The sequence below is a fragment of the Pelecanus crispus genome, chromosome 22 (assembly GCF_030463565.1).
Source record: "Pelecanus crispus isolate bPelCri1 chromosome 22, bPelCri1.pri, whole genome shotgun sequence".
NCBI classification, from domain to species: Eukaryota; Metazoa; Chordata; class Aves; order Pelecaniformes; family Pelecanidae; genus Pelecanus; species Pelecanus crispus.
The window spans coordinates 2,933,443-3,054,333 of NC_134664.1; the positions used below are offsets into that span (position 1 = coordinate 2,933,443).

The 120,891-nt window shown below is 54.0% G+C and overlaps 12 protein-coding genes across 25 annotated transcripts; 6 read left to right on the forward strand and 6 right to left on the reverse strand.

The window, feature by feature from the left end:
• The first annotated feature begins 467 nt into the window (after positions 1–467).
• Positions 468–9,526, forward strand: SEMA4A (semaphorin 4A). Its single transcript, XM_075724352.1, has 15 exons — positions 468–519; positions 3,979–4,128; positions 5,293–5,453; positions 5,588–5,650; positions 5,739–5,837; positions 6,315–6,423; positions 6,541–6,657; positions 6,783–6,913; positions 7,011–7,180; positions 7,260–7,410; positions 7,920–8,109; positions 8,211–8,326; positions 8,417–8,577; positions 8,662–8,774; positions 8,895–9,526. The coding sequence occupies exons 1-15, from the start codon at positions 468–470 to the stop codon at positions 9,524–9,526; spliced, it is 2,415 nt and encodes an 804-aa protein (XP_075580467.1).
• Positions 9,527–10,904: 1,378 nt separating this feature from the next.
• Positions 10,905–19,098, forward strand: SLC25A44 (solute carrier family 25 member 44). Of its 3 annotated transcripts, none has more exons than XR_012831799.1 (6): positions 10,905–10,935; positions 11,489–11,615; positions 14,471–14,581; positions 14,931–15,666; positions 16,717–17,165; positions 17,641–17,673. XR_012831799.1 is itself a non-coding variant. In XM_075724398.1 (6 exons), the coding sequence occupies exons 4-6, from the start codon at positions 15,045–15,047 to the stop codon at positions 18,505–18,507; spliced, it is 942 nt and encodes a 313-aa protein (XP_075580513.1). In that variant the 5' UTR covers positions 10,905–10,935; positions 11,489–11,615; positions 14,471–14,581; positions 14,931–15,044; the 3' UTR covers positions 18,508–19,098. The 3 variants fall into 3 exon arrangements, 2 of the variants coding, with proteins under 2 accessions (XP_075580513.1, XP_075580514.1); XM_075724398.1 differs by lacking the exon at positions 16,717–17,165 and adding an exon at positions 18,316–19,098 and having other exon boundaries at positions 17,641–17,768; XM_075724399.1 differs by lacking the exons at positions 16,717–17,165; positions 17,641–17,673 and adding an exon at positions 16,012–16,156.
• A 936-nt stretch (positions 19,099–20,034) lies between these two features.
• On the forward strand, positions 20,035–25,735 carry PMF1 (polyamine modulated factor 1). The gene is made up of 7 exons (XM_075724605.1): positions 20,035–20,079; positions 20,738–20,813; positions 21,225–21,564; positions 21,686–21,791; positions 22,225–22,325; positions 23,832–24,027; positions 24,412–25,735. The coding sequence occupies exons 1-7, from the start codon at positions 20,035–20,037 to the stop codon at positions 24,463–24,465; spliced, it is 918 nt and encodes a 305-aa protein (XP_075580720.1). The 3' UTR covers positions 24,466–25,735.
• Positions 25,736–26,989: 1,254 nt separating this feature from the next.
• On the forward strand, positions 26,990–27,854 carry BGLAP (bone gamma-carboxyglutamate protein). The gene is made up of 4 exons (XM_075724553.1): positions 26,990–27,050; positions 27,342–27,386; positions 27,483–27,549; positions 27,722–27,854. The coding sequence occupies exons 1-4, from the start codon at positions 26,990–26,992 to the stop codon at positions 27,852–27,854; spliced, it is 306 nt and encodes a 101-aa protein (XP_075580668.1).
• A 1,805-nt stretch (positions 27,855–29,659) lies between these two features.
• On the reverse strand, positions 29,660–32,256 carry PAQR6 (progestin and adipoQ receptor family member 6). The gene is made up of 7 exons (XM_075724606.1): positions 32,206–32,256; positions 31,850–31,977; positions 30,842–31,047; positions 30,624–30,750; positions 30,316–30,412; positions 30,056–30,200; positions 29,660–29,931 (listed from the first exon to the last, which is right to left on the reverse strand). Exons 1-7 carry the CDS (start codon positions 32,254–32,256, stop codon positions 29,660–29,662), a joined length of 1,026 nt encoding a protein of 341 aa, XP_075580721.1.
• Positions 32,257–40,096: 7,840 nt separating this feature from the next.
• Positions 40,097–74,625, reverse strand: SMG5 (SMG5 nonsense mediated mRNA decay factor). Of its 5 annotated transcripts, XM_075724329.1 has the most exons (23): positions 68,433–68,509; positions 61,403–61,501; positions 60,667–60,790; positions 59,815–59,971; positions 56,565–56,654; positions 55,137–55,226; positions 54,168–54,246; positions 53,451–53,576; positions 52,922–52,990; positions 50,768–50,976; positions 50,487–50,624; positions 48,981–49,397; positions 48,696–48,920; positions 46,686–46,855; positions 46,326–46,401; positions 45,449–45,624; positions 44,150–44,308; positions 43,871–43,930; positions 42,855–43,014; positions 42,368–42,458; positions 41,623–41,697; positions 41,155–41,293; positions 40,097–40,752 (listed from the first exon to the last, which is right to left on the reverse strand). In XM_075724329.1, the coding sequence occupies exons 1-23, from the start codon at positions 68,507–68,509 to the stop codon at positions 40,669–40,671; spliced, it is 3,090 nt and encodes a 1,029-aa protein (XP_075580444.1). In that variant the 3' UTR covers positions 40,097–40,668. The 5 variants fall into 5 exon arrangements, with proteins under 5 accessions (XP_075580444.1, XP_075580448.1, XP_075580445.1 ...); XM_075724333.1 differs by lacking the exon at positions 68,433–68,509 and adding an exon at positions 74,611–74,625 and having other exon boundaries at positions 48,696–49,397; XM_075724330.1 differs by lacking the exon at positions 50,487–50,624.
• TMEM79 (transmembrane protein 79) lies at positions 71,249–73,105 on the forward strand. The gene is made up of 3 exons (XM_075724559.1): positions 71,249–71,981; positions 72,223–72,436; positions 72,901–73,105. Exons 1-3 carry the CDS (start codon positions 71,249–71,251, stop codon positions 73,103–73,105), a joined length of 1,152 nt encoding a protein of 383 aa, XP_075580674.1.
• A 148-nt stretch (positions 74,626–74,773) lies between the features above and the next one.
• On the reverse strand, positions 74,774–78,800 carry GLMP (glycosylated lysosomal membrane protein). Its single transcript, XM_075724464.1, has 6 exons — positions 78,732–78,800; positions 77,783–78,040; positions 76,903–77,085; positions 76,523–76,741; positions 76,072–76,349; positions 74,774–75,737 (listed from the first exon to the last, which is right to left on the reverse strand). The coding sequence occupies exons 1-6, from the start codon at positions 78,798–78,800 to the stop codon at positions 75,569–75,571; spliced, it is 1,176 nt and encodes a 391-aa protein (XP_075580579.1). The 3' UTR covers positions 74,774–75,568.
• Positions 78,801–79,305: 505 nt separating this feature from the next.
• On the reverse strand, positions 79,306–87,767 carry CCT3 (chaperonin containing TCP1 subunit 3). 3 transcript variants are annotated; one of them, XM_075724241.1, is made up of 14 exons: positions 87,718–87,767; positions 86,291–86,352; positions 85,747–85,797; positions 85,587–85,649; positions 84,891–84,987; positions 84,395–84,512; positions 84,026–84,212; positions 83,402–83,551; positions 82,795–82,927; positions 82,239–82,320; positions 81,932–82,112; positions 81,403–81,648; positions 80,397–80,528; positions 79,307–79,630 (listed from the first exon to the last, which is right to left on the reverse strand). In XM_075724241.1, the coding sequence occupies exons 1-14, from the start codon at positions 87,746–87,748 to the stop codon at positions 79,526–79,528; spliced, it is 1,638 nt and encodes a 545-aa protein (XP_075580356.1). In that variant the 5' UTR covers positions 87,749–87,767; the 3' UTR covers positions 79,307–79,525. The 3 variants fall into 3 exon arrangements, with proteins under 3 accessions (XP_075580357.1, XP_075580358.1, XP_075580356.1); XM_075724242.1 differs by lacking the exon at positions 85,747–85,797 and having other exon boundaries at positions 79,306–79,630; XM_075724243.1 differs by lacking the exons at positions 85,587–85,649; positions 85,747–85,797 and having other exon boundaries at positions 79,306–79,630.
• A 2,639-nt stretch (positions 87,768–90,406) lies between these two features.
• Positions 90,407–95,759, forward strand: SSR2 (signal sequence receptor subunit 2). Of its 4 annotated transcripts, XM_075724319.1 has the most exons (7): positions 91,846–91,861; positions 92,501–92,734; positions 93,177–93,331; positions 93,887–93,985; positions 94,403–94,511; positions 94,704–94,781; positions 95,081–95,759. In XM_075724319.1, exons 3-7 carry the CDS (start codon positions 93,177–93,179, stop codon positions 95,189–95,191), a joined length of 552 nt encoding a protein of 183 aa, XP_075580434.1. In that variant the 5' UTR covers positions 91,846–91,861; positions 92,501–92,734; the 3' UTR covers positions 95,192–95,759. The 4 variants fall into 4 exon arrangements, with proteins under 4 accessions (XP_075580435.1, XP_075580436.1, XP_075580434.1 ...); XM_075724320.1 differs by lacking the exons at positions 91,846–91,861; positions 92,501–92,734 and adding an exon at positions 90,407–90,746; XM_075724321.1 differs by lacking the exon at positions 92,501–92,734 and having other exon boundaries at positions 91,840–91,861.
• A 2,759-nt stretch (positions 95,760–98,518) lies between these two features.
• GABPB2 (GA binding protein transcription factor subunit beta 2) lies at positions 98,519–113,255 on the reverse strand. Of its 3 annotated transcripts, none has more exons than XM_075724421.1 (10): positions 113,221–113,255; positions 110,920–110,982; positions 110,505–110,644; positions 109,280–109,447; positions 108,933–109,127; positions 108,403–108,553; positions 104,810–104,923; positions 103,266–103,451; positions 101,649–101,782; positions 98,519–100,856 (listed from the first exon to the last, which is right to left on the reverse strand). In XM_075724421.1, the coding sequence occupies exons 3-10, from the start codon at positions 110,616–110,618 to the stop codon at positions 100,569–100,571; spliced, it is 1,350 nt and encodes a 449-aa protein (XP_075580536.1). In that variant the 5' UTR covers positions 110,619–110,644; positions 110,920–110,982; positions 113,221–113,255; the 3' UTR covers positions 98,519–100,568. The 3 variants fall into 3 exon arrangements, with proteins under 3 accessions (XP_075580536.1, XP_075580535.1, XP_075580538.1); XM_075724420.1 differs by having other exon boundaries at positions 104,810–104,965; XM_075724423.1 differs by having other exon boundaries at positions 100,818–100,851; positions 104,810–104,965.
• A 2,527-nt stretch (positions 113,256–115,782) lies between these two features.
• On the reverse strand, positions 115,783–116,052 carry MLLT11 (MLLT11 transcription factor 7 cofactor). Its single transcript, XM_009478184.1, has one exon. It carries the CDS (start codon positions 116,050–116,052, stop codon positions 115,783–115,785), a length of 270 nt encoding a protein of 89 aa, XP_009476459.1.
• Positions 116,053–120,891: the final 4,839 nt, after the last annotated feature.

Below are 120,891 nucleotides of genomic sequence, written 5' to 3' on the forward strand. Positions count from 1 at the left end.
GCACAGATTTGGGGGTGCAGTGTGGATATGGGGGTGCAGAGGTGGGATGCAGGTGCAGGGATGCAGAGATGGGGGTGCAGGGACATGGTGCAAATAAGGGGGGAGCAAAGAGGGGGTGAAGGGACACGATGTAGTTTTGGGGGCACAGGAAGGTGTCAAGAGAGGTGGTGGAGGGGATGCAAGTGAGTGTGCTGTTGTGTGCATGTGGGTGGCTGTGTCTGTCTGTCTGTCCGCAGCTGCGGGGGGGGTGTGTGTGAGCCGTGCACGCACATTCACGCGTGTGCATGCAGGTCCATGCGTGTCGGCGCCTGTGCGCGTGCCGGTGCGCGCCCATCCGTGCCTATGCACGTGTCCATCTGTCGAGCTTGTCTGTGTGTCCGTGCGTGGCTGCGTGGGGGGGCTGGGGGGGGAGGCCAGCCGCAGCCGTAGCCATGGCGACGGGAGCAGGATCCGCTGGCCCCGCAGGGATGCTGCTCCCGCCAGGCCTCCCCGGCCGCTCGGCCATGGGTGCTGCCACAGGTCGGTACCACCGCAGCGGGACCGGGCCAGGGCCGGGCTGGGGGTGCCTATTGGGGGGCGGGAGGCAGAGCCGGGGCTGGGGGCAGTCGCCATAGTGGGGACGGGCTTTGGGGACCCCCCCGACAGCGCCGATGCTGCCAGGCACTGACAAAGGGGCTGAGGTCCTGACCCCAGCGTGAGCTTCCCTGCATCCCCCACCTTGCAGCCCTGCCTCTGCGCCCCTCCCGTGCCCCCCCGTCTTCCTCCCGTATCTCCTTTGCACCCCTCCTCTCCTCTATCCCCCAATTCCCCCCTGTGCATCCTCCTGTCCCCCTCCTGCACCACCCCACATCTGTCCCCACCCTTTGCAGCCTGCCCTTTGCATTCCCCACCTCCTGAATCCCTCCCCTATCTCCCCCCGTGCCCCCCAGATTCCTCCCCCGCATCCTCCCCTATCCCTACTGCATCCCCCCCTCCTCCCTTGCTTTCCCCTGCACCCCCTCCTGCTCCGGCTCTGGGGGGATCGAAGGAGCCTCCCCCAGTCTGAGCCGGGCTGCCCCAGCCCCGGAATTCTGCCTGGGTCTTGGACGCATCCCCGCGCTCCCAACGCCGCAGGGATGTTCCTGGGGGGAACGCGGGCAGGGGGCTGGGGACAAGAGGTAAAGGACGGCTACGCTCTTCCCTGCTGCGGGGGGAGCCCGGTTCCCAGCTGCTCGGGAAACTGAGGCACGGGGAAAGTGTCGGCAGCCAGGAGATCGGTGCCGACGTGGCCGCCGGCTTCACGCCTGCCCTGTGCCAGCGCGTCTCACCTTGCTGAGCACATGGGCTGGGGCTGGCTCCGTCCCGGGGCGGGTTAAAGCGCTCTTTGCGAGGAGGATGTGTGTTTATCGGCAGCAAAATATTCCTTGGCTTGGAGGGAGTCTGGAGAGCGGGTGGGACAGGGGCCCAAGTCCCACGGAGCCACGGCCGTGGTGAAGCTGAAAGCACCAGGGAAAACTAAACCACCCTGATGTCGAGAGGCCCTTGGTGATGCTCCTCTGGTTTCCACGGGCCAAATCCTGCGCAGGGAGACTGTAATGTCCCCCCGCCCCGGCGCGTCCCCAGAACACTTTGGCCAGGGGCCCCAGAAAGGAGGAGGGACGGGGATGTGATGGAGCTTCGGCTCCCCATGCCGCTGGAGCAGCCTTGAGGCTGCTCTCGCTTCACACCCTGTATCGGAGCCGGCTCGCGCTGGGGGAACACGCTGCGGGCGCTTTCCCCAAGCCCCGCCACAGTCCCCCTGAGCCTTCAGCCTCGCCGAGGAGCCTCCGCTCCTTTTCCCATCCCTCCTCCCCCGCTGCCGGCCCCAGTGGCTCCGGCCCAGGGCAGAACAATGCGGCCGGTCCAAGCCTCCGTGCAGCCCCGTTTCTCAGCCAACCCTCCGCCAAGTGGGAAATCCGGGGCAGAGTAACCTACTTTCTGTGCTTACAAGGAGCTTTCTGTCCCGGCCAAGCAAGGTGGCCGGGAGAGCGCTGCCCTCCCGGGGCTCGGTGTCCCGGTGGGCGGATGGTGGCACCAGGGCAGGCAGGTAAGGAGGCCCTGACAGGGCGGGATGCTCCTCAGCCTTGTCTGGAGCGGGATATTGGGGTACCTCAGCCTTGGCTGTGCTGTTGGGGGGACCCCAGGGCTTTGGCTTCAGTGGGTTTCTCGCCCACAGCCATCCCAGAGCAGCCTGGGGTAGAGGATGGAGGCTGCAGGGAGCCTGGCTGGTGGGACAGCTCCGGGCTGTTTGGGGGCGATGCTCGGCCTCGTGGGGCTGTTTGGGGGTGCAATCTTCAGCCTCGTGGGGCTGTTCATGGGTGCGATGCTCAACCTCATGGGGCTGTTTGGGGGCGATGCTCGGCCTCGTGGGGCTGTTTGGGGGAGATGCTCGACCTCGTGGGGCTGTTTGGGGGTGCAATCCCCAGCCTCGTGGGGCTGTTTGGGGGTGATGCTCAGCCTCGTGGGGCTGTTCATGGGGGCGATGCTCGGCCTCGTGGGGCTGTTTGGGGGTGCAATCTTCAGCCTCGTGGGGCTGTTCATGGGTGCGATGCTCAACCTCATGGGGCTGTTTGGGGGCGATGCTCGGCCTCGTGGGGCTGTTTGGGGGTGCAATCCCCAGCCTCGTGGGGCTGTTTGGGGGTGATGCTCGGCCTCGTGGGGCTGTTCATGGGGGTGATGCTCGGCCTCGTGGGGCTGTTTGGGGGTGCAATCCCCAGCCTCGTGGGGCTGTTTGGGGGTGCGATGCTCAGCCTCATGGGGCCATTCATGGGGGTGATGCTCGGCCTCGTGGGGCTGTTTGGGGGTGATGCTCAGCCTCGTGGGGCTGTTTGGGGGTGCGATGCTCAGCCTCATGGGGCCATTCATGGGGGTGATGCTCGGCCTCGTGGGGCTGTTTGGGGGTGATGCTCGGCCTCGTGGGGCTGTTTGGGGATGCAATGCTTGGCCTCGTGGAGCTGTTCGTGGGTGTGATGCTCGGCCCCGCTGTCGATCCTCGCAGTCAGCAGCAGAAATGACGTTGCTTTGCTCTCACCGCAAAGATTTCCCCAACGCCCGGAAGGGAACCCAGGCACCCCATTTCCCCCAGCGTCACCCCCCTGGGCTCCCCAATTGGAGGAGCAGAGCACCCCGGCTCCCATCCCCGCTCCCTCCGCCAGGCTTCGCTGCCCTCCCCACGGGGACACGACGCAGGCGAGGCGGGAGCAGGCGCCCGCTGCCCCAACCTGCTGAGGCTCGTCCTCTTCCAGCAGGACTTTCTGGTTCCCGCAGTCCCTGGCGGGGCCACGCTGGGCTGGGCTGAGCTGCAAGCGAGCCCTGCCACGAGCCGGGCTGGGAGCCTGGCAGCGCGGTTGGACCTGGGCGCTGGGCATGGGCCCGCGAGGGTCTTCTGGCTGCAGCCCCCTGCGGCCAGGCGCCTGCTGGGTGCCGAGGTTCCAGGGACGGAGGTGAGCCAGCTCGGTCCTCGCCTGCCGGAGAGGTAATGCCGCTCGCTGGGGACACGGTGGCCACCTGCAAGGGGTCCTGGGGACCACGCGGTTCTCGCAACATTGCTCTTTCCCCGTTGCCTCCGGCAAGAGCTGCAAAAAAAGAGCTGCAAGAGGGGGGTGTCCCATTCCCCCCCCCCCCTAATTTTGTGGACCCTCCGGCTGCTGATGGAGCCGCACGGAGGAATCCCTGATGGGGCCGGGCACTGTGGGGCTCTGCAGGGAGCAAAGGCAGGAGCATCTGGATACCCCTGTGCCAGGGGGGTCCGGGTGCAGGGACCCCAGCAGGGCGTGGGGACGTCTCTGCCTGTGCCAGGGTGGCAGTGGGAAGCTCTCATTCGCGTTTGGGGGCTGAAGCTTCAGGCGCTGGGGCCCCGTGGCCCGCCTGCGCCGAGTGCTGGCCCCCCCCTTCCTCTCGTTTCCGCTCAGTGACACACAGCCTTGGCAGCGCTTGCCCCAACCCTCGCCCTTCCCACAGGGATGGTGCTGGGACCCTCGAGGGGTGCATCCCTGCCGCACCCCGCCATGCCCACAGCTGCCCTCCGCCTGCTCTGTGGTGTGGTGATGCCGGCTGCCGTGCTCTGCGCCGAGCCCACCGAGCCCCTGCCCCGCGTCGCCTTCCCCAGCGGTGAGTACGGCACCGGGAGGGCGAAAGGGCTGGGGAGGGGAGACGGGGACAAGCTGGGTTGCGGGGAGGGACAGCATCGGCGTGGGAGAGGATCTGTCCCCAGGGCTGAGCACCCGGCACCAGCGACCCGTGGGCTGCTCGCCATCGCAGCCTCCCCGCCTCGTCACCCCTCTCGTTAGCCCCGCGCAGGGCTGGGGCAGCGGGATGGCGGCTACGGGGCTGGGGACGGGCGCTGGTGGCAGTGGGGTGATGCGAAGGGCTACGGGCCGCTGCAGGGGCAGAGGTAGCGAGGCCGGTCGGCACCCAAACACCTTTGGGAGCGGGAGCTGGGTGCACCCCAGGGTGCCAGCTCTAGCAGGGTGGTTTTTCGGCACCCACCTGGCACCCGGGGATCCGCTCAGGCCCACCCTGGGTGGAGGAAAAAGCTTCCTCCTTGGCAGAACAGGGCACTGCATCCTGCCCGGCGTGTCCAGCCAAATGGCAGGCGGCAAAGAAGGGGGCTTGGCCGTGCTGTGGGATGGCGGCGTTCGGGCAGGCAGGAGACGTCCGTGTCCCCACGGCAGGGCTGTGCCTTCCCAAGGCCCCTGCCTTGCGCTGCCACTTCCCCTTCCCCACGCAGCTGTTCTGAGAATTGCAAAATCTCCTTTTTCTTTTCCCCTGTTTCGGTGGCTGGCGGGGACAAACAAGAAGCCTGCGGCCTCCAACTGTGCTCGAGGGCAGCGTGGGGGCTCGTGACCCCCACCGAGGCTGGCACCTCGGGGCGGTTCATCCCCCAGAACGGAGCATCGCCCCATGGCCGTTGGCCCCAAAGCATCACGGGCAGAGTTTGCAGCCCGACAGGGAAAAACGCGCTCGCTCCGTTTCTGACAGGACAGCAAAGCGGCGTCGGAGCGCGAGGGATGCACGGGCTTTGCAGCTTGCAGACGTCCAGCTCTTGCAGAGCGGACGCGAGCGGGGGGGAGGTGGAGACTTAGAGGAGGAAGTGGGGACGACGATGTGGGGGGCCGCGGGGGAAGCAACGCACCCCATTTCCTACGTAAGAGGTGGCACAAGCCGCAACGGCAGCTGCTGCCGCATCCGCCTGGGGTTGACGGCGGCGGTGGTGTTGGGGCAAGCGTGTGTGTGTGTCCCGTGGCCCCGGTCATCCCCCTTTGCTCCTGCCAGGGGACCCCCGACGGACTCTGACCCATTTCAGCCAGGACAACGTCTACCATTACGACGTCTTCCTCCTGCACGAGAGCGAGGAGGAGCTGTACGTGGGGGCGCGTGACCGGCTGCTGGCCCTCACCGTCGGCACTCCGGGCAGCATCAGTGCCAAAGCCTCGGTGAGCAGCCGCCGCTTTTGGGAAGGCTGGAGGCGGCGGGGGGATGCCCTCCCCTGTGCCTCAGTTTCCCCACTCGGGCTGGGCGGTCGTGGCCTGGCTCAGCAGCTGTGGACCCTTCTCCCTGCCCTCCGCAGATAACATGGGGACCCACGGCCGAGAAAACCGCCGAGTGTGCTTTTAAGAAGAAGAGCGAGGAGGTGAGACGGCACGGTGGGGGGCTCTGGGGGGGTCCCCCAAGAGCTGCAGGGGTGCTTAGCCCCCGCCTCCGCTCTTTCCCCCGCGCAGACCGAGTGCTTCAACTTCATCCGGGTCCTTGTGGCCCTGAACCAGACCCACCTCTACGTCTGCGGGACCTACGCCTTCAGCCCCGCCTGCACCTACGTCGTGAGTGTCATCCCCCCCGCCAAAGACGGGGACAAGGCGGGGGGGGTTCTCCGGACACGGTGTGGCATTGCCGTGAGGAGCCACAAAATAGGAATAGCCATCGCCCGGGACCCCCAGCAGGATGGGGGATGTGAGCTAATTGCATCAGAAGTGCCCTGGGACATGGGGTGCCGGGTGCCCCCCGCCACCGGGGTCCATCTTTGCTTTTCATGCCCAAAAGTTGCCGGTGGTGTTTCTAACCACGGCTGCCAGCGGCTTTTCACCTGCCAGGTCGGATGCGGGTGGTAAACCCCTGATTTTGGGTCCCGGCTCCCGCGGGTGACCCCAGGCAGCCTGTCCTGCCTCAGCTTCCCCACTTGCTGAGCACGTGGTGAGCACCGCGGCTTCCCCACAGGCCAGAGGGAGCCCACAGCCGTTTCTTGCAGAATTTGGGTTTGGTTTAACTCCAACAGCTGATTTTTCTTCTCTTTCCCACAGCACTTGGAGAACTTCACGCTGGTGTCCAGCGGCAGAGGACAACCTTTCCTGGACGGGAAGGGCCAGTGCCCCTTTGACCCCCAGCACACCTACACAGCCCTGCTGGTGGGTGAGTACGGGGCCAGTGGCCCCCATGGGTGGGCACCCAACCCTGGGATGGAGTGGAGGGTGACGGCGGCGGGGGGTGGTCCCTGCCGCGGCTCACCCCCACCCCATCCCCGAGCAGACGGCGAGCTCTACACCGGCACCATGAACAACTTCCAGGGCAACGAGCCCATCATCTCCCGCTCGCTGGGCAGCCGGACCCTGCTCAAGACGGACGCCTTCCTCCGCTGGCTTTCAGGTGAGTGGGGTCCTTGGGAGGACCCCCAGCCCCAATCACCCTCCCCGTGCCGGGGGGTACCTGCAGCAGCCCCCCCCCCCCCCAATTCCAGCTCCTCACCCGCCTGCCCTGGCTGTGCCCCACAGCCGACGCCGCCTTCGTGGCCTCCTTCAGCATCCCTGGAGATGACAAGGTCTACTTCTTCTTCGAGGAGACGGCCGATGAGTTTGATTTCTTCGAGCGGCTCCTGGTGCCGCGGGTGGCCCGTGTCTGCAAGGTGGGTGCAGGGACGGTGACGGAGGATGATGATGGGTGACGATGGGGGTACCCAGCTCCTGTCGCCGCCGAGCTGAGCGCCCTCCCGGCTCCCGCAGAGCGATGTCGGGGGGGACAAGGTGCTGCAGAAGAAGTGGACGACGTTCCTGAAAGCCCAACTGGTGTGCTCGCATCCCGGCCACGTCCCCTTCAACGTCATCCATCACGCCTTCGCCCTGCCCCGCCGCGATGGCCGTGCCGACTTCTATGCCGTCTTCACCTCGCAGTGGTGAGTCCTGGCACCCAAGGGTGCTGCGGGTGCACTGGGGACCCGCGTCGTGCCCATGCCCACCGTGCTGTCCTTGCAGGCAGGCGGGCAGGGCGGGCAGCGCCGCCGTCTGTGCCTACAGCCAGGAGGCTCTGGAAGAGGTCTTCGAGGGCAAATACAAGGAGCTGAACAAGGAGAGCTCCCGCTGGACGGTCTACGGTGGCCCCGACATGAGTCCGCGGCCCGGCAGCGTGAGTGCTGCCCACCCGGGGGGCAGGACCCTCCCAGGGGACAATGCTGGTCCCCATGGGGAGGGGTTTGTCTGTCCCAGTTTACCCTGTGTGCTCACACTGGGGTGAGATAGGCATGGGGGTGTTGGGGTGATGGTTGGGCTGATGATCTTAGAGCTCCTTTCCAACCTTAATGATTCCTAGTTGTACTTTCATTCAAAAATAATCCAGCCACCAAGGCTGAAATTATTCCTCTGACCTTAACTGGTTTAGTGGTGGACTTGGCAGTGTGAGGTTAATGGTTGGACTGGATGATCTTAAAGGTCTTTGCCAACCTCAACGATTCAATGATTCTATGATTTGACGATTCAATGATTCTATGAGATGGTGGTGGTGTTGCAAGCGGGATGGGAAAGGGAAGGGGGGTTCCTTTTGCACCCAACTGATGCTGGCATGGGCTGGTGGCACGTTCCCCCCCCTCCCCATGCCTCAGTTTCCCCACACCAGCACCAACTCCTCTCTCCCTGCAGTGCTACATGGGTCCCTCCTCTGACAAAGCCCTCACCTTCATGAAGGACCATTTCCTAATGGACGGGAAGGTGTCACCCACCCAGGGGCGGCCGCTGCTGGTGAAGACGGACGTCACGTACACACGCATCGTGGTGGATGAGACTCATGACATCTCAGGGGCCACCTACCGCGTCATGTTCCTGGCCACAGGTGGGTTTGTGTGGGGGATACACACAGGGTGCCTGGGCACCCCTCCTACCCTTCCCTTGGCCCCCCCCAAAACACTGGTGATATCCCCTGCACCCCTGCAGCGGAGGGTTTCCTGCACAAAGCGGTGGAGCTGCCCGAGGGTCCCCACATCGTGGAGAGCATCCAGCTCTTCGAGACGCCGGAGCCAGTGAAGAACCTACTGCTGGCCCCGGGGAAGGTAGGGGACGGGGATGACCCAGCAGCCCACCCCAAGGCCGGCACGGGGTGGGCGCAGGGGAGGCTCAGCCCCACACCTCTCCCTCCCCAGGGCATCCTCTACGTGGGCTACTCCGGTGGCATCCTCCAAGTCCCGTTGGCCAACTGCAGCCTGCACCGGAGCTGCGCCGAGTGTGTGCTGGCGCGGGACCCGTACTGCGCCTGGCACAGCCTCGAGGGCTCCTGCCAGCCCACCTCCGCCGCCGAGGACAAGTGAGCTGGGAGAGGCAGCGGGATGAGGACGGGAAAGGGGATGCGGAGGGGACCGGGATGCTGATGCCACTCTCCCGGCTGCAGGAGCGTGTGGCTGCAGGACGTCAAGGCGGGGAGCCCAGCTGCCATGTGCCACCGCGGGAGGAGTGTGGCCATGCCCCGAGCCTGGGGGGCACCGGACGATCCCGCCCCAAAGAGTTGAGTATGGGGACGCGGCGGGACAGGGTCAGGGTGCAGCGGGATGGGGACCGGAGGGTTGGGAGGGGGGTAGATGGGGTGCACTGCATCACCCTGCTCTCCTCCTCCGCACCCCACAGGGCTCAGCCCCCGGCTCAATGCCGTGGTCCATCTGCCGTGCCCCCGCCGCTCCGCCCTGGCCACCTACAGCTGGCAGCAGCCTGGGGGCCAGGGGGGCCGGGGGGCCACGGCGCTGCTGCCCAACCACACGCTGGTGGTCATCATGCAACGGGGGACCGCCGGCACCTACAAGTGCCAGGCCACTGAGAACGGCTACACCTGGACGGTGGCTCACTACCAGCTACAGGACCCCAGTGGGGCAGCCCCCCAGCCGGACGGGCTGGCTGAGGAGGACTTGGCTTGGGGGTCCTCAGCTGCCGGCACCCCCCAGTCTTACTGGTCCCAGTTTGTCACCGTCACGGTGCTGCTGGCCGTGACGCTGGCCGCGGGCGCCTGCCTGGTTCTCCTCGCCCACTGCAACCAGCTCAAAGCCAGGAGCAAGGTGCAGGGGTGCAGCACGCCTCACAGCCCCCCATCCCAGCACCAGGAGAAGGTACCCCTCAACGGGGGGACCGGAGAGCCCCCGGCACCCGTGGTCCCCACCGGGGAGGAGGAGGAGGAGGAAGGCTCCCACCCTTGCTGCCTCCAGCTTGATGGGGACATCGACGCCGATAACAACAGGGTCCACGTCCCGGCGGGGGACACGGCGTGACGCTGCCACCGGGTCAGGGAGACCGTGGAGAAGCAGTGGGATGCGTGGGGGATATGAATGTGAAGGTTTTTTTCTTTTTTTTTTTTTTTTTTAATTTAATACAGGTGGTTTAAGATAAGGTAACATTTTGGGGTAATGGCGGGGGGAAGCAGGGCGGGGTGGGTCCCTGGGAGCAGCAAGGGGGTGGGATGGGGCAAGGAGGTGGGATGAGGGCAGAGTGGGGGGTGAGGGAAGGACACGGGGACAGGGAAAGGACGTGCAGACAGGGAAAGGACGTGGGCCCAGAGGAGGGACGTGGCCGCGGGGCAAAGACACGGGGCTGAGGGCAGGACGTGGCCGTGGGGCAAGGCCGTGGGGTGGGGACGGGCAAAGTTGGTCGGTGCTGACACTGGTGTCACCCCAGGGAAAAAACCCTGGGATCCATAAAAGCTCCAAAATGGGGAAAGCCGAGCCCGGATAGGCTCCACAAGGCAACCCCACGGGCACCCACCCTGCACTGCCAGACCTCCGCGCCCTGCTCCCCACTGCCCTGGGTGCTGGGGGACACCCCATCGCCCTGACCCTGGGCAGCCGTGGTGGTGGACCCCCCACTTCCCGCCAGCTGCCCCCCCGGGGTCGGTCCCTGCTGCTTTTTTTGATGACGTTGAGCCTTCTTTTTTTTAAGACGAACCAGCTGTAAATTTTCCTCCTCTTTGTACATTTGTGTTTTTTTATTAAAAAGCAAAAGCTACTGCGTTGTGCTGCTGGGTCCAAGGAGCCGCCCCAGGCCCCTCGGCCTCTGGCTTTCGGGCGTGTGCGGGGTGCTTGCCCATCTGTGCAATGTCAGGGGTGTGCAAGGCGCATGTGCAGCACGCTCGCGGCACGCGTGTGCACGCGCGAGGCCATGCAAGGTGCGCACCGGTGCGACGCGCGTGCACACGCAGCGCCTGGGCGTGCGGAGAACGTGCCTTCATGTGCAGCCTCGCCGTGCCCTCTGCCCTTCCGGCAGCCAGCACGTGAATTCTTCGCGGGAAACACAGGAGCGGCGCCCAGTCGTTAAGGGCCGCTGGCCCTTTAAGAGCTGTAGGGTGGTGCTGGCGCTTTAAGGGGCGGGCGCGGGGGAGGTAGGCGCATGCGCAGTCCGTCCCTGCGCGGCTCGCCGGGCAGCGCGGCCGGCCTCTTTACTGCGGCCGGAAGTGCGCGGGGGGCTCTTCCGGAGCGGCGTCAGCCCTTCCCCAAGATGGCGCCGCTGCTCGGGCTCTGATTGCTCGGGCGGCAGCGCGAGGCCCCGACGCGCTGCCGCCGCCGCCGTTCACTTCCGGCCGGCGGCCGCCGAGGCGGGGAGGGGGGGGGGGGAGCGGCCATGGGGCGGCGGGACCGGCCGGTGGCGCGGCCGGGCGGGGCGGGGGCCTCCCGCCCGCCGGCCTGAGGTGAGGGGGCGGCGGAGGCCAGGCCCGGGGCGGGAATGGGGGGGTTCGGTTGTGCGGCGGGAGGAGGAGGCCTGGCCGGGGCGGGCGGCGGCCCGGCTCGGGGCCGGCTGTGGGGCGGGGGCCGGCGGCAGGTGGGTGGTGGGGAGGCGGCTGCTGCGGCGTTGAGGAGCCCGGGGAGCAAAGCTGCCGGGGTGTGGGGGGGGGAGAGTGCGACATGCCTACGATATGCCTGCGACATGTCTGCGACATGAAGCCAGGGTGCTGGGAAAGGCACCACTGCTAATCCGCTCAGTGACCTTGAGCGGGTCCCGTGCCAAACTTTGCACGTGTTGGCTGCCTTTAAAGCACCTCGGATTTTTTTTTTTTTTTTTTTGTCTGGCCCAACGTAAACGCTGATGGCTTCGCCCCTGAGGTAGGAGGGTGGTTTGGTGCGCCAGCCGCACGGCTCCTGCCCACGGCTGCCTGCCCGCGGGAGGTGAGGGGAAGGCAGCGCGAGGCTGTGGGTGTTTTGGGAAGTGCTGGCCTTAGAGTGTCTCTGCCTCATCGTTTACAGAGAGACAGCTGCTCGTGGAGGAACTGCAGATCTTCAGCGAGGCTGGCTTTCTATCCGCTTCCATCCTGGGGTAAATTTAAGGAGCGCGACGGTAAAGACTGAAAACGGAGCTGCCTGCTTAGACCAGGTTCAGCGTAACGTGGCACAGATAAAAGGCTTCACGTTTGAGAGACTTGTACTGGATTTGTTTGAGCTCATGCTTTCCCACTTGAGAGGATCTCCACAGGCAACCGCGTGGAGCGGTTGGGGCTTGGAAAGGTGGCCTCGCCGCCTGCTTCTGGATGGTTCCCAAGCTGTCGTGCTAAGGCATTATTAGTATGCTGAGCAGGCGACATCCTTGGCCAGGGGTACACAAAGGCCCTGTCTTTATTTGCCAAAGAATCATATTTAGATACAGCTGCAGCAAAAGCGGTTTGGAGGACAGATTGATGGGGCTGCATTAAAAGGAGAGAGATCGGTGAGGAGTTCATACTAAGTTGCGGTCTGTGTTGAGGAGGCTGAAGCTGTATCCTGTAGGTCATACCGCAAACTAGCAAGAGAGCAGAAGCAGGTATGGTCTGCTTGTCAATCCTCTGCTTTTAATTCCTAGGCAGAAATTCAAGGAATGCTTTTCTATTCACGGTGAGGAGTCACCATCTGTATAGGTCTACTGAAGTGTAGTTTTGGCGCGGCAAGTGTTGAAGTACAGAATGGCTCTGTGACCTGGGAGAGAAGCTGATGTATTTCGTTTTGGAGGGCAGGCCAGTTCTTTTGAGATTTAGCAATTACTTTGATATCAGTCTCCCCAAAATTACTTGGAAGGTCATCAAAGAGTTACTGAAACTGGACGCAACAAAATCACTGCTCTGAGCAAGGCCTTAGATTTGATTTCTGGAAGAATAAATGCTCTGAGCAAAACTCTCGTCTTGGCACAGCAAGAATTGTGGCCATGGGGGGCAAATCGAAGCATCCCTGGTGATGCCAGGATGCCTTCCCTCATCACCTCCCCGCAGGAGGAACTTACGGCTTTGATTGCTTGCGGGCCCTGGGATTAAAGTGACATTGTCTTTCTAATTTAGATCCTGAATGAAGTAGTTATTAGCAAGAGTCTGAAGATAGTACAGTTATTTCCTCAAGGAGGTTATGGCTAAAATTCTAAAAGCAGTCTAGCACATAAAACTAAATAAAAATCAAGGAATCTTTTGTTATTGTTTGTTTTCCTTCTTGCAGCAACGAGGATTTTTCTTAGCAGGTACCTTACCTTTCACATGGGGAGCTCTGTTGCATATGGTTCAGTTTTTGGGTGGCAGAGGAATTTGGAGTATGGACTAAACCCTCAGGCTTCACCAGGAAATTGCGTTGGCTAGCCTTTATTTTATTTTTTTATAAAATATTAAGCTAGTGGGACTCCTAACAAGAACGAAATAATGTTCTCGTAGGTGCTGTGTGCAGATAATTCCTGTGTAGGAAGCTTTATGCTGTCTAATTATGCCTGTATTAGCGAACCAATAATACTGTAATTATAATTAAAGCAATACAACTTTTGTTTAGACAAGCCATGGTATTTGTTATGCATTATCTGTCAAGTCAATTGACTGTAACAATGAAGTGTAAGGTTTTTTTGTACTAGGTAAAATAGGATTTCCCCCACGCTCCCTGTTGGACCTGGATGCCCTTGGGTATTTTTAACTTTATTGTCCATCAGCAGGAGCCGTGGCAGCCTGTAACGCTGTTTGCTGATGTTAAGCAAATATTTTGTTGGCAGATAGGCAATGAAATGGTCTGTTAATAGCCCCCCCCCCCCCCCCCCAATAATTTCATAATCATAATTTCCTCTCTGTGCCAGAGGTAAATAATTGCCAGTTGTTTTGTTATTGCATTTCTAACCAAATGGCTCTCGACTGTTTGAGCTCTCGTCATGAAGCCTGCAATTTGGAGGCATTTATGCTATGGCCTTTCTGCATTACACTGATAACGTAAAATGGCCCCCGCATTGGTGTATGGTGTTGACTGCATCTCATGTTAAATTCGAGTCCTCACTCAGTCTGTGTGACAAGCGAATCTGTTTTCAGATCTCTGGGTTTGGCACGCCTGTTGCAGTTTCTGCATTTGCAAGTGGAGCTGCTTGGTATTGCTCCGCTCTCCAACAGTTCACACAGACTTCAAACACCCATTTGCCAGAGCCTGGAATATTAGCTGTGATGCAGCTGCAGTCAAGCCCTTTCTAATAATTTAGCAGTTATTCCTGAAGACCTGTAGGCTTTTTTTTGGTATGGAAAGAAAGTCCTTGTGGTCAGTGAAATAATCGGTTTCACGTTGGGCTGATTCTTTGAGATCCTCTTCTCTTTGTGCTTGTACGTGCCGGGCCCTTAGCTTATTCCAAGCTGGGTTAATCATGCACCCAGTTAGAGCAAATTACGGCCAAAAGGGAGGCGGGTGGAACTGCTGAGAGTCTTGTCCTGGAGAAGCAGTTGTTGGTGACTGCCGGGACGTGGCTGCCTGCGGGATGAGACGCAGCGACAGCGCATCAGGGGCGGGAGCCAGGCTCGGGAAGGGGCTGCCAGAGGAGGCTGAACCAGGACCTCTGCTCCCCGTCCCTCGGTTCCTGGTGCTCTGAGTGCTGCCAGGATCAGACGGATGGCAGGTTTGTGAGTGTCATACCAGAAGCGGTGATGCAGTATTGGACGTGAGGATGAACTTTGCTCGCCTTAGCTGAAAAATGCAGTTAGGCGCTGCTCAACTGAGAGATCCCTGGGCTGTAGTTTTTAACCCTTTCTTTTCAGGGTCTTGGTCATCAACGTGGACACTCTACGTGGCTGTTTGCACTTGCCTTGTTCTCCCATTGTTGCTCCTCTTTTCACGACCTTCTCTTCCCCCTTCCCTGGCTTGCATCACCCTCCAGCTTTAGGAAGGTCGAAATGGAAATGCCCAGAAAAACGTGTCTCATTTGTGCAGGGAATCTGGGACCACAAATGGACACTTGTCACTTCCTTCTTTGTACAGAGCCTGGAACTGAAAAGTGACATCCTGACATCTAGGAGCATCACAAACCCGGAATGACTGGGGAGAAGCTGCTTCGGGTGACAAGCCATATTCCTGCGTGTTCATTAAAAGGTAGTGCTTGCTGTTGGAGCAGTGCTCTTCCTCTGTGGATCTCAAACTGCTTTGCAAAGTCTGGCGAGCTTTGCTTTGCAGCAGAGTAGCCTGGGCCGTAGTGAGAACTGCCATGTGTGCGGGCTGCTGTTAGAGTTTAACAAATAGCTACAGTGACGTCAGAAGGTGCCGCCATCAAGCGTGCGATGCGGCACTGCTTCCCGAGGTTACAGTCCCACCACTCTGCCAGCACAATGGTTTATGCAAGGGCGCTCTCTGTACTTCAGGAAAATCAGCAAAGTTAGGTGACGTAGGCTGCTTTAGCAAACTTAGGCGCTTCGTCGTCTACTGAAAGTGTCTCTCGTTTCAGATGCCAGCACTTCCAATCTAGTCAGCCAAGATAGGAGGCCTGAGCCTGGATCTGCTCGGTACTTTTGAGGTAGATCTGGGGCGTACCACCTCTCCTACCCCACCCCCAGGAGTCATGGAGGACAAACGCAACATCCCCATCATTGAGTGGGAACACCTGGACAAAAGGAAATTCTACGTGTTTGGGATTTGCATGACTATGATGATCCGGGTGAGCGTTTACCCTTTCACGCTCATCCGGACACGGTTGCAGGTTCAGAAGGGCAAGAGCCTATACAACGGGACTTTTGATGCTTTTGTGAAAATCCTGCAGACCGAAGGGACAGCTGGGCTCTACCGTGGCTTTTTGGTCAACACTTTCACCCTGATCTCTGGACAATGCTATGTGACAACATATGAGCTCACTCGAAAGTATGTGTCACGGTACAACAACAATAATGCTGTGAAGTCTCTGGTGGCAGGCGGCTCAGCCTCCTTGGTGGCCCAGAGCATCACAGTGCCCATCGATGTGATCTCCCAGCATCTCATGATGCAGAGGAAGGGGGAAAGCATGGGCAGGTTTAAGGTGCAGAACCAAAATGGCAAGCGGATGTTGGTCTTTGGCCAAACCAAGGACATCATTGTACAGATTTTCAAGGCCGACGGTTTTAGAGGCTTCTACAGGGGCTACGTGGCCTCGCTGCTCACCTATATTCCCAACAGTGCGGTCTGGTGGCCCTTCTACCACTTCTATGCCGGTAAGTGAAAGGAGACTTTGAATGTGTCTTATTTTAGGAGACCTAGAAGCCCCTCAGATCGCCTCTGAACTTGTGGACCCAGTGTGATTTGCTTTCTCTCTTTGATTTGGGGTGGGAGCAGAACCTGCCTTGAAACAAAGAGCTGTAATCCAGTTTAAACAAATTCTGCAGATGTTGGGTGGAAGTTTAACAGAGCAGTATTGTTTTAAATGCAGACTAAAGAATAGGGGTCTGGAGAGCTAGAGGACTTAAAACTAGGTGGCTCTAGGCAAGAGGGACTTGATGCGTCTACTTTAACTTTCTCTTCCGCTAATCCCAAATAATGCTTACTTTTCTGCATGGAAGTGAGGAAGGCTGTTGTCTGGCATTGGGCAGAGTTTTGAAGCCACCGTGTAAGTATAATTCATCTTTCAGTTCACACGGACTCAGGAGTCTCATATATGCCAAAAAGACCTCTAAGAGCCACAAATCTCATAGCAAAACCAAACAACAGGCAAATCTTCCGTGGTTTTTTGCCGTAAGATCATGCTTTGGTTTCTGTAGCTTTAAAACTGGCACCAAGCCTTGTGATATAAAACTACACTTAACAGTATGGTCTCTCTCCCTGGCTCAGCTCTGGTAATCCTCAGGGTGTTCCCAAATACTAAAGATGTTGGCCAGCTAAGATTTACTTTCCCCCCGCCCCTGATAATCCTTTAGATTTGTCATGCAGCTTTGCATGTGGTTTTTACACTAATATTTACCTAATAGCAATCTGCCTAAAAGTGATGATAATGAGAGGCTTAGATTGCACTGTAGTGGGCTTGAAGTCTATCTTGGAAATCATCTGCTTTTAAAAACAGAGGTGTCTCGAATGTCTAGTTTGCTTTTTGGAGTGGGCGCGTTCTGGTAGCGATGGGGAGCATTGGTTACGCATTGGTGTGGCATTTAAATGGCAACAGCAGCTTGGGAAGTCTGAACTTCTTGGGAGCGCTCCCTTCACTCTCCATGTGAACAATTTTTTAATACCAAAATCCACTGTATTAATTGTAAGACTTTCATGCCAAAAAGGTTCAAAAGTGGACATCTAAGAACAAGCAAGTTGATATGGAGAGAACGGAGCTTGCCTCTTTCAGATGTTTGCTCTTTCCTAGTCTTCTGCAGTGACAATCAAGACGATGCCAAACATAAGCCCCGGCTGTCGATACATCCCTGCTTTGGCTGCCTTTTCTAGTCCTCTGTGCCTGGATAGTGTGCTGGTCTCGGCTGGCAGCAGCAGCGGTGTTGAACCTTCCTTGGGGCTCAAAGTACACTGCTGGCAGGGATTCAGATCGGTGTTCTGGGTCGCAAACAGAGCAGCTTCCTTCCCCCTTGCCAGATAGAGACAACCGCCACATCATCCAAAGAAACTGGGACTATTGGACTGTCTTCCGTCCAACTTTAACCAAGAAAAGTCTGGGAGATTCAAATCCCGTTTGCCAGGTGGTAGGAGCAGAGCAAGGAAATCCCTGGGATGAGCAGTACGTAGCGCTTTTCTCCTAAAGATCCCGCAGCGGGATACCATGTAGATATCTCTTGGACAATGTGCTCGGTGGTAGCGACAGCTTTCTGGATCCGTGCAAATCTCTGCAGACAACTTCTGATAGCCTTGCCTAAAGGTTTCCCCTTTAAAAAGGAGGGGTGGATGTTTCCATGCTCTGCTTTGGGGACAGATAAGCTGATTCTGCCCTGTTAACCCAGAAGGTCTGAGAGCCTGTGTTTCAGCTGTATGATGGAGCACTGAGCTGCCGCGGTGTTTACGGGCTTGCTCCCTGCGCTTTGCTAACTTTCTGGTTGGTGTAGAAAGCACCACTTAGATATGCTATGGGAGGAGGTGGCAGGTTGTAAATCAGGGCTTCTGCCCACTGCAAATCGGTCTAAATTAGCAGGTGGACTTAAGGAACTGATAAGCAGCCACTCGTCTGAGACTTTACTCTCTCTCTCTCCTGTTCCCAGAACAGCTTTCTAGCCTGACTCCTAAGGACTGTCCCCATCTCCTCCTGCAAGCTATATCGGGGCCACTTGCAGCTGCAACAGCTTCCACGCTCACCAACCCCATGGATGTCATCAGGGCTCGGGTTCAGGTAAGAGCTCAGCCTGCTCGGCATGTCTGTCCGCAGCAACAGCATGACGCAGGGGTGGGGTTCAGTCTCAGCTCTTTGATCTCTGTGGCTTCAGGTAAACGGCTCCCCTTCTCTCTCTGTTCGTAGGTTGTTTTGTCCTAGATATCATGCTGCTTAATTTGCACTCAGCGTTAATAGGAGGCAGCTCAGGTAGCAGGGCTGGCTTCTGCCTACCTGGACTGCTCAAATGAGGTTTCCCAGCAGATGCGGCATCCTTCAGAAAGGGAGAGGTGCTTCTAGCAGTGTCAGTTTTAGTGAGACTCGAGCTGTCGTGCTGATCCAGCCCCTTCTAGATGGGGGCAGATTGGAGGAAGGAGGTGACAAGTCTAAGGATCCCACTCACTGCTGCTGCTTTAGGACTTCTTGCTTCCCAGGGAATTCTAGAGACTAGGTGAAGGTTACTGGACTGGCCCGTCTGTAGCCTCCAGAGTCTTCAGTTGGAGCAGAACCCCAGAGCAGCTCAGCATGAAGTCTGGCAGCTCTGTGAATATTTCTTCTGGCTTTGCAGGTGGAAGGCAAGAGCTCCATCATCCTCACCTTCAAACAGCTCATGGCGGAGGAAGGTCCCTGGGGCCTGACTAAAGGCCTCTCTGCCCGCATCATCTCGGCCACTCCTTCCACCATCGTCATCGTGGTGGGGTATGAAACTCTGAAGAAGCTGAGCCTCCGCCCGGAGCTGGTGGATTCAAGACACTGGTAGAGGCAGCTGGTGGAAGAGAAGCCGCCTTCTGAACCCTCTGAATTTGGACCGTCACAGTTGAAAGCTCGGGAGGAGAGGCAGCTGCTGTCTCCTTTGTCTCCCACTGGTTTCACAGTACAAGGCAGAAGCAAGAGCAACTGCAATTCACCTCTTTAGATTTGATTGTAACACAATGCTCTGCTGCTGTTTCTGCTTAAAACGATCAAAATGTGACCTTCGGCAATGCTGTTTGCCTGTGACAGTTCATACAAGAGCAGCCAGGTGTGTGAACGCATCCTGGTGAATTCTTAATTCCCTTTTTTTTTTTTTTTTTTTAAATTAAAGACTGGCTGAAGCAAAAAGCCAGTTTATTCTTTAAATTATTTTAATCTTTGCCAAACTTATGAGGAGGGGAGTCTAACAGACTGCAGCAGAGCCCTCTCGTGGGTTGGGTGCTGATTGCAGTTGTACTGTGGGAAGCTGGAAGAATAGAATAGACAAGTAAATTTCTCCAGTCACCCACATTTATTTCTAGATGATGTGACAGGAGAGTAACCCGGAACCACTTAAGACCTTATTTACTGCGTTTTGAATAGATGTGTACATACCTTTTTTTGTATGTTCTTGGAAAATGTTTCCTATCTCTCATCCTTCAAACAGCAAGCTGGCTGATAGGCAAGTTAGGAGTCGAGTTGGCTGTTTGTAATTAGCTGATGGCAATTTTGACACCTAACCTATGTTTTTAATCTGTTGTTATTTAATTTTTTTTAATTTTAGGGAAGCTTACTCTGATTTCTGGGGGACTGAGTGGTTGTTCTGTGGCCTTGTTCAATGTGAGTGTCAATACTGCATGTTCAGGGTGGCCGCTGCCACTTCCCATCTTTAGTTAGTTTAAGCACAAACAAATGCGGAGTTTGGAAGTGTCAGATTGCTGTGCTGCCAGCAGCCGAGATGAGACCTGAATGTGATTTGAGCTCCAACTGGATGTGAGGTGGGGAAGAAAAAAAAAAAAAAAGCTTGCACTGACTTTTGATCCAGTTCAAACCTGATTGGCATGTTCATATTGAATAAGAAGTGATGGTTCACTAATACTTTGTAAGTTTAAATCCTGCTTATCCTGTTTGGGAAGGGCAAGGATGATTCTTTGCACACTCTTGCTGGATCAAAATCTTAAGCTACGGTCTGTGTTTCTTACCAGATGAAAACTTGCAATCGAGTGATGAAGCAAGAGGCTGCTCTTTGGGGAGGAGGAATGAAGGGATTGTTTGACTTCACTTTGCTGGTCTCGGTATTTGAGGTTTGCCTCTCGTGATGCCAGCCCGCGCACGGTGCTCATCCCGGTTAGTTGTATGTCCGAGAGGTGAGGGATGCACCTCCAAATAACAGACGTGTCGCCACCTCTGTTCATCTCGCTGCCGTAAGAAGGAATTCTTGGTGGTAGCGTTGATCCTGGCGAACTGTGGCTGCTGCCAGGCTCTTAGCTGTCTTTTCACCTGGGACTTGCTAAGCGTGGCTCTTGCCTTCATCCCAACAGCTGTAGTTCAGCCCATGCAGAGACTGGATGTGCCGCAGTTTCTGCTGGAGGTGGAACAAGTACAGACAGACGCTGCTGAAGTTGGCGAGAGACTTTGATGTTTAAGGGCAGAACTTGGTTATGAGATACAGTACTCTTTAATGGGGTTGCAGATGAGTCATCAAAGGCCTTTTAATCCCACCTTTCTTTTCTGCAGCATTTAATAAGGTGATGTACGCCTGAGCCACTGACAGAGCTCTTCAAGCGGCGTGCGCTGCAAGCTCCTCGTCTGACGCGTTTTTGTTGTTTAAAAGACGACGCCCATCGGCTCTTTCTGTAATAGCGGATTCTGCTCTAAAAAGTGGAACGGCAGCATCACAAGATTGCAAGGAAGCATCCCGAGCGTACGGTAGCCCCGTTCTCACACAAAGGCGGTAGTAATACCAATATTAAAAAGAAACAACAGTAACTGGCCTCTGCTGATTACCAGCAGGGTAATTCTCGGTGCGTGTCACGGAGGTGGCAGACAGCACAAATGTAGGGAGACACTCTCAAGCTTCATAGTCCTCTCTTAACCAGCAAAGATCTTGACAACTAATAAACTTCAGAGACCTTCAGTTTGACACCTGAGTTCAAAAGTGCGTTAGTCGCGGCGAGCGCGCTTGCCGAGGGAGGCTGCCGGGTTCTGTCATTCCATGATGATGCTTTCTTGGGTTTAATGTTTTGCCTTCTGAGTAGCGCCAGGAGAGACCTGACCAGCGGAGACCGCCTGAAAAAACAATGACAGTGACTGCGCACAAAGCTGAGCAAGCCAGTAAAAAACAGGGTGGTGTGCCTGAAACCGTGGATGAGTTGCAAGCCCGGATCCTCCTTTACAAACCGTGGTTGGTTCTGTGGCTCTTACACAGAGTATCTCGACGAGGGAAAAATTGCTTTTCCCTCTCTTTCTGTGCTGAGCTTGGGATTATTCTCCCTCCTTTTGAATTCTTCAGGCTTGATCGTTTTATTTCATTAAATGATCATTAGTCCGTGAGCAGGCTCGGGTTGGGGTGTCCATGGGGCTCTTGAGGGAGGGACGGTTTATTTTATTTATCGCTCTGCCTCGCTGTTTCCTGCCGTGACGCGGCAGATGAAGCATTTCAGCCCCCTGTAATTTTTATTACTGGTTTAGTTTGGGGTTTTGTTTTCCTTTTTAATGCTTAAGCCCTTCTGCCCTGTCCTGGAGCCGAGCTGCGTGTGGCCACGCCCCCTCGCGGCGGCCACGCCCCCGGAGGCCACGCCCCCGGCAGCCTCGCCGAAGGCGCGCATCTGCGGAGGGGTGGGGCGCATGCGCAGTCGTCGTGGGCGGGCCCTGCGGCAGCCACCAATAGTCGCGGCGCCGCGCCGTGGCGGCGACCAATGAGCGGCGATGGCGGGGCCGTTGGGCGGCTGGACATGGCGGAGGCGGCGGGCGGCGATGAAGGCGGCGGCGATGGCGGCCCACCCGTGCCGGCGGCGCCCAGCCGCGCTCAGATCTTCGCCACCGTGGTGGACACCTTCCTGGAGAAGCTGGTGGCAGCCGGGAGGTGAGGCGGGAGCGGGGTCTCGCCAGGGGGGGCCGCTCTGGGGGGAGCCGGGGCCTGGCCGAGCCCCGTCGCGGGGAGGCCCCGGCCCCTGCAGTGACACCCGGCCCCTCCGCTCTTGCAGCTACCAGAGGTTTGCAAACTGCTACCGCTGCTTCTACAGACTACAGCCCGACATGACCAGGAGCATTTACGATCAGTTTATATCGCAGCTGCAGACCTCCATCAAGGTGAACGGGGCAGAGGGCTCGGGGCTGCGAGCGGCTTCAAGCCCTTGGTGTTAAAGTGCTGAACACGTTGGTATCAAGGGTAGCAAGTCCGTTTCTTGAATGGCGAAACCAGACAGTTGAGACTGAGATTCTTCCAGACCTCTTTTGTCTTCCCCAGAAAGAGCTGCAGAATCATAGAATTGTTCCGCTTGGAAAAGACCCTTAAGTTCATCGAGTCCAACCATTAACCTGGCGCTGCCAAGCCCAGCACTAAACCACGTCCCTAAGCGCCACAGCTGCACATCCCCATCCCTCCAGGGACAGGGACTCAGTACCTGGTGATTCCCAGGATGTAGCCTCCACACAGGGAAAAGCGAGGGCTGACAAGCAGAATGGTGCCCGCGTCGGTTCAGTTTGGGTCCTGCTGAATCCCTGTTGTGTCCTTCCTTTGCAGGAGGAGATCCAGGAGGTAAAGGACGAAGGGAATCTCGATGTGCTCTTTGATTCACTGGATAAGATCGTGGAGGAGGCCAAGAACCAGGAAGAGCCTGCGTGGTATGGATAGTCGTGTAGGGGGCGGTCTGGGGAGCGTGTGTGTGGGGAGATATGTTCCTTCAGGGGTGAAAGTCGGGTCCCGTGTGATGTTTTGATCAGGTTGATGTGTCCTGTAGGCCTTGTGCTGCAAAGGAATTTTTTTAAACCTCACGTATCGTAACAGCAACGTTGTTGCATTTAGAACATCCGAAAATAAGTTTTATCTGTGCTTCTCTAGGCCTAGGCATTTTATCTGTGCTTCCTCAGTGCAAGGAGGAGGGTAGTGCTGCTGAGATCACAGGGGAGGTAAATTCAATTCTGAATAATTCAAAAGCCTGATGGCATGTTTTAGCCACAGCTGCTGTTCTAATAGCAGAGCTCACATCAACACTTCTTGTTGGGATGCCTTGCTCAGGGATTCAGCAGGCACTGGAAGTTGTACACGCTGCCTTTTGTTTGCCCTAAAGGTAGGCTGGGTCTTTTAAACAAAAGCATCATCAGGATTTCTTGTTTCTGTGTTTGGGGAAGTTAATTCATAGAGCCATAGAATCGTTGAGGTTGGAAAAGCCCTTTAAGATCATCCAGTCCAGCCATTAACCCAACACTGCCAAGTCCACAACTAAACCAATCAAGGGGAGAGGAATAATTAATTTCATGTTTCCTGGCTTGGTGGCTGGGTTATTTGTAATGAAAGTAAAACTGGGAATCATTAAGGTTGGAAAGGAGCCCTAAGATGATCAGCCCAACCATCAACCCAACACCCCCGTGCCCACTAAACCATGGCCCCCAGTGCCACCTCTGCCCGTGTTTTGAACCCCTCCAGGGCTGGGGACTCCCCCACCTCTCTGGGCAGCCTGCTCCAGTGCTTGGCCACTTTTTCCATGAAGAAATGTCTCCCAGTATCCAATCTAAACCTCCCCTGGTGCAACTTGAGCCCATTTCCTCTCGTCCTATCGCTGGTTCCTTGGGAGCAGAGCCCAACCCCGCCTCCCTGCCCCCTCCTGCCAGGAGCTGCAGAGCGATCAGGTCTCCCCTCAGCCTCCTCTTCTCCAGGCTGAACACCCCCAGCTCCCTCAGCCGCTCCCCACCAGCCCTGTGCTCCAGACCCTTCCCCAGCTCCGCTGCCCTTCCCTGGCCACGCCCCAGCACCCCAATGTCCTTCCTGTACTGAGGGGCCCAAAACTGGGCACAGTATTTGAGGTGCGGCCTCCCCAGTGCCGAGTACAGGGGGACAATCCCTGCCCTGCTCCTGCTGCCCACACTATTCCTGCCTGCCTCCAGGCCTCGACTAACGGCAGAGTTTTGGGAAGGACTCCTCCCGTTCCTTCGCGGACAGCGTTAGGGGACCGCGCAACGGGGTGCCTGTTAGCCGCGCGTGTTCTAGCTGCCCTCGAGCATCCGGTGCCAGAGGGGAGTCGCTGAGCTGATCCGTTACGGCAGCAGCTCAGCTTCCAGCTGAGGTGCGTGAGACTAATCGCTGTGCAAGGTTGTTGCTCTCAGGTTCCTTCACATCCCAGTTGTTCCCAGGCGTCCCAGCGGGATCCCGGAAGAGGACGTTCGCAGCGCTATGGTGCCGTACCTCCTTAAGCACAGGTCCTACTTGCGGAAAATCCTAAAGGAGAAGGAGGAAGAGAACAGGAAGCTAGCGGAGTCTGTGCTTGCGGGGAGGGACAGGATTGCAGAGCTGCAGCAGCTGATACAAGCTCGCAAACGTGCCTGGCAGGTAAAAATAAACAATAAACAAATAAAAACCCCTTCTCTTTTGCAGCATCAGCCCGAACAAAACGCTCTTCTGTGGCGTGACTCGCAAATGGCTGCACGATATTTAAGCCCTCCGCTTATCAAAGGCCTCGCCAGGAGCCAAGTGCTGCTGAGACTGGCCTGGGGGGGCCTGGGCGTTTTCACTGGAGGTCTTGGATGTTTTTCCCTGTGCTGTGGGATGTTTCTGTGGGTGAGCGTGTGAGATGGGCGGGTTGTATCCCGTACACGCTGGGGATGGCAGCGTATGTGACGCTCTGGTTTATATCAGCCTGCTCTGTGTCCTGAACGCTGGCATCTGTGGACAAAAGCACTTCACCGAGTTCAGTGGCGGTTGTTTTCCTTCCAGGCAATTAGTAAAGAGCAACGAGAACTCATCAGGACGTTCCAGGAGCCCCAGTGAGGACGCAGGGAGATTCTGCGCATTTCACAGGGGGAGTTTATCCTCATCTCGGAAGCGCTGACGACGCATTGGGAAGTGGGACTCTGCATGTGGCATAACCAAACCACGCAAACTCGCGTTCACCTTGTCAGGCCAGAAGAAACTTGCGGTGGGACTGAAAAGCTGCCGGACTTGCACAATTTGATCAAAGTTTGCGAGGAAATAAAGAACACATCGGGATCTTTGGAAATAGATGACAATTTCCTATTCCCTGCTCAGCTCAAGAGGGAGGCGAATTCTGTGGATCTGATAGCCAGAGCACGTCTGTACGTTCACCCGCTGCTTCAGCACTGTGACGGGCGTGATTCTAGCTTACTGATGCCAACTTTGTGGCCTTGAAGGTGTTTCAGCTATGCATTCGAGAAAAATCGCTGCCTTAATGCACAGAGGCCGTGCCCTGCACAGGAACAAGGAGCCCGGGAGCTGTAGCACACGAAGCCCGCAGTTGGTAAATGCTACCGTGGCGTTATCATGGCCACATCAGACTCTTTTGCCGCGTTTTTGCAGTGTTTGTTGCCAGCCTCCGTGTCTTTAAACAACTGGCCCGTCAGAACAGACACGTCAGCAGCTGCTTTGTCGCGTCGAGTTCCTTGTTGCCATTTATTTTTCTTTTTTCAGTTATTTTCCAACCCTGCTCCCCCTCCCAGCAGATACACGCTGAGGGCGCTTCTCTGAGGATGGCGGTGTGAAGGATCCAGGGATGTGCCGGGGATGTGTGTGGAGACGAGCAGAGGTTAGAATGACCATGCCTCAACTTTGTGGGCTTGCGGCAAAGGGATTCAACGTTTTCTTGTGAAACCTCTGTGTTGACTCCTGGAACCAAACCGGGTTTGGTTTTTACCCACCTGGAGTTGTTCTTTACCAGCCCATCGGAAGTTTGCCAGCCAGGGAAGCGGGGACTCACTGGAGTCTGCCTGCTGGGGCGTTAGTGAAGCCCTGCAAGCGAGGTATATCTTCAAAACGAACTAAAAATCCTTCCTCTGGGCTGGGCAGATAACGAGGAGAGTCTTACTGAGCCCGACAAGGCCCGACTGCAAGTCTGTTTCCAGCAGAGACCAGATCTGCCGAGGGCAGCAGGTTCTCTGGGCACCTGCCGCCCCCCTCGCCTGTCGCGCTCTTTGGCTGTGGCTGCCCGCCGTCCCAAGGAGCGGCCGTGCCCTGCGTGGTGGGGAAATACAAATTCTGAGAACAACGGTGGCGATTTCCACCGAGCACAAGCCTCTGTTTTCAATTAGAGGCAGCCAGAGCCTGCGATCGACTGACTTCGGCATATTTTCCTTCTGTCGTAAACAAGCCTTCCCTCGCTGCATTATAATCTAAATAAATTGGAGCTGTTGTTCCCCCGCTCTTGGCTCCCGCTGTGTGCGCTTGGCCCGCATACTCTGTAGTTTATGGGTTTGTTTGACAAAGGCTCTGGCTTCAGCATTTCTCTCCTCCTCCGCCCCAAAGCCTCCGGTTCCGCTTTTCAAGACAGGGCTGGGATTTATAGGATCCAAAAGTCTGGAAAGTGGTCAGGAGCCCAAAGAGGAATGTCACCCCAGGTGGCCCTGGGAGCTCCCACTGCTCGGAGCGCTCCTGGACTTTAAATCGGAGCAAACTCTGGAGGGGGGGCGAGCACCCTGAGCGCTGCTGGGGTCTGGCGGAGAGTAGGAAGTAGAAGGATGAGCAAGAGATTCTAATCCTCCGGCAGCTCCGCTCCCCTTCACCTCTGCTCGGTGCCCGAACCGCACCAGCAACGCACTTCTCATTCTTGCAAAGCCCTGGTTTGGGGTTTTAAGAGGGGTTTTAAGACCTCAGAGCTCCTCTTTCTGGGAACAGGCGCTGCCCGGGTCCCCAGCCCTGGCATGCAGCATCTGCCCACAGAATGGGGCGTGCGAGAGCTGCGTGGAGACCCCAGGGCCAGGGCACCTGCTCGCCCTCCCCTCCTGGGCCGTGGCACCCGGCCCCGGCGAAGGGCCGTGGTGACGATGCCACGGAAGGAGCACGCGCTGGTCCTCGAGGCAAAAATTGGCCAACGAGTCCCCGTTGGCCCTGTGCAGAGAGGAAAACCCCACGGGTTTTGGCAGGAAGCTCTCCTAGCGTGTCGGCAAGCCTGCTGGGATCCAGCAGTGGGAACTGGGACAGAGCAGTCGATGCGCGGGGAGCGCGGTGAACATGTCCCACCGGCCCCCCCATCTCCCGTCCCAGCGAGGGGCTGGGGGCCTGGCTGCTGCCAGGCTGGCAGGGCTGGGCCCACCAGCAAATCTCCACTGGCCCGGGGCTGCGTTTCCCTCCCTTGTGGGCTCTGGCCTGTCACGGGGGAACCAAAATTTACCCCAAACCACAATTGCTGCCTGTGCTGGCGGCTCCCGGTCCCAGCGGATGTGCTGGAAATAGCCCTGGCAGCGCCGCGGGGCCCCTCCTCGATGGCGGTCGCAGCACCCTATAAAGCAGCTCGGGGAGCAGGGGCCACACCGAGCGCGGCGCCCGTGCGAGAGAGGCAACCATGAAGCCCCTCGTCCTGCTGACCCTCCTGGCCCTCCTCGCCCTTGGCCTCTGCCGCAGAGGTACGGGGTGGGCGACGGGGAGCGCGGCTGCAGGGGGGACGGTGCCGCAGGAAGGGTTCAGCCGGGAGCTGGAGGGAGCGAGGGGCTTTAGGAGGGAGATTTGCTGAGCCTCGGGGCGGTGGGTGCAGGGGAACGGGGCTGGGGACTCCCTTTGCCAGCTTGGGGAGGGCTGGGTGAGGGGGTCAGAGTGCGGAGGGGTGGGATGAGACCCCCCCCAAAAAGAGGAGCAGGCTGAGGGCACAGCCTGCACGAGCTCTTCCCGAGCCCACCGCTCTGCGCCGTCCCTCGCAGCCGCTGAGCGCTCCGTCAGCGCGGACGACTCGCCCAGCTCCGAAGGTGAGTGAGCGTCTGCGGCCGCCTTCGGCCCTGCTGCCCCCGGGGACGGGGATGGGGACACCCGGCTCTCCCTGACCCCCTGCTACGTCCCCGCAGCTTTCGTCTCCAAACGCGCCAGCGCCGAGTTGGTCCGGAGACACAAGAGGAATTACATCTACGACAGGTAGCACTTGACCCCGTTGCGCCGGCGACCGCGGGTGACGCCGAGCGGGGCACGCGTTCCCCACCCAGCACATGCAATGAAATCCCATTTTCGGGAGGGGGGCCCTTCCCCAAGGACCCTCCAGCCCCCACGGGGCTGGGGATGCTCCAGCGTCCCCCTTATCTGTCCCCAGCAGCATCTACGGCGTCGTGCGGGACCCGCTGGAGGCCAGGCGCGAGGTGTGCGAGTTCAACCCCAACTGCGATGAGCTGGCCGACCACATCGGCTTCCAGGCTGCGTACCGGCGCTTCTACGGCCCCGTCTAGCCCCCGCCGCCCGCGCCGCGCCCGTGCCGCGCCCGAGCTCAGAGCGCCGACCTCCCCCGAGCCGCCCTCCTTTCACACCCCTTCCTGTTAACCGTGGAAAGAAATAAACGCACAAATGGCGGAGTCAGCTCCTTCCTAGTCTGGGGAGGGGGTGGGATGGGTGCGAGGCGGCAGCAGCAGTGCCCCCGCGTCACCCCCGCGAGGCTGAAGACCCCCGGCTTCTTCCTCCCTCTCCCAGCACCCGAAGGCTCCGGGACAGAGCAGTGTCCATCACCATCTGGTACCCGGCCGCTGGCAATGAGGAGCCCAGCACTTGCACCACCGTTATTCCAGTTTAATTTAAAGCTGCTTGTCCCGAGCGGGGTTGGGGGGGTTGTTAGGGGGCAGCGGGGCTGCTCCGTGTGCCCCAGAGCCCCGCGCCCTTCCCAGCGGCAGGTTCCTTGGCAAACCACCGGTTCATTACGGCTGGGCTTGGAGTGGGGGATTGGGACCCTGGTCCCGTGCATGGTGCTCTGCCCGCCGGCGGCCGCGGCGCCCCAGCCCTTCGCGCACGCACAGACATGCACCTTCTGCTGGGGGCTGCTGGGCTCGGGCTCTCCTGTCCCCCCTGAACCACCTGCAACGTTGCTGCTGGGTCCCCAAACGGGGCCGCGTCTCCCCTGCCCCAAATTCATCTCCCGGGTGGCCCTGGCCACGGATCCTGCGGTTCCGCAGCACAGGACCCCCGGCCCACCCTGCCTGGCTCAGCCGGGGTGCTGGGGCCAACTCCATGGTGGGCGCTGACCCCGGCTCCCACCGAGCATGGCCTTCACCAGCCCCTGCGCCCTCGCCTGCAACCCAAAGCCCTCAGCTCTGCCTCCAGACCCCGCAGCCCACGGCTGCCCCCAGGCACCCGGTGCTGTCACCGAGCAACCGCCACGCTGCAGCGGGGCCATGCACGCTGCAGCGAGGCCATGCACGCCACAGCAGGGCCATGCACACTGCAGGGGGTCCATGCATGGTGCAGTGGGGCCCTGCACGCTGCAGCTGGGCCCTGGATGCTGCAGCTGGGCCGTGCGCTCCGCAGCAGGGCCATGCACACCACAGCAGGGCCATGCACACTGCAGCGGGGCCATGCGCACTGCAGCGAGGCCACGCACACTGCAGTGAGGCCACGCATGCTGCAGCAATGCCATGCACACCACAGAGGGTCCATGCACGCTGCAGCAGGGCTGTGCACACCACAGCAGGGCCATGCACGCTGCAGCAGGGCTGTGCACGCCGCAGCAGGGCCATGCACATCATGTCAGAGCTGTGCACCTTGCATCAAGGCCACCAGCCCTGCAGCTCAGCCCTGCTGGGCTGTGACAAGCCTGGCCACGCACACACGTGCACACAGACCCGGGTCCTCGGGGTTACTGCGCTGAACCTGCTGGGAAACGGCTCGGGCCATGGATTTGGGGGTCCCACACCCCAGGGCTGCAGGTGGGTGCCTCAGTGCGGGGCTGCTACATGGGTTAGGTGCAGCGTAAGTGCGCTAAGTGCCCTCCCCGCAGCGATGAGTAGGGTTAGCCGTATTTACAAGTGGGGAAACTGAGGCACGGGGAGGCGGGGGGGCAGCTTGGCTCTCTGCAGAGGGACCAGGGCGGGGGGGTTGGGGGACACGCCTCATCTTATGACACCCAACAGCAGGACCCAGGCATCTGAGCCCCTCACCTGCTTCTCCCCACACTTGGGGGGGGGGGGGGCTCTGGGGGGGGAGGGGGGGTGTGCCAAGACATCTGGGTGCCCATGGCCCCTGCAGCCCGGCCACTCACCCCACAGCGTCACGGGTCCCGACAGCGCCCAGGCTCGGTGGGGACGCTCAGGGGGCTGCCAGAGCTGCCAGGCGCCCGGGGCAAGGCGGCGGTGAAGGCGCCAATGATGGCGGCGTTGCCCAAAAGGGCCAGTCCGGCAGTGCCAAAGGTGCCGGGGAGCCCGGGGGCGGGCAGGTGGCCCCGCAGCCAGGCCCGGCGCGAGTGCACGTCGCAGAGGATGGCTTCCAACTGGAAGTGGGTGCCCAGCACGGCGCAGATGTGGAAGAGCTGGTGGCTGTGTCCTGCCCGGGGTGAGAGGCCACTGTCACTGCCCAGCTCTTGCTGCAAGGGGTTGCTTTGGAGGGGGGCAGGGGGCTGGAGCCGCGGCACTGGGAGGCACTGGGAGGCACTGGGGCTGCTGCTCACCGATGTAGTCGAAGCGGCCGGGCGCCAGGCGCTCAGGCAGGTGGGATGCGAAGAGGAAGCCGGTGAGCAGCGCGAAGAGGAGGTGGTAGCAGTACCCGGCCACGGCCTCCGTCCAGGCGCAGTTGCTCCAGAAGCAGAAGAGGAGCTGTGGGGAGGGGAGGGGGGTGGTGAGCAATAGTGGGGGGACACACGGACACCACCCCTGGGACCCCCCCATGGTTGGTGGCACCCAAGCCCTGCCCCAGGACACCCCAGCTTACCCGGGAGAAGAGCGGGATGTTGTCGTAGAGGAAGGGGTACACGAAAGCCGCCGTCCGCAGCACCTTGCTCAGCCGGGGACGCTCCAGCTCAGGGAAGCTGTGACGGGAGGTTGGGGGGGGGCGGGGGCACGGACCCCTGTCAGCCCCCACAGCGAGGACCCTGCGAGCGCCTTGGCTTTGGGCCAGACCCACTGCCTGAGCAGGGGGACCCCAGAGACACTCTGCGGGACCCCGAAGCCGAGACGGAGGAAACCTCCAGCCCTGGGTTCCGGCCAGCTGCAGCACCAGTGCTTTTACTCAAAACCTACCGGGAGTAGCAGGAGAGGCCGGTGCAGACAAAGGAGTTAAAAGCAGCCGCGGGGACAAAGTAATTGTGCAAAACGCCGCTGACCCAGTGGTCTGGCATCGCGTAGGCACCATAGGCAAAGGCGCAGCCTGCCAGAGAAACGCAGCGTCGTGGGGGCCCCTGGCTCCCCGTCCCTGCCGCCATCCCATCCCGTGCCAGGCCCTGCCCGCAGCGGCTCACCCAGGCTGTAGAGGCTGAGGGCTCCGTAGTCGCAGAAGTAGCAGATGTGGCGGGCGCGCGCCGACATGGAGCTGAAGGTGTGGGCGCAGCTGGAGGCGAAGGGGTAGAGGCAGACGAGCAGCAGGTAGATGAGCAGGGGCCAGTGGTAGGGCTCCTGGCAGAAGTCCAGGGAGGAGGAGAGCACCAGGAAACGCCACACGAAATACCTGTGGGCACAGCGTGTAGCGGGGCGAGCCCCATCCCGGGCCCTATCCCCATCTCCAGCCCCATCCTTGTCCCCATCCCTGTCTCCATCTCCATCCCTTCCTCATCCCTGTCCTTATCCCTGTCCCATCTCCATCCCCTCCTCATCCCCGTCCCTGTCGCCATCTCCATCTTCATCCCTGTCTCATCCCCATCCCTGTCCTTGTCCCCAATCCCATCTCCATCCCCACCCCTGTCCCCATCTCCGTCTTCATCCCCTCCTCACCCCCGTCCCCTGTCCCCATGCCCATCTCCACCCCCTCCTCATCCCCATCCTTGTCCCCATGCCCATCTCCATCCCCATCCCTGTCTCCATCTCCGTCTCCATCCCCTCCTCATCCCCGTCCTTGTCCCCATGCCCATCTCCACCCCCTCCTCATCCCCATCCTTGTCCCCATGCCCATCTCCATCCCCATCCCTGTCTCCATCTCCATCTCCATCCCCTCCTCATCCCCGTCCTTGTCCCCATGCCCATCTCCACCCCCTCCTCACCCCCATCCCTGTCCCCATGCCCATCTCCACCCCCTCCTCATCCCCATCCCTGTCCCCATGCCCATCTCCATCCCCTCCTCATCCCCATGCTTTCCCCCGCCCATCCTCACCTCCACACCTGCCTCCGTCCCCATTCCCATCTCCACCCTTTCAGCATTCCCAGCCTTGTCCCTGTCCCCCATACCCATCTCCATCCCCATTCCTGGCTCTATCCCGTATCCCCACTGCCATTCCTCTTCACATCCTCATCCCTGCCCCTGTCCCCGTCCCCACCAGGTCGGCAGGAAGTGTGTCCAGATGTTGACTGTCTCGTTAGTCATCTGGAAGGAGCTGAGGACACAGTCAAGGGCTGAGCTCTTGGGGTGCCGGTACCCTGACACAATCCCATCCTCCCAGAAGATCTGTGGGGACAGCGGGGCTGCTCAGGGGACGCGCCGGGGGGAGCCCCACAGAGCTGCTCCGGCTTTGTCGCGGGTGGGGAAACTGAGGCAGGATGGGCTGGGAGAGTCCCACCAGCAAGGCTGGGTGGGGATCCCAGGTGATTTTTCTTTTTCCACCTTGGATGAGGGAACTGGGGCGGGGGGGGAAACCTGTGGGGCCGAGCCCCCCCATCACCCAGCCGCACGTACCCGAGGCACCTGATGGGCCCTGAAGATCTGCGGCAGCTTTATCGTCAGCATGGCGGGGCCGCGGTGCTCGGCGGGGCCGCGGTGCTCAGGGCAAGCGGTGCCGGGGCGCCGGGCCACAGCCCATGTCCTGCGGCGGAGATGGGATGGAGCCCGCTGGGTGCCGGGGAGGGGGCTGCCGGAGCCAGGAGAGCCGGCTTTTTTTTTTTTTCCCGGGATGCGATCAGCGAAGCCTGCTCTCCGTTTGACTCGTCCGGAGAGCCCCAGCGGGGTGCGGGGGTGTCTAAGCAGGATCAGGCCCCCCCCCAGGCCCAGCATGGGGTGAGCACGATGGGGCCATGAAGTTGTGGCGGGGGGCTACAGCAAAGAGCCAGATCCCACCCTCGTCCCCTGCCCCACCGCGTCCCCCCTCCCCGTTTCCCCGCTCTGGGGATGTCCCTGGTAGGAGCCGGCCACGGCGGAGGGGGAGAAGCCCCCCGGACACCCTGCAGCCCCCGCCCCGAGCCCCGGTTCTGCTGCGTGGTTGAAGCAGGACACCGAGCCGGGCGGCTGGGGAAGCGTTGCCTCGGCGGGGAAACTGAGGCATGGCAGGGGGAAAGCAGCCCAGCAGCAGGAGGGGAGTCCTGAGTGTCCCCACCCCCCCCCACCCCAGCCCAAAACTCACCCAGTGGTTTTGGGAAAAAAAGGAAAATAAAAAAACAAACCGACCCGAAAGCATCCGGAGCCCCCTCCCAGCACCCTGCGAGGAGCGGGAGAGCGGAGCCAGCGAGGAGCGCGGGCGGGATGCTGGGCGATGCCGTGCCGGGTGTCCCCCTCCTCCGGCCGCCCCGCGGAGCCCCCTCCTCACCAAACCGCGGGCCCCGGGGCTCTGGGCCCTGCTGCTGCCGCTCGCTGCCCTTCTCCCCAGCCGCCGTCCCGGGCCGCAGCGGTGGAAAGCGGCCAAAGGGTCCCTCCCCGGCAGCTCCCGCTCGTTGGCGGAAGGGGCAGCCGGGGCCTCGCCGCGGGCGCTCAAAGGAGCTTTGTGCCGGACACGCCGCCTGCCCTGGCCTCACTGCCTGCTACGGCTGAAATCCCCCCAAATCCCCCCCCCCGGATGCAAGAGCCCTCACTGCGCATGGGGGGTTTGCCCCCTGCGCGCTGCCGGAGGGGCGCGTGCATCTCCGGCGGTGGATGGACCACTGGGAAGTGGCTCCGGGCTTCGGAATTTGAGTGCCAACGAGCTCCTCGGCTGGGAGAGCCGGGGCGGGTGCCGGAGCCGGGTGCCACGCGAGGATCCACAGCAAAACACCCACCAGGTTGCACGGCGGGGTTCCACGATGAGACCTTGGGAAACGGAGAAAGGTGGAGAAAGCAAAAAACAAGTTTGGGAAAATATCCCCGACTGACCTGACCGTGTCCCGCTGGCACGAGGCGGCTCGGGCTTTAGTCCGTGGGAGCAAATGCCAGCGGAGGCATCCACGCCGTGGTGGGACGCAGCCACGGTTCAGGAGGTGGAGGGTTGAACCCTGAGCAGGAGCGACGCTTCCAAAGCCCCCATCTTTGGGGCTTTATTTACCCCCGGAGGGCTCACGTTCCCGGCTCAGCCGCGGGCGCTGGGCGCAGGGAGCCACGGCACCCCAGGACGAGCAGCTCGAACCCAGCACGCCGGGTACGACGGCCGATCCGCGCGCAGGGCTCCGGCACACCGGCAGCCCCGGCCGAGGCCAAGCTGCGTTTCTCCGGTTGGCGTTGCCAGGAGGGTTTGGGGGGGTCTCGTCGCCCGCCCGCAAAGGGACCTGCTGTAACCCTGCGGGGCTGCAGGCCCCGGTGCTGGAAAAACCCCTCCAAAATAACCGGCGTGAAGCCCAGCAAAGCCTGGGTGGGGACCGATTCCAGGCAGGGAAATCGCAGCTCTGTGCAGGGACAAGTGGGAAGCGGAGGCGCGGAGGAGGAGGGGAATGGCCGGTGAGCGGGGCTGGAGAGAGGGAGGCTCCTGGGGCTTTCCGAGGGCTCGGCACCCCAAGGAGCAGGACGGGGAGTCCCAGCTCTTGAGCAGCGTCCTAAGGCTTTGGCCCGCTTCAGTTTTGCAGGAGCAAAGCCCTGGGTTTGTTTCCAGTGCGAGGGGTGCGACCCATGCCGACGGGGTGCACGGCATGCAACCCACGCCGACAGGGCACGACCCACGCCGACGGGGCACGACCCACACCGATGGGGCGCGACGCACGCCGACGTGGCACGACCCACGCCGATGGGGCGCAACCCACGCCAATGGGGTGCAACCCACGCCGACGGGGCGCAACCCACGCCGACGGGGCACGACCCACACTAATGGGGCACGACCCACGCTGATGGGGCACGACCCACGCCGACGGGGCGCGACGCACGCCGACGGGGTGCGACCCACAGCGACGGGGAGCAACCCACGCCGACGGGGCACGACGCACGCCGACGGGGCACGACCCACGCCGACGGGGCGCGACCCACGCCGACCGGGCACCCCTTGCAGCAACACGCTGCCCGCACCGAAGGAAAACGGAGGCACGGAGTTTGTCAGCGGGGCAGGTAGCAGACCCACGGCGCCCGCCGAGGCCGGTACGGCTCGGCAAGAGTTTTGGCACGGCCCTCTCGAGCTGGAAGAGGCGTTTCCAGCCCCTTTTTGGAGGGGACAGCACCGGCGGTGACAGGTCCCTTTATGTGCCACCACAGGCAGTGGCGTTGGGACGCAGGGCACGTCTCGGCCCGCGGGAAGAAGTCGCCCACGGTTTATTCTCCCCGTAGGGACTGAAAGCCGGGTTCGCCTTTTCACAACCTCCCTCCCCGACCTTCCCACCGCTGGCAGCCTCCAAAGAACTGGAGAGTAAATTATGTTGGTGCCTGGGCTCAATGCTTTCCTCTAGCAGAGGAAATAAAGGAGCTTTGGTGTGAATGAATACAGGGAATGGAAGACTTTTTTTTCTTTTTCCCCCTATAACCCACCACCCCCCAGCTTCCCCGGTCGCCAGTGCCTGGCGTGGACGCTCACTGAGCCCCGCATCAAGCGTGCAGCCCAGCGCTGCCCCCAAAACCAAGCCTCTTAAAAGCACCTCCGATTAACACTTAAAAATTGCACATTTTTAAAAATATGCCCTTTCCAACCCCTTTTTTAAAAACCAAGCCGAGAGGCCGCCCAAGAAACCACTGCGGTTGTTTTTTGCTGGGTTTGGGGATGCTCTCGCAGGGAGCAACAGGCGGAGGCCCGGCAAGAGGACGAACTCATCCCGAACCGCAGCGGCAGCGAGGAGAGGAACAAAGGGAATGTTATTCCTGTCATAGGGATAAGGAAGGGACCCACCTCCAGCGCATCCTAGCAAATCAAAAGCAAACCAAGGTTATGCCTGCCTTTGCCCGAGTCAAATAACATCAAGGGGTCAGGAATGGCAAAGTTCTTTTTTTTCCCTGAAAAGCAGAAAGTTTGGTCACCAAAGTGCACGTCTAAGGGTGGACTCACAAAAATGTATCTGTCTGCGGGGCTGCAGAGAAACACAGGCCGGGCCGGGAATCACCACAAAAGCAGCGGTACAAACATCTTGTATTTTATTAAGCTCGTCAGTGTCCCCGGATCACAGTCAAGACCCCCGCCGTGAGAGCCCCCGCGCTCCTCCTCGGCCCAGCGGTCCCCCCCCCCGCCAGAGCTGTCGAAGCACAAATCCACAGGCTGGGCTTTTTTTTTTGTTTGGTTGGTTTTTGTGCTACAAAAGGAGGACCGAGGGAGAGATGATTGTCCCTCGCCTCAAACCAAGCAACGTCGCTCTCCCTGCCAGCAGGCAGGACCAGCGCCACGGGGATCATCCTGTGCCAACCCTCCTGCCTTTCTCCATTTTCGCAGCCACTGCCGCCCCCCCACCGCCTTTTCCCCACCCTATTTTCTGCCCCAGCCAGACTGGCTAGCTCTGCTAGACATCAAGAAGGGGGGGGGGGGGGGGGGGGGGGGAACAAACCAAAACAAAAAAAATCTGAGACACAAGCGAAAATCCGAGGCGTCGCAGGCGGCGTCGAGCCAAGCAAGGATGGCAGCAGAAGGACGAGGCGCTTGGCGCAGCCCGTGAAACCACGGAGCAGAAGCCCAACCAGCGCGAGGGTGACGGTGTCCACCACCCGTGGCACGGGGACAGCCCCCGGCCCCCGCGCCGCCTCCACGGGGAAACCCGGCAAAGCCTCAAGCACCACAAACCCGGGCTCTCGCAGCTCAGGGTCACCCCATCAACTTCAACACGGCGGTAACGAAAAGCAAATCATAACCCAAGAAACACACCGAAAAAACACATTAAACCCAACGCTTTCAGCCCACAGGATTGTTTTGCTTTTCGCTCTCCTTCCCAGCACAGTTGGCGTTACAGGATGAGCTCAGAGCTGGTCTTCGCAAACTTCGAGTTGGTACAGAAATAGCACCCCAGGGCTTAGCAGCGGACCAGAGCTGCCCTTCGCGTGGCTCGACCCTTGCACGCCGCCAGCTTGGCGAGTCAGTTTGCAGCTCGCTGCTCAGCCTGGCACGAACACGCTCTCGGGAAACCCCAGCCGCAGCGCTCCGGGAGCCACGGGCACAGCAGCAAGCCAGGATCCACAGAGCCTCCCCGCTGACCTTCAAGTTTTCTTTAGCCCTGGGGAACTGCTTAGCATCCGCAAGCAACCCAACAGCCCAGGGGAACCGGCTGCTGGGTTGGGGTTTGGAAGCGATGCACCAAATCCCGTACGGGGCCAACCGGCACAGGCCCTCGGCCGTAGCAGGTCTGCATCAATTTATAGCCAGGGAGGAGACTCCAGCTCATGGGACTGGGGCTAAGAAGCATCTTCCTTTACCCCAATCTTAAAGACGTCAAGTTGAGCCTCCGTTAGAAGGCAACACTTGCCGAAGAACACAGTTTGCCATCTTCCCTGAGGCTGCTTTGCAGCTATGCTGTTCCGGAGCTTTGAAGTCTCCCGCTTTTTCAGCTTCGTGTATCTTTGACTGGGGAACGTACATCCAAAAAAAAAAAAAAAAAAACCCCAAAAAACCCCATGAGGTCCTCAACTTGCAAGTTCTGGAGAGGAAGCTTTTTCAAAAGGTCACCATCCCTCCCCGCTCAGCCCAGAGGCACGATGTACTGAAAGATGCTGCTGGGCAGTGAAGATGCCCTGCTGAAGGGCTGGGCCCTTTTCCTCCTCTCCAGCTGTGCAAAACTTCAGGGCAACATTAAAACAAGCCCTCAGGAGACCAGACCAGCTACTAAGGGATGGTTATGAGGAAAGTAAGGCAGAAGAATCAAAGCAGCCCTCCGATTTCGCCGTGTGGCCCCTAAGCGGGCTCGCTGCAGCTCAGCAACGACGTCTTGTGACAGAAACGTCAACTTTATTTCCTTTTGCTCTTAAAGCACCTTCGGTGTCAGCCCGAACAAGCCAGCAGTGATTCAGGACACGCTAGCCCACGACTGAGGACATTCACCGGGCTGTGAGCCCTTGTTGCCACGCTGGTCAGGGCCAGCACCGACCCCACGGGCAGCCCTGAGGCCACAGCACTTGGCGCCCAGCTCTCATCCTGCACCACGGGCGGCCTGGGGAGCTGCGCGAACGGGGACGCTCGTGATCGGCACGACGGGCATTCCCTTCCGGCCGCCGCTTTATTTGCGTTGCTCTCTTCTCCGCTCGAGGTCCAGCTGTGGCCAAGGGAAGACCTGGCCCAGAGCAAAGCCGAGGAACGCCTCCAGCTCCTCGCTATTTTGATTTCAGCCAAGCAATGCTCTTCTCTTTACCAAGCCCGAGCGCAGGCTTTGCGCTACGCAGCCAGAAGGGAATGACAATTAGGCCTCTCGGGACTGCAAAGACAGCCAGGCTTCAGCTCGAGCAGAGCCCCAGAAGGGAGCTGCAGTCTGCAGACCCTTCTGATGTGCTCTGCAGTAAGGAGGTGGATGGTTTTCATAAGCAGCAGGGGAAAAAAAAAAAAAACAGCAGAGTCCACCATCCATCCATCCCACAGAACACGGAGCGTATTTCAGCGTAACCGAGCAGCACCCTCCAAGCCAAGGGAGGGGCAGAAGAGGAGGTGACTCTGCTCTTCACATCGCTCTGGGTCATACACGGAAGGACGAGTCCCACAAGATGATTCTCTTTTCTTTTCCCACCCCACCAAACAAAAATAATGAGCTAGACAAACAAATGGCTTCAAATAAAAACACTGGTAGCCCTGGAGGGAAGAGTGACTGACAAACTTCACAGCCCATCTTAGATCTCGAAGAACACCCAAGATGAGCCAGAGCCTGTGACCTGCTGTTCTGCTCCTGTCGTTTCCTTGGCTTAGCCTAGAAAAGCACCACGAGTTTTGGGAGAAGCTGCAAAAGGAAAAAACCCTGCCTAAAAAAAAAAAAAGTCCCAAAAGGGAAACCCTGCCACTCCATCCCCTCCGCCTGCCTTTCAGACCACAAGGTAGGGACCTCGTAGGGCCAGCTCCAGCTGTAACTCAAAGCTCAGCATTTCTCCCTGCTGTGCTACAAGGCTGCACGCTGCAAAGGAACTGAAATTGGAATACAAATGAACCCCCTGGGACTTGTGCTGGTTTTGTTTTGTTTTTTTTTTTTTAGTTTTTACCTGAAAACAAGGAACATCCTGCCACTCCAGTACAATGCATCATGCTAGGAAGCGTGCACAGATTGGAGTATGTTACTCGTCTTTCCATATTACGCCCCTTTTTGTAGCAGCTTCTGGCTGGCCCACGTGAAAAAACACGCAAACATAGAAGACTAGTGGTTTTTTTACTTGCATAGCTGCTGTTAGTTCATGTGGATGGAGACATCCGTTTCTTGCGTACATTGACACAGATGAACTACAAAGAGGCCGCTCAGCCTATCTCCCGCCGCTCCGCTGTCCTGGGAGCAACCCGTTTCTTCATTTTCAAGCATCGGCGTGTGACAGGACGTCAGACACGGGTTGCTTGAGATGCTGTCAGGATGGAAGTCCGAAAGGTCCCTCAACAGGTCACATGGGGAATCAGCTCTGCCAGCATCCGTCCAGGTAGCGTCATCCCTTCTTTTTGGGATGCTAAAAGCACTGAACGGTTTGTGAGCTCGGTCCTGGGCAGTGGCGGTCGCTGCGTTGCCTTTGTCTGCCCTGGAGGGACGTGAGGAGGGGGGATACAAACGCTCAAAGTTCTGCCACCCTCTCGAGCATGGCATAGCAGCAGTGGTGTGTTGGAACAACCAGCAGAAGAGATAATGGCTTTGAGATCCTCCTTCCTCCTCCACACCTCATTGCAAGATTTAGAAGAGAAAATGGAGGGGGGGGGTGGGGGGAGGGGAAGGAAAAAAAAGAAAAAGAAGAGGCGGCATTGGGTCCTTCGGAGATGTCTGCTCCATCCCAGGGTCACAGCACTCAAGCCAAGCAGTTGAGCCTTATCAGTGTTTGAATCCCACACAGCTCTTCTCTCTCTTCCAGCAGCTCCACTGGATTCCACTCCTTTTCTCCGAGGTCTAATGCTGGAAGCAAAGTGGGAGGGACTGGGGAAGGAGGAACAGAGTCCTTTTCACCTCTCTCAAGCAGCCTGGCCAATGTCTTGTTGCTCATGAAGCATGCAGCTTGTAAGGAGAGCAAGGATGTGCACCAAGCCCATCGGGGCACTTCAGACTGCTCTCTCCTTGCAGGCCAACATCCCTTTGCACTGAGCCCGCTCCATGGGGGACAGGGAAAGGAAATAAATATGCTTGTTCAAAGAAAAAAAAAAAAAAAATTATATTAACAGCTTTCCCCCCCCCCCCCCTTTAAATAGCATAATTGTTTCCTTTTCTCTCTGACATTGGAAGAGTATCCAGAACCCCAAAAGGAACTCCACTTTTTCCTTTAACATTATTTATATATATAAAAGCTAAGAATTAAAAGGAAAAAACCCTTGAAAAATAATTAATTCAAAGGAGGAGGGGGGGAAAAAAAAAAAAAAAAAAAAGAGACTATCTGCTTTCCTGTCACCAGATTGCCAAACAAGAGCTAAACGCTCTTTGGATCTTCTTTCCCAAGCTAGGAGGGCTCCATTTCTGCCGCGCTGGTTTGGTTTCATTTAAGTCAAGTCCACGCTTTAGAAGCCGCCTGCCCATTTCAGATGACCAAGCAAGTTTTGGGGAGGAATGGGGGGGGGGGAGGAATGAATGACTGCCCATCTCTCGCCCATCTCTGCCGACTGGGAGAAGGGCAGAGCTCTGCCTCGGCCATGCCGAGGTGCCTCTCTCTTCTCAGAGCAGTTGGCGCCGTCGGAGATGTACAGCCGTCTGGTTGGGATACAGGTGGAGGGTGTCTGTGTGCGTGCCCAAATTGGATTTTTTTTTTTTTAAAATTTTTTTTTTCCTGGTTTTTGGTAGATATTTTTCTTATTGTTGCTGCTGCTGCTTCTTCGTGTCTAAGTGTCGTCCGGATTTTTGTTTCCTTCGTTCAGACGCTGCACGTTCCGAGAGGGGGAGAGAAAGGTACACCAACCCGATGCCTTTCTGAACATCAGCCCATCTCTTTCCACTGCTTGTAGAACTCCAGAACATTTTTTATTTCTACGCTGGCATTGGCGGCTGCCTGGATGGCAGACTGCAGGCAGAGAGAGACAAAACAGGTTATTTGTTTTTTTCTTGCCCTGTCAAGAGGACTGCCCTTCACAACTTGGAGAGTCTCAGGCAGAGTTTGTCATGGCTAAAAGGCCCAATTCTCCTTCATGCTAAAGTTGCTCTGGCATGAGAGGCCTGCACAGACATGCAAATTACTTCTCCTACCTCCCCCAGGATAGTCTGTACCACAAAACCATGACAAATCAAGGGGCCTTCAAGGAAATAGGAACCACAACTTATAAACTAAATTTGGGAAATCCAGGACAGTTATTACCCAAGGCAGAAAACATTAAAAAAACCCCCAAAAATCTCTTGCCAATCAACCAGATTTTATTCTTGCTAGGAAGCAGAAAGGCTCAGCTCAGCCAGCCGAAGAGCTACTGACCTGCATGGGTGCTGAGAACGTGCTTGGGTCCTCCAGCTGGAAGCCCGTGATGATGGTGACCATTCCTGTGGTGTCGTCCTCTCCGCTTCCTTGGGACACCGTCAGTTGTTTACAGCTGTCCAGTATTTTATAGAGATTCCTGCCAGACAGAAAAGGGAAATACGGGAAAGTCAGAGGGAAGACCACTTGTCTGTGCAAACATTTTCACACATGCTCAGGGGGACATGTGGAAAGCAGGACTGTTTCTCTGTTGCCTGCTGAGGGCTTTTCCAAGACCCTTCTTAGCACCAAGTGTTTGGTGCTACGCGAGACGCACAGATGGATGCCCTAACACTCTCTCCAGGGAATTTTATAATTACTCACACAGACCACCAAATCAAGCAAGCTGCATGATGGGTCCCAGGGCTAACACCTCTCCCCAAAGCCACCTGCCTGCTGGGAATTGGGCTCAGACATCTGTAATCTTACCAGGCATCTAAATCTTGTCTCTTCAATTTATGCCTCTCAAAGCTCTTCCCAACATCTTTCTGGCAACGAATGTACCTAAGGAAAGATCAGAGTCACTGAGCTCACACGGAGACCATCACACAGACTGAAGTCAATGCTCTACTCTGCTGTAGCAGGTCCATCAGTTGGTGCAGGACACTTTTGGAACGCCGGCTTTTATCAACCAAAATAACACCCAAAGGCCTGCCCAAGGAATCCCCTGTGAAGTCCCTTAGATCACCTCCCCTCTCGCATCACCATCGCTGTGTGCAGTTCACAATAAGACAAGTGCTTCCAAGCCCACCAGCCCTGGCACAGGCCTTGAAGACGCAGTTTGTCTTCACAGAAGCACAGCTGTTTGTCCTTCTGCAGCCAACCTGGGCAATAATGCAGTACAGCTCTTCCAGCACTCCCAGTGCATCAGCAAAAGGCACCGCTCAGTTTTGTACACTGATAAAGAGATACAACTCCCTCCATTCCTCAGAAGCAGCTACACTTCATGGCCGAGCAGCAACTACAAGCGCATCTGGAGAACCAGCTGCCAGATCTGTTTCTTCACCACCTTCCCCCTCGCCAAGTGCATTCCTGAGGCCTGGCTTTCCCTTGGCCCACTCCTTGCTCTGCTCCAAGGAATGCACAGGCTGCTCCCACCATTGACATCTTCTTCCACCCCAAAACACACCCATTCCAAAAGCAAAGACAAATCACATCGCTCTCCCACTCTCACCTGTTTCCCTTTTTAAATTCTGCCTCCAGATACCGGATGCTGTCCCGAGCACCTGCGTTCTCCTTTTTCAGGAAGTCTAAGCCATCAATCACTAACAGGGGAAAAAAAAACAAGAAGCAAAAACATCTGGCTTACAGCTATACTTCTGCAAACTAATCCAGATGTGTCAAGAATTCCTCATCCCACTGAACTGTCTCTGATGCACAGCAGCAGTGGCTGCCACAGGAGGCAGACGAAGCGGAGGGTGAATGGGGCCTCTCTCTTTCCAGCTGTTCTTCGATACACTGTGTTAGATTCCAAGCACGGGCCACACATAAAACAGGCCCCAAAAGCGACATGTGGAAACGGTGTTTCGGCTGCTCCAGCTGAAGTAAAGGACAACAGCAGCAGGAGAGAAAGCCACCACCTTGGCCCACAGGGCTTGCTTGCCAGCAAGGAGGGAATGAAGGGAAGGCAGGCGCAGTTATTTGACGTGGAGTCCCCATACCTGTTCGAGGGATGATGATTATGAACCTCCCACTGGTGGCCAGCTGCTTGACAACAGCCAGGTGCTGGCAGAGGGCCTGGGTGTCCGGGACAAGATAAGGAGACATGGCTGACTGCGCTTTGGGCTGCTGGAGACTGCCCTCCAGCTGAGAAACCTCCAGCTGAAAAAAAAACACACATGCAGAGACACTTGCTTCACATTTATGCTGAAAGAAACGATCAAACAGGGCAAGACTCACCCTGCAAAGCTCCCTCAGGCCCTTCCAACCTCCCAGCACATGGAGCAGAGGGCTGGATGCAGCCAGTGGGTCTGAGGGAGGTGATTGTCCCACTCTACACTGCACTGGTGCAGCCCCACCTCGAGTGCTGTGTGCAGTTTTGGGCACCTCAATGTAAAAAGGACATCAAACTGTTCGAGTGTGTCCAGAGGAGGGCAACCAAGATGGTGAAAGGTCTCGAGGGTAAGACTTATGAGGAGCAGCTGAGGTCACTTGGCTCGTTCAGCTTGGAGAAGAGAAGGCTGAGGGGAGACCTCATAGCTGATGAGAGACCTCATCGCAGTCTACACCTCCTCAAGGGGGGCAGCGGAGAGGGAGGTGCTGATCTCCTCTCTCTGGTGACCAGCGACAGGATACAAGGAAATGGGATGAAGCTGCGTCAGGGAAAAGTTCAGGCTGGAAATTAGGAAAAGGTTCTTCACCAAGAGGGTGGTCGGTCACTGGAACAGGCTCCCCAGGGAAGTGGTCACGGCACCAAGCCTGTCAGAGTTCAAGGAGCATCTGGACAATACTCTGAGGCATACGGTTTAGTTTTAGGTAGCCCTGCGAGGAGCAGGGAGTTGGACTCAATGATCCTTATGGGTCCCTTCCAACTCGAGATATTCTATGATTGTCTTTGCAGTACAGACTTACTGCCTCCATATGGGATGGGAGCAGAGAGTTCCCCGCTTCCATTCCCAGTTTCAGACATTTCAGCCACTACCCTGCCAGTTTTCAGGCCGGAACCAGCATCTCCTACCTGCAGTCGAAGCTGAGCCATATCTCTCATTAGCCTGTTCCGACGAGCTTCCTCTGCAGCCTAGTTACAAAAACAAACTTCCTTATCAGTTAGCAGGAAACACACAAGCAGACATTAGCATGTGCTTCCAGAAACAGGGTGAAAAGGGGACACCTGAGTAGCTTTAAGGAGCAAAACTTTCACCTCCCACCAAAGATCTGTGGTTATAGTTACAGCCCAATAGTAATCTACAGGAAATTGTACCAAGTACAGGGAACTATCCCGCCTCTGCCAACTCACCATGTGAAACTGGGCTTGGGCCTGGTGCAGCAAGTTGTCTTGCTCTGACTGTGCTATGCTGATGAAGATCCCAAGCTCCGAGTTGAACTGCAGGATGCTGCCTTGCAAGTGGGTAATGAAGTGGCCAAAGCTCCGAATGCAGCAAATCCGAACAACAGACTGCAAAGAAGCAGACAGGCAATCACCAGCCACATCTCCCCATGGGGGTTGTAGCCTGAGCCAGCTCCAACCCTGCAGCTCACGCTTTTGGAAAACACAGAAACTGCTATTAAAAAAAAAAAAAAATTCCAAAGGAAACATTTCTGATGGAAATGTGCTTCTGAAGACAGAGACTGCAGGAGAGGGCTGCAGGAAAGCCTACAGTTGGCCAGAAAGCTTAGAAGTGCTTGCAGTCTGGGCTTCCCCAACTCCAGAAAACCTCAGAAACCACCACCAGGCTCTCCCCCATAAATCTCTGCTCGAGCCCTCCGTGCTGGGAAAAGGAATCAAATAAAACAAGCAGCTATATCCAATCTTGGGGCAGGCACTACTCTTGGCTGGGCTGCTGAGCAAAGGCAGCGAAAGGTGAGCTCACGTGGGATGCGAGATCGCTGCACTTTATTCCAGCTGCCCTGGCAGCTTGAGATGACATTCAAGACCTCAGCTCGCTGGACTGTGATTTAACAAACATGGGGTCCCACGTCACGCATCAGCATGGTGCCCTCAAATCGAGGCAGAAGATGTTAACGTATTCCCCACTCTGAAGGAATCAGATTGGTCTAGCAAGGCAGGACAGGAGAAGAGTAACTGCCTTTGCAGACCTCCACTACCCAGAAACGATCACCTTGGCCCTTTGTGCTCGGGAAAACAGACAGAAGTGCTCTACGAGGCCACAGAGTGCCACATGAAGTGAGATTGCACCGGCTTGCATTTACTAGAGAAAGATCACAGGAAATATCCTGCAGCTCCAACCAAATTGGTTTCATTCAAGGCAGGGCAGAAGTAACAACTCTTCTGCCCAGAGAGGGAGATCAGGAGACTTCACGCAGCAAACCTGTCAACATGTGACGGTGCTTCCTTTCGTAATGACTCTGACAGGGAAGGGAAGGCAAGGCAATTTTTTGAACGCTGATTTTTGGATAGTCGGATGACCGCAGCAACTATCAGTAACATGAACCCATCTCAGATGCAAAAGTTTGAATCAGTTTGGGGGCTTTTTTGGCAAGAATGAACTAGATCTTCATCTGCACAGATAAAACAGGCTGCACCTCCAGAAAGGGAAATGCAGCTTGTGCCAAGATTCAGGATTTACCAACTCACCTCCTCAACTGCTGAGAAAATGGGTCGGTCCTGCTCAAAGTTAAACCTCTTGTGTGCATTTTTCAGAGGGGGAAGATTTCGCAGGGCCACATCTTCTGGGAGCAGCAAGTTGGCTTTCAGGTCTGGGAGCTCAGCGCCACTCAGAACATCCTTGACTTCGTTACATAGGGCCAGCCCTGGAGAGGATGGAGGGGAAGCACAGCGATACATGGTGACTTAACTGATGTGGGGACAAAGAGGAAAACTGCTTTAAGGCACGCAATCTGTAACAATCAAGGGCAGAGGTTTTAAATTACACGTGTACTGTCTGCATGTGTTGAAGGAGGAACAAAAAGGCCACCCGCAATATAAAGAGTAACTGTCCCAAACGACCTGCTGAGGCGCACCACTTCAGAGAAAACGTAGTTTAGAGGATTAGCTTTCCCATTCGTTCCAACAGGCAAGCATTCCCGTTTAAACTATGCTTCTCATGAACCATTGGGATCTTTAGGCTGAGGTACAGGGCACGTCATGAGCATTTGGAGCTTCAAAACTAGTTTCCACGATTGCCGTGACAAAATCATACCCTTACTTGTGGTCTTGACAGTTAATTCCAGTCATGTTGGCCACACAAGGACTGCACGCACACAGGTGCGAGTGTTTCAGTATACTGTCAGCCATAGATAATACATTAATAGAGCTAAAGTCCACGGGACAGCATCTCACTGGAACGGTGTTGAAACACAAAAACAACACACGCATGATGTCGCTTCCCACTGTGCTTATAGGCAAACGGCTACTGGCAAATCTCTCACCCCGGGATCTCTCACACACACCATGGCAATCACTCATGACTAGGCTTGCTGAAACATTACATTGCCACTTCCTTCTCCAGTACCTGATTCCTGCAGGTCTGCAGCAGAAGGCAGAAGGTTGAGGAGCACAGACAGCCTGTTCCACAGGCTCTGAGAGCTCTACAGGAACAAAACACAAAAGGACAAAGAAAACGTCGAGACAGATGTACACAATAACCAGGGCGCTTGGGCATTCCAGCATCTTTCACAGACCTCAGAATGCTTTATGAAGAATAAACTTCACTACACTTCTTAGGTCAAGATTATCTTAATTCAGCTGGTGGGGTATTTAACACCACCTTCTGTCCAGGACTGGGACAGTAGCTTCAATACGCCCTTGGCATCCCAGTCCAGGGGAACTGAAGAGATGCAGCCTTGGACCGAACACCGAGCACAGCTCCCACCTGAGCACACATGATGATGAGGTCCGTGTTTGTCCTCAGCCAGTCCAGGAACACCTTGACAGTGAGAAGCAGCCCTTCGTTGGTCACGATCTCTAGCTTCTCCTGAAGGGACCGCTCATTCCTGCAGGATTTGTTACTTGAAATGCTTTCCTCAGAGTCAGACACATCATCTGGAAAATGAAGGGAAAAGCAGGGTGGCCGGCATTAAACCCCTTGAGAAGCCAAGCCCTACTGGTATGAGAACAATGCTAGTAAGAGTTGAGTTGAACTTCCCAGTGCCTCCACACATCCTCACAAAACCAGCTCCCCGGCCCCTGTGCTGTTGCTAAGAGAGTATCACTGTTGCATTTTCCACTTCGTTGGGAGAAGATTGCTAAAATCTCCCTGTGAAAGTTTGACAACTGCCTTAACTCCTGCAGCAGCCTCCTCGACGCTCACTAACAGAGCAGGGGGAAGCAGCATGTGCCGGCACAAGGACCGGATCGTTTACCGCAGAGAACGGAGCCAGCGAGCACTGTTTAGGTCAACATGCACCAACCTTCAGGCTATGCAAGAGAAGAAAATGGTAGGGCTATTTTATCAGCCAGGGCCCAGGTGATTTTAAACATTGAATACGCTTTGCAATCTTGTAATTCTACAGACCTGAGGATCTCAAAGCCGCTGCCAATGAAATTGCACGCTAGCTACATGAGCGACCGGAGGTCAAGGTAGCAGCAAGCTGGGAATCAACAACGCATTCTGCTACAGTCCCTTATTTTAACTGCACAGTCATTTCTGCCTATTAGCACAGCACTTATCATTCAATAAACCCTCAGATTCAAAAGAGAGGAAGTAATTTATTCAGAAACCATCCCCGATAGAGTGTGGAGACCATTAAATAGCTCAAGTTTTGAAACAGCACAGCTGAGGCAAGGAGAGCTGAAAGCTAAAAAGCACATGGGTTAATTCAGTCAACCTCTCGTTTTCTACATCTATAAAAGTATCATGGCCACACTATTCAAATACATTCCTGGAGCTGCAACATCTGTGTAACCCATTGAAGAAAAATGTTACACAGACCAAAAATCGTTTGTTCCTTCCTTTCCCCCCCATCTCTTTCAAGTGGCTATGAAGCAATGCCGGGAGCCAGTCAACATGAACATGATCTAATACTCCCCCTTCAAATCCTGGCCCAGGCGTAGCCCGAATCTTGCCAGTGCTGCAGGCCCATTGAATTTGGCAGCGCGATGTAAAAATGTTTCCTTGCTCCAGGGAAGCTGGGAGGAATGACAAACAAGACCGAACAGGCCCATGCGGTTTTATCTGAAATACAAACAACTCCCTATAGTGCATCTGATCTCCCTTTCAAGCTGGTTTTTCCCAGAACATTACTCAGTTGTGTAAGTTGCGTGGTAATAGAGACATTGCAGCTCCACCTGCTGTGCGTCTGCAGTTTGGTTCAGCCCCGAGCACTCAGCGAGGCAGCATTCAGAGGGTCGCAGAAGAGGCCCTCAACTCCTCCCGCACGCACCTAGGTCACATCTTACAGACAAGCTCCTGTGAGAGCTTTGCAGAGTTGATAATCCGACATCTCATGGAGAACTTCCTGGAATGCATCTGCACCGTCCACCACCAGAAGCGCTAGGAAGTGTCTGATTACAGACATTTCACATAGGGAAGAAGGAAGACAATCCAAATTTTTAATACCTGCCGGAATTATCCTCTGTATTATCAGAGCTGCTCAGCATTTAGGCTGTTGAGCAGAACAACAGATAACCCTGGCTGGCTGCAGGTGTTTCCTTTGTTCCGTGCACGTATTCCTGGATGTCAGGCAGTAAGAGTAAAGCTCCTCCGTCAGGAAACACCCAACCCAAGACCTGCCCAGTACTTGGGCAACCTGCTCCTCCAAACCTGGCCAAAGGAGAACTTGCACCATGAGAAGGGGTGGATTTTAGCAAACAGACTGCTACAGCTTGCAGTTTTCCACACAGAACTGCAACAACGAATATTTCAAAGGTCACTGATTCTTACCTTGCTCTGCCAAGCTGGGCTTCTCCAGATCTCCATTGACACATGGCTTGCTTTCTATGCCATCCTTCAAGAGAGGTGGTTCACTGTTCGGTTTCAGAAGGATGTTGCTGAAAGTGGGAGCCAAGCGAAAGCAGCGTTTGGTCTGAAACAGCTGGGTGGACATGGCCTGGAGATTACTGGCTATGCTTGCATCATTTGTGCTCAGGGAAGCTGGCCCATTGACCGCTGGATCCGGAGCCTCAATTTTAGAGATGCTTGCGCTCTTGGAGTCCCCCAGCCCACTACCATCCACACAGTTTTTTAAGGCCTCTTTGGGCCCGCTTTTGCTTCGGCCGCTTCCCTCCTCACCCGGCTCATCCTCCATGTCCTCCAAGTCGGACCGAGATTCTTGGCTGTTCATGTCAGAGTCCGTCTCCACATCAAAAGCAGCTTCTGCTTCCTCGTCACTCTTCTCTGAGCCACTTTCTGAGCCATCGCTGCCCTTTGTGGAGCCCTGGCTAGAGTCAGAGTCAAAGCCCTCGCTCAGGTCACTCTCATCCACCTTCTGGGGGTGGCGGCGGCGGCGCAAACAGGAGAGGCGGGAGTATTTCTTGCTTTTCTTGCAGTCATTTTTCCGTTGTTCCTCGCTGGGCTGGTGATTGGCCAAGTCAGCTTCAGCTTCCTTCTCAATCGAGTTCAATGGCTCCCGTGGCTCCTGGTCATCTGCAGGCATTTAAAATGAGACCACAAGTTAAGAACGTCCCGATGTGTCACACAAGCTGCTTGCCAGCCCTGAGCCTGGGGAACCAGTGTGCAAATTTCAGCCATCGCTTCTATTAGCATCTTTAGCCAGAGAACAAGTAATGGCAACCCGAGAAGAATGACTCGCTTTCTAAAAGGCACCCAGAAAGACTTGGGAATCCTGGATTCCTACTGCCCAAGCTGTGCTCCTCCGTTATCGGGCAGCCTCAGTGCTGAATGCTGCCAGACCAGTACAAAATACCCAGCTGAATCTTAAATCTGTTCCCCAGCTTTCTACAGGCTGAGAGCCAAGTGAACCACCAAGCAGGGCAAGGGCATGTGCCAGTCAGCTGGATTAAACGAGCCACTCCACCCTGTAACCAGACTGCACTGACCTAATCCCTTCCTTGACCAACAAGTTCACAGCCTTTCCAGCAGCCCCACGTCACCCTGACAGATTCAAAATCCATGCAGGAGAGGAGTCATTAATTGTTGCTTTTGACCAGGAAAACTCTAGCCTTGTGTTCTGTGAAATATCACAAACCAACTGTTTGCAGGGGAAAGATTCAGCAGTTTTATTCTCTGCTCAGCAGGATCCCCTGGAAACTAAAGATCTATTTTTGTCTGAGCAGAGATGAGGTTGTGCTGAGCAGGGCCTGCCTCCCTTAGACACACACCTCTGCCCAGGTGTTTCGCCTGAGATCATCTCCTCAGCGGAGGAGAAAAGAGTCCAGTGAATAACAGTAAATAGAGAGAAAATAAGGAGCACAGATTGGGGTAAACAGATGATGAATGAGCTGCCAAGAGCTAACTCCTTACAAGAAGGAAAGCAACATTTTCATTCTGTGATGATTCTGAAACTCACAGAGAGCGTCTAAGTGGAGACTGTCTCAGCAGATTACCCATCTTTGGGGATTTCAGCCCAGCAGTCGAAGACCAAGACGTCTCCAACACCACTCAGGCACTACACTACAAAACTCATGCCCAGGAGATTTAGGAAAGAAAAGTAAAAGCCAGCCCCACAGGCAGGCAACTGGGGAGACCCAGCTTATACTGTCTCTGTTCTCTTACCTGTGCCATCACTCTGAAAGGCTGGGACCGGATTTTCCCCTTCTTCTAGCTCTGCCTGCAGGCGAATATTGACGTGATTTATCAGGTGAGAGAAGAGGGCCAGCGTGAACGCGATGGCTGCACTATACTGCTTTGAACCTGCAACAAGACAGCGTAATGAGGTGGAGGAGGCTGACACAAGTCCAAAACGTGAATGCCAATTAAGACAACATCTTCAGCCTAACTGGACTGTTGAATGTTAATCACTAAATTTCTGGATGGCCAAATAAAGCACTGGTTACCTGCCCTCTTGAGGCTGTGAACGCTCATAAGGCAGATGATCACCATGCGAAAGATCAGGAGATCAGGAAGGAAGGAGTAGCCGCTCTCATACTCTTCTTCATCTTCACTAGTTGAGCTCAGATTAGGAGGAGAGGGCAGGTAGAACAAGCACAGGTTGAAATCCTCCAGCACAGACTGGCAGAGAGATGTCAGCTCAGAATCCAGAGAGCTTAACAAGAGGAAAAAATAAACAAGAATTATTATTCAAGACTCAAGCTCCTGGCAATGTCTGCGTGGAAACTGAACCAAAACGGGCAGTTCGGCTATCCTTTAGCACTAGACAGGACGAAGCACCAGGGAATATACTGCACGCAACAACAGCTATGGGAAGCAAGTGAGACGAATCAGATTATGTTTTCCTCTCCAAAGCTGCTAAACTAAAGACAAACGGTAACTAGAGCACCTCCCTGCGAAGAGATGAGTCACCAAAAAATACATGACTTTTTTCCTGGGAGCTCAGGCAGTAGCCATTAAGATACACAGGGCACTTCGGTGCTAAAGGTAGCAAAAGTTTCGGATCCGCTGCTCAGTTAAAGGATCACACTGCAGCGCACAAACTGGGGACTCAACTTTTCCTCCTCCCATGGCTCTAACTTGCAGCCCTGTATGAATATTCCAAACTCCTCTGTAGCTGTTAGCTGCTTCAAAGGAAGCACCCACAGTATTCAGTGTAATGGGCTATGGGAGTCTCCTAGTTCCAAAATAAACCCATCTGCAAAACATCTAGCAAATCCTTTTCAGGGGGCAACATGCTTGGGAAAATGAAGTAATTTCCAATTTTCTTCTGCACTAAATATGTGTTAAGCGGATATTAAACAAGCCTTGAAGTTCCAGTCTGGTACAAGTCAATATCTGAAAGTTAATCCCATACTGGGCTGCATTAGCAAGGGCACAGGCAGCAGGTTGAGGAAAATATCCCTATTTGGCACTGACAAGATGGCATTTGGAGTACTGCATCCAGTCTTGGGGTCAGCAGTACAAAAAAACCCAACCGAAAAAAAAAAAAGACACTCACAAACTGGACTTAGTCCCGCAGAAGACTGCCAAGGGGAACAGAGAGCATGATGTATGAGAAGAGGCAAAGAGAATTGAGTTTGTTCAGCCTGAAAGAGAGAACACTTGGGGGGGGATAATATTGTTTTCAGATGCCAAATAGGTGGTTACAGAGGACTAAGACTCTTCCCAATGGTGCACAGCAAAAGGAAGGGAAGCAATGGGTACAAGCTGCAGAAAAGCAAAATGAGACTAGATGCAAGGGAAAAACAAAAAATTCCAGTGTGAAAGTGGTCAAACACTGGAAGGGGACCAGAGAGGTGTGGAATCTCTGTCCTTAGGTCCATTCAAAACTCAGCTGGATGAGGCTCTGAGCAACCTCATCTGACTTCACATTTGAATCTACGTTCACAGTGGACCCTACTCTGGGGAGGACTGGGCCCCTAGAAGGTCCCTTCCAACCCAAACTATTCCATGACGAGTTTAACTGTAGCCTGTGTAAAAACCCTTTAAAACACCTGCTTTATTTCAAGCAGTAAGAGGTTAATTTACAATCACCTGAAAACCTCCCAGCAGAGACAGAGAAAAATCCAAGAAAAGGGCGGGGGGGGGGGGGGGGGATCACACAGATGTACAAAGCTTTCCATTTATTCTAACATCAACAGGTTATGCTATTTGTTTCTTTGAACCAGGGATTTGGTTACAGATTTCCAAATGCAATGAACAGCCCTGCACACGTACAGACAGTGACTCTTTGCCGTCCTATCAGCCTGAAGCCAGCGCTTGCCAGGAAAAAGCATTTGATGACTGAACAAGGCAAGAAAACACCAAAGGCATAGTACAGCACAGAGATGAGCTGCGAGGTTCAGGAGTTCAACATTCACTCAGCTACCAGCTTGATTTAGCCAGAGTGGCAAAGTATTTAACCCTTCGGTATTTCAGCCTCCCTTGGAAGACAATCTTCTTCAGTCTCCCTGCAAGGTTAGAAGACTACAGCCTCGGTCCTTTTGGCAGAAAGCCTCAGCACAGGCACTGTTATCCTACAGGGAACAGTCTCTTCCAATTCTGAATGCCTGCTACTGTGAGTTATCAACAGAAGATATAATCTGCCGTAACCTTACCTGCTCTTTGGCTGCAAAAGACTCTGCAGGTACATAAAGCTCACCAGCAACCTCTTAATGTCTTTGCCTCTAAAAAGATTGAGAAGAAAATCACTGTAAAGCAGGTACCCTGTCACAGAGGTGGACTAGACTAACAGAGCTCTATTAATAGGTAAATCAGGTCTCACTTGAAAACTACATTCTGGTGAAACTGGAGGAAAAAAAAAGACAGCTTATACACGTCTAGCTTTCACCAATATGCCTCAACCCTCATGAACAGTCACCAGCTCCAGGGGAGAGTGAGAAAATCTCTCACCTCAAACTCTACACCTAGCCAGCATTTAGCTTTTCCCCTGAAATTATGACCTGAGAGAGATCAAGAATCGGATCTTGAGTGGGGCTCTCAAAATTCTGGGACCAGACACTGCCTCGAATGGGCCATTTACCAGTTCCCGCTTCCCAGAAAGACACTACTCTCAACCCAGAGGATGACACCGGGGGCATCGCAAACCCTCAGCCTGCACCCTTCTCCTTTTCTTTTCCCTCCTACCGCTTCTTGCTTGGAGACAACTTCCTGGTTTCACATTTCTTCAACTGGTGATACATTTTGGCTGCTTTGTCATACAGCCGCTTCAGGTTCCCATAGGCACCTTCAAAGGACACTTCAGACTGGATACTGAGAATAGAACACATCAAAAGTTACTTTGCCACAAGGTTGCTCACATTTTGTAGCTTTAATTCACTAGAAAGTTATTCAGGCATCTAAGCATGAAGGCAGGTACCTAGTGCTTTTGTTTGAACATGCTGGGCTACTTAACTCCCCCTGATGTCTGCAAACCCCACTTCAGGCTGCACCACAGCTCCATCTGCAATGTTTACACAGCTTTTCAAATTTGTGCCTTAGGGCCACGTTCAGAAAACTGAATTCCACCCACCTCACTATGGGGGGTGTCTCACTCAGCACCTCCGCACCCTTCAAACCTGGCTCTCCAGCACAGGCAGAGGGTTTCAGATGAAACCCTGTCCTCCAAGTGCAGCCCTGCACATGTGTTTTAGTGACCAGCACGATGGTTTCTTTTGACCGAGGCTCGCTCTTATTATCAGTCCTGCTCAAGGGTGAAACAAACCCATCTCTCTTCCCCCTCCCCTGCAACTCATCCGCTGAAAACAGCCACAAATCCAAAGTAAAGGAGAAAAGGATCTGGCACCAGCAACCACAGCGCACTGTTTCTCTGTCCAGAAAGCCAAGATCCTCACCGACACTCACCACCGCAAGTAGCAATAGGTAGCTTCCACATTGTAGTATTTGCTCCCTGCCAATGTCCCCAGCTGGTTAAAGGGCATGCCTGTCATGAAAGAGAGGGGCAATGGAATTAACTTACAATTCTCCAAGCAGATCCTTTCCCTCTCACTACACTTCCTCATAGGAGGGAAGCCAGGAGACACAAACAGTAGTAAAGCTTCAGTAACAAAGGTCTGGACTACTCCATCCTTTTGCCACCCAGGTTTGTTTGTTTGGTTGGTTTTTTCCTGTTTTACAGTGCTTTTAGATCCTCCCCACCTTCCTGCCACTTATCTACATAAGAAAACAGAGCAAACAATGCCTCCTCTCTGTATTAATGCTGCCATGGCCTTGACTCTCTATTCCTCTTGACATAGACATCATCGTATCAGCATTTAAGAGTTCTGTCCCAGCTCACTGTGGTACATAAGTTTTTGTCACTTATTGGTATTTGCGATCAGCCTATCAAACAGCTCAGTGAGAACTTTCTGGAATTGCACACTTTTTAAGATCAGACAGGCCCTCGACGCTTGCCACAATGTGTTCTCATAAGGTAGTCACTAGAAGTAGTCACTTCTGAAGGAGAAAGCAGCATGTGAGATTTTTTTGCAGGGGTAAAAAGAAGGAGATGACCAATCTCTGCTTCTAGCAATGGACAGCTGGATCTTCCCTTAGCCAGACAAGCACAACTTTACCACATTCATGGAAGTCCGAGCTTCTCAGAGGTTATCAGGTGAATAAGTGGAGGTCACTGGCAAAGAGCACCTTTAACTCCCCTCTTTGGCTTGACAGCAAGAGAGAGATTCTCAAAGAAGGAAGTCATTTTAACCAGAGGGTAAAACCACTCCTCTCTCAGCAGCAGGATATAAACCTGACCAGCATAGTTATCACAGGGTGTTTTTAGATTGCAGCAACATGATTTTAATGACTGAAAATTCATGGTAACTCACTCACCGATTTGTGGTGCAACAGAAAGGGCTTGATAGTAAAACCGCTCAGCCAGCAACTCTGTGTCCACACCTGCCAGTTCATTCTGATAGCGAGCTGAAAGAAAACCACACACCGCACATCAGAAACCAGAAGGCAGCGTCTTCTCTTCCCTTCTGCAGAGCAGCACAGTTTCCCTACAGATTAAAAACACCACAAAACTAGAAATACTGGCCAAGTCAACAAATCCGTCAAAGAAGAACCGCTCTTGGCAAAACGCAGGAACATACAGGGTTTGCCAGGCCCATTTGAAGCGCTTTTATTTTAACTGCACTATTCCGCACATCACAACCTCTGCCACTTCAAGCAAAGGGGATATCCCTCAACGCTTGTGGCAGCATGTAAGGAAAAGGAAGAAATTCTTCTGCTGCATGTGTGAAGTGCTGATTCATTTATCCTTGAAATAACTCCGAGTTGTGCTCCGTTTTCCAGTACCTCAAACAGACTATATTCTACTACAGCAGAGTGTGAAATCTAAAGCAAGTCAGCTGACCTAATAAAATACCTGGCTGTGGACAGACTGGACTTTGGGTTTTTTGGGGTTGGTTTTTTTTTTTTTTGGACAACAGTAGGCATTTTGGAAACCTTAGGTGAAAGCGTTGTGAAGAGGTGAGCACATTTCTCTCCCACCAGTCAGGTCATTCTTATTACCCCCATAAGACATTTATTTGCAATGCCATTTTTAGGCTGATTCATGCACAACGCTAATGCCAAACAGCTTTCAAGAGCTTGAAGGCTGCTGCGTGTCAAGCGCGTTTACTGGCGCCACACTTCAAATAGCTGTTTTTCACACGGTTACGTTTTCTCACTGCCATCACTCCCACGTGTCCACAATCAAGCAAGAAGCTGACACACTTACCACACACTTCAGGAGGTCGTGACTGTGGGATAGACACATCTGCTATAAAAAGGACGACACGCAGCCAGACACAATGACAAAGAACCTGGGGCTTTGCAGTGGCCTACCACTCCGGACTGATTCACAATATTGCTTAACAAATCTGCTTTTCACTCACACTTGTGCTAATGACAGTGGCTCCGTAAGGCAACCTTAAAGCAAGTCTGAACTGAGTAGTCAGCCCACTTTGAGTTTCCTTCGTGCTGTCCAAACAACATGAATAAAAGCAAAGGCTTCCATTCTTACACAGCCACACATACAGCTGTTTATCGATAGCAAATTCCTCATCTACTTGCCCAAAACCAAAGCTTCTGCAACTTGTAGCAGGTCAGTTATCCATAGGGATTTCAGCTCATACCAGTCATTGGCAAATGTGTCCAACGGAAACCAGCGTCTGCAAGTAACTATGGCTGGTGACTAACGATGGACTCGGCACCGTACAGGCACCACCTTCCTAATGTACTAAAGGCTGCCCTGAAAGATGACGTTGTTCTTACCTAGATCCCCCAGATAAACCAGACATCTGTGACATGCCATCTGTGCCCACTCCATCTCCTTCTCCGATGCAGACACAGGTTTCTTGCAGCCTACATGAGAAATATAAAATCACATACACCATTGGGTAAAGGCTGCTGGAAAGACACACGAGCAGCCTACGCCTCTGCCTGAGATACCCAACATTTCACCCTATGAAAACAAAGACCACGTGGTCAGGCCACACTGTTGGTTGCTGTCTGTGGCATCTTATAGACCAGCACTGGTTCACTCTTGTTGTCAAAATGTGGAAAATAAATGTAGAAAATACACGTAGACACTGACGCTCACCCACTGACACTGATGCTCACCCACTCCCCCTTCAATTCCCCGCTGATTTGGGGCAGTGCATGTCACTGCATCACTAACAGTCACCGAAATGACTGTCACTCAGACTTTGTCTACAAGGTATGCCACAGAGAGCTGGCTCCATTTGCACTCACGTGAGAGGACAAAAGCCAATTCCTGTCTACAAGCCATGTGATCGTGTTAACATAGCATTGAGCACAAGCTAATAAGGCCTGTTGAGAGGCTGATTTTGTTAGAGTGGCTAACGAGGCCTTTGGATAGGACTCGGCGCAAATCCCTGGAAGCCAGAACGAAGTCTGAGCACACTTGCACCGGGCAGTAGCATACAATGTGGATGTACCTGCCCCAACATTGAAGATGGAAACAAACTCATTGTCTCGAGACTAAGATCTAGATTTAGGACTGGTCAACCAAAAAGGGAGGAAGAGAAATAACACAAGGAAAAGTCAGGACAGCAAATGTGTGTTGCAGACAGGGCAGCTGCAGTCAGTTAGGAAGAACTGCCTCCGGACAAAACTGCCTTTGCGTCCACAGAAGGGCAACAAAGCTGGTGAAAGGGCTGGAAGGAACGTCCTACGAGGAGCAGCTAAGGACTTTGGGCTTCTCTAGTTTGGAGAGAAGGAGGCTGAGGGGCAACCTCATTGCTCTGCAGCTTCCTGAGAAGGGGAGGTGGAGAGGGAGGTGTTGATCTCTCCTCCCTGGTATCCAGTGACAGGATACACAGGAACGGTTCAAAGCTGCGTCAAGGGAGGTTTAGACGGGGCATTAGGAGGCATTTCTTTGCCGAGAGGGTGGTCAAACACTGGAACAGGCTTCCTGGAGAGGTGGTCGATGCCCCAAGCCTGTCAGCGTTCAAGAGGCCTTTGGACAACGCCCTTAATAACACGCTCTAACTTTTGGTCAGCCCTGACTTGGTCAGGCAGTTGGACTACATGATCATCGTAGGTCCCTTCCAACTGAAATACTCTAGTCTATACTGAACTTAAAAAAAAAAAAAAAAAAAGCAGTTCAGGCAGTGGAAAGTGTCAAAAGCAACAGGGGAAGGCTTCAGCCAGCTGATCTGAAGTAACTTAAACCATCAAACATGACTCAGTTCCTGGGAGGGGCTGCCACTGGCGAGACCGTGCTTCCCATCTCCCCACCAGCACCTTCTCCCCAGCCAGCGGGGCCACGGTTCAGCCAGCGATGAGGAGGCAGAGGCTACCGCGGTCACGCTTCCTCTCCAGAGAGCATTCACTGCCACCGGGCAGGCCGGTGTCAGGGATTCAGTCTAGGTTCAGTCTTCCTGTTGCCAAGGACTTCCACCTTCTGGAGGAGAAAATTCCCCTCAAGCAGGAATCCCAAAGGAAGACTTTTAAGACCAGTCCAGCCTGCAGTCTGAGTTGCTTCCCTCTTGGCTTAGTTTAAAAGAGTAGAAGTGAAATCTGGAGGCTTAAGTGACCAGTGAGGAACGGTTCCCACTTACTAACGGGCATCGTATGAGTTGCATTATACAAATCCACGGCCTTCAAATCTGCGTCCATGTATGCTATTGGACCTATTCTCCCCTTCTTTTTTGCTTTGAATCCTCTTGCTCCCATTTATATAACCATCAAGTTGTGTCCACCCTAATTTGTAGTTCATACAGGATTCTTACACATCCATCTTTTCTGGATATGCCAGGTTACATCTCTGTTATCCAGTTACATACTCATCTGCTGCATCCTTTTAATTAAAGAGCCTAAACACATTAAGAAACCTGAATAAGGGGAGCCTTTCAAATGCAATCACCCGCCACAGGGTACACACCCATCTGGAATGCGCATTTCGAGAATTTATTAATTCTGCAGTACTGCGATACGTTTCTCAAAGCAACAGTTGCCAGGGACATCTGCCTTTTAAACTGACATTTCAAAGCCGATCATGATACAATCATCTCCCAGAACTAAGAATAGGATACCAGGAACTAAAACGTTCTAGCTAAAGACATCCTAACTTCTCTTATGCCGGTTTCTGCTGTCCTCCCCCTGCCAGCTTTCTATGTCAAACCCTTCCTAATACAGTTCACAAAATGTACAGAAGGGGGTTGGACTAGATGATCTTTAAAGGTCCCTTCCAACCCAAACCATTCTACGATTCTATGATTCCATTTCTCACCTGGACAGAAACATGTGCCTTGAAGCCACTGAGCACAACCCAGACGTGAACAAACCATTACGAGGGAATCGAGGATGTGAATGCATATGCAGCCTTGAGCTGTTTCAAGACTGTAAACACTCTTATTCTTCCTCCCTTAATAGGCAAGATACCTCAAATTACCCTGCACCTAAGGTAACCGCCTCTGTGCATGCCCTGAGACAGCTAGCATACCTTACTGCCTCACAGGAGCTTCCTCATGTTCTCAGGCCAAGATTCAATAGTAATTTCAAAGCTACACGCAGCACAAGTAGGAAGAAGGTGAAGGGAGCACAGATAGAAGGGGCGCCAAGAGGAGGAACAGTATCTTACCTCTAGCGAATAGGATGTCCTGACAAAAATCTGTTGATTTCAAGAACCTGTTCCCCCAGTGGCCCATTTGTCTGCTTTAATTAAGCTTTTAAAAACATTCTGTACAGCCAGAAGCGCTCTTCAATTTTCCATAAAAATCTGCCATCACCAAACACTTACTAAAGCATGTTCTAGCAGCATTTTTTTCCTGTGAGAAACCCTTCTTTCTTCCCTAGTATTAAAAAAAAACCCAACAAAACAGTGCCATGGAAAAGAGACAAGCGGTCTGTTCTAAACAGATAATCAGTTAATCAGAAAGGAGAGGGGAGGAAAAAAAAAAATCCCTTGAACGCCGAAACAAAGATGGACTAGCGCAAGGGGAAGCCACCTCTCTGGGATTCAGGCCTTACCCACGAGTCCCACACGCGAAGCACCAACCTATTAGAGGGTCCGTTACGTGCGTCCAGTCAATACAGCACTGCAGCTCCAGCTGATAGTGAGACTGAATGTAGAGGAGAAGGTGCTGGTAAAATCCTATGCCAGCAACTAAGTGAGTCCGGTACGCACACTCCAGAGTGCTACGGCTGTGAATGTGCTGGAGAGAAGAAAAATGAGGATACGTTAATGCGGTCCGGGTGACATTTTAGGCTGGCCACCCAAGTTGTAGCAAGTGTGAAGCAAGATAGTGGGTAGCTCAGCTGTAATTGGTTTTGCACAGTTCTGGACCTCCTCTTGCTCAGCAAGGTTGTATCTAATGGTATGTACTAAGGGTCAACATCAAGAAGGAGAATACTTCCCGCAACAACAAATAAAAAAAAAAAAAAAAAAAATCAAGGTGTCTGGTTAGAGCACCTTAAATACATTCAGACAACCAGATCACCAGGAGAGAGTTCATGGCATTAAAAAATACAAGTGTGAATACTGTGAGTACTTTCTAGTGATCAACTCTAGCAAAAACAATCAGCACTGACAAAGCCTCTTAAGACCATCGTTCTACATGGAGGTATATATCTTTTGAAGATGGGAAGACAAAAATTACGAAAATGATGTTGAAATATGCTCTGCAATGGCAGCTCTCTCAGCAGATCATTAAAGCTTACCTGCCCACAGCTAGACAACAAGTATATGTCAGCGCCATGATTAAAATGATTGATGATTAAAATGATTAGGAATGCCTGGCTTCCTGCCCTGCGTTCAGACCACAACTTCTCCAAGCAAATGAAGCTTTTAACTTGGTCTCACCCATTGCACAGCCGGAGACTTTCTCATGCCAGAGCCATAGATACCTGCCTTTTTATTTGTTTTAATGAGCTGGATAACTTCATAGTAAACTTTTCTCCAGAGCAGTTCTTCTGCTTTTCTTCCATAATCCACTGGATGCAAGAACATCAGCTTCACACACAGCTCCCGCAGCCTGAGACAGACAGCAGAGAATTCACATTTAGCTACAGCAGCTTCAAATACAGCTGCCGCTACATAAGAGGAAAATCTGAATTCATTACAATGGATGAGCTAGGCCATCTGCTGATGGTACAGCTTGTATCACTCCCACACAAGAGCATCTGGAAAAGCCATACACCTAACCAGTTACCTTGGCTCAGCTGGCCATCAGTAACTTCCTAAATTGCAGTAATGTCAAGAATTGTCTTGACAGCTCAAAAAAATTAGTAAGAAAAATCATCCCTGCTAGGCACCCTCTGAACCGGACAAAAGATTTTACACACATATAAGACGTCTCTTCGCCACGCAGTTTTTTAAAGATAATTACAAGGAAGGCACTGGCCAACATGAAGATGAGTTACTTGTGTTACAACGACACCCAGGAAAGCCTCCAGCCATGGACTGTACGGTTAGGTGTTGTTCAAATACAGATCCGAAATCTAGCCTCTGCTTCAAAAACCTGGAGGTCAACAGGCGCACTACAAATCAAACACATGGTGAAACTGCAGATTCAAAACCTCCACATGCTGCCTCACGTGGATTTTCCCCAGCCAAATACAAAAAACAAGTGCCCTGCCCAACTTACTTGTTCCTCAAGCTGATGTTCTCCGGCTTGAACACTTCTTGATACGCTGCCTTATTACCAAGGATGAGGTCCAATCGATGAACAGCCTCTACCACTGCTCTGCAAGGTAACACAGAAAGAAGAGTTTCAGAACAGCAGGTTATTTGGGATTATTTCACGAGATCTGGGATGCCTACACAGAACCATACTAGCCTAGTTAATGCCATTATTAGCGAGCCACATTATACCACCACACAGTATTAATTGATTTCCTTTCTGCACTCTATTTTAAAAAGCTTACGGAAAGAAGAAAAAAGCAGAGTTACATACACTGTAATGATTTTGCTGTAAATCAGCTGTTTAATCACCAGTTATCACTGCCTGCCTGGTCAAAAACGTCAATTATTTCTACAGTAGCGAAGTCAGAAATGTCTTTGGACGTGTTAGCAACTTTTAACCTCAGCAATTAAATCATGCTACACATACACTCAGATTAATTTAAACGTCTTGAACTCTATGATTAAAAAATGGATTGATTTCTAACAATTACTGTTTTGACAGGGTAAAAGTCAAACCTCCACCAATTCCTGTTTCCTTACCAACTTGTCTATGAAAGAAGGCAACTCACGTCATCCTCATTTGCCAAAACTTCCTGATCTTCGTTACAGAGATTCATTGATTAAAACCCTTAAAGATCTCTCAGTGATAGATTAACAGAGATATGCAAAACCAGTCTAAAACATGGAATTTGTTATGAGATGTTTTTTTCCCCCTGAAAGCCAACTAAAAGGCAGACCAAGCAATCTCCAAACACCCGAGTCATGCAAAAAAAATACTTCTGTGAATCACTGCCCAAGACTCTCCTCCTGGAGAAGGAATACCACAGTGTGTGTAAAATCTCAAGCACTCAGAAGTCTGTAGCTGTGAACAAATCAGACTACAATTCCAGAACGTTGCAGTGAAAGAAAACCAGGCACTTACAGAAGCGTTAGCGCTGACAGAAAGTACCCTCATCAATATCTCATGGACAGTTCGATAAAGCAAAAATTGACCAGCCGTGTTAAACCCTTCCTACCAAGAGAGATCATTTCTAAACCTCTGCCTTTGTCAAGCCCGTTTTGAGGTCAATAAACTGACTCCTGAAATTAACTTTTCCCAGCTGTTGACCCTACACGTTCCTCTTTAAGAAACGTGTCCTCCAAGCCACCCCAGCCATTAGCTATCAAACTCCACGGGTACTTCTTCTCCCCCTCAACTCCACAGCTACCTACCTGTCATTCCTCATTTGCTCTAATACCTTTACTGCTCCTACTGCTGAGCCTGCCGCACACGGAGAGTTGTTTGAACAAGAAGCTGAAGACAAGCCAGATGCATTGTAAATACAGAATGAGACAGACCCGATCAGAGCAAGCTTCCGCAAAGCAGAACTGTTAGATGCTGCTCCCAGCCTGCTCCTCCTCCCCAAAACCTCCATCGGCTGCAGAATGCAAACTCCCTCATCACACTCACAATGCAACGGCTGAACCTTCTTTTCACCCACATGCAGAAACGGTTGCCAGACTGAATACAGGGCACTCGCATGGCACTTGCGACCAAGAGCATGCAAACCATATGCTAAGGAGGTAGGGTGAAACCACCACTGCTTCCTTGAAAACTACAGATATTACTGCAAAGTAACTGACGGTTTCATTTACCAGCCCCTTACTAGCAAGGCAAATCTCCCTTCACAAACCCACCACACCAAAAGGAACCTCCCTGAAAAAAAACCCAGAACATTCAGGAGCTCAAAGAAAAAATGTCCCATCTCATGCTATGTCACAGGAAGCCTTTCATCCCAGGATAACTGGAAATCTCATTTGTTTTCAGTAAACCACAGAACCTGACAGAAGAAGAGAAGCGTAGGGAATAGGACTGTCTTTCATAATGGCTTGGGAAATCAAAACACCACAGAGTTGAACCAACTTCTTCCTAAATAATCATGAAGAAAACCAAGAATAGAGTAAGAATCACACACAGAAGTCTGCTACTAACCTGGACATCCACAGCCACTTCCGCTCACAGGCATCCTTCTCACATGGCCTGAAGGTCCTTTGGAAACTCTAACAACCTAACACCCTCAACAGCGGTACAGCAGGCAAGCCAGTAAAATGCTTTTTGGTTTACAGGTAAAAGGCAAGAACTACGAAGCATTCATCCAAGCTCACAGCATATTGACAGGAGGGAGAAAAAAACCCCAACAAGCCCCACATACACATTTAGTTTCCCCAAAACAGATCTCCACAAAGTAGCAAGCAACAAACGTATCCTCACTGCAACCTGTGATTTATGTACTGTCGCTGTGTCTCTCAAAGACCCTCAGCAGGAAACAGCGTGGCTCCCAGGGAACTGATTTTTTTTCTATGCAGAAAGGGTGACCAGAAGAAAGGGGAACTGCTTTTTCATTCGATTCCCAGAGAGAAGTATAGGAAATCTATGATCTTCTATTCTTAAAATAGGCAGTCTCTACGTCATCCAAATAGCTGTAAAAATGCGTTCACCGTGCACGGAATCAGCAGCTGCTGTGCGTCTGATACAAGCTTGCGTGTCACTGACACCTCAAGGTGGGAAGTGATTTCAGTGACTACAAGCGGTCGACGCCTGCGTCCAAGGACACGGTTAGTCCCTAGGGTGGGATGTCACACGTGCAGGTGTGAACCCGTGTGTCCAAATCCTCGTGTGCCAGTTCACTGCATTCGAAGGCCCAACACTGCCTCCTTCTCCTGCCACTCACTCAATCCAGATTCCTTTATGGGCACATGGTCCAGGTTCTCTCGCTGCTCAGTAGCTCACATGCCAAACAAGCCCCTCTCTTTTTTTTTTTTTTTTAATATCTAAAAATAAAAAAGGGTCACAAAACCTCATCTAAGAATCCTCCCGAGTTCAGCAGTGACAGAAATACATCTTGACACTGCGCAGCACGACACACCCATGAAATGACAGGAATTACTCAAAAAGCAGTTGCCAGAACCCCCTTTCCAAGTCGCAAGCAAACAGACAGCTATTTGGCTGCCAACAGTATCAGTGGGTAAGAAATGTGATCAAGCAGTTAAGGAAAGCCTACTCACATGCACCAGGACTCAAATGCCTGCCAAATGTGAAGTACAGAAAAGTTTCCTTTCAGGGACTATGTGAGCAGGGACACTGGAGGGTATTTCACCTTCCCCTCGAGCGCAGGGCAGGAGGCATCCTGGAGCGCGTCTCCCATACAACCCTGCTTCCCACAACAGTCAGGGATGGGCACACGAAGACACCAGTTCCTTCTGCTTACTTTTTACGGGTTCATAAAGCAACCGAGCTGGTGACCTGAAAGCAGCAAGATTTATCTTCTAGGATGTGGGTTTCTGAGCCGTCAGGCAGACCCCACGCTAAAACGTCTTTTTGTTAGCACGAGCTCCGTGGTGCTGCTGGAGGAGGCAGAGGCAAGAGTAAAGAAGAATCCGTGACAGCCAGCGATGACCTGGAAGGATCCTACGTCCGCAGTGGTGAGGAAAGGGGACACGGTGAGGACAAAAAGGTACAGGAGCCAGCCTCGCTTCAAAAATGTTAGGAAACATCGACACAGGCGCTATAGACCATGCACTGATTAAAATGCAATTTAGCATTTGTGCCTCGGGTGGCTTGAGACCGTGGGCTGAATTTTACGTAGCAGTTAAGAGGCCAAATTTTGTCCCAGTACCCATTTTTATACCTGCCGGGTTTAAACGTTGCTTTCAGACAGCACATCAGAACCACAGAGGAGGCAAATCAGATGCCAGTCTATTAAAAGAACCAAGTACAGCACATCATGCCAAGCAGGGTGGAAATGGTCCAACGCGAAGTCCCCTTCAGCCCCGCAGACACCGGTCTATCGCCTTCCTTCTGTGCCATTAACATTCTGGGACGGGGCAAGACGGCAGGGAGAATTATTTATCCTCTCTGTATTTCTTTATTTAATACATCACTAAGAGCCACAGTCTCTGAGGAGTAAGTCATTTCTCAGGGAAAGGAACTGCAGCGATTCATTTGTATTCTGGCATGTGTCAGTACACAAATAATACTGCCCAGAACAAGGCTGGCAGACAAGAATAGTAACGTAAAGCCAATGAGCTAATGGTTACTCAGAATCCGGAAAAGAAATCTGTAAAATAAATCTGGTCACCCTACGCTAAAACATACGTTGTAAAACAGCACCCAGGATAATCCAGTTGCCACATTCTGAGGTGAAACTTGGGGATTATCGGTCCAGGAAGACTTAAATGGAAAAAGATCAAAGACCATCCCACGAACGGCGATGGGCAACCTCATCTCCAAAAGGACAGTCCAATGGCCAACGTACTTGCCAAGGGCTGCGGAGACCTGAGCTCAGCGCCCACTGCTCTCACAAGCAGACACAAAGCTGATCCCATGCGAGCACAGTTTATAGGCGGGACTGTGACACTCAAACATCTGAGGTTCAAAGGCACCGTTTAATCCGATGGCCAAAAGTTTCCAGAGACAGTCAGCCATCGCACAAAGTACAACGTGCTGCTTAAGAGGACAGGAAGTTACCGCTTCACCTAACTGAACTTCAGGCTGAAATAGAGAAGAATTGACAAGAGACTGTTAAGGTAGAAAGCTTGCTAAGAGAGCTAGCAGCTACGCAGCAAGCAAATTTGCAGCCACTGCAGATATTATAAATCCTGCACTAAAATCACAGTACTTACTTCCAGCTAAAAGAAGAGCCATCTCTACAGGAGTGTGGTTTTCTTTTTCTGCTGTAAAAATGCTCTAAAGCAACCACACACCTTACTCTGCCATAAAAATTTAAACAGAAAACAACCGCTTTCTTGCCTTGATGACCAATCCCACGTCTGGTCAAGGGACGTTCGCTTGTGAGCTCCAGTGGCAGCGTGAGGTACTGCTCGTCAGGTGAGCGAGGAGCACACACATTCCCGGTCCACCGTGACCACAAAGTAAACCACATCTTAAACCACGATGAGGGAGGTTTAAACAAAACGCATTCTATTTTGCAAGCGGGAGCACATACATCCTCTCCAATCGCGGCCGCCACACCTCAGGCGGCGGCAGGCAAGGTGTTACGCCGCACCAAGCTCAACTACCAGCAGATGTGGGAAGCCAAGCCTAAGATCAAGATACCCTAAACGGGGTATCTCAGCGCGACAGCGGATACAGAGCTCCACAGCCCCATAGGTGCTTCCAGCATGACAAGGCAGCCCGCACCTCCAGTAACGCAAGCCATTGTGTTTTACCACTGACCTTGCAATAAGAAAAAGAAATGCGCCTAATATAACTTCAAAGTGCAGGGAGCGCATCATGGAAACAAATTCTAGTAACTACCACTCAAACCTGCTATTACTGCTTTGGACTTTTGGGCAAGGATCTTGCCAGATTTCTCAGCGGGAGGCAAGCCTTGCCCTGTTTTAGAGGAGGGCAGCGAGGTTCCACAAGATGAAAGGACATGCCCAATGTCACCGAGCAAGTCAGCAAGACAAAAAGAAAATGGACCCCGAGATAAAATCCATCTCTTGCCTTCATCATTTTGCTCATCTTCAAAACCACGCTGTCGCTGCTGAAACTCCGCTATGAATCTGCTTTACTGACGGAGAAACTGAGACAGAAGGTGACAATTTCTGGGCCGCGCTCACAAAACAAGTCATCAGCAGGGCAGAGGCCAGGCACCTCAGCGCTGACAGCGTGGCACCTCATCCCTGCTGGGTTTAGCTGACCGAGGCCATCGTTATTCCCTGAATCTTGTCTTCTGACACTATTTCCAATGCCCAGTGCAGAGATGTAAGTGAGAGTGAAGTCCCAGGGAGCGTTTTATTGGGAAGATCTGCAGCTAGAGCAGTCTCGCCCTCCATGCAGCAGGGAAGTGCCCTGGCTCAAGATCCTGCTCATGGCTCCCTCTTCTCCAGCGCTTCCCACGTCATCCCTGTCTACTGCCAACACCGGGGACCCCCTCTCCAGCCCCCTTCTCCCTGGCTGCCCCTCACATCTTGCCCGTATCCTACTGCATCCCCACACCTCCTTCCCCCTCAGCCCCCATCATCTCCCACCCCATCTCCCCGAATCCCGCGTAACTCCTTCCTCCAGCCCCCACGCCCCGACCCATCTCCCGGGGTGCCCCACGCCCCCTTCCCCCCGATCCCCTCCCTACCCTCCCACCCCCCATCTCTCCACTGTTCTCCCACCTTGCCTGGGTCCCCCCAGCTCCTTCCCCCACCACCCCTTGGTTTTGACTCACTCCCCCCAGATCCCCCGTTCCCCCTTTTCACCAGTGCCGCCTCCCGCCCCCTGCATTGCTCATCTCCTCTGGATCCCACACAACCCCCTTCCCCCCAAGTCTTCTCTACATTTCCCCCTTCTCCCTTCCCTTAGCACTGCCCACTTCCCCTGGATCCCCCCGTTTTCTTCACCTCAATCTTCCCTAAATTCCACCACCCCCTTCCCCTGTTTCCCCCAACCTTCCCCAAATCCCACCATCTCCGTACCCCATCTTCCCTGAATATCCCTCCGATCCCCTTCCCCCCAGGATTCTTCCCCTCTCCAGGTTCCACCTCCAATCTCCCCCGGATCCCTCCCCCCTGTTAATCCCCAGTCTTCCCTCGATTCCACCATCTCCATCCCCAGCCCCCCGAAATCTTCCCTGACCACTTCCCCCATCTCCTTCCCTTCAGCCTTCCCTAAACCCCCCCAATCCCCTTGGCCCTCCCCACTCTCCTCTGGACGCCCCCCCCTCCCCAAGCCCCCCTTGCCACCCCCAAGCTCCTCCGCATCCTCCCCATCTCCTTTCTTCCCTCCTGCTCTCCCTAAGCTCCCCCGACCCCTTCCCCATCCCCTTCCCCGGGTCCCCCCCCTCCTCCCCCAGATCGCCCCCTTGGCGCTGGCCCTCCCCGACCACCTCCGGACGCCGCCCCATCCCTCCGCTCCCCCTCGTTCCCCCCGGGTCCCCTCACCCCCTTCCCCCGGTCCCCTCATCTCCCCCTGACCCCTCATCCTCGCCCCCGCCTCCCGCGCCGCCCCCTCTCCTCACCGGTACAGCCGCTTGGTGTGCAGCACCTTGGCCTCCGGCTCGCCGCTCTCGCCGCTGGCCCCGCCGCCCTGGCTCATGGCGCCCGGCGAGGGCAAGGCCCGGCCCGGCCCCCCGGCCCCCTCAGCACCGCCCCGCCGCTCCCCGCCGCCGCCGCCGCCCCCGGCCCCGCTCGGCCGCCATGGCTGCGCCGCTGCCCCCTGCCCCGCGCCGCTCTCGCGAGACTTGCCCCTGAGCGGCGGGCAAACATGGCGGCGGCGGGGCCGGCCTCACCTCGCGAGACTTTGCCCTCTCGCCGCGCCAGCACCTATTGCTGGCAACATGGCGGCGGCGCGGCGTCATCTCGCGAGAGTTCCGCCGTCCCGCACGCACGCACGCGGGCCGCCGCGCCAGCACTTAGTGCTGGCAAATATGGCGGCCGTGTCGGCGTCAGTCAATGAGCTGTATCGGTCGCCCGCCCCGGGGAGGCACCGAACGCCGGTTCCCGCCGTGGGCCTGTTGGGCCCTCCCTGTGCCTGCCCCACACCGTGGGCCCTCCCAATGGCTGCCCCACGCTGCCACAGGGCCTGGTGGGCCCTCCCTGTGGCTGCCCCACGCCATGGGCCTGGAGCCATGGGACAGGCGTCCCTCTACCTTGGCGCCTCAGGGCCACCCTCCATGGCTGTGGGGGCCATGAGGGGCCCAGCCGGCCGGAATGGCGAGAGGAATCCCTTCCCAGGCCTGGGAATGCCTTCCTGCCGCCATGCAGCACGAGGGCCCGGTGCTGCTGGCTGCGGCGGGGGCTCCCCAGGGCCCCCCATCCCTTTGGTGCTTCAGCTCCTCGGCACGGCCATGGCTGTCGGCGCAACAGCCCGGGCAGCGATCCAGGCCGCTCCTGGCTCCGCCGTGGCAGACAAGCGCTGCAGCTTCTCATAGAATCATCGAATCACTGAGGTTGGAAAAGAAAAAAAAAAAAATCTTAAAGGTCTTTTCCAACCTAAACGATTCGATGATTCTATTAAGATCATCCAGTCCAACCATTAACCTCACACTACCAAGGCCACCACTAAACCAATTAAGGGGAGAGTAGCAATTTTGTGTTTCCTGCCTTGGTGGCTGGATTATTTTTGAATGAAAGTAAAAACCAGGAATCATTAAGGTTGGAAAGGAGCTCTAAGATCGTCAGCCCAACCATCAACCCAACACCCCCATGCCCACTAAACCATGGCCCCCAGTGCCACCTCTGCCCGTGTTTTGAACCCCTCCAGGGCTGGGGACTCCCCCACCTCTCTGGGCAGCCTGGTCCAATGCCTGACCACTCTTTCCGTGAAGAAATTTCTCCCGATATCCAACCTAAACCTCCCCTGACGCAGCTTGAGCCCATTTCCTCTAGTCCTATCGCTGGTTCCTTGGGAGCAGAGCCCAACACCCCCTCCCTGCCCCCTCCTGTCAGGCAGCAGCAGAGAGCAATTCCCCTTCTCCACCGGGCCCTGGCCCTGCTGCCAGCCCTCCCAGCGCAGAAACCCGCTGGCAGGGGGACGTGCCACCCACCCTCCGCTTGCCCCTCTGCGCCGGCTGTCCCACGCCATGGCGGGGTCCGCTGAGGACACGGCCCCGGGCACGGGACGGACTCGGGAGCCATCGCAGGGCTGAGAGGTCACCCCGAGCATTCAGCTCCGCGTGGGGCGAGGCTGCTGCGCCTGCCCCTTTTGGCCCAGACCCACCTTAGCTGGTTAAACAGGTTTGAAGTCTGGACGGCGGAAAGACCGTGGAAGCGTTTCGCAGGCTGCCGGCGCGGCTGCCGCCGCTGCGCAGCCCCATGGCCCCCCACCTCTCTCCAAGTAAGTCTCGTAGCGAGGGGAGCCGGGCGCTGGCTTCCTCCCGCATCCCGTGGGGCGATGAGCGAGTGGGGCTGGGAGAGGGGAGGGAGAGGTGTGCAAGGCACAGGGAGCTGCTTGAGCCGTACCCCCTTGTGCAGAACTCAGGTGAAGCCCTGTGCTGCTCCGTGCCTCAGTTTCCCCACGCCTGTAGCCAGGCCAGGACTCGTTTGGGGGGTGCAGGGATGAATGCGCCCAGAAGGGTGAGAGAGAGGGACATTTTCATTGCAGGAAATGCCAGCAACACCTGGGATGGGCTAAGAGACAGGGATCCCCTGCTAAGAAGGGAAAAGTGGGAGATTTCTGCCTGGATCTCCTGCTCCCCCATAGCACCCAGCAGCCTCCTGTGCCCGCCCCAGAGCAGACTCAGCCGCCAAAGGCAGCAAATCTGGCTTATCTTGGCTTTAGCTGCGGTTCCTAGATGCGGCCTGGCCGGCTCTCCCCAGGTATCCGGGCTTGGCTGATATTGGCACAGAGTCGCGGGTGGAGCCGGTTGCGTCGGCCAGGCAGTGTCCGGCTCCCCCAAGTCGCAAGGCTTGCGCCCAGCCAGAAACCCCAGGGTATTTGGCCGGGTGGGGAAGCAATTCCCAGGCTGTCCCCGTTTCGCGGCCAGACCCGCACGCTCGGGGCTCACCAGGCGCCCAGCTCTGGGCGATGGTGCCCGCATGTGTGGTACCGCGTGCCCCGATCCCGCTGCCGTGGGGGGTGTGTGGGGACGCTGGGCTCTGCTTTCTCCTGATAGCCGAAGGGCAGGCAGGCGACGGGGACTCCATGTTGTAACCAGGGCTGGGTGGATGACCCCAAACCTCTCATTTCTGCTGTTTTTTTTTTTGTCTGTTCCCTTTCTCCTGGCGCAGGGTGAAGCGGGAGGTGAACCTAGTCCCCTCTCGACACCCCAAAACGCAGGAGAGTTTCTTGCCAGTCCCCAGCTGCATCCCCAGCGGTACTGAGCCAGCTGCTCTCATGGCTGCCGCCGATCCCATCCTGCCCCCCGAGGAGGTGGCTTTGCTGGAGCTGGGGAAGGTGGCCCTGGCCACCCCCCCGGACAAGGTGCCACCAGCCCCGGATGAACACCCCGGGGACCCCGATGCCACCCTGCCATGGGACCGGTGCCAGCACAGTGCCCGGGACCAGCCGGATCCCGTGGAGACGAAGAGACGCTCCAGTCCCGAAGGAGGCCGTGAAGACCCCGAGGAGGTTGCTCTCACCTGCCCCCCAGCTGAGGCCGAAGATGAGGAAGACCCCGGGCTGCCCGTGATGGCGGCCCACGTCTTTGTGCCCATCGACCCGCAGTGCATCGAGCGGACGCCCAGCAAGCAGAAGCAGCAACCCGCCCCACGGCCCCGGGAGGAGGGCAAGGGGGGCTACAGCCCCCACAGCGATGGACCCAGCGGCCTCCGCCAGAAGCATCTCTTCCTTCCCGTCGGCCCCTCGTACTACAGGGACACACTGGCCTTTGAGGGGCGAGTGGCCAAGCCACCAATCGAGGAGCCGCGGTGCCCGTGCGTCAGGGATTGCGGCACCGGCAACCTCAAGGCTGTGGCCTCGCTGGTGGGGGCCCTGTTCCTCTGCCCCTGCCTTGTCTACGGGGCCTACGTCTTCCTGCCTTTTGACGCCCCGCTGCTGCCCACGGTCAGCGCCCGCCTGGTCTACACGCTCCGCTGCGCCGCCTTTGCCACGTTCCCCATCGTTCTGGGTGAGCCACGGGGTTGACGTAGCCCTTCGCCTTCATCCCTGGGCTGCGTTAGCCCCGGGGGAGCGGGGCTGTGGGGAGCGGGGCCGAGCTCTTTGCAGCTCCATCGCTCCGAGCAGGAGGAGCAGACTTTTTCCTGCCCTCTTCCCACCCCATTACATCTCTCTCTGGTCCTCCCCCAGCCCTTGGGCCCCAATGCAGTTTCGCTGGGCGCCTTCTCAGCCCCTCTCTCTGCTCCCCCCAGGGATGATCGTCAGCGGCATCTCCCGCCTCTGCTCCTCCGCGCTGGAGCCCTTCGGGGAGCTGCAGCGGGAAGTGGAGATCCACCGCACCTACGTCTCCCAGTCCATCCATCTCTTCATCCTCTACTTCTTCAACATGGCTGTGCTGGCCACCTACCTCCCACAGGAGGTCTTCAAGCTCATCCCCCTGCTCACGGGGCTTTTCGCCATCTCCCAGTAAGTGGCTCTTTTACCAGTGCCCGGGGTGCAAACATCAGTGCTGGCAAACGCCACGCCTCGGTGCAAACTCCTGCTCCGGCAGTGTCTCACCCAGCCAACGACAGGCAGGAGAGGCAGCACAGGGGAAGGGTTGCTCCATCCCTCATCCCACTTCATAGAACCATGGAATGCTTTGGGTTGGAAGAGACCTTTAGAGCCCATCCAGCCCAACCCCTGCAGTGACAGGGACAGCTTTAACCAGATCAGGGTGCTCAGAGCCCCGTCCAACCTGGCCTGGGATGTTTCCAGGGATGGGGCCTCCACCGCCTCTCTGGGCAACCCGTTCCGGTGCTTCACCACCCTAACTTCCTGCAGCAGCCGTGCCTGGCAAACCCTTGCTGGGGTCAGAAACCCTGAGCGAAGCTGGGTGCCAGCCCCAAGGCATCGCCCTCGCTGAGTCCGCACCTTTCTGCCCTCTCCAGGTTGATTTATTGGCTGATGTACGCCATCGGGCGCTCCTTCCGCGCCTTCGGCTTCAGCATGACCTTCCTGCCCCTCCTTGCCATGCTACTCTGGAACCTTTACAACATGTTCGTCCTGGAGCCTGAAAACCTCTTTGCTGTGGCATCGCCAAAACCCGAGGACCGCTCCAAAGACAGTGGAGCCAAACTCCGGTACTGGGGGTGAGGGAGGCCCCGGGGAGATGGGGTGCCTGGCCCCTGCAGTGCAGAGGGGTTGAGCCCTCCTCGCTGCCCTGCCTCGTGAGCCCCGAAGGTGCAGGGGTGTAGGCAGATCGGGCTGGGGCCCCGCTCCCTGCCCGGCAAAGTTTTGCACCCAGGGTTGATAGAGCTAAGCTGTAAAACCCTCTCTGCATTGGGAGTTTCCTGCAGGAGGACAAACAGGGCCCGGAGCAAGACCCAGTGAGCCCTGTTCCATGAGGATGGGTTGGGGTGGGATTTGCCCAACCTCCTGCTGGAGCTGGCTCTGCCCAATAAAGGCCTTCACCAAGTGACTCTCTGGCTGGTTTGGGGAGGGTGCGTTAAATTCCCCTAGGAATCGCTGCTGCCAGGACTCGGAGCGTCACCCGCGGAATGCCGTCATCCAGCCCCAAAGTGATGTTTCCCCAAACTGTCCACCTCCCAGCCCTGCAGCCGGGGGCCCTGCACGGCGGTGCGGCCGCTCCTGCCCAGCTCATCCCTCCTCTTCCTCCTGGCAGAGGTTCAGCACCTGGGTCACAAACCAGTTGGCCGGGTAGGAGGGTGGGAGCCCTGCCCTGAGGAGGGATGCAGGGAGAAGCCGGGATGGGTGAGATGGCAACAGAGACGGCAACAGGCTTGCCGCTGCCGAGGGCTGGGGACGGCCGATCCCCCCAGGACGGGCACCCAGCCTGCGCCCCACCTTGGAGCCCTTTGCAGACACAAAGGGACCCTTGGGAGTCCAGCCCCACGCCAGTCATAGAATCATCGAATCGTTGAGGTTGGAAAAGCCCTTTAAGACCACCCAGTCCAACCATTAACCCAACACTGCCAAGTCCACCACTAAACCAATTAAGGGCAGAGTAGCAATTTCGTGTTTCCTGCCTTGGTGGCTGGATTATTTATAATGAAAGTAAAAACTAGGAATTATTAAGATTGGAAAGGACCTCTATGATCATCAGTCCAACCATCAACCCAATACCTCCATGCCCACTAAACCATGGCCCCAAGTGCCACCTCTGCCCGTGTTTTGAACCCCTCCAGGGATGGGGACTCCCCCACCTCTCTGGGCAGCCTGTTCCAGTGCTTGACCACTCTTTCCATGAAGAAATTCTTCCTAAGATCCAATCTAACCGGTTGTCTCAGTTCTCTGAATCTCAGGCACAACCCCAATCAGTTAAAAATCCAGCGAATAAAGGGAAAGCCCCTCCATCCCTAGGTCTGCCAAGGGTTCGGCTTGTCCCGCCTCCCATCCCCGGCTGCTGTGTCACGGCAGCAGTTCACCCACCGCAGCCCAGCCGCGTCGGAGAACAGGAACAGTCTGACTCTTTCAAATGCACTTCTCAGCACGGACACGGCCCGCAGCCCGGGCTCACGCTGACCCCACAGCTCATAGCCAAAACTGCCCCAGAGCGCCAGACGCTGCTGCGGGGAAGGCGTCAACCCCGGGGCAGGGAGCCTCCCTCCTCCCAGAGGCGTGTTTTCATGTTTTTGTACCTTGACTCCTGCAGAGTTCCAGCACCCTTTAATTCCTGTGAGGCCCAAGAGCTGCTCTCCTCGTGCTCGCTCGTAGCGCGGCCTTTCCGCAAGAAACTGCTCTTAGAAATCCCACTTTATTTGGTCAAAGTCAGTGGTGCAGACCATGAAAACGCAGCGTGCCCCCAAGCGATGCGGTGCCTCTGCGAGCACCGAGCGGCTGCGGACCACGCTTGCGCCATGGCTTCAAGTACCTGGGTAGCACCTCCGAGCCAGCCCTGCAGAGCCAACGGCCGCAAGTTAAAACCGAGAGCACGGCTGGACCAGCCCTTTCCCTGAGCTCAAGCAGCTGCTGCAAAGCAGCACTGATTTCCCCTCTTGGACCAGCAGAAGGTGCCTGTTGGGGATTGAGGAGTCTGCGAGCCCCAAGCTGGGTTGAGGGGGGCTGTTCCGGGATGCCCCCAGCCCAGCGAGAAGCAGCGAGGCACCCTGCACGCTGGCAGGAGCGGTACCGGTCCCCGGCCCTGTCCTCCAGCCTTGCTCCTGGGTTGGAGCCACCCAAACAACCCTGGAATGCTCTTGAAGTGGCACAGGACAGGGCACAGCCAGTCCCAGCTGTTGCTTGGCTGCAGACATGGCAACAGTGGTTTTATCCCTTGGGAGAAGGAGAATCTTTCCGCGGCTCAAGGCAACCCTGACCGACTGCCCCCAGTCACTTCCCTTGCCTAGATGGATCAGGAAAAAAACAGAGGAAGAAGCGTGGTCGGATGCGGGATCTGGGCAGTAGGAGGGAGTGGGACAGAGGGATATGCGATGTGGGCAACTCCTGCAAACGTTGCCCTCGTCCCCTCTGAGCCTGGACTGCAGGGACGGAAGGGAGGACAAAGAGGAGACTGCAGGCATCGCAGCCCCTGCAGCAGCCGCAGTCGTTTTCTGGCGACAAGAAGGATCCTGGGGGTCTCTCCAGGGACTGTCCCCCTCAGTTGATGGGCTCGTACTCCGAGTAGCGTTTCCTCTGGGCAAAGAGGACCACGCAGCTGCCCACCAAGAGCATCACCATGGGGGTGCCCAGCGCCACGGCCATGATGGAGATGACGAGGGGCGAGAAGGTGTCCTTGGGGGGCTGCCCAAAGCCCAGCAGCGCCGACCTGCAGGAGGGGATGAGACAAATCAGCCACGGAGATGGGGATCGGCTGCATCCCACGGGTGGAATATCTGGGGCTTTCCACCCCGATAGGGTCAGATCAAGATTTCTTGGCAGGATCCCACATGGGGCAGGAGAGGGGTCTCCCAGACTGGGGAAGGGGCGAGGCAATGCATCAATAAACTGCAAAACTCCTTGCTCCAGGATCATAGGAACACACAGGCTTTTGAAAGGAGACCGTTATTAAACTGAGAAACCCTCTAACCTAGCCGTTCCCCAAACTGCAAGTTATTAGCGGCTGGGAGAGCATCATTTCACACACAGCGGATCCCACTCACCAGCTAAGGTAGCGTTTCTCCTGGTAAACCTTCCCATCCTCTCCTCCAAAAGAGATATTGATGGCACTGACGGTGTAGGCGCTGCCTACACCCTCCCCAAAGTAGGCGTGGACAATGCTGGACATGGGCAGGGTCCAGTTGGCCGCTTGCAGGCCATGAGACCGGCACTGGATGCCGTCCTCACGCCTGGGGGTCTGGGAACCATAGGCTGTCGCCTTCCACTGCAGGAAGCTGAGCGCAGAGCTGTCGTTTTGGGACTCGGCTACCAGGGAGAGCGTCTGGTGGAAGGAGAGCAATGGGTGGTGAAGCGAGGAGAGGAGAGGAGATGGTCTTTGTGCCAGGGTGAGCCGTAGCGGGGAGCCACGGGTTGCCCAGGTTGTCCCAGATCCCCCTCACACCCATTCCTACAAGCAGGGGACATCCCCAAGCCCAGCACTCACCCCACGCTCACCTCGAAGATGGTGGGAGTGTACTCGTCGTCAATGGAGCGTGCTGAGCGCAGCTTCTGTGCCACCCCTGTCTCCTCCACCGTGGCCACCTCCAGCGCAAATCGGGAGCCGTTGCCCCGCGGAGCCACCCCAGCCAGGACGAACTCCACTTTAGAGCTGTTTGCCGTGTGCAGGAGGCTGGGCAGGGGCTCGTCGCGGCCACCAGCCTCGTAGGCTGTCACCTGCAGGGGACACGGGTCAGAGGGACAGCACGATCACTGGTTGGGACACCAAGGAGGAACCGTTCCCTCTCTAGAAGGTGCTTTGGACACGATATTCATTGCGTTCTCCCTATAGCGTCCCAGCGCAGTATATACCCTGCTCTCTACCCCTGGGGACTTACCCGAAATGCCAGGCTGCCGTTGGAGAAGCTGCCACCGGGATCAGTGGCCGGGATGCCCGTGAACTCAGCCGTCAGGGCCGTGTGGTTCAGGGTGCGATTGATGTTGTCCCAGGAGAAGTCAGACAGGTCGTACGTGGGGTAGAAGAGCTCTTCCGGCGTTTGGGCCTCGTTGTACTCAAACACCTAGGGAGGAGGAAGGGGAGAGGGTGCTGCGGACACCACCGCTTTCTGCTACGGTCCCCTGGCTGCCACTGCCACCAGGGAGAGGAAGGAGACCAAAAAGGAGCTGCCTCAGCCAAACATCTCAAGGCACCATCACAGCTCAAGCCAGAGACAACCATGGTGGGACACACAGAAGGGGCCATTTCGCTGCTGCTGGGAAAGCTGCTGACCGACCTGCTCTGCCCCGAGCAACCCCCTCACGCCCCCTCCACCATGGGGCAGCTCCCCTGGAGCATAGCATCATAGAATCATTTTGGTTAGAAAAGCCCTTTAAGATCATCCAGCCCAACCATTAACCTCACACTGCCAAGTCCACACTAAACCAATTAAGGGCAGAGGAATAATTTCATGTTTCCTGCCTTGGTGGCTGGATTATTTATAATCAAAGTAAAAACTAGGAATTATTAAGATTGGAAAGGAGCTCTAAGATCATCAGTCCAACCATCAACCCAACATCCCCATGCCCACTAAACCATGGCCCCAAGTGCCACCTCTGCCCGTGCTTTGAACCCCTCCAGGGATGGGGACTCCCCCACCTCTCTGGGCAGCCTGGTCCAGTGCTTGACCACTCTTTCCATGAAGAAATGTCTCCCAATATCCAATCTAAACCTCCCCTGGCGCAGCTTGAGGCCAGCAGGGTCAACTTCCTCAGCGGTACCTTGGTGAAGATGACGGCGGCGGAGTAGATGACGCTGCCGGGAGGGTCGATCCAGATGGCACCCGCAGGAGCGGGCGAGAGCAGCTGGGTCCAGTTGACGCGCAGGGCGCTGCTCCTGCTCTCCGTAGCCACCAGCAGCGCGGCGGGGGCCCCGATACTGCTCCAGACGTAGTGCAGGGTGTCGCTGGGCCCCACCGCCCGCACGTGAAGCAGGTTGACGGAGGAGTTGTTCCAGCCGGGGTTGTACTGCATCGATACCTGCAGAGGAAGGAGAGGTCTCGGCGGGGGAGGATTCGGTGCGATCCAGCGCAGGATAATTCCAAACGCACAGCGTGCCGGAGGCGAGCAGCCCCGGTCTGGGTAGACAAGGGCACGTGAGCTGCCTCCGCTTCCCCATGAGCTCTGCGGGCGATGAACGCCTGCCACTGCCCGAGCGTCGCTAAACAAGCTCGGTCAGCATTTCGCATCCGGAAAAAAACCAAAACCTGTGCGGGAACAGCTTTCTGGCAGCGAGCCACAGCCACGGTGCTGCCACCGGGATCAGGACACGGTGGGGAGACGAGGGACGGAGGCAGGGGACACCGGGATGGGTGGCAGCACAGGGGTGGGAGCGCAGGGACCCCACACACGCAGGGTCCCCGGGCACGGGTGACCCCCGGGGCTCCCTCCAGCTCCCGCCCGAGCCCGGTGGGATTCGCCCGGCGCAGGGCAGGGAGACCCGAGGAAGCCCCTCTGCCCCCCGGACCCCGCAGGTTTGGGCCGCAGTGCCGGGGGCGGGCGGGGTCCCAGCAGGACCAGGCCTCGGAGGCTTCCCCCCGGGGGGCGCGGGGGGGCCCGGCCGATCCCACGCAGGGGTCTGGGGGCGGAGGGAGCGCGACGAGCCCCGCAGCAGGGGCCGGAGCCCGCGGCGATCGCTCCCGGCCCCGGTGGCCCCGGTGCCGCCGCTCACCTGCCGCCCGCCCCCCGCCGCCGCCGCCGCCAGCGGCAGCAGCAGCAGCACGATCGCGCCCGCCGCCATCTTGGGCCCGTTCCGAGACCGCGCCCCTCCTCACGCCCTTAAAGGGGCCGCGCCGGAGACTCTTAAAGGAACCGCTGCCCTTCAAAAAGATTGTGAGGGTGGAGAGAAGATGGTGTCAGGGGCCGCGGGGGTCTCCCCACCCCTCCACAGGGGGAAGGTTTAGATTGGATATTAGTTAAAATTTCTTTACGGAAAGGGTGGTCAGGCATTGGAACAGGCTGCCCAGAGAGGTGGGGGAGTCCCCAGCCCTGGAAGTGTTCAAAAAATGGGCAGAGGTGGCACTTGGGGACATGGTTTAGTCTAGTCTACCCTTAATTGGTTTAGTGTGGACTGGGTAGTGTAGGTTAATGGTTGGACTGGATGATCTTAAAGGGCTTTTCCAACCTAAACGATTCTATAAACCTGCCCAGAGCTCCCCGGCAGCACCCAGCTCCTCAGGGAAGCTTTTACATCCCCCTCCTGCCTAAAAACGCACAGAGAGACTGAAACGACGTGTTTTATTTTTGAGGCAAAGAGTAAGGAGAAGTTACAGTCCAGAGACTTAAATTAAGCATCGCTATCTCCATCCGGAGCCCACCGTGGTGGGTTTTTCCCCCCTCATCCCTCCCCACGGACTTGAGACAAACTTTTCCCCAGCTCAGCCTCGGGACGGCGTCGCCTCATCGCGCTCTTCCCACAGTCGGGTCCCAGGTGCCTGGTTCTTCCCAGCAGCGTTTCGACCCCTCTTATTCCTGGGCTGCCTCCGGCACAGCGGGCTGCTGGCTTTGATCATCGCCCTTCTTTTTGTGGCCCGAAACAATGTCATCGATGCGGAGGAGGAGAACTGCAGTCTGGGGAGAAACCCCGTACCCAGGTCTAGTCAGGAGCTCATCACAAAGAATAAAAAAAACCCAAAATCCACCCTACCCAGTTTGCACATCAAAGAACCATCTGCCTTGGATTAAACGATTCTCTCGGCACAGCACGCAGCAACGCGGCACGGTGGAAAGGATACAGTGCCCACCACGGGCAGGTGGGAGCGGGCAGCGGCTCTGGCACCTGGCAGGGACGCCCCGTGGGAGAGGGGACACCAATTTCTGGCTGACTGACAAGGAAGGGACACGGCAGCCCTTCAAGCGACTGCCTTTGATCCAACACCAGCGAGCGAATGCTCGAAATGGGACCTTCTAACAGGGGGAGGGCAGCTTACGCAAGGCCGCTCAGATGAGCTGACAGGCAGAAGCTCCCAGGGCCACTAACCGGGTTCCGGCACATCGCTGGCACTGAATTTCTCAGTCACGGCTCTGGCTGTCACGCAGAGCACCCCATCCCTTCAAGACTAACTAGTCTGCACAGTGCGCAGAAAAAGGTGGGATGGAACACGACAAATTTTAGCCACGGGATCAAAAACCGAGTACGATCAAAAAATCGAGTACGGGCTCCCACGGGTGCTGCGTCCCTTATCGCCACCCCACCTGTGTCAGCGAGCTGGAACGCTGGCACGCACCACGCTGCGTTTTGCCTACCCAAACAACCAAGTGCACAAGCAGTACCCTTCCCTTCTCCCAGGAGATACACCACAGAGGCTTTTAAGTTTTAATCCCCCTCTCTCCTTACCTCTACCGCTGTTTTGTAGGTCTGCAGTTTGACAGCTAAAGGCTCCCAGATCCCCAGGTCCTTCATATCAACTAAGGCTCCGGTCTCTCCGTTCACTCCCCACGTCTGGCTGCCTTCTTGAGTGTGTTTTGCCTGTAAGCAAAACGACAGGTCAGCACCGACGGAGGAAGACAGCAAATTCACCTTCCAGAAACTCAAACCGAGCATGGAGTCAGGGAAATGGTGAAAGGTCATTAGAATTTTCTCAATTTTGGAGTTTATGCAAGAGCACGTTACTGAGCACCACTTGAAACACACAATTATATCAAACGTTAGACCTGGAGATATTCTCTCTCGTGCCATCCCATCGAATCGCAAAGGAAGATTTTAGTTTTGTTCGCCCTCAGGGTTTTGTTGTTTTGTTTTTAACCTCTGGTACCTCAACAAAGCTCTTGAATTCCATCTTCATGCTTTCGAATTTGGCACAAAACTTCAGTAAAAATGTCTGCAGCCCAGCTAACGCCAAAAAACCAACAACGGTCTTTCGATCACCTTCAATGGATCGGTTCCTTCCACACAGGTCTCCTTTAACGTAAAAGCCTAATGCAACCGCTGAAAAGCTGCGCCCTCAGAGGCCGGACAAGCTGCCCCGAGGGCACCACCACGGAAGGAGGACTGATCTAATGGAGTAGTGACTGATCTAAAGGAGTAATGGTTTTAAACTAAAGAAGAATAGATTTAGACTGGATATAAGGAAGAAATTTTTTACAATGAGGGTGGTGAAGCACTGGAAGGGGTTGCCCAGAGAGGCGGTGGAGGCCCCATCCCTGGAAACATCCCAGGCCAGGTTGGACAGGGCTCTGAGCACCCTGCTCTGGGTTAAAGCTGTCCCTGTCACTGCAGGGGTGGGGCTGGGTGAGATCTAGAGGTCCCTTCCCAAAGCATTCCATGATTCTATGATCTGTGGGGCAGGACACCGCACGAAGGGGCCGGATCGCTTCGGACAATCCAAAGCACGGATCCTTACCCTGAGCGAGGTCAGCACACGGATGGTACTAGCGCCACAGTTCTGGATCAACGTTCGGGGAATGACTTCCAGAGCCTGGGCTACTGCACGGTAGGGCCACTGCTCCACGCCCGTCATGCCTTTGGACTTCTCTGTCAGCGCGTGGGAAACGGCCATTTCGGTAGCTCCCCCGCCTGGCACCAGCTGCGGGTCGATGAGGACGTTGCGACACACCTGCATGGCATCCTGAAGGTTGCGTTCTACCTCCTGCAACAGGCATAAAAGCACAGATTTAATCGGTTGCAGGGAACTGTAGCACCCCAGCAGCCAAAGTACAGCCCAGCGGGGCTGGTTCCTCTGCAGGATACGAGTTTTGCTTTCACTGTACACCACAGCCCACGAGAGGGGAATTCTTTTGGTGCTCCAGAACCCAGAGGAAACTTGTGCTTGCTTCATCCACACACAACAGCTGCTCAAAAGGAAGCGATGATTTACTGACACCAAGAAGGTGGCCAGGACAGGAGGGGAAGCAGAACACATAATAACTTACTGCTAGGATTTCCTTGCTGGCTCCACGCAGAATGATAGTGCAAGCTTTGGGGTCTTTGCAATCGGTGATGAAGGCAAAATACTCGTCTCCTATTTTTTTAACTTCAAAGAGCCTGGCTCCAGTTCCCACATCCTCCTCCCGCAGCTCATCTGTGCGACTCACGATGCGAGCTCCGCAGGCCCTAGCACACAAACAGCACTCAAGTCAGACGCTCACGAGTAAGAACTGGGGAGAAAGGGCGAGAAAAGAATGAAAACGCCATGCCACAGAGCGCAAGAACAGGCTCCAGCGAGGAGACTGCATTTACCTGGCGATCCTGTTGTTGTCCGTCTTCCTCACTCGGCGGATGGCGGTGATGTTGGCTTTCATCAGGTAGTGTTGGGCCAAGTCTGAAATCAGGTTTGTGCAATTTTATTGATGAATCAGTGGTATCGTGACAAGCTTTACATGTCCTTAAAGTAAAAAGGGTTATGGAAAGAAAAACCTAAACGTAGCTTCTTAAACCAAGCTGCAAGGCAAAATTACAGTGCAGCTTTCCATGGTTTGCTAGACTCATCCTCGCTTGTATTTTGATATCGTTTCCAAATGCTGGGAAAGCAAAATATTATTGTAAGTGTCCGTGTTCACAAGGCAACCTCAAGAACCAACTTCAATGCCTGTGATGTGGAACAATTTGCTAGAAAGCTGAAAAACCAAACAAAACCAGGGTCATGTTCAAAATCAGGTTTTGTGTTGGTTTTGGTGGGGTTTTTTGTTTGGTTTTTTTTTTTTTTTTTTTTTAAAGCTACTGAAAGGTGCATTTAACACAGCATGAACCTTATTAAGATGAATTCAACACAAAGAAGGATCACATATGTTATTACCAGAAATTCCTTTTTCTGTGATGACCAGATCCGGCTTGACTCTCATCAGATCCTCGCAAATCTGCTGAATGTACTCTTCCTCCATCTGCAGGATGCGGGCAAAGTCTTCCTCCCGTGTTATTTCGATATCAGTCTGCACAGAAAGAGGTGTAAATATCTCACTGTATTCCTCCCAACCCTGCACCGAGTTAGACACAGATCCCCTGGCTTGAATCCTTAACTCCTCCAATATTGCCTGGGGAAGAGTGAATGAGAACTACACAATGAAAAACACCAATCAAATCAACTGTGACACTGTCAGTTTAACATGAGCGTTAATTAAAGCACAGAAATATTTCTTTGACTCTTGACCATCACTTAAGATACACAACTCACTGTAGCTGCTTCAGTGAGTAAACGCACCGTAGCCTGAGTTCTATTTTTCTACCTTTTTCTCCAGGGTACTGACCCCGCAGCAGAATTAGCCGGTATACGCAAAAGGTCTCTGAAAGGCAGAACATGAAGAGCGCCTTTTGCCACTCAGGCTTTTAACCAGCTGTCTGGATTTGTTCCTCTTTACTAGTCCACAACATTTGATTTAGGACATCTCTAATAGGACTTGCTTTACCTGGCTCTCTCCTTTCTTGTACTCTAGCGAACAATCCAGAAGGACAATGCGCGGATTCTTAATAAGGCGACGCATCCTGGGATGAGTGACATCTTTATTCACCATGATCCCACGCAAAACACATGAGTCTTCGCTAAAACCACCTGGAATCTGACAGACACAAGAAAGGGGGAAAATGAGGCAAGACAGTCTACTCTACAAAAAACTGTATACCTGTGCTCCTGAAACTATCCATCCCATGTACTGAAAAAGGAAAACTCTCCCAAGTAACCACGATGCACCCAGGTCACAATCTGAGTTAGTTTTAAGAGCACGCTGACTTAAATTAAGTGAAAAGCCACAGCAGAACTTGAGAAACTGCTCACACCCTATTGCCTGGCAACGTGTGTTTGGAAGATGGAAACGGAAACAACTTAAATGACCTTTTTGGCAAATATTCTGAGAGAGTTGAAATAACTGCCCCTGTTTTCACTGTGAACCAGCATGGCTGATAGCACTGACTAAAGGGTTTTATTTGCAGACTGTGGATCAGTAGCACAAAATTCTTCCCACTGCATCCTAGGAACAACTGGTTCACAATGAGAAAGGGGCACACAGGTAAGAAATGGTTCAGGACACACTCACCTTTTCTACTTTTGCATATTTTTTAATATCAATTTCCTTTCTGCCATTTTCTTCAAACTCCACAGTCTTAACAGCATCAAGAGCAATGCTACAGGCCAAGTCGGACCAGCGGTTTATTGCCTTGGTATTTATAGCACTCTTTATTATTTTAAGCATCATCTCTTTGTTGTTCACGTCCACTGGAGTGCTGACACAAAGGAAAAAGTAAACTGAGTATTACTCCAGGCTGCAATCTATTTGTAATCACACTGAGTCCCTCTCCAATTATATTAAGTTCTATTTTACTAACACGACTCCCTGAAGAATCATCTTTAAGCAGTACAGAAACCCCATATCCCTTCTCTCTAACTCCCACCAGCCCATACTCACCCAATTTTCTTTAGAATACCGATCATGTCATCCAGAGCCTTACGATAAGCCCCAATGATCACAGTTGGATGCATCTGCTGTTCAAGGAAGTGTTCGGCAACAGAGAGCATCTCTCCAGCTAAAAAAAAACCAAACCAAAACCCATCAAAATTCCACAGGGAAGTTAATAGAGCAATCAACAGTCGAGGCAGGAGAACAGCATACCATGCAAAATATCTGCTATCCATGTAGAGAGTTCTAATGTCACCTATACCTTTCTTTATACTTAACTGTGCTTATCTCAGGGAAAGAACACGACTTTCCAAAGCATGGAGCTGATCACCTAAGGGTCTAGTGAACCTAGCATTCTCTTCCATGGTAAAAAAAAAAAAAAGGATCAATTTTATGGTTGGTAAATAATGAATATCTGTCTCATTAAGGCATACTTACTGGGGTCTGATGGGCAAATTTCAGCCTTAACCCTTTATAAAAAGTATGTCTTAGTCACCCTCCTTACCAAGGATAATTACAGATGTCGTTCCATCTCCAACTTCTTCATCTTGAGTACGGCTGATCTCTATCATTGATTTTGCAGCTGGATGCTGGACTTGAATCTGTACAGGAGCAAGGGGTATGGTTTTGTTCCAGAATGCTAAAGGTGAAGCTTCTTGCATCGCTCAATGGAACAAATACCACACCTTTTAAACAAGCAAAGGCACTCTGTCCAACTACGGCAGAGATTCTTTTTCCTTTTTGAGACCAAAAAGAAGCCCTTGTATTTCACAATATTGTGTCTCCCACAGTTTTTCAGGCATTACGATTTTTGTGCTGTTATTTCAAAAGCACTTGCACCAGAAAGACGATAATGATTTCTCAGTCTAATTATCTGGCATTGTAAAAGCAAGCATCTACTCATAAGGTTTTGATGCAAGTGATTATAGCTACAATTACCACAGAATTTACACCGGTCTTGTAAAACCTCCGTGAAAACTTACCACCCTGGGATCAAGCCTAGTTTTCTGAGGAGAAAAAGCATTTGCCAGAAAGATTTCATTCCTCCCCAGTAAGCACCCTTCTTGGTACTGCTGTTTAGTATTTGCCCACTCTCAAGACAGAAGATGAAATAACATAGTTCCACGGGCAGCTACGTAACTGTATCCTGGAAGATTCCAACTCATGTGTTAAGCGAGACAATCCTTTTGGAGAAACTTACTTCTCTAAGAATAGCATTGCCATCATTGGTCATCACAATCCCACCCATGGGGTCCAAAAGCATCTGCAACCGAAAGAGAAACCATATTTGCACTGATCTATAATATCTGTAGTGTTTCTAGTCAGTATGGAGCACAGGGTATTCCCACAAAAGTTCATACCTTCATCATAGCTCTTGGTCCTAAACATGTTCGGATAATGTCAGCAATGGTCTAGGAGGAACAAAAGAAATGAGGCAACACAGGAGGGCACAAAAAAAGTCTAAAAAAACCATAGCCTGTATGAAACAAGCAGCCACTGCAACATGTAAGTGACCCAATGACTCTGCAGTTGCTCAGATGTAGCAGAAGTTAAGAACTGTGTGAGAATGAGAACACAGGGCTTAGAAGAGCACTGGCACCGCACTAAATTACTATCTAAATCGGATGTCAAAACTTATACACTGTCGGATTTTGCAGAGAAAGAGGGTTTGGTGGGTTAAACCCCTCCATGTTCAGTTACATTGCACCTATTAACACCAAAAATTCATTTTCTATGCTGCTTGTACTCTGGATTCACAGAGACTAGAGAAAACACGCTTCAGATCCAGTTTTCCCTCTTAAATACATAAATACACATATATATACACGTGTGCACCACACACACACACACTAAAAAAAGAAAAAGAAGAAAAAATCAAAATAGCCTGATATGAGAACACGGTACCTTAGCAGCAGTGATGTTTCCAGTCTGGACTTTTCTTCCAGACTCACGTTTCACATTCTGACCTAAAGCACATAGAAAAAAAAATATTAAAGCACAAATATAACTTTAATCTGATCTTACAAAGAAGTCCAAGACTGAAATGGTGGTACTGACAGCTCATCAAAGATACCCTCTCAGTCGCACACACTTGATATACGACCAGTTCTAAATTAAGAGTTTACAGTATAAATACCACAGCCACTATAAGAAAGCATATTCATAGAAGAGCGTCAGTGAAAAACAACAATCCTTATTGTAACAGAATTCCTGATTAGCATCCTAATTCAACAGAGACAAAACTTTGCAACCCTGAAATACAACCCAGTCCCCCAAAAAAATCAAACAGCAGCGACACACTACAATCTGCAAGATCCCACAAAGCCTAGGAACTGCTGCGGAGCAGTTTTCAGTCAAAAAAAATTACAGATGCTCACACACGGCAAGTAGAACACTGGTTTAAAATTATGCTTTATACATCAGTGTTGCTCAGCCTTTGGCACATTAGGGCTCACAACCATATTTGGGGACTCGCTGTCATAAAAGCTCTGCCCTAAAGAATCTCTAGGCTCGGTGCTGCCTTTCTTTTATCACAAACCTAGACTGGATGAGCAGAGATTTACTTCAGGAGTGCATGGTTTTGCGTATAGATTTCTAAGACAGAATAAAAGCAAGCGACGGTAAAAGCAGCCCCAAGAACAAGGTAAGCAGGCCTATAGCAAAGGGGCGCTAGGCTGCAACAGCCTGCCTCTTGGGTTAATGGTGAGCAGAGCAGATGGAGAGATGAGACTGAGAAACCCAAGCAGAAAGAAACCCCCAAGGAAAGTGTCATGTCGGAGGGCAGCGAGAGAATCCCACGAGGAGAAAATAGCTGAGAGAAATCGAGATCTGCCAGGAAAGGTTTAACAAGGAGCAGGGGCTCTGATTCCTAGTTTTTACTTTTATTAAAAATAATCCAGTCACCAAGCCAGGAAACACGAAATTATTATTCTACCCCCAACTGGTTTAGTGGTGGACTTGGTAACGTCAGGTTAATGGTTGGACTGGATGATCTTAAAGGGCTTTTCCAATCTCAACGATTCTGTGATGCCCCGACACCTCCCGCGCAGGGAGCAAAGCGGGGGGACGGGGGGAGCCCCATCGGGGCTGGGCAGCGGCTGTGGAGAGCCCGCGGGGACCGGGAAGAGGCAGCGAGGCTGGAGCCGGGGTCCGGCGGAACCCCCCGGAGCAGGAGAGGGAAGGGGGGGGGGGAGCCCCGGCCCGGCTGGGGGTCTGCAAGGGAGGGCCCGGGAACCAACATGGCGGCGGGGAAGGTGAGAAGAAAAGGGGGGACCCCTCCCCTCGCCCTCCGCGACCCCCGGGACCCCTCCGGCCCTGCCGGCGACACTCACTGAGGACGAGGACAGGGCGCGGGCCCATCATCGCGGCGGCGGCTCGAGCGCGGCAGCCGGCGCGGAACCTTCTGGAGACAGCGAGCGCTTCACCCTGCCGCGACACCCTACCCCACCTCCCTCCCGCAAGGACCAATCCCAACCCGCTCAGCACGCCCGGCGTCCAATAAGAAGGCGGCGCTCCTCCTCCCCGGCGCTCACAGCATGTTCGGTTGAGAAGCGAGGGCTCAGCGCATGGGGCTGCGGCGCGCTGGGCGGGGCTGCGCCGTACTGCGCATGTGCGGGCTGCCGGCGCCGGGCGGGCGGATGATGCGGGGGGGGGGACGGGGCTCACCGCGCGTACGCAAAGCGGCCGGAGGAGGAAGCGTTGGGCGGTCGCGTAGGGGACACTCTCCACCGCGTTTCGTCTGGAAGGCACCGGAGCCGGGACGCGACGGCTCCGGCTCTCCGAGCACCGTGTGTGGAAGGGAACGGCTCAACATCCACCCCCCCGCCCCGCCTGTGGTCTCGCCCATCCCGCGGCGCGGTGCACCATGGGAGCGGCGGGGTGCCGCCAGGCATGGCGGGAGTGGCGGGTGCTGAGGCCGCGGGCGCGGAGCTGCCTGGTGGGAGCCGGGACCCTCCCGGTGCCCCGGAGGCTCCGGTGTCCCCTCAGAGCGGCGCTCCGCGGCCTGCGAGGCGTCCCCCGCGGCAGCCAGTTCTGTCACGGTGCACTTTGCCAGACCGTGCCACTTGTTCGGTGTTAATTCCAGGGGAAGAGGGCACAAAACCAGTTCCCTTTGCCTTTTCACAGCCTGTGTGCCTGGAAAAGTTCCCAGGTTGTCTGATTTCCCCCCCCCCCCCCCCCCCCCCAAATTGTTCTGCTCGATAACAAGGGCTAGGATGAGAGGGAATGGGCTCAAGCTGCGCCAGGGGAGGTTTAGATTGGATATTGGGAGACATTTCTTCATGGAAAGAGTGGCCAAGCACTGGACCAGGCTGCCCAGCGAGGTGGGGGAGTCCCCATCCCTGGAGGGGTTCAAAAAATGGGCAGAGGTGGCACTTGGGGCCATGGTTTAGTAGGCATGGAGGTGTTGGGTTGATGGTTGGACTGATGATCTAGAGCTCCTTTCCAACCTTAGTGATTCCTAGATTTTACCTTCATTCAAAAATAATCCAGCCACCAAGGCAGGAAACATGAAATTATTCCTCTGCCCTTAATTGTTTTAGTGGTGGATTTGGCAGTGTGAGGTTAATGGTTGGACTGGATGATCTTAAAGAGCTTTGCCAACCTCAACGATCTGATGATTCTAAGGCTCTGTCTTCCTCTCCCGTACTTCCCTGCTCTCTTCCAGCTCCCACTGATGGTTGAAGGAATGTACTAAAGATAACAGGCACCAGGATATCTATAATGAGGAGCAGAAGGCTAAGAGATCTCTAAAACAAGGAACATAAATCCTTGAGTGTCAAAGCTCCCCTTTACTCCTCTTTTACTAGTGAGCAAGAGCCACTAATTAGTGTCCCCTAAGCGAACCAGCTAATTATAGTATGAAAACCACACCTCTGTTGGAAGAGCTGCCCACCTCCAAAGGGAGGCCCCTACCCACTGAGCACGTGGAGGGATTTTAAAGGGAGTTCTGTCTTTAAATCGAAGCGAAAGCAGAAATAACCAAGGGCTAACAAGTAGGTGTCAAAAGTGGAAATAACTAATGACTAACAAGTAGGTGTCACCAGTAGGTGCAGTGACTTTGTTTAATTGTACAAACATGTAAGGTAAAAACAGCGGGGTGTGCTAGCTTTGTGGAATCATCACCCAGCACCCATCTCTGCGCAGAAATGGAATAAAGCAAATATCTCGACTCGGTGTGTGAATTGGTTCTTGCACACCTGGTAAAGCACCCATCGTTGGGACAACACCATGGACCCACCAACCGTTAGCCAGGAGGAAAACCATATAGAATCATAGAATCATTCAGGTTGGATGCATTAAGCTCTGATAGCCAACCACCACTTGAGTAAGGTGTTTTGCAGGGAAATTCAAGCCTCCTCTTTGTCAAAAGCTCGAAGCTGCTGAGGCCAAGGACAGGTGTTTTCTCAGTGTTTGGGTGATGGGGTCATAGAATCATAGACCCATAGGTCCTAGTCTATCCCGGCGCTGCAGCAAACCCTGCTGAGGTGCAGGAGAGAGAAGCTCAGCCCATGGTTACGCTGCCTCAGTAGCGGGTGACTGACATTGATTTAAGCTCTGTGCTGTTTTCCGTAGTCTGCAGCGTGGATAAGCCCCACGTGGTTCAGCAGAGAAAGAGGAAAGTGGGTGGATGGAGGGCCATTGGCAAGTGGGGAATTTCGGTAAAAGGAAGAGTGGTACATGGGGCCAGCGCCTGGGGCCCTGGAGAGGTGGATTCATGGGCTGCTCGTTTGCACGTGAGGAGGAATACATGGACAGAGGTGTGGATTTGTGGCCCTTCTCCCACCAAAGGTCTGCAGGCAACTGCCTGAGAAACATGGGAATGGGTGACCCCCCGAGGCTTCCTCCAGCGCTGAAAATCGGGCCCAGCGGCTTTCTGTTTTGCTACCCGTTTTGCAACAGGGAGGTCAGGACATTTCCCTAATCTGTCAGAAACAGAAGGGTGGAGCCTTGCTGGTGTGGGGTTAGTTAAGCAAAGCGTCCCTAATACACAGAAGTGTAGTTTTGGGGTCTGTGCACTAGGAGAGGCATCCCCCCTGATGTTTGAGGAATTTAACCCAGATCCTCCTCCCTCCTCTCATCCTCTACGCATCGCTTTACGGATCCCCGATGCAGTTGGCAGCACTGCTGGTCATCTTCATCTTAGGCGTGCTGCTGCTCCTCGTTGAAGTCCTCCTCCGAGCCATGGTGGTCATCGGGTTTCTGCTCTATATGCTTGTCACCAACTGAAGGCAAAGCGGGGAGGGCACCTCTTTTTCCCCCTTGTTCCCAGAGCTCTTCAAGAAAGAGATGCGAGGAGAATCACACCGACCTCAAGAACAGATGGAGAGCAACGGGAGCAGTAGTCAAAGGTGGAGGGGAGGTACGGCCTTTTTCCGGCTTCGTGTGTTACGCCTTTGCTTGGCAGCTTTGTCGTCTTCTCTCCCAAAGCACTGCCTTCAGCAATGCGCCTCCCAAATCGCAGGTTCAGGCTGCTTGTCCCCTTCTTCCTAAGGGGAAACTGAGTCCTGGCAAGGTGCGTTCCTTCAGCCGCGCCTTCCAGGTGCAAGCCCATCCTGCCATGTATCAAAACCCGGCGTCCCGGCCGCTCCAGGACCTGCCGTGCTCGGAGCGGCTCCACTGTGGGGCTTGGGGCTCTCCCCTGGGGTAGGGCAGGGTGCGGGGGGCAGCACTCCATGTTCTCCCCCAGAGGCTTTATAAGTAGCATTTTTGGACTAAAAGCTGGTGTTTTGCAGATGCTTTGAGGAAGGCGGCTCAACCCCATTTTTTGAATGAAAGTAAAACTGGGAATCACTAAGGTTGGAAAGGAGCTCTAAGATCATCAGCCCAACCATCACCCCAACACCCCCGTGCCCTGGCTTGGTGGCTGGATTATTTTTGAATGAAAGTAAAACCAGGAATCACTAAGGTTGGAAAGGAGCTCCAAGATCACCAGCCCAACCATCAACCCAACACCCCCGTGCCCACTAAACCATGGCCCCCAGTGCCACCTCTGCCCGTGTTTTGAACCCCTCCAGGGATGGGGACTCCCCCACCTCTCTGGGCAGCCTGGTCCAACGCTTGACTACCCTTTATGTGAAGAAATGTCTCCCAATATCCAATCTAAACCTCCCCTGACACAACTTGATGCCATTTCCTCTCGTCCTGTTGCTGGTTCCCTGGGAGAAGAGCCCAACCCCCCTCCCTGCCCCCTCCTGCCAGGAGCTGCAGAGCGATCAGGTCTCCCCTCAGCCTCCTCTTCTAAGGGCTGGACTGGATGATCTTAAAGCTCTTTTCCAACCCAGACGAGTCTCTGATCTGATTCCCCCGCCGGGCTAAGACTACATTTCCCAGCGTGCCGCGGGGCGCCGCGGAGCCGCCATCTTGCGGCGCTTCCGCTGACTCGGCCTTCCGGGCGCCGCGGGGCAGGGACGGTGAGGGCCGGCGGCGGGACCCGTGAGGGCAGGGGCTGGGTGCCGTGTCCCCGCGTTTCTGGAGGTGAGGGTGGCTTGGCCGTGGGTTTTGAGGGAGCAGGCGGCGCCCGCCGCTGGAGCGTTGGTGTCGGGGTCTCCTGCGGGCAGCGGCCGGTGAAACCGGGACACGGGGACAAGCTTGTATGGGGACAAGCTCTGTAGCAAGGCCTGATGTGACAGGGCAAGGCGTGATGGATTTAAACTAAAGAAGAACAGATTTAGACTGGATATGAGGAAGAAATTTTTTACACTGAGGGTGGTGAGGCACTGGCACAGGTTGCCCAGAGAGGCGGTGGAGGCCCCATCCCTGGAAACATCCCAGGCCAGGTTGGACGGGGCTCTGAGCACCCTGGGCTGGTTAAAGCTGTCCCTGGCACTGCAGGGGTTGGGCTGGGTGAGCTCCAAAGGTCCCTTCCCAAAGCATTCCATGATTCCATGATTCAGAGCATTCTGTGAGCTTACCTTCGGGGCTCTGGGCTGCGTGGGGATATGGGATCCCAGCAGCCGGGGCCGGTGCGAGGCCTGTGGCAGGGGAGCGCTGAGGGGAGGCAGAGGCCGCTGGCACGCTCCGACACGTCAGCGGGTTTTGCGTTTAAAAGCACGAAGGAGTTTCCCAACGGGTTGTCTGTGTAATGAGCGTGTGGTCTCCTTGTCCTCTCATTAGGGCAGCTCCAGGGATGCCGGGCTGGGGGAAAATGGGAGACGTGGCCTGAAGCGGGGAATTCTGGGGACCAAAAAGCCACTGGAGGGAGTCAGTGGTACCTCCGTGGCTGCAAATAGCAAAGATTAACAGTGTTGGAAATGAGGAGCGAATACTTTCTGAGAAGAATGGAGAATTTGATGGGGAGAACTAACTGTTGCATAAGGCAGTGCTGGAAAGCTGCCGTGCTTTGCAGTGGTAATTAACTGTTAATTGCTAAAACTGCTGAAACCGTTAATTGCCAAAGCCTTTGCTCTGGAAGTTACTAGAAGAGGCTTTGTGATCCGAGAGCTTTGCCAGTTACTGAGATGCGATAAAGGGGAGCAATACCTGCCGGGGCTTTGAAAAGGGAGAAAAGCATCAGCATTTTGTCCATGCCTGCCAATCCGGGACGCTGCTGTGCTGCTTCCTACATCCTTGCAGGAAGCATACAGGGATTTCGGGGGCAGCCGCAGACCTGCGTGGAGCCAGGGTGACTTCCTGCCAGCTTGTGATAATCCTTTATCAATATTGCTGTGAAGTATACAGGCTGTTCATGTCTCGCTACACACGAATGCCCAAATTGTCTTGTTTAGTTGTCCTGTTCGTGTTCTTTTTGCAATTAAATTATCGATGACGTTCCATTTTCTTTCGCTTCTAGATGAAGCTCCTGATTCTGACTGCGTTTGCCCTGGTTTATGTGGCCCGCTGTGAGGAAGGCGCCAGGCTCCTGGCCTCCAAATCTCTATTAAACAGATATGCAGTGGAGGGAAAGGACTTGACTTTGCAGTACAACATCTACAATGTCGGCTCCAGGTAAGCCTTGTCCAGGCTCCAAATGCTGTGCACGCGCGTGTCTGCAGGGTAGGAGGCTCTTTCTAGGCTCTGTGATGTGCTGTTACCTTTGCTCCCCCTAACTCTGAGCTCACCACCAGCGCTTGAAGGTTTGACCCTGCGATTTCCCTTTTTCGTCCTGTTCTGGTGTCCCCGCTTTCACTGTTTCCTGCTTTTGCCTCGTGGCTGCTCGAGCTGTTGGCCCAGCATGGTGCAGCCACTCCTTGTGTCTTGCGATGCTCTGCTCCCCGTGCACGCAGCCTCCCTTTCTTGGCTTTGTGAGCTCTTTTTCACATCTGGTTTCCTGTCTTTTTTTGCACTTTCTCTCAGCTTTGCCTTCCTCTTTCTGCAATCTCCCTGTAATACACCTCGACTCTCCTCCCCATCTTCTACTGGTGCCTTTTTATGTTTCAAAAATCAGTTCTTCCAGCTGCTGAATTGTCAGTATGGAACCGTCATCCCTCTTTGGTGCAGCCCCCAGTGAGTAGAACGCCAAGCCTAAGATTCTCTTCTCGTCCCTTTCGTTGTTGCATTTAGCGCTGCTTTAGATGTGGAGCTGTCGGACGATTCTTTCCCCCCAGAAGACTTTGGCATTGTTTCAGGGATGCTCAACGTCAAATGGGACAGGATCGCTCCGTATCTTTTCATGTTTTTGAAATTTCTCCCAACACTCCTTCTTACCCCTAAGCATCCTGTAGCTCTCCTGTCTTCATTCATTGTCTCTGAAATTCCAGCATGCTGGACCCTGGGCGGGGTTATTGAATGCAAACTTCTGTTCTCCTTGAAGGTGCTGTGTATAAAAAAAAAACAAAAAAACAACCAAACAAACCCAAAACCCATTCCTTGCAAACAGGGCCAGGTCCCTGTGCAATTTGTCTGCCTGGGAAGGAGGAGCAGCTGGATCAGCCTTGGATGGGTCTGGATGTCTGTAACCACAGAGGACTCAGATCTGTCATCAGGAGTGACTTTTCCGCCTGGTTCGAGGCTCTTTACCCATCTCCTCACTTTTCCTTTGATGAAACGCAACTGTTTTCCTTAACTTACGGCTCTCAGAGCGAGTAACGTGTCCCACACTGTGGTTCTGCGGCCTCTCAAAGCGGGTTACTTCAACTTCACCTCTGCTACCATCACGTACCTGGCACAGGAGGGCGGACAGGTTGTGGTGAGTTGACTGTTCGTAGGATCCTTGCCCAAATCGGGCAGCAGATACGCCTGACTGCGCTCTTCGAGCTGCCTGACAGGGGATGATGCACGTCCCTGCGCTCTTATACTGCACAGGCTCTGTTGCAAGAAGGAAAGGTGGCAAATGCGATTTTTTTAAAATTTTTTTTCTTTTTCCCCCTACTTTTTTCAGGTTGGTTTCACTAGTGCTCCTGGGCAGGGAGGAATCTTGGCTCAGCGCGAGTTTGACAGGAGGTTCTCCCCTCACTTTGTAAGTACCTTTCAGTTGGTAATTGAAATCGTGCTGCAGCAACTGCGTGCCCCAGCGGGGTGGCTTTTTGCCAGTTTGCGGTGTGTTTGGTTCATACCACAGTCACCTGGGAAACTCCAGGCAATTAATCCATATCAGTTGTTCAAGAAAGCATCACAGAATAAAAAACCAAAGAGTTTTCATCCCAGCTACCTTGGTGAAGGAGCTGGCGCTGTGGGGTTTGAGCCCGAACAGGTCTGCTGGCTCTAAGACTCATGCGGATGTGATTTGTTTTGACTTCTAACAATTTCTCCTTCTAGCTGGACTGGGCAGCTTTTGGTGTGATGACCCTGCCCTCCATCGGGATCCCGCTGCTGCTGTGGTACTCGAGCAAGAGGAAGTATGACACCCCCAAGACCAAAAAGAACTGAGCAAAAGTCAAACGCCACCAGCCCCCCAGAGCTCGGGAGAGAACAAACACTGACCCACCCAGAACCGCAGGTGCGTTGGGATCAGCAACAGCCACCCCTGCGAAGCGCTGCCTGGGCTACGCTTCAGCCCCGTCGACGAGAGGGAATCGCTCGCTTCCGTGGCAGTGACGTGTCATCTACGTTTTAAAAAAGGAAACAAGCAAACAAAACCCCCAAAAAAACCCCAAACCCCAACTGAAAATCCCAAACCCCCGCAGCCAAATCTCTTTGCATATTCAGAGCAGAGACCCCTCGCTCCGGTGCGGACGTAGTGCCAGCGCATCTGCGATACGAAGGCACTGCCACCCACAGGAGCTTGTTTTGGGGGTGTGCGCAGCTCCGCGGTGTTTCTGGCGTCTGTGCTGCCTTCCAGACTCCATTCGGCCAAACGGTTCTTTGCCTGCTGCCGTCTTCTCAAACGTATTAAATCTCAGGGGGGCCTCCCTCCTCCACGTGCTGCCCGCCTTGCTGAAACGGCTGCGGGAAGGAGCTCTAGCGACAAAACCAGACCTTGCGCCAGAGCTCATCAGAGCGGCTGCGCTGGGACGGGGGACGCGGGAGGTCCCCGTCCACGCTTGTTCTCCAGGAAGCCCCATTGTAACTGCTGCGTTTCTGTTCTTTCTCCTTGCTCTGTTAAGGGTTGAGGTGTGTTGAGGTACTGAGGATTTTGTAATAAAATAAAAACGCCATGAGAGAAGCCTGTCTTTCTTTTACCAGGAAGTCCTGGAGGCGCGTGGCTGCCTTCAGAAGCAGCTAATGGGCGTACAGTCAGTAAAATAAATCACTACGTTATCAATAAAATAAATGGAAGAGGAAAAGAAGGGCCCAGAAGGTCCCGGTACCTTACACCAGCTTTCCTGACAGCTCCAAGCCCTAGTATAAGATTTCTCTTCACAGCCATAAATAAATGCTGCTGCGTGTTGGGCAGCGGTTTGTGCTTTTCCAAAGCGGGAGGCGATGGCACAGTGAGGACCTGGAAGCGGTGAGAGGTGGTTGATGTTGCCATTAGCCAGTGACTTCATTAAAGCGTTCTGTTGCTCTCATTCCATTCCAAAATAACGTTGAGAATTGACAAATAACTGAAAAATATGGACACAAGAAAAATCAGGGGCAAACCAATAAAAAATTTGGCTTCGGGTTTGCCTTGCCTCTGACGGTCCCAAAATCTCTCACGCACTCAGTCCCATTTTATGTCCCAGCCCAGCTCCGAAATTGCGAACGTCCGGGGATTTCTCCCACAGCAAAGGTGCCAGCACCCAAAGGTGTTGCCAGCCCTCACCCTCCCTTGGTGCTGTTTCCACAGCACCACCAAGACTGGGGCTCTGCGCTTGCCTCCTGCATTGGGTTTGCGTGGCAAGGTCCCCCTTTCTAATTTATTTGTTGCTCTGGGGGTCGTTGGAGCCGCCGCCACTTGCCCCGATGGCTGTGGCCCCAATGGGGGACGGCACGAAGGGACATGGTGGCTCTCGGTGCCAGAGTTCGGCTCATCCTACCGTGTAGGACCAGGGCTCGGCCCCGTGCCGGCCACAGCAATTAAACACGTGGTCATGCCCACACCAGTGCCCTCCTGGCTCTGTGCGGGTGAGAGGGGACAAGAGTGGGATGGGACAAGGCGAGGGACAATGCCGCCAGCCCCCTGCACCCAGTTTGGGGACCAGGTGGAGGCCCCGTGTGTTGGCCCTGGGGTGTCCCCACAGAGATGGTGGCAGGTGAGACACCGGGGGACAGGAAGGGGTTGGCGCTGCACTGGCTGAGGAGGACTGGGCAGACACCAGGGGTAAAGGAAAGCTGCTGATGGAGGTATGTTGTATTTTATTAAGAAACACAGTACCAAAAAAAAAAAAAAAAAAAATTTTGGCATTTCCAAACATTCACCCTCAGCAGAAAAGGGGTCCCGAGCACTCTGTTCCTTGTCACAGCACTAACAGGGTCCACAAGGGACCTGCCGCTGTGAGGCGGCGATTTATTCTGCGATAAATACTCCGGCGCCGCGCCTGGCATGGGGAAAACAATCTGATAAAGGCGAGATTAAAAAAGTAATCTGATTTGGCACCAAGAACCGCCCCGCAGGCGATGGGTCGGGGTGGAAGGGGGCACAGGACCCGCACCACACTCAGCTTAACTCCAGGGGTTTGTTATTCCCCTCCGTGCTCATCTGGAGAGGATTTAGTTCACGTTTCCGTGACCTCCTCCGCTCATCCCCACTGCGTTTACAACGCCCTGCTTCCGAGTTAGGATAATGGGAACCGGTCAGAGCTGGTTACTGCAAACAAGAGGGAAAGAGATGTCTGATCAAACCCAAATTGGCTCAGTTAGCACTGAGCTAACTGCTCAGTTAGCAGTTAGCACCACGCCACCTCCTCCACCGAGGAGAAACAACGTGCGTCCCTTTTAAGACCGCAACTTCTGCATCGGCGTCCCCAGGAAGCGGGCCGGGATTCTCTCGCCCGCAGGAGCACGCAAGCGAGCGCGGATGCGATCCCAAGGGGAAGTTGGGCTGGATGCGTGGGTGGAGGGGAGCGCGGCTGCTCTGCCTCGATAAGAGCGCAGCCTTCAAGAGGGAAGGGTTTTTTTCACCTTTAACCTCTTCAAATCCCACCCTCGCTGGCGAAAGCGGTGCGAGGATGGGGAAGGCGTTGGTGAGAAAAGCTCCGATGCAGCAGAATCCGGCCTGGACTCCAGCAGGAAGTTTTTAACCCGCTCACAACAGCCCTCCGCTGCCACGGCTGACTATGCGCCGACCAGAAAACTGCTGGTCTTGGCTTAAAAAGCTCCAAATCCTTTCTGTGGAAAAGCAGAGGATGCTGCCGGGTTTAAATTCTTTCTAAATACTGGGCAGAGATCAAATTCTCCTCGTCTTTGTTCAGACCCCATACGCGAGTACCTCTAAAAGTAAAACTAACGTGTGATTTCCCCCCGCCGCCAAAGGCGAAGCGGTAAGAACACCGTCAGCTTTATTTGTTCCAACTCTATAAGCCAAATCCAGTTACCGTGAGCGCCACGGACTTGGGTTTGGGGTTTTTTTTTTTTTTTCCTTTTCTGAAGGGGAAGTTTGTTTCCCAGCTGAAGGGACTTTTTGGGAAAACTGACCCTTTCCAGGGGGAGGATGGAAATAACCGAGAACCGCAGTGCTGTTGAAGGCACAACACAGCGTTTATATACACTACAGCTGCCGAGCTCTTCAAATTTACAAATAATAAGCACAAATTTCAGGTGAAACGTAAAAGCCAAAGTTGACAGCGTCCCTTTACATCCATAAACGCTTCCACATATTGGAAGAATCTGCCTGGATTTACTTTGATACTGTCTTGAACCCTACAACACAGATTTTTAGTTCAAATAGACCCAAATTGTCAACGTTCTGGGGAACAAAAGAAAATAACTTGACGCGTGCTCGAGGTCAGCGAGGAAACACCGAAGCAACCAATAACCAGGAACCAAGTCTCTCCAAACATTCATTCATAAAAAATAATTATTAAAGCCTTCTTGAAAACATCTCTTGGAAAAAAGATAAAAAAAGTCTTATTTATAAATATAGCTACACTGGTTATAAATAAATGCACTTCGATTCTCAAACCCAGCAAGTCTCACAAAGCCTTTACAGTAACAGTCACATAAACCTTCCTCTCCTACTGCTCATTGGTGAACCCAACTGGTGAAACCCTGGGAAACGTTGCCGAAGACAGGATTTCGGCAGATCCCACCTTCCTTTCAGGCCCAACCTCCGGGAACTGACTGGATTTTAGGATGAAAGGCAGTTTCTTCTTAGGGCAAGAAATTCCTTCAGAGCCGTGACAGTACGTTCGTATCTTTATGAACTCGTTAGTCCTTATTACGTCTCTGACGTCACGATACGGGCTGATCTATCGGCAAAGAAACGTTAACAAAGGCAGTACCTGAACCAACAGAAAACAGTATTATCTGACGCACTTGCAAATACCAGGGAAAAACGCAATGCAAGGACCATGACATTGAATTATTACCTTGAATCCTGCCAACGGTTACAAAACTGGGACAAAAAAACCCCCAATAAACCCCAAATCAATAAACTATGGGCCGCAAGAGCTATGATTTTTGTATTTTGTGAGAAGACATTCTGAGGTCGCAGGCCAGCTGCTAGGGCCTTGGAGCTGCAAGCCGCTCTTTGCCCTTAAAATCTTTTTGCGACCGACGGCACAGCTTGCATGATGGCATTTTTCTAAACTTCACTTGTTTATGGTATTTTTCTAAACTTCACTTGCTAATCTTTCATTTATCAAGCTGCACGCCATTATTCGGGGTGCTTCCCATCAGTTCCCTGCTGTCTCGAAACCTGTAATTCGCTGTACTAAACGGATCCCTGTGCTAAACAGGCCTGCAAAGAGTAAAAAAAATACAACTGTTTCAGTAACAAGATCAGCTGCTTGTTAAAAAAGGGTTTACTATCTTTAAAAACAAAAGCTGCTTAGTAAAAAAAAAAAAGTGACACGTATCTCCAGAGCCAACTCGACTCCCGAGCTATCTTGCAGCAACCGCCATACGTGTGGTTTTGCATATATAATCAGTTAACGCCACCATTCAGCGCCAAAGCGTCAAATAGAACATTTGACTAAATATCATAAAAATTGAGGAGTTTTTTTGTGATCCCTTTGGGTAGTTAAAGGGTCTGACGAAGAGCTCCCCCAAATTGTTCCTGAAACAAAGAGGGCGAAGCGTAGTATTCCCTGATAGCGTGAAATGCTCCGGCTGACATTCAGCCCAGCCTTTGCTCTTGCATTGAAGGTTGCCTCGATCAAAAGGATTTATAGTTTTGGAAGAAAAAGAACACGTAATTCGCTTTCCAGCTGAAAGGGGAAATCCCTTCCGCACCTCTGAAGATTTTAAAGCAACACCCCAAGAGCCTACTTTTTCTGAAGGTGCAGATCCAGTCACTCGACTTCGCAGAAGGGAGCGAACACCTCAGGTTATTGCAGAAATTCTGGTTTCAGTGCTGTAATTTCCAGGCAGCTGCGAGCTAATAGCTGCTTTGGCAATGAGGTATTTCTTTTCCACTCCCCAACAAGGCAGGTATTGACATCACCAAATAAGGTCACTCGCTGGCTAAAATTTTCTCAAAAAGCTTCCACTCTCTCAAGGTCAAGCTTTAAAAGCACCTTTTGGCACCGTGCTGAAAGCAGAGTTATGTTGCGAGCAGCTGGAGAAGCTCTGACCCCCGGCAATGGGGTGGCTTTGACAACAGCCCTCTGCTCTCAACACCGCTTGCCCACAGCACCTTATTCAACAACAGTAACAACAACAACAACAAAAAAAACCCCAAAAAAGTTATTTTCCTTTACAAAACTGAGTCAATCACCAAGGATTAGGAGGTTACAGTTTCCACAGCAATATCAGTTGGCTGATCCGTTTCCAGCATGGACAGCACCGATTCCTTGATGTCTTCTGAGGTTACCACAACCGGGTCAACCTCGGCAACCTCTTCGAGCACCGTCACCTCGGCTCCGTTGGGCTGCTGCCTCACCATGGCTGCCAGCTTCAGCCGGTACTCCTCCGCCTCTTGCTCTTTCTTTATGAGCTGGCTGCGATATTCCTGAGCCTTCCGGTTTGCCTCTTGCAACTGCTGCTGTAGCACTTCCCTTTCAACGCTGTCCTACAGAAAACAAAAGTTGAGAGAGCCCACCGTGGAGGCTCGTGCAACACGAAGGAAAACGGGGCGTGCAAGCGCTCCCAAGAGTTACGAGTTACAAAAGCCAAATGCTCTAAAGCGGAGCTAGAAACGTGCCTGGGTCGAGTTCTGTTCATCTGGCTCGCTCATCACAGGTTACCAGAGGCAACCGGGACATGGGAAGGCACAAAGTGGCTGGTAGCTGTCCCCGCAGCGTGCGGGGAGGTGGGCAGGGAAGTTACGCGTCATCTCAGCGTGATGAATTTCAAAGGTTGGAAGCAGGTGTAAACCAAGAAGCAAGAAAAATAAAGAGCTATTAGCACTGGAAGGTTGAGAGGCAATTGAGAACGTTCTTGCTCCCCAGCGGAGAGTGATGGGAGGGTCGTTCCTGCTGCTTTATGAAGAGCTGAGACTTGACTTACACCCAGCCCATGTGTTGTGCTTCTACAGGAAATCCTAAATAATCTCAGTAAACGACCATGATTCATCTAAAAACCCTGAGCGACAGCTTCAGCATAAGCAAAACGGCAACAAGCGATTCAGCTGGCTCTTTTCCTCCTACCTAGCCTTGACTGAGCATCGCATCCTCATTGCTAACGGGAGCACATGTGGGAAGAGCAGGGGAGCACCCAGCAAAGCTTGCCACAGAGATATCCCCGCGCTCAGCCGAGCAGGGCACAGCTCGTTTCTACTCTGAGATGGCATTTGACCTCCTCAGGACAGCAGAGGAACACGCAGGAGCCGACGGCAATCAAAATTAGAAGCAGGAGTATCTACCTTGTCTTCCTTTGAGTCATCTACATTTTGTTCCACTTTTTGCTTCTTGGCCAGTGGCTTTTCTTCCTCTTCGGCATCATCTCTGTCTTCAATAACAGTCTCTTCTGCAACCTGACCAGCAGGTACAGTTAAAACTGAAAAATTAAAAAAGGTGACAAATTATACAGTGCGAGACATGCTTTTGCACAGATGTTTCCCAAAAAACTTCTCTGAAGTCAGTGCATCAGTGTGGTTCTGGAGAAAAAGGAGACCTGTGAATCGGCAATGCCGAAGTCTTCCCGGAGAGGAGAGGAACTCTGGACCAGGTTTCCAGTTTTCTTTATTCAGGCCTCTGAAATACTCGAGTATTTCACCACAACGGGGCTGACAGAAGCCTAAGTCAAAGATTTGCATCTTAGAAAAAACATGAGGTAAAAACTATCATTCTGATGCCTCCGTAATGCAATTAACAGCCAAGACAGGCTAAGCCAAGAGGAATAGCAAGCCCTTCTCAAAAATTCCCCAGTACAGACAGCCCCCAGCTCTGAATCAGCTTTAAGCGCATGCAAGAGCTGCAAATATTCCAGAGAATAAACACATTTTAAATCTGCAAACATGGGTTTTCACTTTGGGAAGCCAGTAGCAAGAATTCGTCCAACCAGGGAGGAGTAATGCACCACGTGAGCTACTGAAGGTAGCTCTTCCTAAACACTTCGCCCCCTTGTCTTCCTTAGACTAAGTCTGGGTTACAAGCCAGGAATTATTTGTGGTAGTTTGGCAAATAATTCTGAATAATTAACAGCTTTAGAAAATTGCTTTTCACTTGTGAAGTCCGTAAACAGACAGAACTGGTGTAACCTATCTCACATTGTAACACCGTATGCGTGTTACAGGAGAGCTGCTCTACTTCCTAACCCTCTTTTTCTCCACCAGTGTTAATCCGAATAATTGCGTATCCCTAGGACATGCTAAAAGAATTGTCAGTAGTAGATGAGGCTGATGAATTACATCCCCTGAGGTAACAAAAACTCACTGTACGAGCGCTCTGGAGCTCTGCCCTGCTTTACTGAACACGATTTACATTTGGCCTTGTAAAATTGACAGATTATATTGCCCTAGGCAATATAACTGGCGTTACGGGAGGAAAAGGTGTATTTAAGCTGATATTAACGGCCTAATGTTAAGTTTTGTAAGAACGATGGAGTGATTGCTAAAGGTAACAGGTTGCAGTTTCATCGGCCGAGTGATTTACTCCCAGACCAGGAATTTTGCCACAAGATAAAGGAATCATCTTTGCCCGGCTGCCAGAGAGACAACAGCTACCTTGGCAATCCTCCTTGGCAACGTTCTACTGAAGGTGGTTGCTTTTAATGCAAAGACCAAAATATTAAAACGTAGCAGTGTGAATTAAGCTATGCACAAGTCGCTGGCAAGCTCCACTGCTGAGTCGCACAGACGTTTTAAACCCTCCTGCAGCCCAGCGGTCAGGCACGGATCTGTTCCACCACAGCACCGACGAGCCAGATCACACCAGCCGCCAGCCTTGCGGGGCTTGACGGGGTTCACGAACAGCAGCTATGTTTTTTTCTTTTTGAAGTTAACCCTCAGCGCTGCCTTTCGAGTTCAGCTCCTCCTTACCTTGCTGTCCGTCTTGCATGGTTAGGATGAAGGGCTGGTTGAGGCCGCTGGTGGGCATGGCTGTTTGCAGGCTGCCCAGGGGAACTCCGTCCGTTACAATGGCGATGACGCGCTGCCCTCCGCTGCCAACCACTTGTTGTATGGCAGAATCGACAGAATTTGATTCCACTATTTCCTCCGTCTTACCTTGAGGAATAAAATAAGTGCCAAAAAAACAAAAAAAAAGTGTCAGCATTTCCTTCGCTCTTCCTTGCATAGGAACTGAGGTCTAGCGAAAAAGCTCAAGTACGCAGCTTGAGACTCCTGGGACGCCTTCTTATGAAAAACAATCTGGAAATACAGCAAGTCTTGGTAGGGGAAAGAAAACAAAACCCACTAGCAAGACAAGTTTTCTAGAGTAAACCCTGCATTTTTTGTGTAATTTAATAAGTACTAGCACACAAACACATTAATTAAATTAAACAGCCTAGAGCTGGAGGCAGCTCTTCAGCAGACCTGGGTCTGCAAAGCTCCCTTCCGTGACCCTTCCCCCAGCTCTAACGAAGACAAACCACACGCAAAAAACCTCTTTGTGCCTCCAGATCCCCATCCACACCAGCACGGCCAAAGCAACCACGAGGAGCCTATTTAGTTTGGCCGGATGACGGCAAACCGGTTCAACTCCCTGCGACACTTTTTGTGTGACTTACGGCTCGCACAAATAACAAGGATTGCAAACCCTCGGCTGCACCCTGCTGCCAGTGTACGCTGCAAGCGCAGGAAACCGAGGGGATGTGACCCGCTACGCGCGCTCTGGGTGTCAAAGAGGAAAACGCTGGAGCACCGCAGGTCAAGGAATCAGCAGTGTGGCACCAGCAGCTTAAAGAAATCAAATCACACATCTCTAGATTCTAGGAAAAACACTTACCTTTGGGGAAAATAAATGAATTCCAAGGTGAAAGGATTATATAAACTTTATCAAATTTCTAAATCTGAAGTTAATTAAAGGTTAAAAATTACACTCTACAAACATATCATAAAAAACTCCCAAACACAAAAAATGCCCAAACCTTTCCATAAGAAAAAGTCACCAGAGCCTCAAGAGACTCAAAACATTTGTTGACTACCAATATTTTACAGCAAACTGGGGACAGAAAACATTTCAGACAAGTTCCTTCTTAAACAAGTATTTCTCTATGTTTACATATTACAGTAAACCCACATTCTGGAGTGTTGGGTTTTCGGTTTTTTTTTCTTTTTTATAGAACTGTTAAAGCACATCAAGAGCAACATACTGTGATGTCAGGGTCAGACCTGCTGGTTAATAAAAAATAAGTTACTTCTATTGGTAACAGTTGCTGTTTTTTTAATTAAGTTTGAACTGGGATTAAATAAATAACTAAATAGGCAAAATTAACCCACTGGTTCAGAAATATTTATCATCATCTCTTCCTTAACCTGAAAAAAGGCAAATTCAGTTCCACATCTTACTTCCTCCAATTTCCTCGCAAGATACTCACTAGAACTACACAAGTTTGAATCGGCGTCTGACCCGTTTCCCTTACCTGTGTCTCTGTTTGAATCAGAAAGTGGTGCCGATACTTCAGCGAGGGCCGCAAGCGTGGCAAGCACGGAGGTTGTGGAGTCGGAAAACTGCACCGCAGGGACATGCGAGTCACCTGGTTGGGAAAGATGAGGGCAAACTGAAGGACTGTCAGGACCTGCCATATCGAAACAGTGAATAGAGCGGTCAGAATGCAAGAATTTTGTCATCTAGAGATCAAGACATCAGGTATGAAGTATTTTCTGGGCTCCCGACGGTCAATGGAGAAATGGAGGCGGTACAGATGATTTTTCATGAGAGGTGACTCTACTAACTGTAAAAAGGGCTTTGATACTACTTTAGGACAGACTGTACCCACTCCGAGTAATTTAAGGTAATTTTAATTGAATGTAAAGCAAATATTTCATGAAGTTATTCCTGAATCACCTAACAAAAAGAACAGCAAATGCGAACCGGCTTGCTCCAGCTTTATTGAAAAACTACAGAAAGGCAGGCTGTCTGCCGGGCTACTCGGCGTGCCGAGCTTTGATCTGGAGACGTGGATGGCTTCCGAAGGCGCAGCCACGCTGCCTGATGACACTCACAGACGTGCTGGAGTCTGACTGCTGTAACACTGTGCAGAGCGGTTGCTACGCGCGTAATGACTTGGCTTTGCGTTGTACTGGAACTTCCAAAAATTGCAAAACCTAAAGAATATATTAAACTCGTCTGCTATTATGAGTAAATTACAGCACCCAAGTTCTTCCTTGGTTGGGAAAGTCTCCAAGCACAGTCCTCAGCGTTACTTCATAGGGCAAACGTTTTAGCACAAGTCAGCTAACAAAGCCTTTTGGCTCAAGTGCAGAAACTGGCTACGTATATCACTTGATTTCAATGTACTGGGCACACAGGTCCTTTCTTCCTCCCCTCTTGGGTTCGGTAATGGAAAGACCACGGTTACTGCAACGGGGTATTGATTTGAATGAGATAAACAAGTTGTCTGGGTTCCAAAAAAACCAGTGTTGCTTCCTCCAATTGAGCGCAGCAGTTCCTAGTCAAAGGCAGACTTAGTAAGAATGGAACAGGAAATTAACTAAATGGGTGCAAACTCGGTGCATATAACCCCCAATTCCTCTTAAAAAAAGAAAAAAAAAGAGATCCTGTACCTCATTGCCAGCGTAGACAAATAGATTATAAAGGGAAGTTCATCTAAAGTTCCCCTGCCTTAACCCTTGCAACCTATTTTCTCTTTTTCTCACCATCTCCTCATTTTACAAAGGTTATCAAGGGACTTATTTTCAAAGAACAATACTTTCAAAAGGCCGTGGGCTAGGCACGTGAAAACACCACGGGCCTAGTGACTGTTTTCAGCAGCTTGTAACCAGATTTCTTCAGACCAGCTAAAGATATTTATATATATATATATTATATATATTTATATATTTAGCCTGGAGAAGAGGAGGCTGAGGGGAGACTACCTGAAAGGAGGTTGTACTGAGGTGGGTGTTGGGCTCTTCTCCCACGTAGTTAGCGATAGGACAAGAGGAAATGGGCTTAACCTGCACCAGGGGAGGTTTAGGTTGGAAATTAGGAAAAATTTCTTTATGGAAAGGGTGGTCAAGAATTGGAACAGGCTGCCCAGAGAGGTGGGGGAGTCCCCAGCCCTGGAAGTGTTCAAAAAACGGGCAGAGGTGGCACTGGGGGCCATGGTTCAGTCTGGTCTACCCTTGATTGGCTTAGAGTAGACTTGGTAGTGTGGGTTAATGGTTGGACTGGATGATCTTAAAGGTCTTTTCCAACCTAAACGATTCTATGATTCTATGATTTATTCCCATTTAAAAACTTTTTCAAGAGCCGAAGAAGTAGGGAATTCAAGAGAGACAAGAACAGTTATTAGCTATAAGTGTTAAATAAGAGATTTTTGTTACAATGAAGGCGCAGTCGTTGATGCCCTCTTGCGGGAAATGAGAAAAAAATAACTCCTGATGTGGCCTAGAGCAGGAGACACCAGCTATTTTAACGCTGACTGGCTATTACCGGTGCTTGAAATGTCGTGGGGGGAAAACGCAGGGTATTTTAGTCCAGTCACACGTGGACAATAAGCTACTTCCGTGTTGTAGCACTGAAAAAGGCGATTACATTGCAGGATACACAAGGGGAGGTGCAGTGAGAGATGGGGATTTACAAGGCCGCGGCCAAGATCTCATCCGGAGCACTGCCTGCGGCCACTCACCCACACGCCACGGATGGGTTCAAGGGACTCAGGGCAACCGTTTTGCTTAGCCTGGAAAAACAAAGGCAGAGAGGGAACAGGACTGATTTCCACACCAAAGGGATGGAGGCGATGGAAAAAGAAGAATGATTTCAACGGAAGGGCTGCATTTGCACCAGGAGATGGTCCAAACAGGCTGTGAACGTGTTTAAGCTGGAAATCAGCAGTTTTTGTTGGCTTCTGTGACTCCTACCCGGCTTCCAGGCAGAGCCAGATCTGTTTACAGAGACAGCGACGCTGACCGTGGCCAGAGCATCACCCAGGCTATAAAATCCCAAGTTTTATGCCCCTCTGAGTTTGTGGAATATCCTCGACTGACGACACTGTGTGCCAGTCACACTGCATCTTCCTCACAGATGGAAGAGGAAGACTTTTGGCCATTTTCCCCCTTCTAAATTAGGATCTGTCAGTGCCTCAAAGCTGTGAGCAGCCCCGAAAGCTTTGAGAGCAAGTCCGGAGCATTGCTGAAGTTGCTGTGGCCAGGCACAGGCAGAGAGGTGGAGGTGGGACTGCAGAACATCAGCATCCGGGATTTTAAAAGCACTCTCTAGCTAATAAGCAAACATTCACGCATGTGAACAGTCCCACTAACCAAAGAATTACTCACATGCAGAAGTGTTTGCAGGATGAGGCCAAATAGCTTCACAAAACTTGCATTTAGTAGCCTCCTTGAGACTGAAAAGAAACAATGGTTTGGATTTCCCCAAATACAGAAAATTCACTTTAAGAGTTCTTATGAAAATTGGAATTACACAAAAAGAATTCGCACTCAGCCTTAAGTTAAAAGTGTTTTCCCCACCAAAATAAGGCTCACAGAACAATGAGGAACCTAATTATTTCCATCTAACACGTGACAGCGAAGAAATAAGGAGTAAGCTACATACCCGACAGACCTGCTTATGCTGCAATTTCCTTACTCAACATTTATATATAGCAAAACATTTATTCAACTCTTGAAGCCACTAAAGAAGAAAGCAAACTGTTCCCCAACCGCTCTGCAGTGCTCAGGATTTGGCACGGACAATAATTCTCATTATTCCTCTGTTGCAATCAGCCAAATCCATTTTCTCAAGCTCTGTTGCTTGTAACAGACCTGGAGCAGACCCACAGCTGAGCTCAGCAGAGCCCTGCCACTTCCAGCGGAACCACCTTTATTTACATCAGCTAGAAATCTGCTTTGTTACCTTCGACGGCAAAAATATTCTGGGGCAGGAAGCAGTAGTTGGGCATGTTTGGCTGTATTTCACTTTTCCTCGACTAAATGACCATCTGCCCTCTACCGGTAAGCAGCCTTAGGAAGTTTTTTTCAGGACTTTCCCACTCAAGGTCACATAAAACCTTACCTGAGTTTGTTTTGGCGTTTGCTGAAGAGACGAGACTAGCGAGATTGAGAACTTCCCCTGGTGTAAGAATAAATGGTGAGGTGAGAGTCACAGTGTTGGCGATGGGATCCGTTCTCTCTGGATGAGTATTCACCTGGTTCTGCATTGCTTCCTAGGAAGGAGAGCGAGGTCAGGCATCATGCTTCTTGTGGTATTTAGCACCCTTGAAACATTTTAGAGGCAGATTATTTCTCTCTGCAGCACGCCAGGGACAGCAGTGCAAAAGCTGTGACAAAACTGCCACCCAAACTTGGCAACTTACACCACAACTGTACAAGATACATGCCAATAAAACTCCATCACCCATGGAGTCCTAGCAGACACACATGGCTTGAACTAGAAATAAACCAAACCTCATCCACCTCTGTATTTCTAGTTCTCTCTGCAAACAGAAAATGATCCCATCGGACACAACGTGATCCCTCTCACTCTAGCGCAGATACAACCACGGGTCGGAGAATTACCAACAAGTTTCTCCTTCCTCAACCTACCTGTAGCATTACCAGAGTCTCTGGATTGTTCTTGTCCAAAGCGATATCAAAAGCCGATTTATCAAACTTGCTGAAAGCATGGACATCAGCTCCATATTTGATGAGCAGCTCTACGACGTCTCGGTGGTTGTGCTCTGTCGCCCAGTGCAAAGCGGTCATTTTCAGCATGTCCTTGGCATTTACATCAGCCCCGTTCTGAAAGAAATAAGCGGTACTTGTCTGGGCGCTGTCTTCTCTCAACGTCTTAGAGGTGGTGCCTGCGCTAGCATTTGAACAGGGACATCAACGCTTAACCCCAAGGGCCGTTCAGACCAGCCTTAAAGTGAGACCTAATTTCCTATCCTTACCCTAATTAGCAGTTCTACGATATGAGTGTGTCCATCAGCCGCGGCCATGTGTAGTGGCGTCCGGTCCACTTTTGTTCGGGCATCTCTGCTAACGCCAGCCCGAAGCAGCACTTCTGCTGTCGAATAGTGGCCGTACTGGGCAGCGAGGTGAAGAGGCGACGTCCCAAGCTGCGTGTTTAGAAGAGTTACTGTCAGTTCACAGCAAAAGAGGACAAGCACAGTAATCACCACGCATACGTCTGGCAGTAATTAAAATGACAAAGCTTCTGGAAGAAATTAATTTAACCTTTTTTTCTCCACTCGGAAATAAGGGGCTGCATATCCAATAACAGACATTAAACTTTGTAGGGATCGTTACGTTATCTGATGACTTGATGATCAAACATGCTTTTACTTTCTCCACTGTGCCATTCCTTTATCACTGGGCTTCTTTTCCAAACCACAGCAGACCATCTCTGCCATCTCTATATCATGACAGATAATTTCACCACTGTTTAGAGAGTATTACAATATTACTAGGCTTTGCTACCTCCTGATACAGCTAATTCCTTCATCTCGCAAAGTTATGCATGAACATACTGGTAAGTTAGGAAATGAAGACAACTGGTGATGGAAAACGGTTACCAATGGCTTGTTTGTTACGCTCTGGTTCCCTGTTTATCCAACTGTTATTCCTTGGTTTCATTAAAGCTTTTATTTCCTTTCCAACCCAGCATGGGCCGCTTTGCTTTCATGGTTTTGGGGCTTTTTTAAGGAAACAAACAAAAAAAACCAACCCAAAGATGAGTTTCTTGATTGAGAAAGTTTCAATACTTAAATAAAGCATTCTTAAAAGACCTTCCTATTGCCGAGAGGTTTACCAGTTCTTCCAATTTGACTTGACTCATCATTCATCTCAGCTGTTGGGAACTGCACTTCTTAAAGCATCAAACCCTATACATTGCTGTCCGGGACAGCACGGTACTTATGATTGTGCTCTTGTGCATCAGACAGAGATCAGTCTTTACACAAACGTCAATTCATCTTCGCCTGAGGAAGGTCTTGGTTTTTAAAGTGCTTCATTTGGAATCTGCTCCATCACAGAAATCCGGAGGTGCGTTTTCTGCCAATTCATGCTCTGGTTTTACTGCTCCAAATTTCCATTTGTATCCTCTAGGTTCAGCCCTAAAGAGCACACGTGGAACCCACTTCACACAGAAAACCAGCGCCTGTTCCTCCAACGTACCCAGTCAGTGGTGAAGGGAGCACCGCTTGCCATCAGCTTTCGCACCTCATCATCTTCGCCTTTGCGAGCTGCTTCTAGCAACCTCTTCCCTAGGTCCACTAAGGACATCTTCATACATGGGAACAAGTATTTGCCGAAAGCTGCTTTAAAAGAAAGAAATGGAAAAAACAAACAGACAAAAAGCAGTGAGGCAGAGACATTTTAAAAGCGCCGTACAACTAAGGCCCATCCCTCTGACTAGCGGACACACCGTCTTCCCATACAGAACTAGGCCCAACACGCTCAATAAACAAGCATAAACATTTATCATATTTTTCAGTTCCGTGCCCTGAAACATCAAGAGAAGGCAGCACACGGGGTCAGCAACCAGGTCAGACACCACAAGCCACCAGAGCTCCTGCAAAATCCCGCTTACCTCAACAGCGCCTCGCACGGACACAAAGACTTGCCCATGTGGATCCAGTTCCAAGAGCAGAACCTATCAAAGAAACGGCAAAGCTGTTTGCACTCCTTGCACAACATCGTTTTGATTTTTAAAGCGCTTTAAGAAGATGATTTAATCACCGAGACGCTCTCTCTGACCCCAGCACTAGCAACTAAGCATGGGTGAACTATCCCTGTTCTCTGCTGGTAGAGGATAAAACAAACCTTGGTAACTCCAGTGACTTGTTCAAGGTCATTACAGGAGCAGAACCCAAAAGCTGTGCTCAACGTACCGGACAACAGCGTCTCTATTTATTCCAAGCTACATAAAGCATAGCATAACTATGGCAATAGTGACCTATAGCATTTTTCTCAACAATAGGGTTATGGGTACGCCAGTCCTATCAAAGCCTGACTTTAAAGTCTATCCATTAACTCATGTACAATGTTCAGTAAGCACCTACAAACGAACGTCTGTGCAAATGGGCACGGTGCCACCCAGCATAACAGTGATTCCAACAGCACTGAGGCCCTCGGCAGATTTTTTTCGCCTTCAATTACAGTTCTATGAAACAGTTGGAAAGCTCTCTTTCTTTCTTATTCCTTGTTCTTTCAAGAGAAACTTCCCACCCTGTCCTCAGCGACCAACAGAGCCAGCTATCGGTAAAGCCGAACAGCAAACCTCACCCCTCAATCTCCTCAGGATCCACTGCCCACATCACCTCCCTTCACAAAGGCGGCTCGTTTTGCAAGACCGTTTTGCACTTTAGCTTTTTCCAAGCGTGCAGTTACTACGTGCAACACCTGAGGCTTGCAAGTCAAGAGCCCGGAGCAGTAACTCAAGAGTTTACCCTGCAATCAGGACCTTCGATGCGTTCACCACGCATGTGTTTGACTACCACAACCCCTCTGCCCTTTAGGACTTTCCCGTTTGGGTTTGGTTTTTTTTTTTTTCTCCCTCTTTCTCACTTCTTGTGGGACAGAGAATATTTTTTAAATGTTCCTTCTCGTCACCCATGCTGAAAACGCTTGCTTGTTTTCTGGGCATGAGTAGCTGCACCCAACTCTGCAATCACAGAGTTAACCACCAGCTTACGTATCTGCAAGACTGGAGTTTACCACTTTGCACGTGTTTGGAAAAGAAAGGAGAAGCTGGATCCTTAAGAAAAGTTTCTCTCCTCATATTAAACTGAACCTTTGTCACTTAGTAATTATTTGGAAGCCTCTCCTTGCATTCCTGCTCTCTTCCCAGCTGGATGCTTTCAAGGATTTAAGTCTGAGGCTCTGTCTCTCATTTAAGTTATTTACAGTATTTGCAGCTTGGACTACTGTTGACAAACTCCTCCACCTCCCCTTCGCTGAATTTCAGAAGTAAAGAGCTTCTCAAAAACCCTAAACCTCCCCCTGAACAGCTGCTGTGGGGTCAGCTCTGCAGACCTGCCTCAAAACCCCCCCAAAAACTCCCGAGCCCCCCTCCTCAATGGAGACAGAACCCCCCCAGGCTCCCCCCACGAAGGGTCCCCTCACCGCTCCCCCGGGGCAGGGACCCCCCTTCCCACGCCAGGACCCCCCCAGCACCCCTCCTGCTCCCCACCCCCGTGCTGCCCCACCATACGGACACCCCGATGGGACCCCCAAACCACAGCCCGCTCCCATCCCCGCCACACCGGCCCCTGGCACTGCTCCCTCACGGGGGTCCCCTCTCCTCAGACCCCCAAAATTGTCCCTCACAGTGGGTCCCCCAACCCCTACCCTCATGGGGGGTCCCTCTTCACCCTCACCTCACAGGGGGTCCCCCTTCACCCCCCAACCCGTCCCCTCATGGGGGTTCCCCCTCCTCAGACCCCTAAGACCGGCCCTCACAGTGGGTCCCCCAATGCCTCCCCTCAGAAGGGGTCCCCCTTCACCTCCCAACCCCTCCCCTCACGGGAGGTCCCTCCTCACCCCCCATCACCCTCCCCTCACGGGGGTGCCCCTTCACCCCCCCAACCCCTCCCCTCACAGGGGCCCCCCCCTCCTCAGACCCCCAAGACCGGCCCTCACGGGTGGTCCCCCTTCACCCTCCCCTCACGGGGGGTCTCCCTTCACCCCTCGTTCATCCTCCCCTCACGGGGGTGCCCCTTCCCCCCCAACCCCTCCCTTCACGGGGGCCCCCCTCCCCTCCTCAGACCCCCCAGACCGGCCCTCACGGGGGGTCCCCCAAAGCCTCCCCTCGCGGGGGGTCCCCCTTCACCCTCCCCTCACGGGGGTCCCCCCCTCAGGCCCCCTCCCGCCGCCCCCCGGCCCCACTCACGCGGCGGCTCGGGCCCCCCCCCCGGCACGCGGCTGTTCCCGGCGCGCGGCACCGCCCCCCCCCCGCACCCCCCCCGCCCTCCGGGGCTGTTCCCGCCCCTCCCGCCGCGGCCGCACAAAATGGCCGACCCGGAAGCGACTCCGGGAGGCGGCAGCGGAAGGATATTGCGGAGAGATAACAAAAGTAGTCCGCCGGTGTCGGCGGAGGAAGGGTGGGTTGGACCTCCCCTCGCTGTGTCGCAGAGGGCACAGGGCGGGCTTAGCGGATTCCTCCTTCTTTTCCCCGGCTCCCTCCCCGCCCAGGGGCCTGGAGGAGGGCAGCGAGCAACGGGGGAGCCCTAAAAAGGGAGTATTTTCTCTAGCGGAAGGATAGCAGGCAGAGTCGATTGGTAGCGCCAGACGCGGATGGGGGTGATGCGCCCGTGCAGTTAGTTCCGGCAGAGGCGTTTAGGCGCCAAGTATAAAGGGCGGCGGCGCTTCCCTGAGGCGGTGGGGTTGGTCCTCACGCCTCGTAGGGCTGTCATTGCTGTGTTTTGTCTGTGTCTATAAATATATATTATATACATGTGTGTCTGGAAGTAGTTTGTGCGTCTCTGTCTCCTTTGAGTGCCATCCTGTCTAGGATCGGGCTCCCCTCAGGGTGTCTAAACCTCCCTCTGGTGCGTTACCCCCTCCGGTCTCTTGATGCACTCAAAGGGCCTGTTCTGAGGTAAATGTGAAACCCTGGGGCCTCTTCTCTGGGGTTCCTCGTTTGGAAAAGCTGAAGTTTAAATAATATCCTTAATGTTCTTAAAATAATCCCTTAGGCTTAGTTTTTCCACATTTAAATCCTCCACAGCGTTTGCAAAGGCATGTGGGTACGTATTCTCACATCAGTTCTCAGCTCACCGTGAAAAGATTTAAAACAATTTAATGGCAAATCATGGAAAGAACTTGATGCCGCTCTACGTGGATTTTTTTTTTTTAAAGTGTCCACAGGAATGTGTATGTTTTTAAATCATTTTATTTCAAGTTTCATAAATACTTCTGCGGGTTTTCCCAGCTGGGAACATAAAAAATCAAACAGCTCTGCATAGGAGAGTTTACATTTTTCACCTCTGGTTTAACATGGGTGGTTCAAAGTCAGCAGCCTGGGTCATTTTTGGAGGTTACAGGAGAACTGCGCTCCCTTTTCATATGAGAGTGCAGGTTTTTTTCCCAATATTTGCCTATTTTTGGGCACCTTTTAAGTGCTGCCGCAGCCTCCCCCCAGCCACGTACCCCCCCAGCTCTTAAGACAGTTTTGGGAAGCTCCACATCACAACTTCACCCCAATTAAACCCAAAAAAAGCACATTCAAGAAGACAAAACAGTTGTGTTCACTCTCCCAAAGAACAATCTCGGGGGGAAAAAAAAAATGCTTAAAAGCCAAAAATGATTCAGGGTCAGGGTTTGGGTTTTTTTTCCCCCCTGTTTTGAGATGATGCTCAGAAATAAACCTCAGCCCACGGAGAGCACAGGTGAAAACCTCCCCAAGGAAAACGCATGGCTTCCACTTGAGGGAATGCAGCATTTTTTTGGTTGTTATTTTTAAAGGGGTTGATTCATTGGGTGGGGAATGAGAAACATTTTGATTTCGGGGTAAGGTCAAACTAAATTCTCCATCTTATCTTTCAGCTCAGCCCCTGGTACCCATCCAGACACCACGATGTGCCCGGCCTCTGTCCCAGCTGGGTGTCACACCTGGGATAAAGTACATGGGGGATAAAAAGGGGGAAAAAATCAAATTTTGGGCAGTGAGCATCGAGCCTTGACCCCATCAAGGAAGGCTGGAGCATTTCCATATGTATTTACCCTCCTGACCATCTCCTGCTTGGGTTGAAGCCACAAGACGCAAGGAGATGATTTCTTTCAAGAGGGAGGTTTGTGCTCATGTCCTGGGCACATCCCTGCCTCTTCCACCCAGATTATCCCGAGGGGAAGGTTAAGGAGCGAAGCGGTTTTTGGAGAAACTAGGCCAGGGGAGCGCAGAGGGTCTCTGCGTCCCTGGGAGAGGAGCGGGGACGATGCTTTCTGCAAAACGAAGACGATTCCCATCAGCCCTGCGCCGCTCCCTTTGCACAAATGAGTTTCTTAAAAAAGCACGGGAGAAATGAGCTCAAACGCTCGCCCCAGAGCAGGGGGACTCCCACGGGCACGCAGCCGCAGGGTGTGGGGTGGTGGCAGAACCCCCCGGCACCTCCTGCACCCGCTGGCACGTGGACCTGGGGTAATGGGGTGGCTGTTTCTGCCCCCTCCCCTCGTATTTGCCCCCAGCGCCATTATCCCACTGTCGTGGTGTTTCCAGAGCGACTGCGAGAGGGGAAGAAAACAGGGAGAAGGGGGAGAGAGGTTGAAGCTTTGTGGGGAGTCCGTCGCCACCAGGGCTGGGGTGAACTGCTGAGTTAATTAATTATGTCAAAAACAGCCTGGAAACAAAAAAAAACCGCAAACAACCTCCAAACGGGCAACAAAACCAAATCCTCACATGCCTAGCAGAGAGGGAGAGCATGGGGGAGGTGTGAGGAGGACAGAAAGGGAGGCTTCAAATTAGATCGAAATCTAACGAGCTAATGCTGGCGATGGGAGCTCTCCAGAAATTAAAGCTGTTGAACTGCAGCAGACCGTCCTCTTCGTCAGAGATGTCCTGGCTGACCCGATCCCGCTGGCCGGCCAGCTTGCCCAGCCCTCCTTTGGGTTTGTAGAGGGCCACGTCGCTGAGCCCCAGCCCCTCCAGCTCCGCCACGTCCAGCCGCGGGATCGGCATCCTCCAGTAGATGAAGGAGTCGTACTGGCTGCTGATGGTGTCCAGCATTTTCGGGCTGTGAAGGCGAAGGGGGCGAGGGGAGAGAAGAGGAAGGAGAAAAGCTCTACCAAAGGCACAGGACTTGCCCTGAAGCGACCGAAACTCTCGGGCGTTGCCATAATGACCAAATCCCGCAGGATACCCCCCCTCCGAAAAAAAAAAAAAAGAAGGGCCAGGAGGGCGTGGTGTCATGGCGGTTTGACTCTAGGCTGGGTCTAAATGCAGACCTGAGCCCTGCCGCTGCTCTTATCCATGGCCTTGGGCACGGCCCTTCTCTGAGCCGTAATTTGGTGCAATGGGTCTGGTCGCTCCGTGCCTCAGTTTCCCTGTCTGCGCGAAGGGAGCGTGGGAAGGAAGGCCAGGGTGGGGGCTAGCCCCTTCCCAAAGGCCTCTCCCCACGCCCACCCTGGGCACCTCCATGCCTGTGGGGTGGCATCAGTGGGGAGCAAAGCCGGGCTGTCCCCCATGTCCCCGCTCTGCCGGGAGGGACGGAACCCGGGGATCCAAATGAACCCTTTTTTTCCACCAAAGCGCGCAAGGGGGTCTCGCTCTTTCCCTGTGCTGAGCCCCCTGCGGAGCAGGCAGCGAGGGGGGGTCCCTGTGCATCCCCCCGCTGCCCACAGAGCCCGCGTGGCATGGCATCGCCCCGGGGGACCGCGGCCGAACCCTCTAGAAGGGGCTGGAAGAAGCATCGCTCGGCGTTGCCGTCGCACCCCACCCACCCCGCCGGTGCCGGCTGCGTGCCCGCCATCCCGCCGTGCCATGCCATTCTGCCGTGCCGCAGAGCCCCTCCCGCAACCCCACCCGGATCCCCAGAGAATTGGGAAAGAGCAGGAGGGGGACGTGGTTCAGCTTTTTCTCCGGCACGGCGTGGCCTGAGCTGAGTCACTGCCGTGCCGACTTGCTTTTCCCTGGCAGAATTATGTCATTCACCTCCGCGCATTTGGCAACAGAGGTGGGGGAAAAAAAAAAAAAAAATCAATTTGCTGACCCAAAATATCCTCCTTTTCCTGCTGATTCCCCTGTTTTAAATGCTGGGAATCAGAATCCTAAAGGATGATTCAGACATACCTTGAATCACGCCCTCCCTCGCTCCCCGTCTGCGCAATGAGGGGTGACCAGCTGCTAAATTTAAGATTCCCGATGTAGCTCAAAGGCTATGAAAGGCTCCTGTGTCACCCCCCTGGGTAAATCGAGCCACGGTTCTTTGAAATAGCCTCCTCCCCGGGGATACCTCCCTGGGTATCTTTCGGCACAACAGCAGCGAATTATTTAACGGTGACGGATGTTGTGGACAATGGCTTTTAAAGCTTCAAAGGGGGGGAAAGGGAGTTTAGGGAGAAGAAATAAAAAAGTCAAATCTCCGGAAAATGCAATCGATGCAGGGAAAAAAAAAAAAACCAAACCTGCGTTGCGTGTCACCCCCAAGGAAGAGCACCTCTCCTGGGATCAGCGTGGTCCACTTGTCCCTTGGGGGCAAAACCACCTACATCCCCTTAATCCCTGCTTACCTCCCCCTAAAAAAAATATCCGGGTGTGCCAACGCCCTCTTCCACCCAAATGTCTTCCCCCAAAAAAAGCATCCCCTTGCTTTTCATCCCCTTCCACCCGCATCCTGCCACCCCTTACCTGTCGAGGATGGATGGGCTCAACGCCGGCTGGGCTCTTTGTGCCGGGAAGCCGCTGGCGTCGCAGCGTCGCTTTTGTCTGCTGGCGCGTCTGGGTCTGCAATGCAGCCCCTCGAAGCCGCTCGATGAATTCCACTTCGTCTTGGGGGGGGGAGCAGGCGACGGGCAGATGAGTCAGCGGGGAGGGGGAGGACGGCCGACGCGGACGCGCAGGAGGGGATCCTGCGCGCTGGACCCCGAGGTGGGGATATATTAAACCTGCAGAGGATGGGAGATTTTCCCGCAGCGATTCCCCATTCGCTCCTGCAGCCTTCAGCTCAGGATTTGGGAATAACGGATCATTTCCAGCCTCCAAGGAGCTGGCAAAGGCTTCTTTTTACCTGCAAGTGAAGAAATGGGGTGCCACCCTACCCCCGAACCTCGGGCTGTTGGAGGACGCTTTGCGGGTCAAGCGCAGCGAGGTTTGGCGCAAAAAAAAAAAAAAAACAGATAAGGGTTTTTTTTTGTGGCGTTGCTGAGCCTGGAGGTGTTTGGTCCTGATGCTGCAGAGCAAAAATATCTCGGCTTTGTGTCTGACGCCAGACATGGAGCTAGAAATAGGAGGGAGACACCCAAAGCTGGCATCAGGCAGGGGGGCCGCTTCGAAGCCAGGGGTGGGGAGCACCCCACGCAGCCCTGCTGCCCCCCGCTCCCTGCCACGGCACCCGTGGGCACCCGGCCACGGCCACGGCCCCTGCGCTGATGCGATGTCGGAGGGATGGCGATGCCGGGAAGTGGGACAGCAAAGGAAACCCCAATGCAGCCCCTCCAACCTGCGAATCTCCCTGCCCCAGCCACCGCTGAGCCCCGAAACCTCCTTTTTGGGGGGGACCCAGGCCGGATCCATGCAGCTGAGAGGCTGAGAGCAGCCCTCACCCTCCTCTACCCTGGGCTTTGCCTGGGATCAACATTCCTTTGGGGCTTTAGGGTTTTTTTTCTCCCTTTTCCTCCCCGTTCCCTGTGCGCGGCTCATTTCTGCCAGTGCCAAGTCCTTTCGCCAGCGCTCGGCTTTCAGCTGGGCTATTTCTGCCTCCTCCTCCTCCTCCTCTCCCCGCCGCCGCCCTGAGCCAAGAGGATCCCGTGTCCCCTGCTCCTAAATAGACGCAGTCTCAGCTTGGCCCCGCCAGCACCCGGCGTGGGGAAAATGCCAACCGGGGGCCCGGCGGAGGATGCTGATCCCTCCGGGGGGGTCGAGCTGCTGCATTTTTGGGGATCCCCAAGGCCATGGGGTGCAGCTTGGCTGGGCGACTCCCTAGGGAGCTGGATGTCACCCATCTGCTTGCCCGAGCCCTTCGCTTCAGGGTGTCACCTACTGAAAGGGGCTGCTCACGTGTGACAACCCAAACCTGCGATGTCCCTCCCTGAGGGGAGGAGGGACCCCGGGGCCTAACCCCACAGGGGAAGATGGGGGACGTGGCAATGCGGGGTCCCTCTGTGCCGTGGGGACCCAAATCTTCGCCGTGGCGGCTTTGGACCCGATGGTTTTGGGAGGGCTGCCCAGACCCAGCAGACACATTGTCGGGGGGGGCTGTAGCGGGGGACAATGTCCTCTGGCAGCACAAGAAGCAAAAAAAAGAAAGACTCTTCAGCTGAACCGAGGTCTCAAACACTCGGGGTATTATCAGCCACGTCCGCCCTGACGGCTCAGGACAGGCACAGGACAGAGACCCGACTGAGCGGGGACAGTGCCGCCTTGTTCAGGATTTCTGGAGTGGGAGCGATGCGGATCGTTGGGATTTGGGGGCTGACGCGGGAAGGGACGCTCTGGGGCTCACCCAGGGGTGTCCCCTGTGTGGGTCCCTCCGGGCAGGCTGGGGACCCGCAGGAGGGGACGCCCCGGAGGTGCCAATCCAGCTCGGCCAGCGGCTGGAGTGCAGGATTCGCCAGCGGCCGTGGCAGTGGCAGGACGATGGCAGGCGGCAGTGGCGGTGGCAGGACCACAGTGGATGGCAGTGGTGGTGGCAGGACCGTGGCGGGTGGCGGTGGTGGTGGCAGGACCACAGTGAACGGCAGTGGCAGTGGCAGGACTGCAGTGGGTGGCAGTGGCAGTGGCAGGACCATAGCGGGTGGTACTGGCAGGACCATGGTGGGTGGCAGTGGCGGTGGCAGGACCGTGGTGGGTGGTGGTGGCAGGACCATGGTGGGTGGCGGTGGCAGGACCACCGTGGGTGGCAGCGGTGGTGGCAGGACCGTGGTGGGTGGCGGTGGCAGGACCACCGTGGGTGGCAGCGGTGGTGGCAGGACCGTGGTGGGTGGCAGTGACAGGACCGTGGTGGGTGGCAGTGACAGGACCATGGTGGGTGGCGGTGGCAGGACCACCGTGGATGGCAGTGGCGGTGGCAGGACCGTGGTGGGTGGCGGTGGCAGGACCACGGTGGGTGGCGGTGGCAGGACCACCCTGGGTGGCAGCGGCGGTGGCAGGACCGTGGTGGGTGGCGGTGGCAGGACCACGGTGGGTGGCGGTGGCAGGACCACCCTGGGTGGCAGCGGCGGTGGCAGGACCGTGGTGGGTGGCGGTGGCAGGACCACGGTGGGTGGTAGTGGCGGTGGCGGGACTGTGGTGGGTGGCAGTGGTGGTGGCAGGACCATAGCGGGCGGTACTGGCAGGACCATGGTGGGTGGCAGTGGCAGTGGCAGGACCACGGTGGGCGGCGGTGCCGGTGGCAGCGCTGCAGCAGGTGGTGCGCAAGCGGAAGCGCCCTGAACTGGAAGTGGTGCAACGCTGCTCGACGCTGGCTGCGGGGTGGTTCGGGGATTTCCATCCTTTCGGTGCTTCGGTCCCCTGAGGGCTCTGGCACATCCGTGGAAAAAGTGGGAATAAACGGGAGCAAATGGGAGCATAACGGAGCCCCGGTGGGGACCCCCAGTCTTGCTGGGCACCCCCAGCCCTACCAGGACCCCTGGGACCTCCCCAGGGCACCCAGAAATCCCACCCACGCAGGGCCCTGCAACATTGCTGAGCCCCTGGACCCCCCAGCTGGGGACCCCCAGCCCTACTGGGACCCCCAAGGCCCCCAGCCCTACTGGGACCCTGGGGAGCCCCAGTCCTACCGGGACCCCCCAGCACTACCGGTGCCACAGGGACCTCCCAGCCCTACCAGGACCCCCCCAGCCCTGCTGGAACCCCCAGCCCTACTGGGACCCCCAGTGCTACCGGGAGCCCCAGGGCCCCCAACCCTAC

Bases quoted from the DNA above. Each gene is read 5' to 3' on its own strand.
- PAQR6 (XM_075724606.1), bottom strand. From the start codon at position 32,256: ATGCTGACGATAAAGCTGCCGCAGATCTTCAGGGCCCATCAGGTGCCT. The intron at 30,751-30,841 runs GTGAGCCGCTGC...TTTCTCTGGCAG, and splicing joins CCTCAGCCTCTACAGCCTGG to GCTGCGCCTTTGCCTATGGT. The intron at 30,201-30,315 runs GTAAGCTGGGGT...CCCTCCCCACAG, and splicing joins ACATCCCGCTCTTCTCCCGG to CTCCTCTTCTGCTTCTGGAG.
- GABPB2 (XM_075724420.1), bottom strand. From the start codon at position 110,618: ATGAAGATGTCCTTAGTGGACCTAGGGAAGAGGTTGCTAGAAGCAGCT. The intron at 104,966-108,402 runs GTAAGGTTTTAT...TCGATATGGCAG, and splicing joins AAACGCCAAAACAAACTCAG to GTCCTGACAGTCCTTCAGTT. The intron at 100,857-101,648 runs GTAGATACTCCT...TGTTTTCTGTAG, and splicing joins ATGACTCAAAGGAAGACAAG to GACAGCGTTGAAAGGGAAGT.
- SLC25A44 (XM_075724398.1), top strand. From the start codon at position 15,045: ATGGAGGACAAACGCAACATCCCCATCATTGAGTGGGAACACCTGGAC. The intron at 15,667-17,640 runs GTAAGTGAAAGG...TCCTGTTCCCAG, and splicing joins CTTCTACCACTTCTATGCCG to AACAGCTTTCTAGCCTGACT. The intron at 17,769-18,315 runs GTAAGAGCTCAG...CTGGCTTTGCAG, and splicing joins TCATCAGGGCTCGGGTTCAG to GTGGAAGGCAAGAGCTCCAT.
- CCT3 (XM_075724241.1), bottom strand. From the start codon at position 87,748: ATGATGGGCCCGCGCCCTGTCCTCGTCCTCA. The intron at 85,650-85,746 runs GTATGAACTTTT...TTTCGGTTGCAG, and splicing joins GACCAAGAGCTATGATGAAG to ATGCTTTTGGACCCCATGGG. The intron at 82,321-82,794 runs GTAATAACATAT...ACCTGATTTCAG, and splicing joins CACAGAAAAAGGAATTTCTG to ACTTGGCCCAACACTACCTG.
- MLLT11 (XM_009478184.1), bottom strand. From the start codon at position 116,052: ATGCTGGACACCATCAGCAGCCAGTACGACTCCTTCATCTACTGGAGG.
- SSR2 (XM_075724320.1), top strand. From the start codon at position 93,177: ATGAAGCTCCTGATTCTGACTGCGTTTGCCCTGGTTTATGTGGCCCGC. The intron at 93,332-93,886 runs GTAAGCCTTGTC...TGTTGCATTTAG, and splicing joins ATCTACAATGTCGGCTCCAG to CGCTGCTTTAGATGTGGAGC. The intron at 94,512-94,703 runs GTGAGTTGACTG...TACTTTTTTCAG, and splicing joins AGGAGGGCGGACAGGTTGTG to GTTGGTTTCACTAGTGCTCC.
- GLMP (XM_075724464.1), bottom strand. From the start codon at position 78,800: ATGGCGGCGGGCGCGATCGTGCTGCTGCTGCTGCCGCTGGCGGCGGCG. The intron at 76,742-76,902 runs GTAAGTCCCCAG...TGTCCCCTGCAG, and splicing joins ACGGCAGCCTGGCATTTCGG to GTGACAGCCTACGAGGCTGG. The intron at 75,738-76,071 runs GTGAGTGGGATC...CCCCTCCTGCAG, and splicing joins GAGAAACGCTACCTTAGCTG to GTCGGCGCTGCTGGGCTTTG.
- SMG5 (XM_075724328.1), bottom strand. From the start codon at position 68,509: ATGAGCCAGGGCGGCGGGGCCAGCGGCGAGAGCGGCGAGCCGGAGGCC. The intron at 55,227-56,564 runs GTAAGAACAACG...GTTTTCTTTCAG, and splicing joins GGTTTATCTGGGGGATCTAG to CTCGCTATCAGAATGAACTG. The intron at 50,625-50,767 runs GTAACCAGTGCT...GTCTTGTTGCAG, and splicing joins TCACAGCCTCAAGAGGGCAG to GTTCAAAGCAGTATAGTGCA.
- SEMA4A (XM_075724352.1), top strand. From the start codon at position 468: ATGCTGCTCCCGCCAGGCCTCCCCGGCCGCTCGGCCATGGGTGCTGCC. The intron at 520-3,978 runs GTCGGTACCACC...CCCTTCCCACAG, and splicing joins GGCCATGGGTGCTGCCACAG to GGATGGTGCTGGGACCCTCG. The intron at 8,110-8,210 runs GTGGGTTTGTGT...GCACCCCTGCAG, and splicing joins CGTCATGTTCCTGGCCACAG to CGGAGGGTTTCCTGCACAAA.
- TMEM79 (XM_075724559.1), top strand. From the start codon at position 71,249: ATGGCTGCCGCCGATCCCATCCTGCCCCCCGAGGAGGTGGCTTTGCTG. The intron at 71,982-72,222 runs GTGAGCCACGGG...TGCTCCCCCCAG, and splicing joins CACGTTCCCCATCGTTCTGG to GGATGATCGTCAGCGGCATC. The intron at 72,437-72,900 runs GTAAGTGGCTCT...TGCCCTCTCCAG, and splicing joins GGGCTTTTCGCCATCTCCCA to GTTGATTTATTGGCTGATGT.
- BGLAP (XM_075724553.1), top strand. From the start codon at position 26,990: ATGAAGCCCCTCGTCCTGCTGACCCTCCTGGCCCTCCTCGCCCTTGGC. The intron at 27,051-27,341 runs GTACGGGGTGGG...CGTCCCTCGCAG, and splicing joins CCTTGGCCTCTGCCGCAGAG to CCGCTGAGCGCTCCGTCAGC. The intron at 27,550-27,721 runs GTAGCACTTGAC...ATCTGTCCCCAG, and splicing joins AGGAATTACATCTACGACAG to CAGCATCTACGGCGTCGTGC.
- PMF1 (XM_075724605.1), top strand. From the start codon at position 20,035: ATGCAGAGACTGGATGTGCCGCAGTTTCTGCTGGAGGTGGAACAA. The intron at 20,080-20,737 runs GTACAGACAGAC...CCTTCTGAGTAG, and splicing joins TTCTGCTGGAGGTGGAACAA to CGCCAGGAGAGACCTGACCA. The intron at 24,028-24,411 runs GTAAAAATAAAC...TTTTCCTTCCAG, and splicing joins CTCGCAAACGTGCCTGGCAG to GCAATTAGTAAAGAGCAACG.